At 37.8% G+C, this 144,179-nt stretch overlaps 2 protein-coding genes across 4 annotated transcripts; both read right to left on the reverse strand.

The window, feature by feature from the left end:
• Positions 1 to 1,446: 1,446 nt before the first annotated feature.
• Positions 1,447 to 79,062, reverse strand: lyst (lysosomal trafficking regulator). The gene is given in 56 exon segments (XM_046866349.1): positions 1,447 to 1,843; positions 2,187 to 2,258; positions 3,270 to 3,426; positions 4,287 to 4,384; positions 5,791 to 5,930; positions 6,922 to 7,011; positions 7,400 to 7,536; positions 8,727 to 8,916; positions 9,636 to 9,866; positions 11,979 to 12,196; positions 12,482 to 12,622; positions 12,952 to 13,108; positions 13,219 to 13,285; positions 15,455 to 15,699; positions 16,019 to 16,171; positions 16,261 to 16,316; positions 16,842 to 16,903; positions 17,019 to 17,115; positions 17,648 to 17,793; positions 18,026 to 18,214; positions 18,305 to 18,381; positions 19,289 to 19,465; positions 20,347 to 20,556; positions 20,948 to 21,141; positions 21,764 to 21,955; positions 24,422 to 24,574; positions 24,659 to 24,825; positions 25,275 to 25,395; positions 25,398 to 25,504; positions 25,663 to 25,832; positions 26,290 to 26,470; positions 26,644 to 26,836; positions 26,839 to 27,204; positions 29,598 to 29,726; positions 30,200 to 30,398; positions 30,501 to 30,638; positions 30,718 to 30,867; positions 31,026 to 31,199; positions 32,407 to 32,655; positions 33,811 to 34,001; positions 35,068 to 35,231; positions 35,480 to 35,653; positions 35,756 to 35,894; positions 36,496 to 36,841; positions 38,733 to 38,842; positions 40,812 to 40,878; positions 41,085 to 41,308; positions 47,261 to 47,414; positions 48,413 to 48,559; positions 48,851 to 49,778; positions 50,016 to 52,098; positions 52,612 to 52,699; positions 63,556 to 63,757; positions 73,224 to 73,315; positions 77,990 to 78,223; positions 78,871 to 79,062. Coding segments are annotated over 55 exon segments (11,322 nt in total). The 5' UTR covers positions 78,071 to 78,223; positions 78,871 to 79,062; the 3' UTR covers positions 1,447 to 1,704.
• A 4,855-nt stretch (positions 79,063 to 83,917) lies between these two features.
• herc4 (HECT and RLD domain containing E3 ubiquitin protein ligase 4) lies at positions 83,918 to 130,602 on the reverse strand. 3 transcript variants are annotated; one of them, XM_046869249.1, is made up of 24 exons: positions 130,404 to 130,597; positions 117,285 to 117,548; positions 113,977 to 114,136; positions 112,952 to 113,028; positions 112,435 to 112,656; positions 112,251 to 112,342; positions 111,731 to 111,861; positions 108,897 to 109,057; positions 108,533 to 108,609; positions 107,293 to 107,417; positions 107,005 to 107,064; positions 106,380 to 106,491; positions 106,069 to 106,258; positions 99,549 to 99,721; positions 97,912 to 98,031; positions 95,180 to 95,278; positions 94,918 to 95,091; positions 94,111 to 94,254; positions 93,849 to 94,015; positions 93,672 to 93,738; positions 92,946 to 93,028; positions 90,450 to 90,633; positions 85,803 to 85,905; positions 83,918 to 84,844 (listed from the first exon to the last, which is right to left on the reverse strand). In XM_046869249.1, the coding sequence occupies exons 2-24, from the start codon at positions 117,508 to 117,510 to the stop codon at positions 84,636 to 84,638; spliced, it is 3,156 nt and encodes a 1,051-aa protein (XP_046725205.1). In that variant the 5' UTR covers positions 117,511 to 117,548; positions 130,404 to 130,597; the 3' UTR covers positions 83,918 to 84,635. The 3 variants fall into 3 exon arrangements, 2 of the variants coding, with proteins under 2 accessions (XP_046725205.1, XP_046725215.1); XM_046869259.1 differs by lacking the exon at positions 130,404 to 130,597 and having other exon boundaries at positions 112,952 to 113,023; positions 117,285 to 117,423; XR_006928131.1 differs by lacking the exons at positions 83,918 to 84,844; positions 85,803 to 85,905; positions 90,450 to 90,633; ... (9 more) ...; positions 106,380 to 106,491; positions 107,005 to 107,064 and having other exon boundaries at positions 107,372 to 107,417; positions 108,533 to 108,607; positions 130,404 to 130,602.
• Between the last annotated feature and the right edge of the window lie 13,577 nt (positions 130,603 to 144,179).

Below are 144,179 nucleotides of genomic sequence, written 5' to 3' on the forward strand. Positions count from 1 at the left end.
AAACCACCATGTCTGTTTTTTTAGTTTAAGCAGTTTCCTTCATTTTCAAGTTGTTTAACAGATCTTTATTTGTATAGTAATGAGAAAATAAATCATGAAATTGATCTTTTGATCTTAAACAGTCGTCATTGTATCGCAATTGGTCTTCCATCTCAGTACTTTTCCAGTGCACTTAATGTGCAGTATTTGTGGATTGGATCTTATAAACAAAGAAAATATTAATAAGAATTTTAGATCATTGTTGAAATGTAATATAAATAACATTCGATGTCTGATTCATCTGATTCTGAAGCACTGATATATATATATATATATATATATTAATGAATCGGTAAAGAAACAAGAAACAATGGTGTAAATTTTCTGGGCTGCCACTTATAGCGTATATTTGCATTTACTCTGCAGCTCATCTGGGCTTATCATGGCCCATGTATTTTTGAAACCCAGCAGGCCCACATGTGTCCCATGAAGCCATGCCTCCTGGCCAGGACTCTGAAAGATGAAGTCAGTTTTATAAAAGGTAAGCAAGCTTTACAAATGCATATCTGATTTAAGATCCCAAAGTCTTACACTTTACCAGACAAAAGCCACGACACAGTATTAAAGATTCTTAAATACATGTATTCATATTTATATTTATATATATATATATATATATATAAACAAGCAAACAACTCAGACATTATAACCAACTATAATTGTCCCCTTAATTCTAACAAAGTGTACAGGAATGGCAAAGAAATGCAGCGTAATGGTAGCATAATAAGGGGAACAAAAACTGTAGTGGTTCTTAAGAGGAATGGACATCCAATGTTCCCTTTCTGAGAAAATAAAAAATGTGCTGATATTAATATGAAATGACTCCAAAAACAACCAAAAGTCAAGGGAAATCTTCAAACTTTTTTCACTTTTTATATCACCAGACTGCTTATTTCCTCAACTCAAATATTCACTGCTACACCTAACTAATGTCATGTCATAAGACTCCTTGCTACAGAAAACCACACAAACCTTTCAGGACAGGATGTTTATCTATATTACCATCTTTGGTATTCTTTTCTGTCTCTGAAGGTGTCTCTCTATTTCTCCATCATATGAACCCAATATCTGCATTTCATTCTTCTGCTGCACTACAGTAAAATAATTAATTTTGTATGTTAACTGTAAATTGACCCAGTATTGAGGACACAGACACAGTGCCAAGCTGCTGGTGTGGCTGATGGGAATCATGAGCATTACTAAATTCATTCTAGCATCAAAGGTAAAAGGTTCCTGGATATTGTATATAGAGCCATGATTGTAAGGAGTGTCAAATTACAAAATGAAACACCACCAAATACAGAAAATTTAACATGGACTGGAAAAAAAACATTACAAATAAAATTGCAACAATCAAAAACAAAAAATAAAATATGTATACATGACAAAACAATATCAGAATCATACTGAGGAGCAGGAGGAAAGAACCAGTGGTTCAAGGCCTTCTTTATTTTCCACAAGCACATATTTTCCTTTCTTCAATAAATACATAACACTCTTCTTCCAGTGCATTACTTTTAGCACACGTGCCCTCTTCAGAAGGGGATTCTCATGCCTTGAGGGATAGGTCTTGAAGTCTAGTGCATGCAGGCCTCTTCTTATTCTAAGGCAGTAGGGTTTCCAGAGGTTTTAGAAGGTTGTAGACCCATTAAGGAGTGTAGTTTTTCAGCCTGCAGCATAGGAGCTCAAGAATGAGTAGAACATGGGCAGCTTCATGCGCTGCTGATCCCGTCGACACCAAGCAATCACTGTGCCCTCACTGTTCGTAGTGTACAGGTTGTGTCCATCACACGAGAAAGTAAGACTGAAAACAGTCAACAAAGTTCAATGAATATTGCTGCTAATAACACATATTTCTTTATAGTAACAGTTTACCCTTTTACCCACAATGTACCCTACCATAATAATACCCCATGCTACACATGCTTCAGTGTAAAACCAAATATACCTACAAAAACTTTACGATAGCAGTAATATACTGTAATGCAAAATATCATGCAGGGGACATGTTATTGTACTTGTACGTAAGGTGTGTAATGGTGTGGGAAAATTGCCACTTATTTAAGCTACAGAATTATACCATGGATCAAAATCTGATCGATGAACACCAGCAGTATGTTGCACTATGGTGTATTGGTACAACATACCTTACAATAGGCTTGTTGGACTTGGGAAAGGTTATTTCTCTCACTGGCTTCAGGTCCCATGTGCTCCACAGCCTTAGTGTGCATGCATGAGCAGGAAAAGGGTAGGAGTTCATGAAAACAAAGGAAATTAAAAACAGCAGAGACAAAGGACAAAGATGCTGATAGGAAAAATGATACTAAATACTGATGAGATAGCATTTTAGAAAATGAGCTTAATCGTACATACAATGGAGGAACCAAAGGTTCCTAGAATTTGAATATGGAGCACAATCAACATACATTTAGGTATGCAGATAGATGCGCTTGTATTTGTTTATTTAGACTCTTCAATCCCCTTTAATAAGGAAATGTTAAGTAGAATTTGTGGCAATTCATTTTTTGTGTTGCTGCTGAAGACTCACATCATGGCGTGTATCCACTTTTTTCTTTATATCTTAATAATTCTTTTTTTTCTTTTTTTAAGTGTTAACCACATTGTTTCTAGTTCACTAGAACTAGAAACAATGTGGTTAGCACTTCACTATCACATCCATTGTGATCACTAGATCTATAATCCCTTTGTGCTACTTTTTTATGTTTCCAGGGGGCACTATTGTGTTCTTTTTATGTCAAAACAAGATCTGTTGTACTTTTTGTTGTTTGAGATGCATCAAGATGTGCTGGTCTTAAAAACGTTTGATCTAGCATTGTCACTATTTCAGCAGCAGTTTATTTGAGCAAAAAATACCAAAATGCGCCACAGATTCTTTGCTCTATAACATCTGCCATGGTAATAAAGTTGACAAATTCACATGGACGACTTTAGAAAAATAACACAATTATTACAAATAATTTATGACTTTCACTAGAGAGACAGACTCACCACACCATGCAGGCAAAACCTGCAACCATGTCTAGTGCACATATCACACTCAAATTCTGCCCCCTCGTGCAGAATTGAACAAAAATGGCCAGTAGTGGCAGGTTTGCAGTGCTTGAGCCTCCACTGCCCCTACCCTTAACTGTTCTTTTTCACTAAATAAATAATCAGATCAGTTATACACATTTCACATTAAAACATGTGTTTTAGGTATAATCTCTCACCTCACCACTCCATTATGTAGGCCTCCTGCAATCACATTAACTGAAACCCCCTCCGGCTGATTGGAGAATGCAACAGAGCAGATGATCTCTCGGCAGTGAACATGACCAATCAGATCACCGTTTACTGTCCACAGCCGCAAGTCACTTCCTCCTCCAACTACACATAAAAAAAGCACAACACTTTTAAAGTTAACCTGGACTCAGTATTAAATCGGGGAACTGGAGCTATGAGGTGGCAATGCTACCTGTTGTGCTTCTGTCACTATCACTGCTACCCCACAAATAGCATGCCATTGACATTCGCACATTTGCATTATTTTTTCTTATAAAAAAACAAACAAACAAACAAACAAAAAAAACCCAAATGTCCAAGGACAAAGCACAAAACACACCACAAATTATCAGAACAGCTTCGGTCATTTTTTTATATTTTTGTATTTTGTATTTAATATATTAATATTTTTATTCTACAAATCTCTGTAACTGCAGTGGGGAAAAACACACTTCTTTTAACAGATGTTCCTTTTAAAATCTTTCACAGATTTTGACTTTTCATGATAAAGCTAACCAGAGCTGCAGGAAAAAATATATAACCAACATTGCCAGAAGAGTACTGACCACTAACAAGGTTTTGTACCAGACCTTTTTGAGAGCAGTAATTTACATGTTAATAAAACTAATTATGGTTTCATTTAGTTTAGATTTTCAAGCACCAGATTCCTGATATTGCCCATGTGTGAAAGGAGGACAATAACAATTGATCTTTTTGTGTTGAGTAGATATAAACAGGTGTAGAGATTTTTTTTTTAAGAACAGCTAGGCTGTGGCTTACACCACACATTCTAAAACACACTATTAGAGTCTTAAAGATCTTGAAGTAAATGGTCTCTGAAAGACTTACACTGGCTTAGTGATATAAAGAACAATGAGAGGAACAAAGTGGTGGATTCATTAAAGAAATGTGGTTGTACCTATACAAGGTAAATAACTTTAATTAGGGTGATCACAATAACTCACCTGAGTCACAGACAGTAGCAATGTCTCCTGTGGTCTCGCTTGCTGACACGGCATTCACAGGGCTTTTGTGACCACTGAGACTCTGCACATAGCACAGGCTAACAAGACAAAATGGGCATTACTCAACACTACTGACTGTTGGGTTAAAAACAAACACATGAAAAAAAAGAAATACACCCTTAATTTCTGTGTTTTTAGTTTCATTATTAAGGGACAATTGTGAGGTAATTGCCAACTTTAGAAATCATCTCAGGTGATAACAAAAAAACACAATAGATTTAAATATGTAGTCATATGCAGTAAACCAACATTCAACACCAGGAAGGGGAAAAATAAGAACAGCCTACAATTCAAAATAAGTAATAATAACTTAATAAATGTTTCTGTAGGAATTTGTAAGTCCCTTGGAAAAAATTTGGCCCGTTTTTTCATACAATTTTGCTTCAGTTAATTGATGTTTGCGCTTATTTGATTATGCACAACTCTCTTAAGAGTCTAACACAGAATCTCAATGGGATTGAGGTCTAGGCTGTGACTTGGACACTGTAGTCATAAAGATGCAGACATTTCTGGTCAGCTTAAGATGCTGGACACATTTGTCTCTAGAATATTTTGATATAAAGTGTTATCTCAATGAATGCATGTGTTTTAGATCCCGTGGCTGGAAAACAAGCCCAGATCATCGCCGCTACTTTTTTTTTTTTTTGCCACACATGCTTTTATGAAGATCACTTTTTTTTTTTTTTTTTTTTTTTACAAAGAACACTTTTAACCAGACACACCTCCTAAAAATCCATACATATTCAGCTTTTTTCTGTGTGCTATCATGAACATTTAATGTGCTTACAGCAGTCTGTATACAACATGATGGAACTCGTTTGGTCTTGAAGGCTGTCTGTAAACACTCTAAAATTATGTTGAACTATAAAGAAAGATGAATTTCAAATCTTTTGAGATGGATTTAACCCTTACTTATTGATGTACACTAATAATTGCTTCTCTGAGGTCAATTGTATGAAGTCTCTGAGGTCCTAGACACATGTATGAGTGCTCTGGAACACCGCACTTCATTTATACAGGGTTATTCAAAAAGAATGAACTGATTTCATTCCGCATTATTTTATTAGGGAAAAGTAATACAAAACTCCAGCCAAGCCACAACTATTATACTCACAATTAACTTAAATAACTCCTTTTTCAAATTGTCACTGACTCATTCTATGACGATGCTTGAGAACTGAAGCAATGCGTCATGATATTGGTATATTCTTTTGAAAACCCTTTTTCCCCCCCAACTAATTTCTGAATGTTGGAAAAACACAATATATATTATAATGTTTTAAATAAAAATAGGTATACAGTCTGTATTCATTTAAAGAAAGCAGAATTATTCAAGGAAAAAGGTGCACTAACTTACTAAATTATATATTAGTTATTGGCACGCACACAAACCCCCACACCCACCCACACACACACACACACACACCCACCCACCCACACACACCGATTAAGATCCCAGATGATGCAGGATCCGTCTCGGCTGACACTGATCAGGATGCTGTATGGTTTGCAGACAAAAAGACCTGTGACCTCATCGGTGTGTCCATACAATTGAACCTGGGACTCAACTTCCATTTCAGATGCCTAGAAAAAGAAAAAAAGAAGTAAACCTGAAATCTGCAAAGGAGATCCTCTACAAAGCCCTCTAGAACATGTTTGATTAAAAGCCTTATAAATACAAAATAAAATTAGACTTGACCAACATACCAGACTGGAAGGCCAACACTAACACTGTGTACAATAACGGAAAGACTAAACTATAGTTTGTGAGAAAACTCAAATGTATGTATAAATATACTGGAAATCTTATATCAGTGTGTGATCATGAGCAATATTTACTATGCTTTATTTACTATTTCATCGGACATCATACAATGTCATCATACTATGTCATCGGACAAAACCTGGAGATGTTTGAGTCAGTGAGGAATAGGTCATCATGAAACTGCTCTCCATCAAGGACAATACATCCCAGCCATTTCATAACATTCCATCTCATAAATATCTTTCTGAATCACTGGTTTTATTTAAACGTGCTATTTAACTAACTGGAGTTGAACTAACTAACTTTAACTAAGAGACAACAGTTCTTTCTGACTATTTGTATCAATGTAGAGAGATTTAAATCACTTTTACTTGTATACGTGTTTACTTTTAACAACGGACATTGTCCCAAGGCAGCTTTACATAAATAAATCAGGAAAAAAAATATAAAATGTATAAATTAGTCCCTAATAGTTTATTGCTAATGAGCAAGGGAGAGGTGAAAGTGGAAAGAAAAAAATCCCTGAGATGGCACGAGGAAGAATTGTCAGAAGGAAATTAATCGTCATCTTTGTTTACATTATAAAACTATAATGAATGGACATTCGGTGTCACCCACCGAATGTCCATTTATTATAGTTTTATAATTTTTGAAGATGAGGTTAGAATAATTAAAGTTCATGTGAAAGGTGAGAGGGCAATGAAACCCATTTGACCGGTCGGACTCCACTCTGGGCTACAGGAAATGTGTTTCTAGGCAACAGAAAAATGGCAAATGAGACTACTCCAAACATGGTGCATGGTGACCTACCACAAATCGGTTGCTGTAGGCCGTAATGACTCCACATTTACTGCCTGTAAACAGCTGACAACCATCAGACACCCAGGCACAACTCGTCACCTGAGGGTGAGGGAGTATGTTTTAGGGGAAGTAAAAACTGCATTTAAAAGACACTGCTATAAAGTAAGAAAATTAAAATGTTAACAGTCACAATAATAATATAATCACTATCTGTGTCATCCGATTCAAATAAAAAAAACATACCTGATGGATTAAATATACATCGGTACATTGTACGCGGTAAGTACATAAACAACGTTTTTTGCTTTGAACATAGCCCTAGATGCTGACATGGCATTAAAACTTACACTGCTATTACAACAAATGAAATAATGTAGAGTTTATGCTACTCTGCAGTTATCAGATGAATTATGTACTATCATACAGCTAGATTTAGTTCACAAAAGCTTGTTTCTTTTTTGCACAACAATTTTTAATAATATCAGACCTGATGGAGTGGAGAGCACTGGATGTAATTGATGGGCGGCTCACTTTGCTTGCTCTTGAGCCTCAGTATGTTGTCACTGTAGCCCCAGCTGAGAATGGCAGACCACTGGATATCTGTACTGTGCATACTTCTCACACCTAATAAACAGTGAGACGTCAGCTGAGAGTGTTATTACAGAATCAGTAAGTTGCCTTGCTTGAATTTCCTTTTAGAGTCTTCAGAAGGGTAAATGCAAGCTTAACTTGGTGACTGGTGATTCACTTGTCCAGTCTAAAACATTTCACTTTAATCCCTAATAAACTCATTTGTTTTGGAGCAGTGTGTTCGGCTGCATGATGAATTAATTTAATATTTAATTATATTTGCTGCATTAGTCTGTAAAATGACTAAATGTTTCAGACTTGTTTTTTTCTGTAGAGTTCTGAATTCAATCTATTGCTATAATCATAAGCTATGATTATAGCAATAGTTTGGTTTGGACGTTTTTGTTTGGAAGTATAAGCATATTCCTTCTTTTTCCCAAATTTGGCCTCTTTGTCTATTTGATAGAGGTTAATCTTGGTTCCAGAAACTTTTGTGGCTTTATTTCTCGTACCAACTCTTATTATGACGAGGGGTTTGCATCTCGTGGAATGAGCTGTACATTTCAGTTCTCCTTATAAGAGGAAATCCTCTTCTAACAGTGGATTTTGATTCTTTCACCCCTAATCCGGGGGGTTGTTTGCTATGGTGCCCCCTGCTCAAAGCTCTCAATGTTTCTGTCATCATCAGGTACTGTTGTACTTGGCTGACCTGTTCAACGTCTGACTCTTAGTACACTAGTGGTTTCTTCCTTTTCCTGGGCATTCCACATTCCACAATGATTCTAAAATTGCTCAGATACTTAGATGCTTAGATATTTGTCTTTTCTCCTCAATGCAGCTCTCTGGTTTATCCACTTGTAACACAAAATGCAGTTTTTACAGGTGAAACCCTCAAGAGTACTGTAATAAGAGTAGACCCTCAGAGCTATTAATTAGTTAAACAGTCAATCAAGCAGAGTACACAGAGGAGTCATGAAAAATCTCTCTGTTATACAGTTTTTCTTAAAAATCATTTGAAAAAAGGTTCCATGTTTAATACATCAGAATCTGAAATGATGATCTTTCGTCTATTTTTCACCATTTGAACCTAAAATGTACATCAATATCTGTAGGCTGCTCTACTCTTACTGAGTGTAATTGGTGCTAGATGTACCAAAGACCTGAGGGTGTATCCATTTAGAGTTTTCTATATGCACAGTGTTTTGTGTGTGTCTTTAACGTGTGTAAATGCGCATGTCCCTCACCCTGCTCCTTGCTGTAGATCATCATAAGACAGAACTTGCAGGAGAGACCACAAATGGCTCGAGTGGGTAGTGCCAGCAGAGAGCCAAAACACTCCCCATGTGGCTGGCTGAAACACACCACTGGGTCAGGAGCACTGGGTGAGCCCACATACTCACCCCATTTTAGGCCTTTAATCCATGGAAGAGGACTCTGAAAAACATTAGAAAAGGATGACCTGCCTCAAGCCTACTAACATCATCTTTCTGTTCTCGACACAGTAACCACAGTGACTTCAAACAGTTCAACATGCTTGTATAGAGTTAAGAACTAAAATATTTACCTAAGAAACTAATGAAATATACACATACAACAAGAAACATTCAGCATCATTCCCAAATCTAGCCAAATACATGGGCATGGGTCATGTACTGTAGCTTCTTATTTGCTTTACATGGTCAAATAACTGGGGCAATCTAAACACAAAAAGTCCTATTTAAAACCCAGCAATCAACAGCATGGGCTTTTATTGGTCTAAAGGTGTAGTGCTTTTACTGTATCACTGCTCTTTCAGGGCCTGCAAGTAAAACATGGCTGAAAGAATTCCACAGAGAAAACAAACCATAAGGTCATAATTTGATGCTTGTAGAGACACTGTATATGAACATGGACTATGGTTTACAGACAGATTTCCTCACATCTACCGTTTCACTAAAATATAGCTATTATGTAAAGACAAAAGAAAAATCTAAATCTAAAAGAAAAGTCATCTATAAAACAAATTTGATTGACACTTTTGAAATACATAATGGTTATTAGATCCTACTTTTTTATTCCGTGCCAACCTTTCTAAAATACTGTACATTTACTTTTATTATTTAAACTTTTATGCACATGTGTTGCAAGTATGTGAAATACAGATAAATGCTCACGGGGTGGACAATATCTTTGCTTTGATCACGGCTCTCCCGGAATGCCAGCTGTACCAGCAAGCCCATGGCAGCAGGCAACTCTCCCTCCATTATGAGTTTGGGTCCAGCACGGCTGATATGTTGGGTGTGGAACAGCTGTCTGGGTGTCTGGCCATAGGTCTTGATCATGGTCTCTAAGGCTCGCCGCTGTACAGGATCCTCCACTGCTGAGACGTCCATGCCAAAATATGTCTGCAGTACAAAATAAATAAAATAAAATAAATACAATGTTTAAAAAGACAAACATGATAGCTGCACTGTGGAATGTAAACTTCAGCTTTATCTCTTTCTTAAAAAGATAGGTCTACATTTTTACATGATAATAACAATAATAATATTAATAATAATATGGCTGGAAGCAGCACCTCTTAACAACAGAGAAAACCACACAGCTATTATGATTATCCAATCAGCACTTAATAAAAAGATATATTAAACCTGGAAGCAAAACTGTTGTGGATATTAATCTAATATGTAATTATTATTGATTCATCAATGTATCAGTGGTGGGCCATCAGGGCCAGCAAGGCCTTCTCTGCTGGCCTGAACACTATCAGAAACACTGACCTACATTTACAACCTAAATTCTAATATATTGTTTCATGAAATTGTATTAATTTATTCCCAACAGTTTATGCTCTTCATTTTGTAGCGTTTCTCTTGGCTGCATTGCTTCCAGTACGTGTATGTGGATGTTAGATTTTTTTGGCCAGTCAGATTTCAGCCTATGTGCTGCCATGTCAATCTAATCTGCCCAGGGCCTTCAAAGTCTGTACTGCTGGCCTTTTAACCATAGAGAATATTATCAATGGGTCTGTTTCTTTAACCAATCAGATTTGCCTCACAGGGCTGGCTAACTGGCCCAGAATAGCGTCAGCATTTTTTCGTCCTCTAAATGGTTGGTCAGAGGGAAACTGTTATAGCCAAGTTCGACTGGTAAAACATGTTGGTAGCGCGCTGCACACATTAATACATCTGAGTTAGACTTTTTATATGCCTACGGAGTAGAAGAAATTGATTTGGTCTCAGACATACTTAAAAATACATTTTCATAAAAAGCTAGACATTGTGAGGAGGTCAGCCTACCCCCAAAGCTAGCTAGCGTGTCTCAGCCCGGGAAAGGGCTTGTTTACCACTTCCAGACCAGTGAATACAAGCGGTACCACTGGCTTACAGCCTCTGAGTAGCGGTGCAATGTATGAGTCTGCAATTTACATTTTTAATGTTTTTGTCATGTTATTAGACAAATATTGATTCTGAACTGCTCTAGATGATGTAGGAGCACAGTTGCGGTTGTAGTGTAGAGATAGAGAGCTTGCTTTATTAAAATGGTATTCACCCTCAACATGTGAAAAACCTCTCTCTCTGTAATGCCACGCGTTGTTATATTGCGTTTTTGAATATTATTGATGGTTTATATAATTGCGGCGTGATAGTGGTGGTATTAAGAGGTGGATTAAATCGGGTAAGTCCCCACTGAAGGCCCAGGTACCAAATCCACAGCCCTCCAATGGTATGTTTGTATAAATAAAAAAAGACACTTTAAAACGTTGTGTCAGTGATTCGCCTCTAGGGGCCGCTTTTGTACTGTATAATGACAGCAGACCTTCTCAACTGCTCATGCAGAAGTCGCAACCCGGAAGAACTACTAGTATGGATTTTTAGTTTTATCTGGGCCAAAAGTATTTGGCAAAATCATTAAGATATGCTTTACATGGATTATAGTGGAAGACCTTGGAAGAGCACAGCTGTTTAATATATTTGGTTTCACTGCTTGTTTATGCATTTAAAGTATTAGCCTCTTTGAAAGCACTGGTAGATGGTACTTAAATGCTACACAATATTCAGTATTCAGTAATGCAGAATGCTAATTATGAATAATCCCGGGTTAGAAAGAGCACGGGGTATGAATATGGTGCCACGGCACAGCAGGTCAGGCTGTGTAAGTGTGTATTAGTGGGCAAAATGACTTGCTATGGCAGCAGAATAATGGGACACTTTGTTTATGTTGTATGACAAATTAAATTTAGCAACATGGATGTCCAACATTTATCTGAAAATTATGGCACACACCTTTAACCTGAATAAAGTTTTGAAATAAATCACAATAATCCTGTCAAAATACAACAGAGCTCTTTATGCCCTTGGCCCTTGGGATTATTCGAATGCCTTCCTGAACTTAAAAATGTGGCTAAATGGGCACATCCCATTATCATGCTCCAAAATGTAAGGATGGTCAGGCGTCCACATCTTTTTTGTGAATGTAGATGTACACAAGAACTTTTCAGTCAGGGAAAAACTAACCGCAGGGTGAAACACATTGATGGCATAGATAGCAGCCTTGCCCTTCTGCTTCAGTCCAAATACCAGGTCTATCCACTGGCAGAGCATCTGAGACACCTGCTCAGACTCAAGTGCCTGTCTGTGAATCAGCACGAACAGCCGCGGGTCATTCCTGGCCCATGGAGGGAGATTCACATGATTCACTCTCTCACCATTCTGCCGAACTCCAAAGTCAAAACCTGGCATGGGGAAAAAACCTTTGATTAACATGGTACATACAATAATAATATCATTATATAATTTCACGTGTTTCAGGAGAAAAAATTAAAACCTTTATCTGAGTTCCAGACTTTTTTTGCTACTAAATAAGTTTTTTTCCTCTATAGGAGTTTAAGCAGTAAACCAGGTAAACCGATGATGCAGAGAAGAATTAATGAGCTAGAAAGTTTAAACACCAGGATATACATGGGATACAACAGAAAGCAAACATTGTAAAGAATGTGGAAACGATAAAGAATAATAACCTTCTCTGTTAACCAAGAATTCTGGTAGATAAAAAAACTCTGGGATCAGCTCCTTAACATCTGTCATGGACTCATAAGAGGACAGTCTCCATGTTGTCTTCATGGAGTGAAAGGTCCGATCAGGAATATCAAAACTCTGGTCTGTGAGCATTAGAGAGTAAAAAAAAGAATAATCATTTCAATTACAATAAATAATCCATTAAGGACAAAATAGAATGGAATGAGAATTTGGTTGAAGCAGATTTTTATGGCTATTATGCATGAAACTTTCAAACGACTCTAAAGCATAAATCTCTTTAAAGGTGCTGGTAGGTGCTACTCAGGTGCTACTCAATATTCAGTAATGCAGAGTTCTACTTATGAATAATTCCTGTTAGGAAGAGCATGGGGTTTGAACTTTCTGCACCTGCACAGTAGGTCAGGCTGTGCAAGTGTGTATTATTAGTGTGAGTATTAGTGTGTACAATTACCTTGATATGCCAGGAACATTTTGGTAAAGGGAGGCATCCGGACTAGGAAGTGCAGAACAGTACCACTGTTGGAGTAGTGGGAACCATAGTGATATGGCTGTACAGGGGGCATGGGGTCATCTTCACGTGCACCCTTCCTATATTCCTCCTCCAAATACTACAAAAGCAAGTCATACTGTATAACTATTTACTTAATATGAAGACCATAAGCACTATTTCCCGACATTTGAATTTTTAAATGAAATCCAGAAAGAGCTAAAGCATTACCCTGTAGTTGTCCACATATCTGTCCTCTTTCTCTTTTGACTGCACTGCAATAGGTTTGCTCAGGTTCCTGAAAACATATAAAGTACAAAATATCAAGTATAAAAATGTAATCCTATTAAAAATACATAAAAAAATTCTCCTTTATAAAGAATGAATTAATCACATCTTCACAAACCTGGTGTCAAGCTCTTCTCAGGAAAGTGTAATAATATATTTTAAAAAACCATGCTGACGTATAAACAATATGGACACTACCACATGAACCAGATCTTATTAGGAGGAGACAAATTTACTTTAAGAGCTCTAACTCATGAATGCCTCTGTGCATCCAGATAAAAACGAAAAAAAAACCCTAATAACTTAAAATACAATACATTCAAACAGGCATTTGGCAGGGCTAACATTGAGTTACTACTGAATCAAATCAAATCAAATCTTATTTGTCAAATACACATACATACAGAGTATGACATGCAGTGAAATGCTTTAATTACTATCAATAGTGCTGATGATAAATTAATCTTTTACAGATCAGTAGTTTATTTTACTTTGTTTATTAGAAACAATAATCAAACCAATGGAATAGTTAGCCAAAGCATTAATTGTCTGTGTTTTAAATATTTTATTTAGAACGTAAAAATACTGCAGCAAGTCTTATTGATAATCTCCTATAGTTATCAACATCGATTGGATGACCGTTACTCTGCAGAGCTCGACTGGGCTACTGAACATCTAGAATCAATGCTCTGCTACACATTAGATAATGCAGTTCCCTTGAAAAAAAATTATTAGAGAAAATTAAACAAGACAGACCACTCGTAAATTACAACGTGAATGGCGTCAAACCAAATGGTCAGTATTGTATTTCAAATAGCATGGAAGGAGGGCCTCCTGAGTTATAGAAAAGCTCTTAGTGCTGCTAGATCAGCAAATATCCCTACCCTCATAAAAAAACAAGCATAATCCTAGTTTTTATGCAGTAATGTAGCTAAATTAGCTAGGAATAGGAGCATCACATGAACATGAACACCATCAATACGCAGCGAGGATTGAAAATATTACTACTAAGTTACTAACTAACTACTAACTACTAAGATTACTAATTTAAATCCAAGCAATTTAAATACCCTGTAGACAACAATATAAATACAGTGGTGTGAAAAAGTGTTTCAGATTTTTTTGCATGTTTGTCATACTTTAATGTTTCAGATCAAACTAATTTAAATATTAGTAAAAGATAACACAAGTGAACGCGAGTGAACTGTATATCACATCAGCAATTACAATTAAAGTCATCGTGCGTATTGTGTCTATCCTTTAGCTAAATTTTTTTTTAGTTAATTCCAGTAGGACTTGCACCTTTTCTAAGAATAATAAATTCTTGCATTAGCAATGGTTATGTACCTAAATCATTCAAACTGGCAGGTATCACCTAATTAAAAAAATGGACTTGTCCCATGTCAGCTATCCAACTATAGACCAATATCAAACCTCCCCAGTTCTTCTCACACCTACTTAGGAAGAACATTTATGAAATGTATCAGTCAGGATTTAGGCCTCATCATTGCATAGAGACAAAAGTGGTTAAAGTGGTAAATGACCTGCTATTGAACTCGGATTAATAGTTTTCTCTTCTTAATTATGTTGCTTCATCTTAATTATGAGCTTTTGACACCATTGATGCTAAACTAGAGAATGTTGTTGGAATAAAGGGAACAGCTCTCTCCTGGCTCAGGTCTTATTTGACTGATCGTTAACAGTTTGTTGATGTAAATGGTGAGTTTTCGACACTCCCTAAGGTAAAGTTTGGTGCTTTATATATGCTGCCTCTGGGTGAAATTATTCATAAGCCTGGCATTAGCTACCATTACTATGCTGATAATAGACAGTTGTGTTTCAGCAAAGCCAGATGAGAGACATCAGCTTAACAATGTTGAAGAGAATATGACCACATCACCCCTGTCTTATTCACTCTACATCAGCTGCCAATCAAATCTTGCATTGATTATAAAACAAATATTTGAGCGAACATTTGTTTGATTATGATCCGCCATACTTACTTCAATTAAACATATTCACTTCATATTTATTTATACAACCAAAAATACAGTATGAACTTAAATCTTTTTGTGAATGTAAATAAATAATTTTAATATATTGAATTATAAATTAAACAATTAAATGTCATGTTTCCCTTTTTTTTCAAGGGCAACATGAAATCAATGTAATGTTTTACCTATAAATGGTTGGGTCCTGCAGGTCCAGCATTTCACTGGTGTAGTCACTCAGAATGAAGGGGAAGACAGGGTACTGCATTAAGTCATTAAAAGAGCGGCCTGCATGCTTATTGAGATGGGTGAGATACTCGAAATTTGTGATCTGGTTTGAGCCCCACAGGTGTGTAAGGGCATTTATATTATCGTATTCAAGCAGGTTGGGCAGCTCAGAAGTAAGAATGTTGTTGTAGACGTCATCACGAGCCTAAGACGAGATAATAATAAGACGATAATTTAAGTTACAAAGCACTTAAAGAGTTTTTAAAAGCTTCAAAGTACATAAAATAAATATACATTTAAAGAGAATTAATAATAAAAAGATATAAAAAATGGTGCATTCATCACACATAGGAAACATTCATGATACCATAAGAATAAAGATAAGATATATATTAATTGACTTTTATGTTGTAGGGTGTAAGGATTATGCATTTGAAATTGAAATAAACAAACTATTTCTTATACAAAAGATTAATTTGTATAATGTGAACGAGCTGACTATTTTGGCAACCTAGCTGCTTTACCTTTGTATTGTCAAACGCCAGAAGCAGAGTTCGACCATTAGTAAGAAAAATCTCCACAGCATTGTCTCTGAGCTGCCACCAGCGTTTGTGCACCTCCTTAATCTCCTCATATGTCCAGCAGAAGGATGCAGGCTCTGTCTCTCCCTGAGGAATCTGCTGATAAAAAAAGCTTTTTTTGCTGGAGCCACTCATGAGTAGATACACGTGCACACAAAATATCCAGAAGAATCTGCTGAGCTAACCTGTCTATTGCTGGTGTCAGATGCATTGTCCTCCACAAAATACATCCCTGATTTCCCTACAGACACAAAAGAAAATATTGCAATGGAACATAGTTATGAGCAATTGGTATTTTCTTTGGTAACATGTGAGTGATTTATGATAGAAGAGTATCTGCAAGATTGAAAGGGAAAGTTTATAGGACTGAGGTGGGACCTGCGATGTTGTATGGTTTAGATACAGTGGCATTGACTAAAAGACAGGAGATGGATTAGAAATGAGTTCATTAGAGGGACAGAGCATGTAGGACGTTTTAAAAACAAGGGTAGGGAGGTGAGATTGAGATGGTTTGGACATGTGCAGAGGAGGGACATGGGGTATATTGGGAGGAGAATGCTAAGAATGGAGCAAACAGAGAAAAGGTAAAGCAGAAGGCCAAGAAGGAGGTTCATGGATGTGGGTGAGGGAAGACATGCAGGTAGTTGGGTTGAAAGAGGCAGATGTAGAGGACAGGGGGGTATGGAGACAGATGATCCGCTGTGGCGACCCCTAATGGGAGAATCCGAAAGAAGAAGATTTATCTTTGGTAACGTAATGAGCTTACCCAGCAACAATTCTCCTGCGGTTTCTCTTGAAGGTGCTACATTCATACACTTCCGTGTGAACCTAAAAGGATGGACCAAACAGCATGTTCGAATACTTTCATTCCTAGGCCTTAATGACAGCAAATGCTTAGTTTATAGTAAAACTAAGAGATACTTGACACAATTGTAACTTTTACCTGATGGGCTCACTTGTGGCTTTATCCTTCACAGTGGAAGAATATGATGAGTGGGTCTTCTCTTCAAAGAGGAAAGCAAGCGGGGCCTTGACAGGGTCTGTTCAGGAAACCAGATGCAACATTTATGCAAACCAGAACCAGCTAGAATGTAATGCATTTAAAACAATTCTTATCCTCAACTAAAAACATCTGTAGCATTTTTCTTACCAATTTACTAACTGATCTGCACCCCTACTATAAATCTACCAGCTGCACACTATACCCTTATGAAAAGTTTTAGACATAGATATAACAAGATGTGAGAATAGTCAATTCCCTGCCCTGGAACTTACTGGGATAAGGACAGTTACAGTACGTAATTTACTTAAAGTACCGAATTTAAAGTTAACCTTTAAAATGTACAGTTTTTCCATAAATGGTTAAACAGGTCCCAAATTTTTTATACATTAAGTTTTGCTTATTCAATTATTACATTTTTAAAAGTTTTTTTTTTTAATTGCCAAAAGAATTGACACCAGAAAGGAAAGTCTATGAAAATGTAAATGTTGAGATGTCACAGTCTATGTATATATACAAAGTTCTGTATGAGTTGAACACAGTTGCTCTTTCTGTATGACTGTACTGTGTACCCTCAGGCTTGCAGCGATCCTTGAGAAGGTATTTATTAGGGATGGTGAGATAGCATCTCTGCAAGCGTCTGCGCTCCCTGTTGGGGCCCTCAGTAGGATCAAGTTGCCATGATGTTGGGTAAGATGACCGGTCATACCACACCGCTCTAAAAGACAGACAGACATGGACATAGACACACATTTTACAGCAGGAGTAATCTGACAGAATTCTTGGGTATGTGAACTCCAAAAAATGATGCAAGTCACAGACACAACTAAATCAAATAATAGATTCCACAAACCACTTTATTATAAAATGAAATGAAATTCAATATTTATTTAAGGTTAATTAAATGGAAAAGTCCAAAGTAAAAACAGTAGAGACAAGGACATACTGACCGATCATGAGTAAGTTGCTGCACCAGCTCTTGCCAATGACGGCTGGCACTCAGGTCAATCTTGTAAAGGCTTCGGATGTGTTGAATGACCTTCTTCCTTTCTATGCCTTGTCTAAGAGACATGTTCTGGGTGATGTCTGCTGCAATCTTGGAGATGTCCTTTGACTTTCCATCCAATCTCTGCATGAGACTGCAGAGGAAATCACATGTTAACTTTTACTGTATACTGTAAAGAAGGATACAAAGAGTAAGTTTAAAAGTTTAAAAGAATTTAACTCACATCTTTTGGGCAGTGGCCAGTTTTTTCTCCCATGCACCTTTACTTGTTCTTGCCTCTGACTCATATTTGAGTTGCTCCTTTAATTAAAAAAATGAATAAATAAATAAAAAAATCAGTGTGGAAATGATAAAGAAAGATATTATTATTATAGATATATTAGTTTGCTCTTTCAATTTGGGGAGTGATCCAGCTGCAGTTTAAGGTAAGTCCCCACTTAACAAGTCTAAATACAGGTAAGTGTATATGTACTGAGACATCTTTAAAACTAATTAAGCTACAGGTCTACCTCCCACACCCAGACATTGCTCATACTTTATACAGTATATTGGAAACACACTGTTAACTGAAGTACTGTATGCTAATACAAATGCCCCGTTCCAGCTTGACAATGTCCCTGTGCACAAAGCATGGGCAATAAAAACATGGTATGCCAGTGTATCTATGGAAAGTAGATACATTGTAAGTAACCCCACTGAACACCTTTGGGATGATGCATGTGTTTTTTTATAGTTATTTTTTTTGTCACTATAGTTCTTCTTGTCCTGTTTATAAGGTTAACATGGTATGTATCTTAAAGACTGGGAGATTTTTGATCTTTTTTTATTTTATCTGTGTGCTGGGCTGGGTTCCCCAAGAACTGACTTTTGTGTATGAGAACAGTTAAGGACTGACACTTGGGATAACAAATGGGTACATGGAGTATAAATAAACACAAATATAAAGTTAAAAAAACTTTCTAGTCGAAAGCTTTTCCAGAAAATTAAAGCCAGGTATAGTAGCAATTAATACATAATAATTGATTGGCATGTTCAATAGCACATATGACTGCAATGTTTGGTTGTCCACATACTTTTGGCCATACAGTACATATTCTAGGTGCATTGCTTTATCCTTTGCAGTTTGAGTTATGTTTAACATGCTGAATATAATCAACATAATACAGCATAAACATAATGCCATAATAACAGCTGGTAGAGCGGCCACCTCTCTGATGGCTTTGAGTAGGTCTGGTTTGGGTGGAGCCGTTGGGGGGATGCAGCGATGGCCACACAGCTTCAGTGATGTCATGAAGGTGTTAGCCGCTGCCTGTTCTTCCTTAGTGAGGCTCTCTTTGTGGTCATGAAGCATCTCATACAGGTAGAGAGCCAGCTTCTGTCCATGCTGTTAAACAACACAAATTCAATACATAAGAATATAATAAAGTAATAAAATAACTCAGCAATAAATACGTTGGAATGAACATAACAGTAAGTTATTCAACAACTTGAGTTATTTCTGTTATGGCTGCCCTGAACTTGTGTCTTGTGAACTTGTGTCCTGAACACAGAAAATTGACTTATGATAGCTTTCATGGTTCTTTCAAAAAGAAGACACAATTGACCTCTAGCCTGCTGCTCAACACATGCAGTGTACATGAAACCATTAAAACATGGGGTATTATCCTGAAACTGATAACTGCATACCATCTACAAGCCAAAACTGTCTGAAGACTCTTGACACTCATATGTTTGAATAGGTTGCTGTTGAGTGGACTTCTGTATTACCGACTTATCCGTGAGAAAGGCAAAGATCAGAGTGTACAGAGACACCAATTGTAGTGGAAAAAAGTTTTTCCAGGGTGGAAAAAGCACCGTCCAAAGTATTACAACTTCGGTGAAAATCCGTCACCTTTAAAGATGCCTAGGCAACTATTGTCTAGGGCTGAAGAAGGTTTTGTTGCTAAATGGAGCAAGGTGGAAGGGAAGTGCAACTAGCAACTCTTGTAGATACAGTACCAGCAACAGTGGAATATTTTGCTGGGGACTATTAAATATTTTCACCGACTTAACATGTGCAGAGACTTATGTCCTGGACAATGATCTTTCTCTTTTTTTGTATTTCATGTGTTATAGGTGGATTCTGTTGGGTAATGAATTTCTGAATCTGAATACAGTTGGGTGTTGGTATATAATACTTTGGCATCTGGTGTTTTTTTTTTTTATTATGATAAAAAATAATAAAATAATATACAATGAAATGTAGTGTGTGCTGTGACAAGTCACCTCAAGTCCAGGACTAAGGCTTTCTCTGAGGATGTCAGGATGATTTTGTTCATGAACAAACTCTAGTGCTTTCTTTCTGTCCTCAAGAGGAAGTACAGGACTGAGTGTATGCACCAGCAGCCGGCCGATTTGAATCCTGAACGTATCCCTGCAGGACCAGAGGATGCGACACCATTGCTGTCGTGGTGCTCCGCTGTGTCCTTGACTACCCTGAGAAACAAACAAAACAGATTTCAGAACCAATGTGTTTGCGCCACACATCAGATCTCACCAGACAAAAAGCCTTTAGCATGCGCACTGGGTTACAGATAACACTGAACTATATATCCAAATTGCAGATGATCAGAATGCGCTGTTTTTTTTTTTGGCTGACAGGAGAGAAACCCAATGTGGTCTTCGGCTTCTGAAGCCCATCCAAATCAAGGTTCAATGTACAAGGTATGATGTGAACATTTCCAGAATCTTTTGACCTGTACAGTATCTGCATTATTTTATTGATTAAGCTGACATCATACGACTGGCTGATTAAATAAGTGTTGGGTGAATGTATAGTATAATGTATTAAAGAAATGTATGTATCAGTGATGTATATGTCACTAACCAGTCCAATTTTTATTCCCTCCATCATGAGCTTGAGGAGATCTTTCTGGAAACATCTCATGTCAGCGAGTGGGAATGGACCAGGATGTGTGAAGCTATTCTCCTCCGATATTTGTTCAGGATGTAAGGGCGTGCCCACTGTGTGATCAGGAGACTCTGGAAAGTTTAGTAGGTCAAGGAAATCCTTACTGTTGTCTGTAGAGTAAAGAATGACCACAAAAAAGTATAAATCAGTGAATCATAAATGGCTGAATATATATTCCACATATAAACTTTATCAGCAGTTACGTTGCTATTTGTACAACAATCTAAGTATTAATAGAATAATTCAATTCAATTCATTTTTATTTGTATAGCACTTTTACAATGAACATTGTCTCAAAGCAGCTTTACACAGATAATGTGGTGAATTACTATAGCTCACAATGTATTAAAATGTTACAATATTATTAAACATTCATCTTATTCAGCATTTCCAAATCTACTCAAAACTATTACATTAGGGCTGCAACAACTAATCAAAAATCGATAATAATCGATAATGAAATTCGTTGCCAACGAATGCCACTATGGATTAGTTGGGCTGCTCAAGATACGGCTTAACATGATGGCAAGATAACACGGCCGCTTGCAAAATAGCAGAGAGTACGGGGCCAACCGACAGCAGGAACAGTATATAAAGAGAACTGTTCTGAATGGTATCTCATGTCCACATTATTTCCACAAAAATGAAAAAGAGAGTACAAAACAAATTCTGATATATATCAAATAAAGGGGAAGAATACATAAAGTAAGTCGTTTCTATTTGGCGATTTACCGTAGTATATTATTCTGTTGACAGCCAGCACTACAAGTCTTTGCAGCCTCTGAATAAACTCAGTCTCGCTGGCTCTGATGGGGTTTTCCTGGCTCATCCTTCGTTGCATCATTTGTGTAAGCTCATCATTGGCCACCGAGCGCATCCGCATCAGAAGTGAGTCTGATTGAACTAAGGAGTGTTTCTTGTGGCCTGGGCCAAACACACACAATACATATGTTCAATCTGATCAAATCTGGCAGTCAACAAGAAAAAAACTTTATTCTTTTTTTTTTTTATCAGACAATCAACAAAATATCTGAAAAAAATACAAACATTTGTTTATTTATGCTGCGTTCACGGCAAAGTTGCATCTCGTGATTCACAACCAGTAAAGCTACTTAAAATTTTAACTTTACAAAAGTCTTGGCATCAATTCAACACAGCCGTGCATACTGTGACCAATGTACACCTTCTCTACTTTTAAATTAGTTTATTGCAGCATTGGCTTCTAATTTATTTGCTTTAATTTTAGTTAATGTACAAACACATTACTCTGTTAAATCTATAACCATATTCAATTCAATTCATTTTTATTTGTATAGCGCTTTTAACAATGAATATTGTCTCAAAGCAGCTTTACACAGATAATGTGGTGATTAAAAGTGAATATGTTCCTTATAAGTAAGTTTGTCCCTGTGCATATGCATCTACTGATAGTGTGTTGCTAACACTACTTGCTGGTGTCTGCTAAATGTCTTGTTGTTAAACTACTCGCTGTGGCCTGCTGTTGTTACGATACTGCAACTTCTGTCCAACATGTTGCCTTAATGTTCAAACTGCACTATACTTGAACAGTAGTAGCTATCACTCATCCCTGTAGCTGCTTTCAAAGGGGCAACAATGCTTTTTCCACTTTAAATGTTCAACATGCCAAGAAACGACTTTATTACAATTTGCAAACTACTGTACCACCTACAAGGCACCATGAACGCAGCATTATTACATATTCCAGTCTTTCTCCAAACCAGGGCATGTAGGAGGTTAATTTGTTTCTCTGGATTTCAGTAAAACATGCAGTAGATTAAAAGTAAATTGTTCACACCTAGGCACCAGTAAACTTTTCAGGTACTGGGCAAAGTACAAGCAACCATGCAGTTAAGTAAGTGAGGTCAGGCGTCCCCCCTTTTCCAATGAAAAGCTGCTGTTAGCTTTTTAATGACAAGTCCATGTTTCCACTGGTTTAACCATTAGATAATAAGAAGTTGGACATTTTGGAATTGGAATTCTAGAAGATGGCTTTACCTTACTTGCTAAAATAAAAATCTAAAAGCTTTGGGACACTTAACATAGCCTTCGTATCTACTAAAATTATTTACTTTCTTGTATGACTATTTAAAAGCTTTTGAAAATTGCAGTGGAGATTCCTGCAAGCACTATTTATTTTACTTCAACCTCCAGTAAAATAGTTCTGAGATTTCATGTTCAAATTATTTCAGCAGTAAATATTGTGAAATTGGCTTAATATTCACATTTAAAGCACCAAGCACTATTCCAATCTTGTTTTACTGGCAGACAATTGGATTTAATTTACTTGAGTTGTTTAACAAATAAACAGTCTTGCCCAATCTCTTACCTTTTAGCATCTGGATTCAGACCAGCAGTGCTGTAACTTAACTGATTTTACAGACTAACTCTATATTTACATTTGTGGCATTTAGCAGACGCCCTTATCCAGAGCGACGTACAAAAGTGCTTTGAGTCTCTAGTAATGAATAAATCTACACTGGTACGCAAGAATATTTACTTATATTCACTTTGGAATGGGATTCTTTTGCCTCATGTATCCAAACCCAAGTGGACTTACTGCTATTATATCCCTGATATTCTTAAGTTAGAAACAGACCGTATATAATACGAAAATGTGCGAGAAGGACCATAAACACATCAACATCACTCATCACTCTGGTAGTCAGCAAACAGCACCACATCTGGGTGATTTGTTGTGTCACGTTGCTACTGGAGTGAGTGCATGGTATGAAACGATTCAAACTTTTGCAGTGGAAAAGCATGGAACCAGCACTGGAACAACTACAGTACAGCCATCAGTGAAAAGGGGCCTTCAGTTCACAGCATAAAGAGCTAGTAATGTGAGAAGATGGTGTTGTCTAGAAGAAAATAAATGGGCCAAAAATGCTACCTGTTTCAGAGGGGAAAAAATAGGAGGTGAATTCAGTTGGGGAAGGGAGAGGGCTATCCAGGGACAGGAAGTTGAATGCAGAGGGTATCTGGCCATAGGAGCAGTAGTGCTGCCGGGGGATATGGGGGATTATGGAGTCTTTCAGGCCCAATGAACCTTGGGGGCAGGTAAGGTTAAAAAACATAATTTCATTTTACTTATGTCATCATATTGATATATTTGATACCCACCATTATCCTTAAGGACACCAATCAGTCCACAATTTATCCTATTTAGCTCTAGAGAGCAGAGTTATTTAGATATGTAAGATGGGATTTCAGTTTAAACCTCCCTAATGGATTCAGTCTAATTGCATGCAGAGGGATAACTGTGATCAAGACAAATCAAGCTACGTTTAAACATGAAATGAAATTCTTTTTAGATTTTTAGATTGAAAACCTTTTACAGAGTTTATAGAGGACTAAAATATATGTTATTACCTGCAATGCTTTTGCGCTTCTGATGGACAGAGTGGTGCAGGGAGGCAGAGGCATGGACAGAGGTGCTTAACTTCCGAGGGTCCTGATTTGCCGTTGTCTTAATGAAGTCAATGGCTGAGAGGAGGACACGGAACTGCAAGGCCCTAGCCATTTCTATTTGACAGACGAGTAGTAGTTTAAATGGCAAGTTTGCAAATAGCTATATAAACCCTTAAGCACTTCATGACAAGTATTTACCCTGAGTGCAATACACTTTGCTGCCCTGCATAAAACCCAGCAATGTAATGAGGTCCTCAATGATGCGAAAGTACTGGGAACCAGAGGAGCTGCAGGCGTGGATGGTCACTGCCACCAGGAGCTGCTGTATGTCACATACAAGAAGTCTGTAGTCATTTTGAGGGATCCTGCAATATAAAATCAAACGTGACACTTAAAAGCAGAATTTTCATTACAAAAACAAAACAAAACAAAACAAAACAAAACAAAACAAAACAAAACAAAACAAAACAAAAACCTCGAACCAGACTGCAAAAGCCATGCCGATGTTCTTTTATATCACCAACTAACCAAACCCCCATGAGTCTTAGATTGAAAGGAGTTACATTTAAAGTATAATTAGATATTTATGTTAGATTTTAATCTGGGAATTATTCTTCAATCATAGCTCCATTTAAATAAATGTATATTGGAATGAATTGCACTTATATAAATAAAATGCATGTTTTAACACATTTTTGATTACTTTAGCTACTTATTCATATTCCATAGTAACTGCATTTCTCTGAAATACTCTAATATAATCCCACAATCCAAACTCTACAAAAGAAAAGATAAACAAAAGAATGATCATTACACATTCTCTAGGCCATTGAGAGTGGACAGCGTGTTGATGAGTACATAAAGAAGGCCATGGTCCAGCAGGATATCAGCCAGTTTCGGGCAAGCATTCAGCAGCTGCAGTAGCACACACAGGTACCGTGGACCAGCGAGTTTTCATACAAAGAGTTTTCCAAAAGGCCCAGTATGGGCACCACGGATCGCTTTCTGAATGGAGAAACACTTTCCATGTCCTCTAGGTCAAGGCTAGGTCAAAAGAGAGAAGAAAAAAAAACCCCAAAACAAAGCATTTATAGGAACAGCTTTTCTTTGTTTTGATTAGAGTGATATCAGTAAAAATAAACTTTTTTAATGATCGAGAATATAAAGATATGAATAAAGTGAATTTAATGTAAAGTACTCACTCCTCTTCTAAGCTCACAGTTCGTCCAAACAACATCCCTAGAAAACACTCCAACACGCCCTGAGTCCCCTGGTGCAGATACAGCTGGTTGGCGAGCAGAGAAAAGCCATGGTTCCTTATGAACTTCTCTTTCTGTTCCTTTTGGGCTCGGGTGAAATACGCATCCAGTAGCTGTGTGTGTATTGGAAGAAAACAAAATAATTTTTGTTCGAGAACTAATCTTCTAGACCCTGCTGTAGCCTGTTGGCTCACCTAATCACAATCTATTGTGTTAAACATCCTGGGCCTTTAGTAGTAGGGTGCACGTTAATCTAATTCTATGTGAAAAAAACAAGGTGCAAGGTGTTTAGCATGCCCACACTGAGCACATCCTGGGCTTATCATTATAATTAGTGTGCGCTGATTCAAGCCCATTAAGCAGATACCACAAAAGATGCCCTGAGTTAGAAGAGCATGTTACTAATACTGCATCAGAAGCCAATAACAGAAGTAAACCAAGATAACCGTTGCTGCATTTAGTCAGACCCATGTTTGATGTCAGCAAGACGTTTGTGATAAGAAGTGCAAAACAAATAAATATGTGTAGAGTGATACAATAGAGGGTATAAAAGAATTAAGGCTTCAGTACTTTGATGACCCCTTGCTGAATTAGAGGGGATGGGTGGTTAACCAAGACGACAAGGGCATCAGGCTGGATCAGTTTGTCCATCACTTCCTCCAACATAAGATCTGGCAGCAGAAGCAGGACACCTCTGAGAAGATCATAAAGCCCACAGCAGATAAGAACCACACAATCTTCTGTACCAGACCTGGAAAAATGTATCAACAAAAAAATACACAGAACAGTGTCAGAAAGGAACCATGGAAACAATTAAGGAAAGAAGAAAATAAGTGATTTGGAACAGTTAACAATTAAAAAAATGTCTTAATAAATGATTATGGCTAACAGTAAAAAAAAAAAAAAAATGTTAATAATTTCTACCTGTCGCTGGCCTTGCTGTGTGCTCGGTCATAGCCAGGAGAGTAAGTGTAGCTCTCCACGTCATCATTTGGAGCGGTGCGATCAGCAATGCTGGGCCAGCGGGCAACAGCCATAGAACTGTTCTGTGCTGGAAAGGCCAGGCCCAGGCTGGCTAGGTCACTGTGGCTCCTTTGAAAAGACTGGATGCCTTTAGGCTGTCAGGCCTTCGCAGAGCCTCTTCACCAATTGATTCAGTACTGATGCTGCCCTCTAGCTCAGTTTGAGCTTCTGGTTCTTCACCTGTGCTAATGAAGGATGTGTGTGGTACCTCATCACCTACATCCTGAGGATCACTGATTGTCTTGGCTGATTCAGAGGTGTTTAGAATCTGCTCTTCTCCATCTTTCCGCATCTTTGTGCTGTCAAGGCCTTGCTGTGCAGTCAGGGAGGTAGCTTCATCTAGTTCACATGGCCTGGGGGACGCATTACTATATTGTGCCATACTGGATGTTCGGGCCAAAGAAGAGTAAGGGGAAGGAGTAAAGATGTTTGGGGTGGGAACTGAAATGTCACCTTCAGGAACTAGGGGAAAAAAAAGAAGGTGCCCTGTTGTGTGAGAGTTTATATATGTTTATGACTATGACATATACTGTAGCTTGTAAACCAACTTTATATGGTATAGCTTCACCACCAGTTCTTTTTGAACTACTGATGTGCAAAAATTCAAAAAACATTATTTATGGTAGGAATACTAATATATAACATTAAAACCTCCAGTATAATATTGTGGCCATAACAGTTCTGACCAGTCAAGGCATGGACTCCACAAGACCTTTGTATGACGTAAGCAGCAGATCATAATATTCCTATAAGTTGTAATGTAGGGCCTCCATAATTTCCATAGATGCATGATTAGACTGAGACATATATCAGCATCTTGAACTTTTTATCATGTACCAAAGCATTTCTAATAAGATTCATCAGACCACTGTACCCATGTCCAGGTGTACTAACCAGTGTGTACTAAGAACACCCCACAAACCTGGTGTTTCAATGGTGCTCTGACCCAGATGTCCAGCCATTACTATTTACCCCTTGTCAAAGATCACACCGATCCTTATGCCTTTTCTTCCTGCTTTCAACAAATCAACTTCAAGAACTGGCTGATTACTTGCAGCCTAATATAAATATATATTCCACCCCCTTAACAGGTGCTGTTGTAACAAGGTACATGTTTTTCATATCACTTTTTGGTGGGTTTTTTTATGTTATGGCTGATCAGTGTATGCAGAGACCTCTGAGTAAGACACATGAATGTGATGTCAGCTGTACTTCCTTGTTGCAGAAACTAATGGAAGCCTAGCGTGATTTTAAGTGCAAACAAGAATATGACATTTTGTAAAATGTTTAGTGTCAAACTATTGTTTATAAACAAATCCAGTTATGGCACATGGTAATGAGATTGGCTTGGAACACTAGCTAAGACTGACACAGAATGTTTTTAGACAATTAAGACTGATAATTTGTCAGAGGAACTTTCTTTTTTTGTGTGTCATGTTTTTTTTTTTTTTTTAAGTGTTTCAATCTGAAAACTTTACATCCTGAACATATCCACAAGCAACAAAAGTGTGAAAGTTCAAGAAGCTTGTCATGGTTCCTACACATTTTTCATTTAAAATGTCAGACTTTTCAATAAATATGGTTTTTAAGACCGTATTTAACATCTGAAAAAATTTATTTCAGTTCCAACATGCATTACATTTTCTGATGTATGTCAGAATCAGAATCTCTGATGTATGCTATTACGGTGTATTACCAAATGATTGCCAGAAGGTTGTAGCTACTGTAGCTCATACAAATTAAAACCAAACCACATTCGATGCACAGCATTTCATTAAAACTGCAATTGTTAAACAGTGCAAAGTTAATCATTTATAAATGCAATTTTTTTAACTTTAAACTTTTAATCCTACAGCAACAAAATTGTTGATTTGCAATTCACTAAGAAATAACAAAACTGAACTAAAGTCCATTAACAAAAAACACCTTTTTGGCATGTTCACACTAATACGTTTTTGTTTGAAAACATATCCATTTTCGCCTTCCATCCACAACGTTTTCAGTCAACGAAAATGTGTTTTTTTTAAAAAATGCTCTCCAAAGTGGATGAATCTGAAAATGCCGTTTTCACGTCACAGTGTGGACTGTATGTAAAAAACTAAGGCTTTTAAAAACTATGACATACGTTTAGTCATTGCTGTAATGTTTTAAAGAGCCAGAAAGTAAATAAACGGCAGGCAGAAATGATGCAGTTCGAAGCTTACGTTTTTCCTCATGCGCAGTACAGGGACATGAGCCTTTCCAGATGTTTTAGTGTGGATGAGCAACATTTGGCAATAGATTGAAAACAAATGTGTGGACGCAGAGTGGTTTTAGTCTAAAACACTGTTTTCTAATTGATCCAGATTAATGCCTTTGTTTTATAAAGAAATATTTTTTACAATTTCTTAATTTTATGTCAGTAAACCAAATAGGGCAATTCGCCCCCATACCAATCCAAACCTGAAAATCACTCAAATCAAATTCCATAATTTTTTAACTTTTCCAAAATGCTTAGGAACCTGTGCTTGTATGATTTTAATTTATGACTCTAGCACGAACACCCAGAGTTTCTGTGAGATACTGCAAGCCAGACTACCAGGATCATCTCGCTCCTGACAGGGTCCCAAGCCATAATGCACTTCTAGTTACATCATTTAAAAACTTTAAAATTTTAAGGCTTTTAATCCAATAGAAATCCATAACAACAGGTGGATAATATTTACGCTAAGTTAGTCTGTTTCCTGAAAGATTCTGTCAGATTTTAACCAAACAACAGTTTGCAGCTACTCAGATCTTTTTGTTCTGTTGTATGTGCATCTCTTTGTGTTTATAAACATAAAGAGGGAGCAGAAACAGATTATGGAGTCTATTACCTTCAGTTTGTTTCTCCATGAATGGAGCTGGGGAGAGCGAGAGCACAGAACTGCAAGTGGACTTCCCTTCACTGCTGGACTGTCGCAGACACATGATGGACTGGACCTTCTCCTGGTACAGCTTACCATCTGAGACAGAAAGTTACACATCAGAAATACCATCAAAGATAGCAATTATACAATTACAGGGACTTAACATCACATATTTCTATTTCAAGATTTGGATTTCCATCGTCATGGGTTCTCGTTGGTGGAACAAACTTCGCCGTTCACACTATACAATCAACACAATAAACATAATAATTAATCTGGGTAACGACTTCATACATACTTTTGCATAAATTAAGGGGCCATGATGCTTTTCAGAACCTAATTTTTAGCCTTTAAACTGCAATTTTTAATTTTAGACTCACACACTCTGCTCTAGCACTTTTTAAAACCAGAATTTATCAGCAATAGTACCATGTATCCTTTCAGACTGACGAGGTGCTCTGTTACTCTGCCTCCAAAAGTTTGTCTGTTGTTTTAGTCATAGTTTAAGTTTTCTTTTTTTTTTTTCTTTTTTTAATTAATACAACCACCTTTTTACTGCAGTTCCTCACCAAAATGTAAAAAGAAGTAAAAGCTGGATGGTGTGTGGCACACGTAGGTGTTTGTAGGTGGATGCACAGCCAGCAGGAAGTTGTAGAGCAAACGCAGCAGGTCCAGGTCAGGGGGAGACCCAAGTACTTCCTGAATTATTTTAATAAAGGACAAGCACACCCCCTGTGGTAGAGAGACAAGGTGTTCATCCTGATTCTCCTGTTAAAATCAAATCACAAAATTGAACAAAAGACATCAGAATAGGTAAAAATTTTAGAAAAAGTAAATAGAGTGAGTATTTAGGGGAGGGCGGGGTCTTACCTGGAGTACTTGACAGGTTCGCAGAAAGCGGTGCACAACTTGGGCTTTGAGCAGCTGCTGAATATTGAACACCTGCAGAGGATGGTGCTCTCTGATAAGAATCTCTAGTGCAGCCAAAAGAGTCTCCCACACTCCACGCTGACCAACACAAAACACATACGTAATTTGATGTACAACTGTAACAGTATGAATAAATATGAATATCTGTAAATGTTACCTGAGCTTTGGCCCATATTTTCCAGTCCAGTAATATTTCAGAAAGCAGCCTCAGGTCTTGCACCACAATAGTGGACTCTGTATCAACATTCCATTGACCGTCCTCCTTCAGGATCAGGATAGAGCCACTGCAGCATCCATCCAACAGCGTCTTCACACAAATGAACATTTAGAAAGTAAATATAGAAAACATCACCACATATAACACACACACACACACGCACACACACAATTTAAAGTGGAAAAACCTTGTACACAATGCATCGGCAATAAAATAAAAACCCAAATGAAAGTTTAAGGCATGAACACCTTAAGAATATGATATCCCACAATGCATTTGGTCTTCATGAGGACTTGATGAATCATGGAGTACCCGTGGCAACACTCCATCTCATGCATGCGATGCTGATTGTGTTTAACCAGTGACAACAAAACCTGCAGTGCCAATGCCTGAGTCTTCTCACAGTCACTCAGCTCCACTGCCTGAGTAAAACAAACACAAACAAATTAACAGGCAGGAAAAAAAACAACAATTACTGTTACAGTTCTTATGATCTCAAACGTCCTTGAAAAAACTACTAAACCATCACAATCCACTACTAACTCGAAACATCCTATAACCCATTCATTAAGTTAATATTAACTTTTCTAAATGATTAATTTATATTTCTGGTGTGTTGATTATTGATTTTATTATTTAGCTTTTTATTTGAATAATGTATTTCGATGTTTTTTTATGTATGAAAGGTGCTATATAAATAGGTACATAAATTATTATAATTATTTTACAATAAACCACTTTAAGGTAAAACTATTTCAACAGGGACACTGTAACGAAAAACTATAAGTTTCTGATGGATTTGCAAAAGTTTGGAAAATGCTGCTTTTCTTTGTATTGATGAGTGTTTGTCAATGCAAAGCATAGTTTTGACACAGCGGATTTCCATGAAGTGACACCCAGAAAACTCCTTATATGTTCAACTACACACTGACATTTATTTGGGTGCTCAAAATTAATAATGATGGTAAAAACAAAAAAATGGAAGAGAACCTCCATTTTTAGAATATATATGTTTTAGTGTATAGTTATGTATAGTTTCAACCAGAAAGTCACACTAGCAAAACATCTAAATGATCAAAGTTCTTTTGTCCAGGTTGGATAATGTTTGCCAAATCTGGTGCTGATTTTACATGATTTGTAGACAATCAACCGTATTAATGGTAAAATTTGAATTTAGCACAAATTTAATAAACTGAATAAGTTCTTGACCACAAGGTGGTACATAAAGGCCATTGCTGAGATACACACTCACATCTTATCATTTTGCCACACATTAAAAGAAAAACTCTTTACATCTAAAAGAAACATGTTTAATGTGTGGCAAAATGATAAGATAAGCTAATGTGAGCCAAATTCTGTGAAGATTGGGCAAAATTGGAGAGACAGATATGGCAGTTGACAGTAAGGTTATTTAAAAGCCAAATGACTCTTAATAACAGTGGTGAAAAGAAAAGCATCACACCAAATCAAACCTTAAGTAAGTGCAGAATACAAATCTATATTTACATTTACGGCATTTGGCAGACGCCCTTATCCAGAGTGACTTACAACTGAGCATATTGTTGTATCGGAAGTTAATTGTAAGTAATTGGCATGTAGATTAGCGAATTACTTTTTTAACGTAATTACCCGAGCAAAAAGAAAGATGAATGCACCAATGCCTCCGATCCTATGCAGACAGCTGTGGAGTCCAAGGGGCTGCAAAGCCTGCAAATGGCAAAGTGACGAAGGTTCCATCACAGAGCTCTGCACTTCTTTAGCACTGAAGGGCCTCTGGAATGTTACAGGAGCTTTGGCCTGAACTTTCAGGCGGATCACTGGCTCATAGATGGTGTAGATGGAAGGACTGCTGGGAGAGTAGACAACAGCTAGGCTCTCCTGTGTGATGAATTTATGCATTTACATACAAAAAAAGGGGAAAAAACTCATTAAAGTAAACGGACATTAGTATACATTCATATACATAGCTTCAGGAAATATATTCCTAAGAGACACTATATATTAGTTTACTGGTGAAAGAACACTATTCGACCAAACTTATGTGGCACCTTAAAATCGCATTTGTGCATGCATTTAAAACCTTCTATTTGTGATTTAGCCACTGCTTCGAAGTTTTAATAGCCTCCACACTTCTACAAATGCTTTCCACTAGGTTTTGGAACATCACTGTACAGATTTCATTACTATAGTACAGATACTGATTCTGATCAGCTGTAGGGAGGTCTGGAACACAGTCACCATTTCAGCTCATCTGAACATGTTTAGTGCAGCTGAGGCCAGAACCCTGAATAAGCCACTTAAGGACTTCGATTCCCCACTGTGGTCAATTAAGGTTTTTCAGATCTAGCTTTGTGCACAGGGTAGCAAAGGGTAGGGGAACCCATTTAGGGTTAGACCTCTTTTTTTTCTTTTCAATAGCAAACAAAGAAATTCTAGACAATTCTTAGACTTTTTTAACCACCCACAGCTCATGGCTATTACTGAGGTCAGGGATACTGCCTATATTGCTAGAGATTTGTGGACTCTTTACTAATCACACCCATAGTCAGAATTCCTTAAATAGGTGGCAATATAGGCAGTATCCCTGACCTCAGTAATAGCCATGAGCTGTGGGTGGTTAAAAAGGGGTCATGAGCACAAGCAACAGAAATCTGGTTTCTTCTCTGGGTCATTGGGTTTACAGTCCATGGAGCTTCAAAGTTGAGTCACTGCTACTTCAAATCAAGAGGAGCCATTTGATTTTGTTTGAGCACCATATAAGGGTACCTCTTGGTCCGCTCCCATTAGAGCTCTATCAGGTGATATTCCACCATGAGAGACAATGGAGGCAGGCACAAGACCTGCTGCAGAGATTAGTTCTTACAATTAGCTTGGAAATGCCTGTGCCAGAACCTGAATTCTAAGGCTTGAGATTTCAGTATGGGCTAACCTCCTCAGAGTGATTAATATTTTAATTTCAGTTTAACTAAGCTCATGACAAACTGCATCATATCATATCCCTCAGCAATAAGTGTTATCTTGCTTATAACTTACAATAATAAATGAAATGTCTATTTCAGAATTTCTCATCAGCAGCTCCCGGATCTGCTCACACTCAAGCATTTCTTGAGTAATGTACTTGGAGAATGTCGCACTGGGCTTTCCATACTTGCATGGCATGATGGAGGTAAGATCAGGGCCATTTGTGTACAGATAAAAGGCCTCATCTGTGTTTATTCTGGAGCCTTAAACAGAGAAGCAACGGTTTATAAGCAAAAAAGACAATAAATGATACAACTAACTGATAAACTGCAAGTAACGAAAAGCATAGGCAAAAAATGTGTATATAAATATAATTTCTTTCTTTTAAAATTACCGCAGTGGTACAATTTATTTTAGTTCACAATGGTACTTACTGACTGATATTTTTAGCACACTTTAGTTACCAGTTATCAAAATCAATTGCAATGTATTATAAATACTGCTGTTAATCTAATTAATTGCTTAATATGCAGACAAGTGTATATATATATATATATATATATATATATATATATATATATATATATATATATATATATATATATATATATATATCAGTGGTGGGCCCTCAAGGGCAGCAAGGCCTTCTCTGCATGCCTAAACACTATTAGAAACATTGACCTACATTTACAACATAAAACCTAATAAATGTTTCATGAAATTGTATTTTTTTATTTACAACAGTTTATTCTTTTTTTATTTCTTAGCATTTCTCTTGGCTGCACTGCTTCCAGTATGTGTGTATGGATGTTAAATTTTTTGGTTCAATCTGATTTCAGCCTCTATGTGCTGCCATGTCAATCTAATCTGCCCAGGGCCTTCAATGTCAGTACTGCTGGCCTTTTTACCTTAGTCTCTATAAGAAATAAATCGGTTTCTTCTACCAATCAGATGTCAAATTTGCCTCACAGCACCAGCTAGCTGGCCCAGAATAGCGTCCGCATTTTTTTCATCCTCTGATTGGTTGGTCAGATGGAAACTGTTACAGCCAAGTTTGACTAGCAAAACACATCTGTAATGTGTATATATATATATATATATATATATATATAGGAGGCCATCATAACAGCATAACAATATATTCTGAATGCTAAACAAGAAAAATACAACAACTAATCGAAAGAAACATTTTAAATCAGATACATTAAAATCACTGTATAATCATAGCAAATTTTTTGCTACAATTTATATCAAGAAAACTCTGTCACACTGACACAACTGTAGGAGCTTTTCACCTCTGGAAGCAGATATGTAGGACAGGAGTCATACCATTAAACAGAAGCACACTGCCCATGTCCAAATGGGAAGTTGGTGTTAGTGGAAACTCCCCAGAGGCGTTCAGGTAATGGCCCAGCATGCAAAACGTCTTGCTATTATCAGATGATAGGCTGGACTTCCTGGGGAGCGTGTAGTCTAGTGACACCTCACATTTTCTGGTGAAGTTAGACAGATGTTACAGGAGTGACACTAACAAAACTGCACTCAAATGCATCCTCATTTCTTGCAGAAGTCCATTATGTCTTCCAGTACATTGGTTTTTAAATGCAATCATAGGTAATAATAAGACCCAATTAATAAGTTACAAGTGAATTAATAAATTAATACAACTTTTTGTATTTAACAACTAGAACTGTAATACTAAAATTAAAGACTCGTTTCAGTGGTGATGAGAGTGACTTACTTGATGCCACACACCCAAAGTGTCAAGCAGCCGTGGATGTTCTTTTTGCCCTCAGGCTGCTGTGTATAAGTAAGGGCAAGGTGCTGCCACTGGTCTGTACTCAGCATACCATGCAAAGTCTCAGCTTGGGCCAGAAGACCAGCTTTCATTTCATCATTAGGATCAATGCAGATCCTTTGGTCATAAATAAAGAAGTTTAGATAATATGGCTCATTCATTATACTGTATACAGCATTTATTTAACAAATACTGAAATTCAGATGACACGAGTCCTACCTGAAGGTGCAGGATCCTGTAGAAATATCAGCCCACACTTGCAGCATTAGGGCTTTGGAGCCGATGGAAAAAATATGAAGGAAGTTATTTTCTTCCTGAAGATCCACAGCCTGGACTTCATCATCCCACTTCATCTCAGCTGGAAAATACAATCATACAGTGCGATACCGTCGGATACCCAGTAAATCAACATACATGTATTGCTACATACATTGCTTACATTTTCTTTATGAATTAAAACTTTGGAGACTTAACAGATTCCAAAGTCAGATACTATACTTAAAAATAAAATAAACACTTAATAACAGAATAATACACTTAGCCGTAGAACTGTTAAGAAGTTACGTGTTCATATATGTTGTTACCTTTAAAGATGGAAATGGTTGCAGTTTTGGCAGAGGAAACTACATACTAAAAGTCATTCTTAAAATGTGCACCAAACTTTCATGGGATTTCTATGAAATTGCAGAGAATGCAGTACATCTGATTAAGGCACTAGTTTGGGAATCAGAAGGTCGGGGGTTCAAGCCCCAGCACTGCCGAGCTGCCACTGCTAGGCCCTTACACCCTTGATCTCTGCTTCAGGCGCACTGTACCATAGCTGACCCTGCGCTCTGACCCCAGCTTCCTATCCATAACATAAAATGTTGTCTTTTAAAGTGTTAGAAGTTTTATTTCAGTTCCTATTTCGTAAAGACCTACAACAATAACTAAAACAGTTGTGAAAAGCTCTTCTTTACCTCCATGTCTAGGCGCCTCCTCATTATTGTTCTTTACAGGGCGGATCCAGAGCGAAGCACTAAACCCGCTGGCCATGTGTGGCCAACAGTTCTGCCCCACCAGAGGCAGGTGAAGAGGAGCGATGTGCCAAGGGGAAGCTCTGAAATGAGCAGCATAACTCTCATTATCCCCGCTGCCTGCACCAGGCTTGCCCCTTTGTGTAGTACCCATCGCCTCCTTTACACCACCTGCTCCACCGGTGCCAGGCGCAAAGATGCACTGGGACATGGGAAATGACAAGTAATGTAGTGGCTCCATTTCTTTGTTAGCCTCCACCATCTGGAGAATGCCGTTCAGCAGAATCTCCTACAGAAGGAAAGAAAAAAAAAAACCATAATACTATTACAAGTCAGGAGGATTATCACTTACTATAGGTTTCAGGAAAATAAGTGCCAAAAAGTCCTCATTGTTTTGACAAATATTCTTTGTAGCTCTCATTTCTTCTTCTTCATATATTCAAAATCTAAATACAGAAAACCATATTTTACAGTGGATATCAGGTGATTTTCTACATAACATCTCCTTTATCTGTCAAAAATATTACAGGTGTGCATGATAACGTAGAGTTGTTGAAGTGAGTAAATATAACTTTATAAAATCTTTATCCTAAATCTTTACAAATAAAATCGGACTTTGCTTAATAATAGTAGCCAACAGTTTGGATGTTGGACCACAAAAACTTTAACGCTTATAGATTTAATGGTGTCTAATTGATTAGTCCTGTCTGTAAAATCAATTTTGTCTTGTTAATCTTTATATCAATATAAACAGAAAACAAAAAAAGTGTCCTAAAATTTTAGGCACAGTTTAAAAGGTTGTCAAGTCAATGTAACATTACATTTACAGCATTTGGCAGACACCATTACCCAGAGCGAATTACATTTATCTCATTCATATAACTAAGCAACTATGCCTATGAGTGGCAGGTTGGTGTGGCTGTGTTTCAAACAGATGACCTTCAGATCCAAAGTCCAATGCCTTAACCACTAAGCTACCACCTCCTCCATGCCCTCCATGCCTCCATGCCCTCCCTCCCTCACACACTCACACACTCACACACACACACACACACACACACACACACACACACACACACACACACACACACACTATTATACTATACTAAAGCATATTAAACTACAGTAATACTATACAGGATACAGCTAGACCTTTGCTCTAAAACAGTTTTATTAATTGTGACATGGATTCCACTATTTTCCGACAATTCCAATTTTTTTCTTTTCAGGTTTATTATCCTGGTATGAATTAACCAATCTACCATATCCCGTAAGCATTCTATTTGATTTAGATCCAATGACTGAAGGCTCATGAATTCGTTTAAAAATGATTTCTTGTGTGACATCGTTCATGCTGCTGGAAATCGCTATTAGAAGATTTGTCGTGGCCGCGAATGTGATGCACATGATGATCAGAACAATACTCAAACAGGCTATGGCAAATGATTAAGTGCTATTAACTGGACTCAAGCGTGCTAAGAAAACATTTCTCACACCAACCAGTAAAACACCTCCACCAGCCTGGACTGCTGTCACAAGGCAGGTTGGGTAAAAGCATTTCTGCCAAAATTGTACCTCAGCAGAAATTGAAATAAATCAGCCCAGGCTCTGTCTTTCCAGCAAGTAACTGTGCAATTTTGGTAAACCTACATGCTGTAAACTCTTCCTTCTGTGGTAATCTGAAAGCAAGGTTTATAATGCCAGATGAGAACACCAATCTTAGCTGTTCACCTCGAGATTGATATTAATGCCAGGTGTGACCAGGGCTTTAGTCTCACCTGTTCATAAGATGCTGTTCCAGATTTTTAAATACATTTTGAGAGATTCAAAGCTTCCCTTGATTGCTGACACCTACCAGCAGGAGGGAGATCATGATCTGCCCAACAGTTTTTTCATCACTGTATTCTAACAACGTTGTTTTATACATGTGAAAGAAGGTCTGAAAAACACACCCTGAGCTAGCTCAGGTTTGTAATTCCAATACCATTCATGCATTTTGGATATAAAACATATAACATATTGTATAACATACTGTCCAAATATTTATAGACCTTACTGTATAGTTTTATTCTTTTATGTTCCACATATGTTTTTGTGTATATATATACTTAATGATCTTGTGCAGTGTAAACTGTGCAATAAACTGTGTTTGTTGTGAAGTGATGTGGGAGGAGTCTTACAGTAGGTGGCGCCTTCTCCAGGAAGAGATGGATCAAAAGAGCAACTTCCTCTGCTGTTATTCTGTCTTTCACCATTGAAACCAGCAGCTCCACCAGTAGGGTCTGGCACTCTGTAAGGAAGAATAGACAGCCTGTTATTATACCTGTATGCTTCCACATTCCTACAGCATGGTGATGTGTGATACACAAGTAACCTCACAGCAAAATGCAACGCCTATGTTTTGCATTATTTCATCTATTTTCCAAAAACTATTCATATTGCTTTTACATGTATACTAGCAGTATAATTATATAAAAATCTAAGTACTGTATATTCTTTTTGATATGAATTATTACCAAACTTGCACCTACCAAACTACAGAGTGACTAAACGAGTACATGGATAATGTTCAAGTTTATTAATGTCAAATGAAATATTTTATTGTGTGTCTGAACTATCACTGGGTAGGTTGAGCATATATGAGTTAACAATATTTAATAAATATGTCAAAATCTTTTGGCTGGGAAAATGTGAAAACAAACACACTGTAAATAATCTATAGTAATCATAATTACTTGTTTTATTTTTATTTACTCAGCTAATAATAAGGGGTGATTTGTTGTGGGTGTTTGATCTATGGTGGGGATTTGTTGGGGGTGTTTGATCTATGGTGGGGATTTGTTGTGGGTTTTGATTTATGGTGGGGATTTGTTGGGGTGTTTGATCTATGGTGGGGATTTGTTGTGGTGTTTGATTTATGGTGGGGATTTGTTGGGGTGTTTGATCTATGGTGGGGATTTGTTGTGGTGTTTGATTTATGGTGGGGATTTGTTGTGGGTGTTTGATCTATGGTGGGGATTTGTTGGGGTGTTTGATCTATGGTGTGGATTTGTTGTGGGTGTTTGATTTATGGTGGGGATTTGTTGGGGTGTTTGATCTATGGTGGGGATTTGTTGTGGTGTTTGATTTATGGTGGGGATTTGTTGGGGTGTTTGATTTATGGTGGGGATTTGTTGGGGGTGTTTGATCTATGGTGGGGATTTGTTGTGGGTGTTTGATTTATGGTGGGGATTTGTTGGGGGTGTTTGATCTATGGTGGGGATTTGTTGGGGGTGTTTGAGTTCTCAAAAGTATACATCTGGTTTAGTGAGATATATTAGGATATGACTACTTTATGAGCCGGACTTCTTGCATTCCAGTTGGTGGTGCAATGACAATGAATTAATGCTGTGTGATGATTGTGTACCGAACAGAATGTGATTCTTATTCTTATTTATATATTGACAGCGGATCATCTCAGCAGACACAACTCTGAAAAACTATCAGTGTGGATCTTTGCCCATAGTTCCAGTAATCAACTATTGGTGCCTATTAATCGTCAATGAATCGGTCAACCTCTAACTGGTATCATGAAAACTAATTATTATTATTTATTTTTTTGCAAACAAAATTTTGGTATAAAAATTAGGATTGTAAACTTACCACCAAAATTTGTAAATGTAGTTTTGTGATTAAACTTATTTTGTGGGTTAATATGCATGTGATGTCACATAATTTTATTAAAAGACCCATAAATATGTACTAAGCATTTTAATGTGACATGTTCATTTTGAAGTTTTGTGATTTAGCCATTTCTGTTCATTAATAATAACAATAATAATAAGAATAAGAATAAAATAAGTATGCAGGATTATAAGAGTAATGTTGGCATTTCATAGAAAGCACCAGTTAAACAAACCTAAAAGTCAACTAACTGGTCCAAGCACCAAGGGTACGGCAATACGGAATCATGCTAAATGTTATATATAACTGTGGTGGTATATATATAAAGGTGCTTCGTCCTGATACCAGTAGGTATCTCAGTGTGTAACAGGTATGACAAACTTTATCTCTCAAATAATAATTCCACCACATGATCCAGAGTAAAAGAGTTAAGGAAGACTTTCTGTTTTGAACATTGCCAAATAGAAACATAAATATGAATTTCGAGGAAGAATTTAGCATTTTTCAGGCTGCACTTACACCACTGAAAGATAATAATAAAAAAGCACATTAAAAACACCAATCAGTGAGAGTTTCTGAAGTGTAGGGATACATACCTTTATAGCAGGGGTCTGATTGACACAGTATGTCTGAAAAACCAGTCAGAATGGTTTTAACACCCCCCTGAAAATAATAAAAATAAAGATAAATAAAAGAAATATCAAAATACATTTGCCATGGAAAAGTAATCAGTCCTGACTTTCTAACAAATCAGAAATACAACATTTTAGTTACTGTAAGTGTTTCTAACATAATGACTCAAAACAATGCCAGGCAGTCGTTGTACATTAGTATATAACATCATTTTGAAAAATCTACATGATTGTAACCTGTTGGTAAATCAGTGTAGCATTGGAACGGTGCATCTTCACAGCTCCCAGAAGGCTTTGCAGTATGTGACTTAGCACATCTAGGTCTGGAGAACTGCTGGCCAGCAGTTGCAGCTCCATAAGGCATATCTGTGGGAAAAGCAACAAGGCTTGTCCTGAGCCATGTGCCATAGCAGCAGATCCAAGCCAGCATTCCTCTGGAGCCAGCACTTCCATCTTCACACCTGAGAATAAGAGACAATAAGAATCACTCATGTTTTGGACCATAATACAGACTTTCAAAGCAGCGAAGCATGAATGCAAAATGGACGCTGCGACACTCATAATATTCCACTGTGTGTGCTCTGCTCAGTAACTAAAGGCCCAAACAAACGCTCCGCTCATGTTTCCCTCACCGTACAAATGATTAATAAATGAATTGTATTAAACTGAGCAATATAAAAGATGCTTTACTAAGAGGCTCATTAGGTGCCATTCTAATCCTCCAGGGCTGAGCCCAGATTCTTCTCCACCAAATCCCTTTGGAAAATGTACTTCTAATTATACCATTCCATTTCTTACATGTGAGATCTAATTGCTTAAAATAGGGTTTGATCTGATTTGATTTACCACATAATCTGCACATGAATAATGCAGCATTATTATAAAATTATGAATATTTCGCATAAAAAGAAACTGGGACTATCACTGTACAACTTTAGCTGCTCCAGTGTCATACTTAATCATATGCATGTAGCTTAACACTTATATCATTATTTTTTTTTTAAATGTAAATTTTCTTCACACTAACTGATTGTGTGAGCTTGCAATTAGCAGAGCTGAGGCCCAGGAGACAATAAGACAAGCATTTCTGTGTATTTCCATGTGGACCACGATTAATTGGTCTTGCCTCCTCTCACAGCTCTAAATACCTGGGCCAGGTTATGCCCTGCTCCTATCACATGCTCTGCAATGCAGTAAAAATACACTTAATAAATCATATGTATATGGTTTCAAAATTGACTGTAAAATATGACCACTACGAGACAAAGGGCAATGTGCATGGATGCTCTAGAACTCAGATAATTTCTCCTGCTTTTTGAGTTTCCTCAGCAGGCATATACAGTGGATTGTGACGGTGTGTCTGCAGTTCTTCATTATGATACATATAATGTATTTCATTGACAAGAATGATTGTATAGGACCACAAAAAAGACAAGCGACATCCCCTATACCAAACTAGTGAGCCAAAATCTCTTTTACAGACATATGCTTCTCCTTCTGACTGACAGAAACCTTAACAATATTATCCAATTTTATATCTGCAATATTCTTACACATGTTAAAGTATTATAAGTGCAATTGCATGGAGCATCATCTCAGCACAGAAACCAAAACCACCCCACAAAAATCAATTCTACCATCAAGTGACATTCCAGTAGTGTGTGCACTGGACTGAGGAACATTCTGTTATAATTTAGAGACCCTAGACAAAGTGGGCAAACATAATTATTGTGTGTTACTCATAAATCATCCCTTTATGCAAATCTAAAAAAAATATCTGGCTGTTTCTTTGGTTTTTCATGTAGAAACTTTATCTCTAACAATGATCTCCATGGGCCTCTGTGCTTAGTGCACGTGTTCAGTAATCCCACTTTAGTGTTTGTGTATGTGTGTTTTGTGCTTGTGCATGTACAGTGGTACCTCAACATACGAGTTTAATTCGTTCTGTAATCTTGCTCGTATGTCAATTTGCTCGTATTTCAAAGCAAATTTCCCCATTGAAATTAATTGAAATGCCATTAATCCGTTCCAGCCCCCAAAATGCCACCCCAGTTGTTTTTGTTACGTGTTTTTGAAAAAAATATTGTACAAAAACATAATAAAAGAGAATGTAAAGAAATAAACTGGTTAAGCGTAGTACATATCATTGAAGTACTACGCCCGTACCGCCTCGCCAAGTCAATCACTCACACACCTTGCTCATGTTTTCCTATGATTTCACGCTTTAATTCAATAGACATCATCTTCTTCTGAGCACTGACCTTTCCACTCACTTTCTTTGGACCCATGGTTATAAAAAGAAATGTGATAAAGTACTGTAAATGTACAAAAAAGCACAAAACGCGAGCACAACTTATCAAAGATGCTTCGACAGCGAGGCAAACAAGCACACTGACTGAGGCCAGTGTTGCTGATCCATCTCGAGATTCGTCACAGTCACGTGTTAGTGCGCACGCACATTCAAACCTTTGTTTGTGTGCGTGTGTATCGAGACGAATCAGCAACACTGACTAAAGCGCGGGGCGCACTCGTATCTCAAAAAACTCGTATGTTAGGGCACTCGTATGTCGATGTACCACTGTATGTGTAAATGTGTCAATGGTATGTGACCGGAAAAACAAAGGGTGCATTCGTGCTTGGATTTAGAAATATCGTTCCGATGACCTTTTTGTCTACACTCAAAGCATGAGTGAAAAAAACACTACAAATTTAAAAAGGAATGATTTCATACTATACAGGCATCAATAAAGATCCTCTAAATGAAGGTTGTGAATTTAGAAGCAGCACTAACTCCAGTACATGAACTTTTCTGAAGTTAAATAACAATGAAAACAATACAGCTGCAAATAACTGATGGCCACAAGCAAGTATCAACAATGTGAATGTTAACGTCGGGTCACTAAACATACACTGCATTGCAGAGAGTGCAATTACGCATTCAGAAGGTGTCGGAACCTGTTAATGATTAATGCTGTTCAAAGTCAACAGTCTGATTACTGCAAACATTTTATTTTGTTTAAGCATAATATTCCAAGATACAGTGGAATTATGGGACACTTCTCTCATGCCGACCACAATTACAGTAGTATGAATCTGATAAACCATCTATAAAAAGTATTAAAATGTTCTTTTATAAGCCCCACTTCCTGCTCCAAGTAGTTGTGATATGACAATGAATCACTATTTGCCTGTCTATGTGTTTACACTTAATCATTGAATAGACATGAACTTCGGGCCACCTACAGTAGCACAATATAGAGTGAAAGTAGGCCACAGGCACTAATTACATGACATTACACTACATAGTTCATTGAATGAAAGTTTTACGTCTTCACAATTTTGTATCATAGAAACATAAACGTCAGTCATGCTGAGATTATTCATTTTCATCAAAGGTTTCTAAAAAATGTTAGATTTGTAAGCCATTGTTCCTGTTTCCAGTTGCCATGAAGACAATGAGCACCAGAGATCCATGGATCCAATCAATGCATTCATTGGGTCAATACATCCATCCAAAAATCACCCATCAATCAATTATTTGACCTATCATTAATCAATCATCCATCAATTAATCTGTCCCTCCATCCTAAAAAATCCTGTCTGTCTGTCTGTCTGTAACCATTATAAGTTAACAATGTACAGTGTTAACTGTATTATAGAGGATGTAGGATTTTGTACCATAAAATGACAATAGTTGAGACTGGAAAGGGAATCAGAGTTTCAAAGGCATCTTAATCAAATCCCATCTTAACTGGTCTGATCTCAGGCCCCCATCAGATAGTAGTGATATCTATTCAATAATTAAGTCATCATGAAAAATTGTGAAAATAAGCGCAGACTAATGCTGCACGATTAACTGTTCATGTAGAATCAAGATGTCGGCTTGTGCGATTATACAACGACGAATGTTGCAATTCACTGAATTTTACAAATATTTTTATTTTGAACATAAATAAGCCGCACCTGTCTATAAGCCGCACTATGTCTACACTAATGTACTTTACACAGGCTTTAACGAAAGACAGTGTCTGTTACACGGTGTAACGGGTAAAATATGTTGCGCTTCCTTTAAGAGAAAAGCGGTATTTTGGGAATAGCCTGGCACTGCATTTTTCCGCTATTACTGCGTGTGTTCAAGACCGAGGAATATGTCCTTATTATTTTCTGATGCTCATTTCTAAGTTTCTTTGACTAACCCGTAACGCTGTTGCCAAGAAAAATAAAAAAGCACGAGTTTTGGAAACCTGTCTGTGCTTATATGATTTCTGTTGCAACTGGAGTTAGTGAGCTCTCCCATGACCCAGACTCAACGCGTTACAACGGCTTGTATCTAAACAGTAGCCGAACAAGAAGGTAATTGTTCACTGTCTTCCTCCTTCCTTTCACAACTATTTCTCTCGGGAGTTTATCTTTTGGCATCGTTGTGCATTTTAAAAAATGTTTTTTCTCCCAAAGCCGTGTGTTAGGGTTAGAACACAGGTGAGGTGCGTTTTTCCGTTTCCATTCGGAAATGTCATTGGTCTAATGTTATGTCGCTCAGTTTTTTGTCTTGAAGTTTGTGAAACCGGGAAAAACCCAGGAATACTCCATAAATTAGCCGCTTCGTTGTTTAAGCCGCGGGGTTCAAAACGGGAAAAAAGTAGCGGCTTATAGTCCAAAAAATACGGTAATCAAATTGAGCTGCTAGACTGTATGTTGCAAAAAATGTATGTTTTTATTTATTGTTTTATTTAATTTAGCGGTACCTTGAAGAAATCTTTTTTACATTATTGCGAATGTTATTTCATTTCGTAAAAATATATTTTTCAAAACGTTTTACAAATACACATTTCAGCATTACCACTAATCTTTGTGCAATCTCCTTGATAACCATTCGAGAGGACTCGTACCCCAGCCCTACCCCAGACATAGGTTCTTCAGTATAGGATCTTCAAAAAAATTTTTTTTTAATGATGCAAGACCAATCTGATGTGAATCTTAAAATAATGGCACCCATGGCCATATTGTTTACAAATGAAAGACACTTTTAAGTATTATAACATCAAGATTATAAAAAAAAATCGACCAAACACCAAGGATTAGTTCTGAAAAGTAGGATTTGCATATTATGCAAATAATGCATATTATCCAACTGTCAAACTCCTGAAATTTGCAGATGACACCACGCTCATTGGACTAATCCAAGATGGTGACGAGTCTGCATATAAGCAGGAGGTGAAGCAGCTGGTGCTATGGTGCAGTCAGAACAACCTTGAGCTAAACACACTCAAAACTGTGGAGATGATAGTGGACTTTAGGAAACATCCTTCAACACTACTCCCCCTCACAATATCCAACATTCCTGTGTCACCTGTGGAGAACTTCAAGTTTCTGGGCACTACCATTTCCCAAGACCTGAAATGGGAATCAAACATAAACTCAATTCTGAAAAAGGCCCAGCAGAGGATGTACTTTCTAAGGCAATTAAGGAAGTACAGTCTGCCACAGGAGCTGTTGATACAGTTCTACACTGCAGTCATTGAATCTGTCCTGTGCTCATCAATCACCATCTGGTTTGGAGCAGCAATAAAACAGGACAGAAACAGACTGCAGAAAACTGTTAAAACAGCTGAAAAATCATTGGTGCCCCCTGCCCACTCTCCAGGACTTGTACCATACAAGAACCAGAAACCGGGCAGGAAAAATCATTAATGACCCTTCACACCCTGGACACAACATCTTTCAGCTCCTCCCTTCTGGCAGGCACTACAGAACAATGTTCACTAAGACTGCCAGACACAGGAACAGTTTCTTTCCCCAAGCAATCACCCTCACTAACAACTGACCATAATTAAATTCCATGCTCATATCTATGAGTACTGCACAGAACTGTCACAGAACTGTCACTCATCACATTATCTGTATATGTTGCACACACTATTGCTTCTATATACTGTACAAAGTTTTATAGTAACCTCTCTCATCATACCTGACACACAATACTGTCATTTGCACTACCATGCACTCCCACACTTTATGTACATTACTGGTCTGTATCCCTATTTATTTATTACCCACACTGTCTATACTGTCTCATATTGTCTGTATTGTCTGTATTGTCTTGTATAGTCTGTTTTTGTCTTGTTGTGTCTGTTTTGTCATGTATAGGTTTTTATTTATGTCTGTACTTTTGAGAGTAACAAACAGCTGGAACCAAATTCCTTGTGTGTGTCAACACACTTGGCCAATAAACCTGATTCTGATTCTGATAATCACAGACTTGACAGACTGGAGCCAAATGGACCAAAATACAGATCGTGTATATAATTTTGAGAATTAAAAACATTCTAAAAAAGTTTCCCTTTATACCATATTTTCCAAGAGATGTGATGTATTTATGTGCACAGTAGTGTGTATGCATACATGTGTACTACCTTCCTCCAGCTGTGAAGAATCCTCAGGGTTGCTTTCACTATCAGCCTCGTAGCCTTTCTCCTCTCCCAGCGCTTGAACATCACACACCTGAACTTCATCCACGTCATCAGACAGATCCCCGGCTGAAGTCGTGACCTCACGACTAGCGTGACACTTCAAAAAAAATTAAGGGCAACATAAACGGTCCAATATGCAGACTGACATTTCATACCTAATAAAATATTTAGAACATAACACAAATAAAATACGTTCAGTATTCCAGCCACATAATCTTCCTTAACTCCTAACAGCACAGCTGCACACACATCTATTGTACCATTTCTTTACACTGCAAAATATCCAGTAACAATTTACTGGATAATTTACACTGTGAAAATGACAGCAAGAAACAATATCTTAAATATAATATGTTAATCTCTATAACAAAGATTACAATAAAGCCAACATATGAGGGTTAAGCAGATTTTTTTTTAAACATGCTTGACTTTTTTCAGGCTTGTTCTTTGGCTTCTATTATTTTTTCATATTTTGTGCATTTATTCCTGAAAAGAAACGAAACGGTGCCCAGAGAATAAGAAACTCGAAAGCTTGAGATGAGTAAAAACATCTCGGAACAACAGTCTGAACTCTTTAAAGTATATCTGATTTATAATCATACATGTACGCATGCATAATATTTTAATTAGCATTCAACAACAATTTTTTGTAGTGTACTTCTTATTTGATCTGAAGAAAATTACGATAAGTAAAATAAACACTCTGGTCACAAGACCAAATCAGCTGACTGTAGCCTGTAAAAACAGAGGAGGTCAAAGCCTCAGGAATTCACTCACTAATAAATGAACAAAGGTTTGATTCATGTATGCAGGCCAGTTAGCAATGTCAAAGTTTCAATAAAGTATTAGAACATGTCTGATCAATGTTTACAACATGTAAAAAATTAAAAATAAAATACATTTCACTGTGATTTTAATAAATGAATTCGTAAATGAATTGGTTTAGATCATGTTTTAGTTCATGTGCTATCTTTTGTTCAAAGAAAAAAAGTCAAGCAATACTGAATAGGCACCAGTTGGTACAGACTTTAAACTTTAGTACTGAGTTTATTACATCTGAGGTAAATTTAACAGGCTAGCAAAAAAAGCACTTACCCTTTCAGGTTTCTCCTCAATAGCAGTGGCTGGGGCAGACACTTGAACCAGTGCAACACGCAACAAGCAGTCAAACAGGGGAATAGCTAAGTCAGAGTTCAGCACTCCAGAGAGAGACAGCTGATTCTTCACCTCACACAGAGGCTCCTTGAACAAGGAACATAGATGGACAGAGAGAGAAATAGAGAGAAAATAAGAGAGGAAGAGAAAGGGAGAAAGAGAGCAAGAGAGAGAGAGAGGAGAGGGAAGGAGTGCATAAGGGGGAGAAAAGAAATATGGAGTTTGGTCAAAAGCTCCTATTAGAAAATCCAGTAATAAGATTTGAAGTCTAATACAGCTTAATAAAACTACACCATGGGGTGAATTCAACTATGACTGTGTGTTTGTTTAAAGAAAAAAAACTAATTAATAATTACTAAAAAATTATATTTGATCTACCTGGAATGAAATGTTATATTCAGGTTTCTGCCCTGACTTAGAGCCGTGAAGACAGATGGACAGAAGCGCTTCCAGCAGGCGTATACATTGTAAAGGCCATTCTTCTTCCAGCCTGTCTGCTGGAACATTGGTCTTCACCTCCTTATGACCAGGACTTACTGAATTATTAAGATTTAGCTGTTGTGTTTCGTGTGTCCCAACCGCTGCATCCTCCAGAGCAGTCTGTATTGGTGTTATAGCTGAAGAGACTGAGTGTACTGGGCTTGTTTTGCCATTGCTGTCACTCTTTTTCTGAGATTTGTTTTTCAAGGTAAGATTCTGAAGGATCATCGTCATGAGGCGACAGCACACATTCAGGCCACCAAACCTTAGCAGCTGTCTCTGGAACACTGGGCACTCCAGATATACCCGATGGCATACAGACCACACATCTGCTGCTCGCCTTACCTGCTCCTTAGATGGCAATGCCACTCTATCTGGTAGGAGGAAAGGTAACTGCTCGCCCTGGGGTCCACTGGCAGCATTGTCATATCCTGATTCATTAGCAGAGTCGCTTTCACACTCATGCTCCTTGCTCACACATAAGAAAGCCACACACAAAAAAAGGTTAACAATGTTCAAATATGATCCTTCATGGTTCCATCTGATTCCTGCACTCGTACTGCTTCTGCCCCTCCAATTTAGATATGTCTCTTTGAGATCCTCATGATATTTACTAAAATGTTGTGGACCACCTCCTGCCACTTGAGACTCTTGGTCTTCTGCTTTAACCAGCCTATGTAGGGCAGCTTCTGTCTGAGGATCAGAGCCAATTAAAATCAGTGTCTCAAACACCTTAAGAGCCCAAGGTCTAGTGGAATCCAGGTAGATCATCTCCATCATCTGGTTTAGTCCAGCACTGCTCAGGAACATGTCACGCACCACTGTGCTGCGGGCAGAAGGGATTCAATGAGAATCAAATAAAACAATTGTAATAAATTATGACCATGCAGCACAGTATAAATCAGTTTTATTCAGATATCAGATATAGATATTATTTAGATATTATTTGCATTACAACTCTTAGTTTTGCTAAAATGTCAGCTCATGTTATATTTAATAGTTTCAATCTCGATCAGAAAACACAGAAAGGTGTAACAAAAATAGAAAGGAAAGGAAAGCTTACCTTGACTTAAGTAAGCAGGGCAGCACCTGAAGATAAACAAGCAGCACTTCCACGGGGAGTTGGGTGTGATGGCTACAGACCTGACTACATGTCTTGGACACACCTAGTTTATGAGCATGGCCTGCTAGCTCAACACCTCTCTGGAGCATAGGATTAAAAATGTAAGTGTACAGCTTCCACTGAATCACTGCATTTCCCCTTAAGGTCAGCTGGCATACGTGATTGGCAATCTGCTTACTCAGCTGCCAATCTTCACCAAAGACTACTTCTTGGTAGGCTTTTAAAGCATCCCATTTCCAAAGCAGGTCTTCAAACCCTCTACTTGGTAAAACATCCTGTGATTGGTAGGAAGAAAAGAGAGAAGTGGAGGAGGTTAACTCTTTTCCCAGCTCACGTTCCTTCAAGATCTTTTCAATATCAAGTTTCTGGCTGCTGTCCAAGATACAGATATCACAAGAGGTAAGTCTGGCCTTCAGCGAGGGCTCCTCCCCTCCCAGCTGCTCCAGCACAAGCCTACTAAGTACATTGAGAATATAGAACTGATAGGTGCACAGACTTGGTGCTTGAAATACATGAAGCAAAGGAGCCACCACTGAACGTGGATCAATACAGCAACAAATGCCAACAGCTTGCACGCCAGCCAGTATCTGCAGCACGGCAGGTCCAGAGGGTGAGAGGCGCTGAAGTAGTCGCAAACACTGATGAGCGCAAACAGCCAGAATACAAACATGTTCAGGGTAGCACACTTGCCAGCCATTATCCTCAGTCCGATCCCCAATTTGGTGTTGAGTTTCCTGCTTGAAGGCAGTGGCAGGCAGTCCTGAGGTGTCATGGTGATGGTGCAGCAACTGGGAATATTCACAGCGTCTGTGACGACGTCGTGCACATGATGTCTGATGTATTTGTTCTGATCTGGCTCGCTTTACCACACTGATTATCTTAAGGACACCAGAAATAATACCATTCAATCTTTCCGAGACGTCACCACTCATCTCAGAATCGCATGTATTAGCAAGGGCTTCGAGATGAAGGCAAGTTTCCTCAAAAAGCTCAAGGCCGTGGTGCTGCACAAACTCATGAATTAATTCAAGAGCCTGACTGAAAAAGAAAGGATTTGGGGCAGAGGTTTCTAAGTAGCCGAGCAAAAACTGAAGGACACCTTCAAGGAGCTCTGGCAACAGCAAAGCTTGGTGACGGAGACTCGAAATAAAAACGTTTTCTTGCACCTCTTGTAGAGTCTTTTTGGTTCGAGGAGCAAATGGGTTGGCTTGCCTATCAAGGCAGGTGCGAATCTTCAGGATGGCCCTAAGAGCATCACTCAGGCTTTGCTGCAGATTATTTGGTAGCACCTCACTCTGGCCAATATCTAATGACATTAAATGCAGGATGGTGCGTAGCAGCATTCGCTGAACAAGAGCAACTGGCTCCTCTGCCCAGCCTGCGGCTAGTTCATCTACCCCTTCACGATCACTTTCTGCTCCCGGGCCACAACAGTCACAGAACTCCGTGAGAATTTCAGTGAGTTTGGGAACAACACTAACAGTTAAGCCTGGATTGTGATTGATAGTCATGTCAAATTTGCAGATTTTTTCCAGTAAGGACAATAACACTTGACAGAGGTCAAATGGTGAATTTGCAATATTATTTAAAATAGAAAAGGCTGTAGGGTCAGTTAGGAGTTCAGTGTCGGGTGGCAATGATTCAAAGTGCCTCATTGACGGCCTTGGCCTTTCAAAACTGCTCATGCCATCCACACAAGGATACTGCAATGGCTGCTGCAAAAGAATAACTAACTGGCGATGCTGATGACCAGCCCGACTCGACGAGCCTGGAGACCTACAGTGTTTGGACCATGTGTTGGCTGCTTTTTCATCTGAGTTTGAATCGGAATCAGATGTGGAGATCTGGGATTTGTGCGCATCACTCGATGAATATCTCTGAGCAGTCCTTCGTATATGCCGTGACTTCCAATTGTGAGAGAAGTGCTTTCCAGAATTCTGTGCATTCTGTTTTCCCACGTTCAGAGTGGAAGCCTTTTTCTCTCGGCAAAGACGCACTTCCAGGAGTGAAGGCAGGATGAAATCTACGAAGATTAAAATACAAACAAAACAAAATATTAGTGACATTTTGATCCTCATTCTACTTTTCTTGCAAACAACACTGGATTATAAATGCTATCGGTAATATACAACCAAAAACCTAAAATTAGGTGAATGATTAATGACCAACTGGAATAATCGTATTTAATCTGGTTGTTAGAATGTATTCTACACGCATGTTTCTGGGGGAAAAGGCTACACAAATATGGGAACTAATAAGCAAACAATGTAAGAGGCACATGTTAGAACAGATTAGCATGCAAGTACTAAATACCTTATATAAACAGAAACAGTGCAAGTGAATTCCTTACATCGGATTTGCACAAAAGCTGCTAAACAAGTCATCCCAATGACAGTTCCTTCAAATACATTTCATATATTTGCATAAAGCAAATGATCGTTCATAAATTAAATCCAAGCCATAGACAACAAAATTAATATTATCTTCAATATATTTGAATGACCAAGAGCTAATTAAAAAATGGGTCAACACTAACCAGGGAGCTGTTCTTGAACAGGAATCTTCCACACTAATGGTAGCAGTGATAGCAAGAGTGTGAGCAGCTCTTCCCGACACGTCAGTTCCTAAAACGAAAAACAAGAAAAAATCAAATCAACCAAACCTCCAGGTCAAAAAAATATTTCTTTATATCCACTTTGTATGTCTGGGGCAGGAACACCAGCTTCTAATTTAAACAAATATAAATTAATATTCAATATAAATAAAAAAAAATAAAAAATATATTTCTTATTAAAAAAACAAAAAAAAAACAAAGAAGACTTACAAATACATTCACTTTCTGAGTCTAGAGCAATTGGCACACATCATACGCAGAATAACAACAAAATAACACACAAGTGCACAGTAACTACTTGACTACATTGAGACGTGTGTTTAGACATGATACGGTGAAAGACAGTGCCTAAATACTAGCTCCACCCTGGTCATTCTGTGAAAGCATTCTTCACAAGGAGGAGAGAAAGTGTTCCAGCATGTGTGAATTAAAAGTAAATATGGGTGGGGGGTAAACCATTACAAACTATATTCACTACAATACACAATTTTAACCAAACATAGTGGTGCCTTAATGTGTGGCCTAAATTACACACTAGAGATACAGAAACACAAAAGGAAGGTATCTACAGTATAGCAGCTTTTTCTTTTTCTCAGCTCAAAAGGAAAATCGTTACTTTCTTACTTTCTAAACATGGTGTGACATACGCCACACCAACAGCTTATTTGCAATGAGTATACACATTTCTTATTGTGTTCACAGAGTCTGAAAGTTTAAATACATGTGAGCAACCCAGAGATGTATTAAGTAATATACGCCTTAGTCAGCAATAGAGGAGACTGTGGATTCAGGAGCCACATTGGGCAGCATCGTGGACCGATTGTGAGAGTGACAGAAATAAATAGATAGACAGACAGACAGACAGACAGACAGACAGAGAGTTAGATAGAAAAGTACACGTAAATGGTTATAAGGCTATGGCAGAGAGAATTGTGCAGACATACATAAATATATGTATAGATATAGATATACATACATACACATGGATGTGAGATATTAAGCAGGATGTGCAGTAAGGTATATAGAGATACACATAAAAAAAATACAGATACATATAAATATAGATACACATAAATAGATATATTTATACATACATAAAATACAATTAAAATTGGGAATAAAAAGGAAACAACCCCCATATAAATGATATAAATGTCACATTGTTCATGAACTATGGCCAGAAGATACAATCTAATGTGAGCTGGTCCTCAAAATTCTAGTCTTTTAAGTGGTGTTTTATCCCGGTCAATGAGAGAACCCATAAAACATACCCCTTACTCTACCTGGTGATCTGTTCTGCTGTTCAAACTACTGGTGGCAAAAAAGCAGCTTTCAGTTCTCAGACACAAACCTATAATATTATATTCTTCTTCTTCTGGGATCTAAAGGTGTTTTTTTGTTTGTTTGTTTTTTACATTTTGCTATAGGTTCAGTTTGACCTTAAATTGTATTTAAGTGTTTAAAATGATTTGATACAATACTGAAGTGAGAATAATAATAAAAAGACCCAGAACAATTAGAAAAGTAATATAAATAAGCTAAACTTTTTTCAACATCTTAAATGCATACCAAAAGGTGAAAACCAAGTAAATTATTTGCAAATAAAACAGAACAGGCACAGGTATTTTTTTCAGTGTTGCCAAACCTGGTAGATCAAATTACTGACAGAGCAACAACACCTTGACTCACTTATTACTGTTAACAGAGCAAATCTCATGTGTGAACTGAATTTAAAGCACTGCGCATACAACACCAGAGACACAAACCATAATGGACCTGAACCACAACAACAAATACATCACACTTATATAGATATACACATGTACAGTACAGACCAAAAGTTTGGACACACCTTCTCATTCAAAGAGTTTTCTTTATTTTCATGACTATGAAAATTGTAGATTCACACTGAAGGCATCAAAACTATGAATTTACACATGTGGAATTATATACATAACAAAAAAGTGTGAAACAACTGAAAATATGTCATATTCTAGGTTCTTCAAAGTAACCACCTTTTGCTTTGATTACTGCTTTGCACACTCTTGGCATTCTCTTGATGAGCTTCAAGAGGTAGTCACCTGAAATGGTCTTCCAACAGTCTTGAAGGAGTTCCCAGAGATGCTTAGCACTTGTTAGCCCTTTTGCCTTCACTCTGCGGTCCAGCTCACCCCAAACCATCTCGATTGGGTTCAGGTTCGGTGACTGTGGAGGCCAGGTCATCTGGCGCAGCACCCCATCACTCTCCTTCTTGGTCAAATAGCCCTTACACAGCCTGGAGGTGTGTTTGGGGTCGTGTCCTGTTGAAAAATAAATGATGGTCCAACTAAACGCAAACCGGATGGAATAGCATGCCGCTGCAAGATGCTGTGGTAGCCATGCTGGTTCAGTATGCCTTCAATTTTGAATATATCCCCAACAGTGTCACCAGCAAAGCACCCCCACACCATCACACCTCCTCCTCCATGCTTCACGGTGGGAACCAGGCATGTAGAGTCCATCCGTTCACCTTTTCTGCGTCGCACAAAGACACGGTGGTTGGAACCAAAGATCTCAAATTTGGACTCATCAGACCAAAGCACAGATTTCCACTGGTCTAATGTCCATTCCTTGTGTTCTTTAGCCCAAACAAGTCTCTTCTGCTTGTTGCCTTTCTTTAGCAGTGGTTTCTAGCAGATATTCTACCATGAAGGCCTGATTCACACAGTCTCCTCTTAACAGTTGTTGTAGAGATGTGTCTGCTGCTAGAACTCTGTGTGCCATTGACCTGGTCTCTAATCTGAGCTGCTGTTAACCTGCGATTTCTGAGGCTGGTGACTCGGATGAACTTATCCTCCGCAGCAGAGGTGACTCTTGGTCTTCCTTTCCTGGGGCGGTCCGCATGTGAGCCAGTTTCTTTGTAGCGCTTGATGGTTTTGTGACTGCACTTGGGGACACTTTCAAAGTTTTCCCAATTTTTCGGACTGACTGACCTTCATTTCTTAAAGTAATGATGGCCACTCGTTTTTCTGTACTTAGCTGCTTTTTTCTTGCCATAATACAAATTCTAACAGTCTATTCAGTAGGACTATCAGCTGTGTATCCACCTGACTTCTGCACAACACAACTGATGGTCCCAACCCCATTTATAAGGCAAGAAATCACACTTATTAAACCTGACAGGGCACACCTGTGAAGTGAAAACCATTTCAGGTGACTACCTCTTGAAGCTCATCAAGAGAATGCCAAGAGTGTGCAAAGCAGTAATCAAAGCAAAAGGTGGCTACTTTGAAGAGCCTAGAATATGACATATTTTCAGTTGTTTCACACTTTTTTGTTATGTATATAATTCCACATGTGTTAATGCATAGTTTTGATGCCATCAGTGTGAATCTACAATTTTCATAGTCATGAAAATAAAGAAAACTCTTTGAATGAGAAGGTGTGTCCAAACTTTTGGTCTGTACTGTATATGTATAATCCTGCCAGAAACACACTGACAATGCAGATTATTGGTGCTCCTCTGCCCTCACTTAAGCAACTGTACTTCCAGAATGAGGAAACAGCTACAGACCACTGAGAACCAGAACATTCAGACACAAAAGCAGCTTTTCCCATAGGCAATCTCACTAATTACCCTAACTATATCTCTGTGCATGTTTTCTCAAAGCGAATAGATTTTAATGTGCAATAGGAAATTATTCCTATATATTATTTTGCCTGCATATACCCATAATTTCTGCACTGAACTCCTAGAGACTTCTACTGCAACACAATTTTTTCGTACTATCACATCCTTTCTTTTTCCCAGATCCAACATACTAAAGAACCTCTTGGTTCTTAGACTGGTGTCCCAGTTGACCTAGATTTTCACATTTCACAAAGAAACAATAACAAATATAAATTCAGTATAACATTTGTGCAGTAATTTTTATATCTCAATCACAAACATTCCACATATACACAGCGAGTGCTACATGTGGCACCATCTTTCCAAGTCTTTAGAGATTTCTTTAGGTGTCCAGCTTCTGGCTCAAGTGATTGAGTACCTGTATAGCACTTGCCATCTGGTTCTCAATATGGGTGGTAAGACACCAGATGATTGCTGATGGTACTGAATTTGGTTAGAATTCATAGTGGTCAAACTCTGATACCTTTATCACATTCTAACACCTCCAGAATCTTTCTCTATCATAGTCAAGTCAAGTGGATTTTATTATCATATCAATCATATACAAAATTCAGTATATGATTCTGAACCAAGGTTTATATTGTAAACAAACTTAACAAAAAAAAAACATCAATGAAAAAAAATTTGAATTGAAATTAAAAGAAAAAGAAAAGCACGAGTAAGTTTCAATGGTTGAACAAAGTGGATCCACAAATGTTGCAAAATTATAAATGACCAGTTGATGGCAGAGAACTTCTTGTGTAGCCGTGAATTTAAAGTAGTGGAATACTAATTAATGACCAAATTAATAGGTAGAAACGTTTTCGATTCAGGTTCGAATGTAAGTAAGTACACATATTTAAGCATGTGTTATAGCTTGAACTTTGGCTGGGTCAATTTTTAATCCACGTGTCTTATGTAAGAGACTTCTCTTTGTCACATTTTGAGTTGGTCAGCATTAAAATTCCTTTCTCTCCATAACACTCTGGCTACACTATGTCTAGAGTGTTCCTTTGTCATGTAGCAAGCTCATCATCGGCTATGTGAATGTGAGCTTCCACCTGAAAGACAGCAGGGGATAGACTTATACCTAACATGATCTAAGACCATCTGTTTCTTCTAAACAGAAAAGAGACTATGATGAGGTTGCTGGACTCTTCCTCCAGCTTCACATTCCTAACCCCACTTTCAACATCACACACTGTTGCTACGCTTTAAAACTTTCTTCAAAGATCTTGGATCAATGCGAACTCTAGTGTCCGTGTTTGGTATTCTGTACCCATACTATTCTACTGATCCGGATTTCTCTCCTTCTTCCTTTAAAAAGATTTCAGGGTGGCCACCAAAACACTTTGTGGGTGTCGCACAGGTTTTACTGAGTCGTCAGTGTCAATTCTTTATTCTCCTTCCTAGCGGACATCATTACTGAATAAATCAGGATATTATGCCTTTATTTGTTGTGTTCACTGGCTGGGTGTTTTATAGAGGTGACTGTGTGATCTGTTGGCAAAATGTTCTTCTAATTCAGTTTGATTCAGTTCATGGCTTCACTTGCTCTCTTACCCAGTATTGAGGCTACATTACAGTGGTTTTCCAACATTTTGAAATCTTGCCTGTACAGATTCTTGATATCCATGATTTCTTATGTTTTATCTACTGGTGTTATTGATTTGGTTGTACATTACTAGCAGAGTCATTGTATTCGTCATTTATTCATTATAGTCCTCCAATTTAATGTCAGGATTTAACAGGTAAGTTACATAAAATTACAGCATGCCCCACAATCAGTATGAAATGTAACCAAATTTGTTCCTAAGAACATTTCTGCAAACAACCATGTTTTCTTATCATTCTACATCATCTACAGTGCATTCAGAAAGTATTCACAGCGCTTCACTTTTTCCACATGTAGTTATGTTACAGCCTTAATTGAAAATGGACTAAATTAATTATTTTCCTCAAAATTCAACAAACAATACCCGATAATGATAACGTGAAAGAGGTTTGTATGAAATCTGCAAATTTCGAAAAAAGAAAAGAAAAACGAAAACAAAATAAAAAAAATCACGTGCATGTACATAAGTATTCATAGCCTTTGCCATGACACTCAAAATTAAGTTTAGGTGCATTAAACAAACTATTGACCCTTTGACAACCTACATCTCACATTTTGTTCAACCTGAACCTGAACCTGAACTGCCTGAAATTTGTTCACTAAAGAATGAGAAACAAACCCATGAACCAGCCAGTTCTCAGTCATATGATGCGTCACAATAGAACACATTAAAAGAAAAGGCCTACAAGACTTAGTCAAGGTAAGGAAAATTGTAAAATACTTAAAAGAAAAGCATGTTAAAGATAACAGGCTAAATAAACAAAAAATTAAGAAACTATGCACACTACTAATGCAATACAGCACCTATATTTTCTTCATCTTCTTTTTTTCTTCTTACTGCTCGCCGTTTTCGCCCATCGACCTATTTTTGTCATTGCGCGGCTTTTTTAATCTACCACTGGTGTATCTTTCCTGGCTCTCGCACATCACAGGCGTGGGCTAGTTTACGAAGCTAACAATGAGCGCGGTAGAAGGCAACAAGAAGTTTAGGGTTAACGTGAATGAGACAGAGGGAGTCAGCAACGTAAACATGACTGAAAACAGAGACATTCCTGATCACCTGATCGTCATCATCTTTTCTCTGCTTGTGTTCTAGATGGTGGATGTTCATCATGGATGCATTCATTAGGTAACAAAATTAGAATTTTTTGTATTAATATATTAATATGATGTGTTCCAGTTACCAGCGTGACACTAAAACAGGTAGCAATAATGGCTACTTTTTACTGGCCAAGTACATGTCAGAGCCCAAACTTCTTTACTTTAACTTGAAGTGTATTCAGTACTTCAACTTTCACCCAAATCTTTTAAAACATGAGTATCTGAACTTCTGCTTAAGTGAAGGATGTGTGTACTTTTGCCACCTTTACCTTTGTGTTTCATGACACATTTACACGTGAAAAGCCAACCTTTCCTAAAATGTCGTGGTATCCTAACAAGAAAAGACATTTTAAGCCAAATGCACATAAATAATCTTGGAGGGTATATAAATACAGGACCTAAGATTAAACACCACTACGTGAAGACATTTAGCAGAATATAAGATGGATTTCAGGCCCACCTCTGGTCCCACCTCTCTGTCTCTCGCTCTGTCTCTCTCTCAAAAATCTACTGTTGCCAGAGCGACAGGAAGTGCTTCACTCTATTACTGTAGTAGGTAGCTGTTCAGGTAATCTATTTACAGTGCCACTCCCCTGTTTGTTTTACCACCCAATTGATGTTTCCAGTTTGCAATGTGACCTTAAAGCAACTGTGAGTAATTTGGAGCTTAACATGGCTCCACTTGTTGCCACAAGGACTGATGTTCCTGAGCCTGCAGCTGATCTGAATAGAGATGAATAATTCATTTTTGTAAAGGGCCTCTTCTAAACTTTCATGAAGCACTTTCATCTGAATTTTTGATCAATATTATGAATATCCACACAATGATGCCAAAGTTTTTTTTTATTATTTGATATAAACATTCAGTAAATGTTCACTTTGCAAACGTGTTTGTGACATAAAAGTACCTTTCAGGCAGCTTAGTCACTGTGCACTATTCTATATGTCTGATGGGGAAATGGTAGCTGGAAGATTCAATGGCCATTATTTGTAGCATGCTTCACACCACCTACATGCATTGCTAGGAATGCTGGTCCAAGAGAAATGTGCCAGGAGGTTCATATGAGCAAAATGAGCTCCAATAGCAACTTCTACTATGCATAGACTTGCTCCAGCTGTTCCAGTGTGAGACAATCCAGAAAAAATATATATTTAAAAAATGAATACCAATATACAACTAACTGTACAATCTTGGTTAAATCAAACAATAAAGAGCTAGCAACATTGTTTCTCACTTGGCTAGCTAGCAAATTTGTTCAATAGTTGCTAATAACCACTATAAAATAGTTCGCTAGCTTACACTGAAGATATTTGGGGTTGAGATCAAAAGACAAAAATTCGATCTTTTATTTCCAGATATTTTCACAGCAAAATGCTACCATCTTAATCATCTTACCATGGCACCTTTGATGGCGGACCACCGAATTTATAATCAAATGTATAGGAACAGAGAGAGAGTAAATCAAATTAAACTCAATACTTTGTTGCATTTCTTTTGCTTGCTTTAACTTAAATAAGAAGACAATTATCATGAAAAGTTCTACTTCTCTAGTTTTCTTCAACAATGTTTAGGAAGCTCAGGGCCATGAGAAAAGCTCCAGGGGAACATTCAATACTGTAATTTCCTCTGCTTCATGAGAGAAGGTTAAACCCAGCAGTACCAGACTATGTGTTTACAAAAGCTGTTGTGGGATTAATTTTAAACGCCGCATATTTAAAATCATCAGAACATTTCATAATCCAAAGTTGTGAGTGTCGAAACCATCTGCAGAACATTAAACAAGTGTCTGTTCCTTAAAGCCTGCACTGACCAGCTGGCACTGGTGTTATTGGGGATATTCTCCTTTCTTGGGAAAAGTCAATAATTCCCACAGGCTTCAAACAGTCCATTGTTTTTTTTCCTGTTACAAAGAAACTCCAGCAGCAGTAGACTTGACCTCAGCTGTAATGTTGAAACGCCCCTTTCAGCTCTACCACTATTGTCAAGTTCGCTGACGACCCTGTTGTAGTGGGCTTGATCTCGGATTATGATGAGAAGATATACCTGACCTACCTACAGTGATAAAAAGCCTGTAGAACTGGTGCTAGGAGAACATTGTAGACAAAGAAGCTAATAATGGACTTCAATACAATGCAGGAGAAGAACTACCACCAACTTAAAATCAATGGGGCCCCAGTAGAGAGAGTGGACAGTTTCCGATAACTAGGTGTTTGCATTATGCAAAATGTGTCATGGTCCAATCACATTAACAGATTCGTGAAAAAGGCCAGCTGGAGTCTTTGCAATCTTACTTACTTAAAAGTGTTTAAACTGCTTTCTAAGGTGCTAGGGAACATCAAAACCTAAGCATCAAACACACTGGTTTGGGAACAGAACAAAGCAGTATAAATGGCCAAGCCAAGCCCAAGCCAGTATGATAGTGGAGGCACTAAGCCATCCCAGCAATGATTTCATTTCTCTGTTCAGGGGAGTGTTTTCTTTCTCTGAAGGCCAACATAGAGAGAATGAGGAAGAGGTTCTTCCTTAAGGCCATTTGGACACGCTGAACCAGTAATACATTTTGCTCATACTGCACAAACAACTGCACACATCTGCACACAAATCCAAGTACACTGCTCACATTTCATATACTATTGTTATGTGTTATATTTTATGTATATTTCTCCTTCCATACAACAAATTCATGCATGTAAAGTATAAATAAAAACATAATGCAACGATTTGCAAATCTCATAAACCCATATTTTATTCACAGCATAGAAACCGTCAAATGTATAAGCAGAGGAAATATAATTTAAAGGAAAAAAATAGGGTCATTTTTATTTTGATGGCTGCGAGAAATCTAAAAAAAATTATGATGGGGCAAAAAAAAAAAGGACAATTTTTAATTCGAGAGCTGGAGGTACATTTTTCAACTAATTAGGTTAACAGCTCAGTAACATGACTGTGTGAAAAAAGAGGACAGAGTTTCACCAATCTGTGAAAAAGTTCAATATGACTATGAACCATTTTGAAAACAAAAATTTGCAAATACACATCACTAAATGATTCAGAGAATATGGAGAAATCTCTATTTGTAATCAATATTGGGTGCTTGTGATCTTCAGGTCTACAGACAGCACTGCTTAAAAAACAGGCATGATTCTGTAATCTATGAACACAGACACTGCCATCCATCTGTTGTCAAGTTTGCTGAAGTTTGCACGTCTGCTACACTAAAACAGGACTACAGTTTGTGCTTGATCACCATCACTGCACAGCACGTTGTTTGCTACATTGTTTATCTGTAATAAATAGACATTCGGTGCCACTCAGATTAGGATGGGTTCCCTCTTGAGTCTGGTTCCTCTCAAGGTTTCTTCCTTATGCCATCTCAGGAAGATTTTCCTTGCCATCATTATCATTCTTTCTGACCACATGATTTGAATAAAGCTGCTATGATGCAATGGTCCATTGTTAAAAGCGCTATAAAAATTTAAATGAATTGAATTGAATTAAAGCTCTTTTAAGCAAAGAAAAGGCCATATGTGAACATCTTCTCTGGGCCAAACATCATTTAAAATGAATTGAGGCAATGTGCAAATGTAGTCAGATAAATAAAAAGTTGAAATTTTTTTCTGAAAGCCAGGGATCCCTCCTCCTCTGGTTATCAGCAGATAGTTCAAAGCCTGTATCTTTGAGGTATAGAGGTGCATTAGTTGGAATTATTACTTTAGAATGGGCATCATGCACATCTGGAAAGGAACCATCAATGCTAATAGGTATATTAAATTTTTAGAGCAACATACAGCTAGCTTCCACACATAAAACTTCTTAATCAGGGAAGAGCTTATTTGCTTATTTCAACAAGACAATGCTAAACCGCATCCTGCATCTATTACAGCAGAATGGCCTGCCGCAGTCTAGACCTTCCACCATTAAAAAAGAAACATTTGGTGCATCATGAAACAAAAAATATGGGGGAAAAAAGACCCAGGATTGTTAAGCAGCTAGAATCTTGTATTACAACATTCCTCACCCAAAACTCCAGCAAATGGTCTCCTCAGTTCCCAGATGTATGTATGCAGACTGGTGTTAAAAAAAAATGCACAGTGGGAAACATGTCCCAACTTTTTATGACACATGTTGCGGCCAACATATGTCAAATTACCCTATATTTTCCTTAAAATTATACATTAAACATTTCCTGTATTTTCTTTGTTCTTTTTGTGATTAAAATATGGGTTTAAGAGATTTGCGAATCATTGCATTTAGTTTTTATTTTACACTGCTCTTTCTTTTTTTGGAACTGGGGTTGTCTATACTGCCCCTCAACAGGTGCCATTATAAAAAGATAATCAATGTTATTCATGCAAACTCTCATATCTTTTGTGTGTGTGTGTGTGTGTGTGTGTGTGTGTGTGTGTGTGTGTGTGTGTGTGTGCGTGGGTAAGGAAAAAATGGAAGTGGGGCTCATGGGGAAAACGGTTTGAATATGTCTGAAATTCAGCTTTAACTGACCTGATCAAGAACAGCATCCAGGGTGCTTAACAACAGGAAGCCACGGCCTTGGACCAGGTACTCTCCCAGAGCCACTACGTGACTCTCCTCCTCTTCCTCCTCTCTGAGTGCCTCTGTTCGCTGAGCCACAACACTGCACAGCTGGTGAACATCAGTCAGAAATTCCCGGGCCAGGGTGTTACTGGCACCACTCATGTCTGAGCTAGAGCGAGAAAAGCAGATGGAGAAATCACAAGAACGCACTTGATTTAAAGATATTTACTTTAACCGATAACCAAGTAATAATAGAGCATGGGAAATGCTGCATGACCTTATTCTAAACTAAAAAGCTTAAATTCTGTTGGGCATCAGATCCACTGCCACAGATCAGCTGTCATTAAGAAGTAATCAATAAATTATGCTTGAATAGGTAAACTGCACTGTGGTATAAATTGAGTTCTATTTCAGATCTTCAAACCCATGTAGTAACTATGCAAAGATGTAAAACTGAATCATCATCATAGCAGGAATTTCTTTTTCATTTTCTCTCCTTTCTAAACGAGCGTTTTTTTAACTATCTTTGTTGCAGTGTATAATAGTAGTCAGAGGTAGAGGTGGACCTGTACTCCAAAACTGGCAATAAGCAGTAACAAGTCTGCATCGTCACAAATCATGTGACAGATCTCAGATTTGTAGTCATTTCTTTTAACCAACATTCAGAAACCAGGTGGGAAAACTAAGTATATGCTATAATTTGGCAACATGTACAGCCACCTTTATTAATAAATTATTAAACCTTTATTTTGGAGTTTATCCGTCATCATTTTAGAGAAACTCTTTTCTTTATTCTTCTTTATTGTTTCAGTTCAATGATATCTGAGGGCATTCGTTTGCACGCAAAGATCCTGCTCACAGCATCTCAATATGGAGGAAATCGAGCTTTAGCCTTGGTTTTTATTGTTTTATTTTTCAAATGTCAGTTTTATGGTGCGCCATGGGATTAATTCCTGTTGCATCCCATGCCAGCTTGAGGTGCATTTCGGGGGGCCTCACATTTATCTTTTGAACATACTGGCATGAAACGAGTCCTAATAATAATCACCATTTTTAACAGTTTGTGTGTTTGGAGTGATGTGATTTGTTAGATTTATGTCAAACATAGTGTTCTGCATGGCTACTAAACATCTACACCTTGGTCTCTTCAAAGGATATTTTTGTGGAACTTTTGTTGTCTGTTCACATACAATTTTGCTAAACTAGTATATAGTATATAAAGTGTAATTAATTAATTAATTATTTTATTTTATTTATTTTTTTTAGAGAGGAGGGGCTTTGTCTTCTTCCCTTCCATAAAAGTCATAATTGTTCAGGCTTTTTTTAACTGTGCTACCATGAACATAAACAATTCATGTGCTTACAGACACCTGTTATTTATATATATATATATATATATATATATATATATATATATATATATATATATATATATATATTATATGAGCATTAATTTATCCAGTTTTGACCAAACTCCTGGAAAGACTGGACCTGTCTTAAAGGCTCTCAATTTTTTAACAATCTATCTCACAGCAGATTTATGTGGATTAGATTGTTTGGAGATTTCCTCATTAACTCTTTTCAGAAAAAAATGCCAGAGATGACTGCATAGGTCACTGGTATGGAGCTAGATTAAGTCAGAATGCTAACCAATTTGATGCCAAAAATGCTTAGAATGTTGACTGCAGCTGCTGCAGTAGTTCCCTTACAGAGCAGAGCACAGTGCAGTTTACATGAGAAATTGGTCATGTAAATGCTAGTATGTGGACTGGAAATCACATCATGGAACCAGAGACGAGAGTGCCCGAGATCTGAACTCGGTTGCACTAGAACTATGCATGAGTCCCATGAATGTAAATGCTACTTGTACTTAGATAGTATGTGCCTTTTAACTGATAAAGGCATCAATATAACATATGATGTTATATTATCATGTCCTTACGAAAGGAATGTCTGGGAGAAAATTAGCAAAAAAAAATCAGAAAATCTAGCACAGCGATACAAGGACACATCCAGCTGGACAGCGGTAGAGCAGTTGATAAGACTTCTGATCAAAAAAGAGTTTAAATCCCAGCACCCACTGCTTAACCCTTGCTCAGTTGCATAAAATGAAATAAACCTTAATCCTCGGCAGTTATCAAGATTCATCATGATTTCATGGTTATCAAGAGTTTATAGAAAATCACTACCTAATGTGTAGCCTAATGCTATCTACTGATATTCACATCATCTGCACATGATACATCATTTACAAGTATGTAACAAATAAAGTGCTGAGTTTCTTCTATACACTAAGAACAACCATGTGAATACAAGAGAGGCATCAAGTGAAGATATGCGACCAAAAAAGAGAGATACTGTATTTGGGCAAGTTTTAAAACACTGTGTGGCACCAACAACTAATATTCTTCAGCGTAGTCTGGAATCGTCTGTGTGATGGCTGAACAAGTGAGACACAATCTGTTATGCAACCTGTTTAAAGAGAACACACGAGTTAGCCTGCTCCAGTCATCTGACACTGACACAGAGAAGCTTACTGTATCACTTTAGCCTGTTATTCCATCCTCCTGATCAGGCTTGATACACTATTTCCAACCTCTTCGCAGGAACAAGCACATAGGTCCAACAGTTCGGTATGTGCCATGTCCATTTCATGGTCCCATTTGAATTAGTTTTGAAAAATGTTAACATCTTTCAATTATTGAAAAAAAGGAAGATTCATTTTAATTTAATCATCTTCACAATTGAGAAGTTTTGGATATAAAAGGAAAGGAAACTGGCAACAACATAAAAAATTCAGCAGTATTAGCTCAGTTAGGATTATGTGTTGGTGTGTTGGCAACTAGAATTTAAATCCTAGGCCTGCCAGAAAGCCACTGCTGGATCCTTAAGGATTTCCCTGATTTTCAAAATTAGCACACAAACAAAATAAATATGAAAAAACAAAAATAAATACCATATACAATCTGGTCATTATTATTATTACGTTTATATACATGTATATTTGTATATACATGTATATAAACTAAATAATAATAATAATTATATATATATATATATATATATATATATATATATATATATATATATATATATATATATATATATATATATATATATAAATATAAAAAGCATACAACAACTACACTAAAAGCCAACCTTTAAATGTGTCATTCAAATACCGTAAACAAGGCATTTTCTCCTGACTCACCTCCCTTCTACAAGCATGTTTGAAGTGAAGCTCTGAAGTGCATACTCATTGTTCACTGATTAGACCCCCACCCACACCCTTCGTGACCACAGGACATAGTTTCTACTACTGCGACATGCGCTGTTGCTTCTAATACTTCCATGCTTTAGTGCTGAATAAATTCTCTGCCCTGCACTTCAAATTGCACGAAAATGGATATGCAAATGGATGCTTTCCAGATGTGGGTGGTCAGTGCATCACATGAATGCTTGTGATGTCACATGGTCCACATTCTTCCTCTAAGGCCCACCTCACTGCTAACTCAGAGCAGGGCTCTTTCTATCACAGCAATTAAGTTCATAAAAATGTGCATACAAATGGTACAAACTGCCTGTGCAGTGTGTGTGTGTATATATATATATATATATATATATATATATATATATATATATATATATATATATATATATATATATATATATATAGTGGAACCCGGTTATGTCGATGGCCTAGGTGACGCCAAAAAGCGTTGAGATAACCGATGATCGAGATAAACGAAAATCAATATGGCGGCAATATATTAACGTGCTTGAAATTTCTTTATGTACATGATGTGCGTTAATAAATGAGAATGTGCATGCACGTGTTTTTTGAGTTTTTTAACACCAGCTCCTATTTAAACTTCCACACTCTCACCGTCCGTTATTGTTGGTATATGTTGGTTCACGGTGGTAGTTGTTATCGCTCATGCGTATCCCGGTACGTGCCTTCCCACTCAGACTACGCACTCTCTCAACGGCTACACTTTTCTTCCCAAAGCGCATCCCGGATTCCCCCGATCCTGCCGTTGTTAATTCTATGATTTTGCTGCTCATCCCACGTTCTCCCATGTGCTGTTAGCGCCGCGCTTCTACCAAGCCCACCCGTGGATTATATATACAGACTGCCTCTTTTCAGTTTGGGACTTAGTGGACCGCACTCTCAGAGCGCACCACCGGAATATTCACTTTCAAGGCGAGTTTGTGTTTGGCTTTGCCGTGTTGCAATAAACTGTTTTGCTTTCACTTCGGCATTCACCTCCCGTTCATCGCATAACATTTAACAACAAAAGGCATATGTGCACCACCTAACAGCAGAGATTTACCAGTATACAATACAAACCACCGTCGATTCTCGATACAAACCTTTATTATATTCTCCAACATTATAAACACAAAGATCGCTCACAAAATCACTAAAAACGTGTGGGGTGTAGTTCGTTTTTACAAAAAGCTAACCAGTGTCAAAATTAAATTCTCGAGTCATTTCACTCTGACACACAGCTCTGAAAATTGTCCTACACCTGTAGCATCTGTCAGGCTTGATTTTTCTGCCACTTTCCGCGAGTTCTTCTGCGGCTGCACAGTGCCGATCGAGATAACCGACGTTAAGTGGCAAATTTATCCCCCCTTGTGCTCGAGATATTAGGGTTCGGCGACATGAAAGAATCGACATAACCGATTAAAAAATGCTAAGACAAAGCGAGAATTTGGCGGTTCCACTTCAAAAATGTCGACTTAATAGGGATGGCAAGTTAACAGAGGTCGAGATAAGTGGGTTCCACTGTATGTATGTATGTATGTATATATATATATATATATACACACACACACACACACACACACACACACACACACACACACACACACACACACACACAGTGAGGAAAATAAGTATTTGAACACTCTGCTATTTTGCAAGTTCTCCCAGTTAGAAATCATGGAGGGGTCTGAAATTGTCATCGTAGGTGCATGTCCACTGTGAGAGACATAATCTAAAAAAAAATATCCAGAAATCACAATGTATGATTTTTTAACATTTGTATGATACAGCTGCAAATAAGTATTTGAACACCTGAGAAAGTCAATGGTAATATTTGGTACAGTAGCCTTTGTTTGCAATTACAGAGGTCAAACGTTTCCTGTAGTTTTTCACCAGGTTTGCACACACTGCAGGAGGGATTTTGGCCCACTCCTCCACACAGATCTTCTCTAGATCAGTCAGGTTTCTTGCCTGTCACTGAGAAACACGGAGTTTGAGCTCCCTCCAAAGATTCTCTATTGGGTTTAGGTCTGGAGACTGGCTAGGCCACGCCAGAACCTTGATATGCTTCTTACAGAGCCACTCGTTGGTTATCCTGGCTGTGTGCTTCGGGTCATTGTCATGTTGGAAGACCCAGCCTCGACCCATCTTCAATGCTCTAACTGAGGGAAGGAGGTTGTTCCCCAAAATCTCGCAATACATGGCCCCGGTCATCCTCTCCTTAATACAGTGCAGTCGCCCTGTCCCATGTGCAGAAAAACACCCCAAAGCATGACGCTACCACCCCCATGCTTCACAGTAGGGATGGTGTTCTTGGGATAGTACTCATCATTCTTCTTCCTCCAAACACGTTTAGTGGAATTATGACCCAAAAGTTCTATTTTGGTCTCATCTGACCACATGACTTTCTCCCATGACTCCTCTGGTCATTGGCAAACTTAAGACGTACCTGGACATGTGCTGGTTTAAGCAGGGGAACCTTCCGTGCCATGCATGATTTCAAACCATGACGTCTTAGTGTATTACCAACAGTAACCTTGGAAACGGTGGTCCCAGCTCTTTTTAGGTCATTGACCAGCTCCTCCCGTGTAGTTCTGGGCTGATTTTTCACCTTCCTTAGGATCATTGAGACCCTATTCATTGAGATCTTGCATGGAGCCCCAGTCCGAGGGAGACTGACAGTCATGTTTAGCTTCTTCCATTTTCTAATGATTGCTCCAACAGTGGACCTTTTTTCACCAAGCTGCTTGGCAATTTCCCCGTAGCCCTTTCCAGCCTTGTGGAGGTGTACAATTTTGTCTCCAGTGTCTTTGGACAGCTCTTTGGTCTTGGCCATCTTAGTAGTTGGATTCTTACTGATTGTACGAGGTGGACGGGTGTCTTTATGCAGCTAACGACCTCAAACAGGTGCATCTAATTTAGGATAATAAATGTAGTGGAGGTGGACATTTTAAAGGCAGACTAACAGGTCTTTGAGGGTCAGAATTCTAGCTGATAGACAGGTGTTCAAATACTTATTTGCAGCTGTATCATACAAATAAATAGTTTAAAAATCATACATTGTGATTTCTGGATTTATTTTTTTTTTAGATTATGTCTCTCACAGTGGACATGCACCTACGATGACAATTTCAGACCCCTCCATGATTTCTAAGTGGGAGAACTTGCAAAATAGCAGGGTGTTCAAATACTTATTTTCCTCACTGTATATGTATATATATATATATATATATATATATATATATATATATATATATATACACACACACACACACACACACACATATACAGTGGTACTCCGCTTATCGACCTTAATCCGTTCCTTAAAACCGGTCAAAATGCGAAAAGGTTGAAGAGCGGATGTACACGCAATATACAATATACACGCACTAAATTGTTATATTGACCGCTAAATAACACTATATTGTTCACAAACCGAAGTTTAATTTACGATAGATGAGGCGAGACTGGGAAGACTGGCTCCACGGGGGTCAAGGTAAAAAAGTTTGATAAGCGGCATTTGGCCGTTCAGCGGGCGCAAATATCGGTTGAAAAACTGTTCGCTAAGCGAAAAGGTCGATGTCTGAGCCGGTCGATAAGCGGGGTACCACTGTATAGAACACTATACTAAACTATACTATACAGTCTCATCAAATGAAAGTGATTTACTGGGTATCTGAAGGCTTGCACAAGGCAATAAAATGCTCAATAAAATGAAATGTCTTGAAATATGAGGAAGAAAAACAAAACAATACAATGTATTCTTAAGAACTGTTTTTCATAATAATTAGGAGAGGGTCAGATCAAGTGCAAAAAAAATTTTGTGTATAATGTATGAATGTGTGTGTGTGTGTGTGTGTGTGTGTGTGTGTGTGTGTATGAGCATGCACTCTCCCATGTGTCTGTGTTCGCATTTGCACTAAGCTTATAAGCATTCATTACTAAGTGAGATGATTCCTGCAGTGTACAAAAGCAAACAACTGGGTGAGAAATACAGTCCTCTCTAAAAGTATTGGAACAGATGGAACTGTCACAGTTTGGCCCCAACAATGTAAATTCATAGACCTAACCTCCTTTTTGTCAGTGGTCCAGGCTGTCAGAGGTAGATGTTTTCTTTGCACACTTTGTGTGTGTTATACATCCTACAATGGCTACATCCAGCATGATTATGTGCCATATCACAAAGCAGCTCTGTGCATCATGATCTGGTGGCAGAAGGTTGGGAAAATGTTCTTTCTCAGTCTCTAATTGCACATGCTTAAGCTCGGGGTCAGACTTGCAAAGCAAAGTTCAGACTTGCCCTCATACTGTTCCAGAAAGGAATAAAATATCATGGTAATGCAGAAATGACTGCAGGTATGATTAAATGAGGTAAACATTGTGAAAGATGAGGGTGTGCATGACATTCTGACTGCCTCTATCAAATGTACATATAAATTGTTATTCAGAGGCAATATTGTGTCAAGAAGAGACGACTTGTGAAGGCATGTGAAGAAATACCAATAACCACTGAACCCCTATAGGCAATCCATATTGGTGATAAACTAACAATTAAGCTAAAGTAACTGCAGAAATACCAAAAACAATTCCAAACATGGCATGGCAGAGGACAGTGACAGCACTTGATCATAGATTTAGTACCAACAAGTGTCTGCACAGCAAAATCTTAACTGCTCAAGAAGAACGTAGCTCTCATGGACTGCTTCAGGGCACAACTCTGATGAAGTGCTAGATTCTACAGAAAAATGTGTGCATAGCATAGAAAACTGTTTGCAGTAGTGGAACATTAAAAGGGACAGTATTCTGGTCTGCCTCGTATGCAAGTGCTTGGCAACCCATTCCACATCGGTTCTGTGTGCGGGATTTTTTTCACAGTCTGGGCACATTGTGCAGAAGGAGAGAGCTTCCCTGTCATCTGACCATGTAAAAAAGCGTGTGGTTTAAGCAGCTGGTTTAGTGCAAAGAAACAGAAACCAAGCCTAGCGTCAACATCCAAAAGTAGGCCTAAAATTTGTTTTGCACTCCCCTGGCATCCTGCTCTCTTTATTTATTTATTGTTTATTAATGTTTTTTTATTCCTGTATTTGTACCACATTGCATAAGGGATGCTTTGTAGGATTTTATTTTTTATACCATGTCAAGCTGGACACAATTATTTTGTCTCGTTTGCTTGAGAAGTGTGAGGGATCCAGGAAATGATCATAAGTCTATGTGGAATTAATAATAAAAAAATCAAAAATCTGTTAAATACAGGTCCTATGCGGATTCCAGGAATTTTATTGTTTTGTTTTAATTGGGTTTAAGTTGTGCAAATAAATTAATTTTAAAGCTTTTTATCATCAATATTGTACATTTGAGAGTAAGTAAATACATATATTTGCATAAGGAAGGAATATGTTGCATACTCCAATATTTATAACACTTTTAACAGGTAAATATGTGAGATTAATGATAATTAACTATAGGGAACATGCAGTTATTGTCAGGTCTTTAAACAAGTACTGGACAGTATACCACCATAAACTTTTAATTAGTTTGGTTACATAACACCTAGCCAAGTAAAAAACACTATATTACTAATTACATCTAAAAAGTGTGACCATAAGATTAACTTGTACCATAATTATAGTAAAAGTATAAAAGTATAGAGAAAGAAATGAGGGGTGCATGATCCAAAGTAGAAGAATTCATCTGTAAAAATGGAACCAAAGATGAATTCTGATGAGACCTTGACATACAGCCAAAGTAACATTCTTAAGTCTGAAGTAATATTATATATTGTATAATGAAGACAAATCTGAAGTAAAAAAAAAAGACCCATAAACAAGCCGCATAAAAGCAGTAGGCCTGGCAAAAACACGTCTAATAACAAAACTCAGCATATCCTGATATGCATGGGTTCTAGTCTTTACGAGTCTTTGACCACTAAGGATTTGCATCTATGTATTTAGAATATTTCTCATATGCATGACAAAAATGTTATGATTTCTAGTCAGCCATATGCTTTTATACTCATCACAATTTTAAAACAGTGGTTTTTGATTACTTGAAACTTCCTTTCGGCTGAAAACTAGCTGGCCATTCTCCATATTATTATGTATTCTATGAAAGAAGAACATGAAGTTCAGGGTGGTCTCTAGGTGAAGTCAGTGCACCCGATTCACTTACGGACTGAAGATGTGAGAGATTTAGTGTATTGATTTTACAAACTGTCCATAGGAACTTATCAATGAAGGATTATATGACTACTTATTTATTACTACATCAGTAGAGCATTTTTCACTGTATATGTTTATAAATGTTTATGAATACCAAGACACCCATTGAAATTTGTTCAATCTTGAACAAGTAAAAAAGAACATACCAGAATTTCAGTGCATCCTTAATGCCAGGCTCCCTGAGGTTCTGCACAGAGTGGAACAAAATCAGGAATTTCTCCAAAGACTGCAGACTGACCTAAGTGACAGAGAGACAGAGGGAATGAGCAAATAATCTGGAAAGCATTTGTTTTAGTGTAGACTTATACAAAAGTCCTAATTTTGATATTTTTGGGTTAGACAGTACAAATAGACAACACAAGACAGTGTGGGACAGATACACAAAACACATAATAGCGCCGCCAAAACCTACTAAACCTACTGTATGATGTGTTACACAGTGCAATGTGCGAATGAGAAATGTAAATAACATTGTATTTGTTAACAAACACAAAATATAAACACAAAAAGTTAATAACAGCAGCCATCAATTGTATGTGCAAAACAGCATCTAAACAGTTATATATAGTTATAATAAATTAATAAAATGGGTGGTGCTGAAAACATGAATGTGTATGAATGAAATAAGTATTAAGTGTGTGTTTGAGCAGCTCAGTAACACACAGGTGAGTGTGTGTGATTGTGTGGGTGTGTGTGTCTGTGTGTGTTTCAGTTCCAGTTCAGATCTGTGTTTCAGAACCTTTAGAGCCTCTTTCCTGGTGGTAGGGGGGTGAAGAGTGTGTGTAAGGTGTGTGTGTGGTAGTCCATGATGCAATTAGTCTCCAATGGTCTTCTCGGACGTTCTCACTATCCTCTCACTATCCTCTGTAGGGTCTTGCGATCTGTGAGATGGTGCAGGTAGTGATGCAGCTGTTTAGGATGCTCTCAATGGTCCTTCTTACTTTACCTTTTCTTAGTGGTATCCATTCAGCTGTTGCTCTGATTTTTCCAAACAGTCTTGTCTTCAAAAGGTGAAATTGAGTTAAAGCCAGGTAATGAACATGGACAGTTTTAAAACACACACCTTTTCCCATGTTATGTCCTTTGCTGTGTTGCCAGTGTGTTTGGGGTCATTAACTTGCTACAATGTTCGAAGTGCCTCTAAATTAGATTAGATTAGAATGCGTTTCATTTTTTAATTGGCAGACAGAAGGTGTCTGTAGACTTCTGAATTAATTCTGCTGCTACCATTGTGTTTTAAATCATCAATAAAGGTTAGTCATCCAATTTCAGAAGCAGAAAGCACAAGCCATGACACTACTTCCACCGTGTCCTACTGATGCTTTTATGTTTTGGATCATGAGAAGATCCTTTCTTTCTCAACTCTTTGGTAAAATCTGCTGATTGCAGGATTGCATCTTATGTTATGGCCTCTATATTTCTGTTCTTAAAGACCTCTTTAAACAGTGGATTGTGATAATGTCACCCCTGCCCTTTGTACAGTGATAGTCACTGTATTTCACATTGTTGTGTTGGCTATGCCCAATGCTTGTGCTCTGGTTTATTTTCACCTCAGCTATTAGCCTTAAAAAAGGCTTGCTTTTCTCCCACCAACACTGGTCTGGGCTTTATGTAGATTTATCCTTTCTAACAACAAAAATAGTCTTTAAATGCAAAACCCAGAGTAGACAACCAAACAAGTGTAGACAATCAATCTATCTATCTGGCACACCTGGACAACAACAAATACAAGAAAGTCACATTTTTGCCACTTGAAACAAGGGTGGGCTCAAACAAAAGGTGCCATGGTCAAAGTTGTTTAACAAATCAAGTTTGGAAATTCTGTTGTATCATATTCAATGTTTGATCTCAAACCCAAATTCAATTCAATTCATTTTTATTTGTATAGCCCTTTTAACAATGAACATTGTCACAAAGCAGCTTTACACAGATGATGTCTTCAGTGCCTTGCAAAATGTATCCCCTTTCTAGTACTTTGGAAGACACTACGCAAACGGAAAAAAAAACCTTTTGATTAGATAAAAAGGAAATTCCTGCTTTGAATCTTGCATACTGGATCACTGAAAAGAAACTGCTGTGTGAATGATTGGCCAATCAAATGATGACATTTACAAGAACCTGCCAATCACGATCATTTTATTAGTTTTGTTAACATGCAAAAACTTTGCAAGACAAAATAAATTCATTGCAAATGCAGATTCCTAATCAACTGTTCACATATTGGAAAGCCAATTCTTTGCAGATAGTTTTTATCTACACACACTACATTGCATCTGTCACTAAGTTTTGGCTCATGCTGTGACTGCTGGACTCCAGCCAGTGTAATAGCTTTTTAATCAGGATTCTTGAGATCTTATGAGAATTGAATGTTTTCTGTCATAGCCGCTGAAAAACAACCCATCGGTCCCATTTTCCTCATCATTTTCCTTAAATGCTGTGCAGCATTTCATTAGGGCCAGCACTAAGTGATTGACAAGTGGCCGATCTTGCATGTCAATGTGCTGTATGCTTCATATGCTTTCTCTTCAGCTTGGTGCATGCTTTTCTATGACATTCTCCCTCCTGTTTTCAAAATGGCATTGGAGATGACACACCGAAATATTCCATTATAGCCCCAAGACATTTTGTTGTTTCCTTGTGTAAAGAGTTTGGTGTCTGCAATCACAGTTGAGATATATGTATGAGAAACAGTATTTATGACACAGCTGTGTTAGTGAATATGCTTGAAAAACGTATACGTATAAGTACCATGATCAAACTTCACCATGGCTGCATACAAAGGTAACTCTCAGACTCACTGAAATGTCTTCCAAACGTAATCTATAATGTCTCCATCAAAATAACGTACTTATTCACCACTAAGAAAGGTTTGGTGTCCCTCGAACACTCCAGCCTTTTCTTTCCTCTGATAAGCAGTTTGGGTAAACCATGAGAAATGACACATATGGTAACGGAATTAGTTTAGTCTCATTTGATCAATTTATCTGCTCTTTTTGTTTTTGCCCGGGACTCTTATAGGTATTTGATTCCAATTTTCCTCATACCTTGTTCCTAATACCACCAAGCTCAAAATGTAGCATCTCTATTTTATTGCAAACACCACCCTCTGAATCCTTGTGTGTCACACAGTCCCAGCAAATAGTGTCCTACAGTGCAAAACTGTCCTTAAACTACACTGGTCTATAAGTAAACTGGCTTAGCAGGAATGTGAATATGCCTAGTATCAGCATAGCCCTGCTAACCTTCTCCAGGTTCTGTTATTGTGGTTCCCCATCTTCTCGCAATTCGTTTTTGCAGACTCACATTACACATACCCTCCATATACCTGCTCCACTATATAATTGCCCTCTTTGGTGTCCTACCTATTGACAATACATTGTCCCTCCCATTTCTTAGACTTAGCTGCATTTCTAACACTGTTGGCTTGGTGACTCATTTAACTTCATTGGAAAATTCCACACCCACCTTTAAATAAAGGATGACCTTCTTTTTATAATATTAGAAAGATAAAGTTCTCCTATCATGGTGCAAACAGAAGTTTTGTTAAAGGTGTTAGAAGTAGTCCTTTACAGATCATAGCATAGCAGCATAGAATAGCATGCAGGACCTGCCCAACCCTCCTAAAACTTAGACGTCCTCCATCAGTAGCCCACATGGGTTTTTTTTTTAACTTCCCTCTCTTAATTTATCTTTGTACATTTAGATATGGCAGATTTGTTAGATTATTCAAATTGTACTGTTTCTGTTACTACAACATGTAATGTAAAACTTGAGTCCTAATAAACAGACTGGACACGTTTGGATTTGTTTGTAAATATTCAGATATGTGCAATAAAGCATAGTGCTGTAATACTTTAATTACTATTTATATAAACCATAATCAGAAATAACAATAAATTATCATCTACGGTAAATATGAATATAGGAAAAGTCATGAGAACAATGTTTTTGTGGCAGTAGATTTCCTTTGATCTTCACCAAACAGTCATCTGACCTTCAACTGACTTCAATTATGGAAATTTAACAAAATAATTAAAGCAAGTCAGTTAATATTATTATTATTATCAATAATAATATCATCAGGAAGCATGTTTGATTCTTTTGAACCTTGTATTTCACTTAAATTTACAGTCTACATTTACAGTCTCGAAGATCCACACATGATTTGCAGAAAAAAAACTGTCCACCTGCTTCTAAGGTACAAGATCCAAAATGCAACAAATCTAATATGTTTTCTACACACAGTCAGAGGATCTCCAACATGCAACTCTGAAACCGAGTCCAAATCTCCTCCATACATGCTCAGCACAGATTTTTCGTGTGAATTTTGCATGTCACATGAATTTTACCGTCCACATTCATACAATCTAGAAGAACATCAAAATATTTTTTAAAGATAGCATGCACCATGTGTCAGCAATGTGCAATCAAAATAAGCTGTGAAAACAATCTGAGCTAAACATGTCTTTAAATGATGACAGCTGATTTATTACCTGCATGCAGAACAATAGAAAATTTGAGATGTGCAGTAGATCCGGGATTATAATGCAGGTGCAACATTTCGCTTGCTTTATCAAATTGAATGTTTTCAGGTGAATAATTTAAATAGCAAAGCAGTGATGCCACCTGAATACCATGCTGAATACCATGCTGAATACCATGCTGAATACCACGCTGGACTGAAACTTGCCAGGATCACATCCATCTGGATTCTGGATGATTTCTACTCATGAAATGTGAACAGGTGATGCACAGTACAAGATGATGCACGAAAAGCAGGACACAAGTATTTGGTGATCATTAGACCTCTGATGATGAATATGATGGTATATGGACAACAGTGTAGTGAAAAACAGTGTAGTGAAAAACAGTGTAGTGCACCTGTGCTGCAAAGGTGTATGTTAATGCTTACATGCAGATCTGCTCCCTGTGCACGACAGTCCATATACTTCTCCCAGGCCAGAGTGAGACTTGATGCTTGTTGGTTGGCCATTTTCAGCCCCAACTTGACAATAGGGATAACTGGTTTTTAATAAACTAGATAATAAGGTTCAGATCCATTTAAAATCTTGACTTGTTTTGGAACCTTTGAATCCACAGTATTTCCTGGTCTCCGTCAAAACTCCATGGGGATTTCTTTTTATTCCTAAAACAAATGAACAGGACCAGAGAAGAGGAGAATGAAGCTCATAGGCGTTGACATGACATTATTGGAGAGTCTACAGCTAGCTAGCATGTGCTAATAAAACAGAAAGTGACTTGTCCCCACCACTAACTGTCGCCTCTCTATCAGACAACTTTGAGGAGACCGATTTCCGCTCAGAACAAAGCGTTTGCGTGATATTTTGTTACCCACACTGTCATATTCTCATCGTTCATTTGAACTCCTAGCTGTTACTAGCCGACCGGAACGTAAACTAAAACTAATGGTTGATTAGTGCAGCAAGTGGCTAGCTCCTGCGGTGCTATGCTAAGCTAAGCCCGACTTCCTGTCAACTTAGAATACAGCGAGCGCGGAATAACTGCCGGCTGTAACGCGGTCTCCGGGAGCCTGCGCACCGCGGTGTCTGGATCCATAACCGGGTCCATATTCACTGCACAACAGTTTCACCTCTAAATCTTTACTGCCCTATTCCCTCTGCCTCATTTCACCCAAATGCCTTTCTATTTTCGTAAAAGCCGTATATTTACCAGTACGAGCGTTTTCTAAGACTCATTTCCTTCCCCTTTCTTGCCCCCCCGTCTCCGTGTCCATCCAGTCTCAGCACTGCTACATGATGCAGATACACTCACCTCACCCAGCACACAGCTAACCATCTCGGGGACATCCGCTCCACTACACCAAAGCGCCAAGTCCAGCATGTTCCAGGAAATAACGCCAATAAAACTGTCTCATACACCTGGTCTCTGCTGCAGGAAAAGCGGACAGTCCCCGGTCCATCACAATATTTACCTCCGAGCACCATAAAAGACACTGTACCTTCTCCTCTGTCATTGTGATGACGTCAAAACCAGGGTCTCCCTGAGTAGGAGGAGCTTCGGCTGGATGGACAGATGGAGAGATAACATTAGATTAGATTAGATTAGATTAGATTAGATTAGATAGATAGATAGATAGATAGATAGATAGATAGATAGATAGATAGATAGATAGATAGATAGATAGATAGTACAAGTTATTCTCCAAACCATATAGATACAGTACACAAGCTCTGTAATTAAAAGTAAGAAAGTATTCTTGAACTATATGTTTTGTAGTAACCATTAAGGATTACCATACAGTGTTACAGTCGGTTTTGTTGTTATTTAGAGTGTTACCTTTAAAGCTCATAAGACAATTCAAAATCAAAACACTGCATTCTAGATTTGACCACCATCTTATAAATAAAGAATTTTATCAAAAAAATTCAGTTTACTATTTGTCTAATATTAAGTTAATCTTATCTAAGATGAATTCAGGTACACTAAACTGTGTGACAGTGTAACTTTGCAGAAATTATATTTTTTTAACATATAAATAATAAGTCCATTTGGGTCTGAGTAGAAAAATGAATATAGCTCGGTTTAATCCTCCATTACTTAAGTTGTCGAAAATAATTGAAACATATGACAAAGAAGTGTTTCTAGTTCCCCATGTGTGCCTGTCAGGATCGATTGTTTAAATAATTATTAGCTCAGTATATCTATGGTTGTTAGAGCCCTAAATTTAAAAGCCATATTGACTTTCACAATGAAATACAGAGTTGAGGTTAACCATGTTTTAACAAAGTGATGAAACAGCAAAGGTGTAAAGAAAGAAAGAATCTGCTCATGATCCAAATCATATACAGTATCTCACAAAAGTGAGTACATCTCTCACATTTAAGCAACCATTTAAGTATTTCCTCTCAAGGAACAATACTAAAAAAATGAAACTTTGAAATATTTTAGAGTAGTCAATGTGCAGTTTGTATAGCAGTACACATTTACTGTCCTCTGAAAATAACTCAACATACAGCAATTATTGTCAAAATATCTGGCAACAAAAGTAAGTACACCCTAAGTGATAACAGCTGTATTTCTTTTAACCATGCAAAGCCACATGTTCTATTCATCATTTTCATGTTTTTGTCTGCTTGACAAAACAATACCATTTGTGTTAAAATCTGGTGCTTTTTGGGATAAGGTTGATCAGTCACACCATGAAGTTATGGGAAGTAGTAGGCTGAGAGAAGAGGTGACTATCTGTGAGCAACATTATGGTGTTATGCCAAGAAAGAGCACTACAGACGCAATATTTTCTTTAAGAATGTTGATGGAGAAGTATAGAGAAGGTCAGAAGAATTGTGTGTTTGTGGATTTAGAGAAATCATACGACAGGGTGGACAGAGGGATTTGGTATTTTATTAGGAAGTGATGTGTGGCAAAGAAGTATATCAGGGTGGTGAAGGACATGTATGAGGACAGTGTGAAAGTAGTGAAGTGTGCAGTAGGAACGACAGACTAGTTTAAGGTGGAGGTTGGACTGCATCAGGGATCAGCTCTGAGCCCTTTCCTGTTTGCAGTGGTGACAGACAGGCTGACAGACAAGATAGATGAGGTCTCCGTGGACTATGATGTTTGCAGGTAATATTGTGACTAGTGGGGAGAGTAGGGAGCAGGTGGAGAAGAGCCTGGAGGTACGTGCTGGAGAGAAGGGGAATGAAAGTCAGTAAGACAGTGTACATGTGTGTGAATGAGGGAGAGGGCGGTGGATTGGTGAAGTTCCAGGGAGAAGAGGTGGAGAAGGTGAACATGTAAAGTACCAGGGATCAACAGTGCAAAGTGATGGAGAGTGTGTTAGAGAAGTGAAGAAAAGAGTGCAGGCAGGGTGGAGTGGGTGGAGAAGAGTGGCAGGAGTGATTTGTGATAGTAGGGTATCTGCATGAGTAAAAGGGAACGTTTATAGGACTGTGGTGAGACCTGCGATGTTGTATGGCTTAGAGACAGTGGTATTGAGTAAAAGACAGGAGGTGGAGCTGGAGGTAGCAGAGCTGAAGATGTTGAGATTTTTATTGGGAGTGATGACGATGGACAGGATTAGAAATTAATTTATTAGAGGAATAGCGCATGTAGGACATTTTGGAGACAAGGTGAGGGAGGCAAAATTGAGATGGTTTGGACATGTGCAGAGAAGGGACATGGAGTATATCGGTGGAAGAATGCTGAGGATGGAGCCACCATGAAGGAGGTTTATAGATGTGGTGAGGGAAGACATGCAGGTGGTGAATATGAAAGAGGCAGATGTATAGGACAGGGTGGAATGGAGTTGGTGGATCCACTGTGGTGACCCCTAATGGGAGCAGCTGATAGAAGAAGTAAAGTTCAGAAAATCAGAATCAACCATGTACTTAAAACAATTGTTTTTTTTCTAAATATATAATTGTTACTGCTGTAGGAAATGAATTGTAGAATGTGGGTTATGTAAGCCCATGCTAACTGAAGTGCAATTGGTATGGTACAAATTTATTTTTAACATGTTACAGGATTAAATCAATGGTTTATGCTCTCTAATGACCAATCTTTAGATTTCAGTCATTCTTGACAAGAGAGTAAGCCATGGTTCTTCAGATTATCCAAAATATGTTTTAGAAGTTTTTAGAAAGGTATTGTGGCTTATTGTACTACAGTAAGACAAAACTGTCACAAGAGACCAAATGGCCAAACAAGGGTCTTCCCCAAACTGTTTTAGATTAGATTAGATTAGATTAGATTCAACTTTACTGTCATTGTGCAAAGTACATGTCCAGAGCCAATGAAACTGTTGCCATAAAGGCTGAGCAATAAGATAGACTTGAGCAGTAAGATAGACTTGAGAACTAAGGAGTCTAAATATGTTCGAAAAAGGCAATGCCCAGAAGTAAAATCCAGAACAATGTACTTTTGACAATGTTAATGTGAAAGAACTTAAACTGCCTGAGTAGAGTAATAAATTTAAGTCCACTGAACCTTTTTGGGTTAAATTGGAACACTGTCCTAATGCCTGACCTTACTATTGCTGTTAGCCACATACCATAATCTACTGGAAGGAGTAAAGGTAGTTGAAACAAAGCAGATGTGGACCTGAAGTCTGAAGTGGTGTTTTCCGCATCCACAAATAGGTGAGTGGTCAAGCTTTCACATACATTTGACCTTTTTATCACTTGACTTTTTCCCCTACATTTGTCAGCCATAGCTCAAGACTCCATTCCATAACTTACCTCTCTTGTTTCCTTTCCAACATCATCTTGTCAATTTCCATTTCCTAAAAGCCCCCATATGGTAAAAAAAAAAAAAAAACCTCCATGACAAGTAAAAATACTTAGGATTATTTTAGTAAAAAAATATATAAATTACACAAAAACTGGGGACCCCCATAAGACTTGACTTATTTTAATTATTATTATTATTCGAGCACTGCCTAAAAGGTAAATCCTTCTAAAATATTTTGACAACCCCATGCAATACCCTTGTACTATTTAACTCCTTTTCACCCTTTCAGAAGAGGCTTGGATCAAGTGTGAGCAAATCTGCACCCAGTTAAAGGTTTATATGTAGATAAATTTAGTTTAATGACATAGGTCATGCGTTTATCTCAAACAGCAGGCAGCACTGTATATTGTATACTTTTTTTATTTAACATTTTTAATTATATATGCACAATGGAAGGCTAAGATTAGTTTCTCATGTTGAATAAGAGCACAGCAGGATTTTTGCTGTTGTCCAGAGATTGCAGGTTTGAATTATGAGGCGTGCAGCAAACATAGCTTTCATCGATCATCTCTTTTTGTGTTATTCTACCTGTGTGAAGCTGCATGAGCAGCAGGTTATAAAGTGGATGGCTGGCCTACAGTATAGAAGATTTATGTGCTAACTGTCATATGAGAGAAGAAAGCTGGTTGGTAGGGAGTGGCAGCTGGCCAATTTTGGAAGAAAAAAAAAAAGAAAAGAAAAAACAAGCACAATATAACATATTTGGAAGTTTTATTAAACCAGATGTGGTGTGCACTGCTTCTGCACCTTGCAATGCTTTTGCATTTTAAGATTATATAATGTAATAATCCACGTTAACCTTATGTCGACATATTCTCCATGCATTGCCCTGGGCTCTTGGGATTATGTATAACAAACCATGTAATGATTAACAACTAGTATATGTAAAAAACAAACAAAAACAAAACAACACTGTGGAAGCTCCTTTGTCTCTCAGTCACTTGCGCTCAGTAACTGCTTTATCCTAGTGAGAGTTGTGGTGGATCCAGAGCCTCTCCCAGGAACTCTGTATATCAAATGATATTTCAGGAGGTGCTTGGAAACCTGGGAAATTGAAAGAAACCCACATGGATACAAGTAGACATGGACACACGGGCTGGACCAAGTCCGTCACCTAGGACCCTGGAGCTGTGAGGATGAGAAACTGCCCATTGCACCACCTTTAATCTGTGCTCATGTGTTGATAAATGCTTTTCTAGCATTTATATTACACTATGATGAGATGAACATTGATTGAATGTAGCTTTTAAGCATAAAACAGACACCATGGTGGAAAAGTACATGTAAAGAGGGAAACAGCACCTCCTCATTTTGCCATTACATATTCTCCGCAATGTGTTGATTCTGTAGTCAGTCGGTACACTTTAACATTCAGCGAACTCCACTAGCATGGGGGACAGGAATAGGGTAGTTCTGAGCAAAATCATTTCAGGTAACAATGCTAAATGTAATAATGTGGAGTAATTTTACCCTGTGCAGTTTTAAAAACAGAATTTCAGCTAAATTAAAAACTGGTTTATGCATTAGGAGGAAATTTTGTTTAATCTAAGTTACAGCAAACCTTACAGCATGAACTTTGATAAACTATATTTAATGTATTGTGATTCACTCAACTTTTGACAATCCAATACATTTGGGACAAAAATAAAATCAAAGGAATGATGATTTCAATAAACCAGTTTATCTCTAGATCTCACACACACACACACACACACACACACACACACACACACACACACACACCTTTCTAGCAAATCATTTGATCAATTTTTATCATTATTCTCATTTAAGATACATTAAACAACTCTGTGTATCATAAAGACAGTAATATAAAATAATTAATAAAGAATCCAAATCAGTAGAATTTATTTGCAAATACACCAAGAACCAAAGACTCCATCTCTAGAGGTTAAATAAGGCTGGCAAGTTAGCTTTATGCATCAAATCACTAAACTGTTTTATTGTGTATAAAGTAAATCAGTATTGAACAATGAGCAGGCAAGAGATTTCGACCTTAGTGAAATTCAGCAGCACTATTAAACACACATAACAAAAAACACCCCAAAAGCTTATATTTGGCAGACGTTTCCAAAGAACAGAAAAATAATCAAATGTGCACACGGTGTCAACAAAGCTTTAATTGCTGAATATAGTCATTTAATCGACAGTGCAATCTAATGAGATCATTTATTTATATTAAACTCCCATGAGTATTGAACTCTCAAGTCTTTTTTAATTGGCGGGTTCAAACATCTGTGGTCTGGAAACTAATGTGTTCCTGTAAACGTTCATACCAGATTGAAGCCCTGATTGTGTTCAATTGCCTGTAGAAGCTTCTCTTTGAGGTTTTCTTTTCTTGTATACTTGGGCAAATCTAAAAGATTGAAGCAAGTGTGGGCAACAGGAAGATAGTTCTCTCCACCTCCTGTTGGCTGAATAACCAAGATGAGACTCTTCATTCCCAGAATGGGGATTCGATCACTACCTGTGAGAAACACTGCAGATACCAACCAGATTATTAGAAAAGGGAAAACAGTAATAAACAAATACAATAACAAACCAAATAGGTAAAGTAAGGCTAATGTTTAAGACAGTTTTATAAGCTGGAATATAGAGCACTTAATCTCTGCAGCATGGCATTGGCCGAAAGGGTCTACGTTTTTTTTTCCATAATAATAATAATAATAATAATAATAATAATAACTATAATTAGTGGTGCTTGCAAAGCAAAACATGACTATTATCTCATATATTATTATTTAAATTTTGAAGATAATAATAATAATAATAATAATAATAATAATAATAATGAGGTTTGCTATTTTAGGTAATTATTTATAATTAACAGTATGTGAGATTTTAATAGTCTTCTTCTTCTTCTTCTTCTTCTTCTTCTTTTGGCTGCTCCCATTATGGGTCGCTACAGCAGATCACCGCCTCCATACCCCCCTGTCCTCTACATCTGCCTCTTTCACACCAACTACCTGCATGTCTTCCCTCACCACATCCATAAACCTCCTCCTTGGTCTTCCTCTTTTCCTCCTTCCTGGTGGCTCCATCTTCAGCATTCTTCTACCGATATACCCCATGTCCCTCCTCTAACACACTCTCCATTACTTTGCACTATTAATTGAATTTTATTTATGATGTCTATAAGTATTCAGACGCTTTAGTCAGTACTTAGTTGAAGCATTTTTGGCAGTGTTAATAAGTATTAACAAAAAAAAAGTTTTGAATGTGAGAAATAAAATTATTTTAAACAACTAGAGCATCAGGCTGCAAATTACCAAAATTTTTAAATTAAAGGGGGTCTGAATACTTTCTAAATGCACTTGAAATATACCTTCCCCATGCCTAGCCCCCAGTACCCTGACTAATGGCAATTTCTGAAAATGAATTAATAAATAAAAACTTTTTTTCTAAGTTCAACAGTTAGAAAGCTTGTTTTTACTTACAGAGGAACTGCTTCTTCTTTTCCAGAGGCAACTCATGGAAAACCTCCCAGAAGAATTTGATCGTTGGGTGCTCAGGCCAGTACTCTCCCTTGTACTTTGTGTTCTAAAAGAGATGTAAAAATAATAATAAACAAACAAATATATATATATAAACTTAATAAAAAAATATATACTGCATTTATTTCCCCCCAATTGGTACCATTGTCACTGTAGAGTTTTTCTTTTTTTCTTTTTTTTTACAATTTGTGTCGTTAGGTATTCACAAATACTACATGTAAGGATATGTTTATTTAAAAGCGAATATGTTGGTCAAGTAATTTGACATAAATCTTTTCCCTTAAGTTTTCTGCAGGAGCCGGGAAGAAAGAGGTTTTTGAGTTAAAAAATGCTTAAATATCAGTTAAATAGTTAAATATCAGACCAACAAGACATATAAAGAACTGCTAATTGTTAGATGTAGGGACTGATCAGCATTTGCCATAAATTGTTCCTTTTTACAAATAAATTCATCACTGAAACATTCAGATTAATAAAACTGTGTAGACACTTATACATGATAGGCATTGGGAGTAACCTGTGCTATGCAACGTGTGCTATGTGCTGAACCCAATATAAACGTATAGATAGATCTGCTTGTAAACCATTAACTGGTAAACCAAGTTAATGGTTGAAACACAACCCCCCCCCCCCCCCGTCCTCTACATCTTCCTCTTTCAACCCAACTACCTGCATGTCTTCCCTCACCACATCCATAAACCTACTCCTTGGCCTTCCTCTTTTCCTCCTTCCGGGTTGCTCCATCCTCAGCATTTTCCTACCAGTATAACTCATGTCCCTCCTCTGCACATGTCCAAACCATCACAATCTCGCCTTCCTCACCTTGTCTCCAAAACGTCCTACATGCGCTGTCCCTCTAATGAACTCATTTCTAATTCTGTCCATCTTCATCACTCCCAACGAAAACCTCAACATCTTCAGCTCTGCAACCTCCAGCTCCACCTCCTGTCTTTTACTCAATGCCACTGTCTCTAATCCATACAACATCGCAGGTCTCACGACAGTCCTATAAACTTTCCCTTTCATTCTTGCAGATACTCTTCTATCACAAATCACTCCTGCCACTGTTCTCCACCCACTCCACCCTGCCTGCACTTTTTTCTTCACTTCTCTAACACACTATCCATTACTTTGCACCACTGAAACCATGTAACTTAATTCCTCCACCTTCTCCACCTGTTCTCCCTGCAACCGCACCACTCCACTGCCCTCCCTCTCATTTACGCACCTGTACTCTGTCCTACTCCTACTGACTTTCATTCCCCTTCTCTCCAGCACGTACCTCCACCTCTCCAGGCTCTTCTCAACCTGCTCCCTACTCTCACCACAAATAACATCCGCATAGCAACATCAAATATCATCCGCAAACATCATAGTCCATGGAGACTCCTGTCTAACCTCTTTCTCGGCATAAAATTATACTGTTGCTCACAGATGGTCACCTTTTCTCTCAGTCTGGCTTTCACTACACTTTACCATAACTTCATAGTTACTGCAGGTCTGCACATCTCCCTTATTCTTAAAGATCGGTACCAGCACACTCCTCCATTCCTCAGGCATCCTCTCACCTTTCAAAATCTTGTTGAACAACCTGGGTAAGAACTCCACTTGGCTTTTCCCTTGGCTTTCGCCACATCCCTCTTTACCTGCTGCCACATCTCCTTGTACTCCTGCCTACTTTTCTCATCACTCTGTCAATCCAATTCTGTTTTTGCAAACCTCTTTCTCCTTATGCTGTCCTGCACTTCCTCATTCCACCACCACCTCTCTTTGTCTTCCTTTCTATTTCCAGATGTCACACCAAGTACCTTTGTAGCTGTCTCCCTTATCACTTCTGCAGTAGATGCCCAACCATCCAGCACCTCTTTACCACCTGTCTGACCTCTTCCCTGAATCTCACACTACAGTCTTTCTCCTTCAGTTTCCACCATCGTATTCTTTTTTGAGTCTTCACTCTCCTCCTCTTCTTCTTCACCTCCAAAACCATCCTACAGACCACCATCCGATGCTGTCTAGCTACACTGTCACTTGCCAACACCTTACAGTCTCCAATCTCCTTCAGGTTGCATCTCCCACATAGAACATAGTCCATCTGCCCTTCCACATTCCTCTCCTTAAAGCCTTACCTACCCATCACCTACTCATCTCCTGTGTTCCCTTCACCCACCCATTGAAATCTGCCCCAATCACCAATCTCTCACTCCTAGGTACACCTTCTACCACTTCATATAACTCACTCCAGAATTTTTCCTTCTCCTCCATCTCACAACCCACTTGTGGAGCATAAGCACTGATGACATTTATCATCACCCCTTTAACTTCCAGCTTCACGTTCATAATCCTATCAGAAACTCTCTTCACCTCCACTACACTCTTACTGTACTCTTCCTTCAGAATCACCCCTACACCATTTCTCTTTCCATCCACACCATGATAGAACAGTTTAAACCCACCTCCAATGTTCCTGGCCTTACTCCCTTTCCCCTTGGTCTCCTGAACACACAACATATCTACCTTTCTCCTCTCCATCATATCAGCTACCTCTCTCCCTTTACCAGTCATAGTACCAACCCTAACCTCCATTTTCCTACACTTCTCTTTTCCCGGCTGTCTCTGTAGACATCTTCCTCCTCTCCTTTTCCTCCTTTAGCCAACAGTAGCCTAATTTCCACCGGTACCCTGTTGGTTAACAATACCTGTGGCGGTCGTTGGTAACCTGGGCCTCGACCGATCCGGTATGAAATTCTCTTTCATAATCCGCATATTTGATTTGGCACGTTTTATGCTGGATGACCTTCCTAACACAACCCACAACTCTTAGGACTGTCACTAAGAGTGAACTGGCTTGTGAAACCCTAATGGCTGGGTTCAAGCAATTCAAAAGTAACACTCCAAATAAATAAAAACAGTTACATTTAAAATGAACTAAAAAGACTTTAACAAACAGCACGTGTTGTCAGTGATTCACCTCTAGATGCAGTTCTCATACTGTATAACATCAACAGACCGTCCCAACAGCTCCAGCAACCCAGAAAAAACTATCTGTATGGTTTTCTGCCATTAGCCAATAGTTCCAGCATTCAACTACCGATGCTGATTAATTGGCAAAACCAATGAATCGGTCGGCCTCTAATAACAATAAACCAAAGCCTAGTTGACAATGTATGTCATTCTTTTAAAGAGGGGGTTTGCTTCATTAAGGAAACTGAGAAAATGGACCTTCAAACCACTTGACCGGAGTGTTGACCTGAGAGCAAATCTTTACACATTGGGGCAATCAACAATCTGCTACAGGAGAATGTACATGTTTCGGTGCCCATGTCAAACTCCAAATCGCTTACCTGTGGCCTTTTAAATTTGCATGGCGATTCAGGGACACTGACTACAATGTAAAACAAACAAATAGAGGTTGGGCATAGCAGATTTTCTGCCTCAGTCCCCTTAATCAATAGAAAAGCTGGGGCTGTGTTGTCCCAGGTGGTGGAGGGGAGGAGGGCCACATGCTGTCCATCAGTCAGAGGCTCTTAGTGCGAGAGAGAAAACACAGTGCAATCGAGAAGGAATATCTGGCCAACAAGTGAATGTTCCTCACTCTCAGAGACTATCTACTGGGATGGGTTCTCACCCCTTTGTTTAGACCATGTTCAACTTCAGTGAATGCAAAGAGCTGTGGCAGATTTCCCTGCTTGATTTAGTAGGGCAGTTGTATATATAAAGGCAGAATTATGGTCACGCACCTGTTTGTTAAAAGGAGGGCAGAAGCAACAGAAATGATTGCAAGGGCAACTGTGCAAGAATACTCTCATTTTCTGTGTTTTCAATAAGGAGCAGCAGCAAGAAAAAAGGCCTTTATAATTCTTCTTTCAGTGATGGACTGAAATAGTGTCCTTCAGCAGAATTGGTGATGTCAGTGATTGTTGTTTCTGCTTTGTTTACTTCACAGCTCTCACAATGTTTATGTCATCAATTACTATTTTCCTTGGTTGACCTATTTTATATCTGGTGGTAAGTAAATTTTTTGTCTATTTCTTAACACTTGGCTATGACAATGCTTGTGCAATTGTTCTGATAAATTTTTTAAGCTTTTTTAATCTTCCAGCGCTCTGGTTTTCACGTTGGTTTATCGTTAACAACAAATGCAGTCTTCATAGCCCACAACCATGGCTCAAACCAACAGTAGACATTTAGAGATATTTACTGTTTAAACAATCACTCTCCCAAAGCACTTCTGGGCAACAAGAAACACGTGACAATCACATATTTCAATATTTGTGGTCACTTGAAAAAAATCGTGGGTATAACAAAGGTCCAACGATCTACATTGTGTGTTCTCTCTCTCTCTCTCTCTCTCTCTCTCATATATATATATATATATATATATATATATATATATATATATATATATATATATATATATAAAAATAGCAGGAAATTTATTCTGAAATTCTGATAAATATTATCAAATGTCTTCAGTGTATGGTAAAAAGTAACTATTGGCCCTGATATCCCAAAAGTTTTAGAGGGGACTGATTATAACATTCAGCTAATTTCAGGCAAAAAAATCAAACACCCCAGTTTAAATATCCATACCTTCTCTAGTTCATTCCAGTCGTAATTTGTGTTTCCAATAATCATGGCCTGCAGTTCATTTGGCTGAAATAGCTCCAAAACTTTCCCTCCACATATTTTGTGGAATCCAGCATAGAAGGCATTGAAAAGAGGAGCCACAGAAAAGTTGAAAATGTAGTCAACGTAGGCATTTACAAACTCTTGTCTGTAAAAGAAAATGGTAGAAGACATATTTAAACCGTGTATATATAAAATCAAGTTGCCTGCCATCATACACAGTTTTGCTGTGTGCCGCAAAGTTATATGTTTCACATTATGGACACAAAAATAGTGTTTTGCAACCAGTTCTTGGGGAACAGATCTTGGGGAACAGATCATTCACATTTTAGCTCTTTCCAAGTTCCAAGCAAAACTGTACAAGATTTTACAATTTACTGTATACAGTCCTTTATGTATAGTTTGTAGTTGGCTTGCAAACACTGGTTTTAATCAGTTGGAGGGGTTCAGGCAGTAATAGCTAAATGAATCGTTGAATGTGTATGCTAAATCAACAACATACAGTTAATGTTGGATTAAATGTAGCCCCTTTCTATCACAAATAATTACTTTATTATTATTATTTAGTGTGGGATAATGTCAAAACCAGTTTAATTCCATATAAAATAAAACAGCATTAAATGAAAAAGAAAAAAAAAAACACCAAAACCTTTTGATGATGCCAATTAAAAATGTATACTTAGTTCTTAAATATAGAATTATAAATAGATATTATAAGACCAACAAACACTAACATTAGGGCAATTTTCCGTGTATTTGATGAAGACCACCTTTTATAAATGATATGGGCAAATTTATTGGGGCACCTGACAATTCCAATCCCTTCTTCCCAAAAAGTTACAAGTAAGTTGGAGGCACACACAAAAAAACATATTGCAGCCTAACAATGATGGAATTCATGAATAAATGATTTAAAATGGAAAACTGAATAAATTACTATTGAGTTCTGACCTTAACCGTATTAAACAGATTTGGAGTGGACTCAAACACTGACTGCAACCTCAGGCCTCCTCACACTACATCAGTACCTGACTTTACTAACACTCTTGTAGCTGAATGAGCACAAATCTCCACAAGCACACTCCAAAATCTAGTGGAACATCTTCCAAGAAGAGTGGAGATTATTATAACAGCAACTGGGGACTCAATGTGGAATAGGATGTTCAAAAAGCACATACAAATCTTACAGTCAGGTGTCTACAGATTTATGTCCATACAGTGCATGTACTAATTATTCTGGAGCATTGGGATCTTCTTCTGCTTTCGGCTGCTCCTGTTAGGGGTCCTTGTCACTCTCAATGAAAATCTCAACATCTTCAGCTCTGCTACCTCCAGCTCCACCTCCAGTCTTTTACTCAATGCCACTGTCTCTAATCCATACAACGTCGCAGGTCTCACTACAGTCCTATAAACTTTCCCTTTCATTCTTGCAGATACCCTACTATCACAAATCACTCCTGCCACTCCGCTCCACCCACTCCACCCTGCCTGCACTTTTTTCTTCACTTCTCTAACACACTCTCCATTACTTTGCACTGTTGACCCCAGGTACTTAAACTCATCCACATCCACCACCTCTTCTTCCTGCAACCATACCACTGCACTGCCCTCCCTCTCATTCACACTCATGTACTCTGTCATATTCCTATTATTCCTACTGCCAATCCTTGATGCAGTCCCACCTCCACCTTAAACCAGTCTGTCGTTCCTATTGCACATATCCATTTTTCCTCTGCCACACCTGACTTCCTCATAAAATACCAAACCCCTCTCTCCACCCTGTCATACACTTTCTCTAAATCCACAAACACACAATGCAACTCCTTCTGACCTTCTCTATACTTCTCCATCAACATTCTCAACGCAAATAATGCGTATGTGGTGCTTTTCCTCGGCATGAAACCATACTGATGCTTACAGATAGTCACCTCTTCTCTCAGCCTGGCTTCCACTACACTTTACCATAACTAATGGTGTAGCTGATCAACTTAATTCCCCTGTAGTTACTGAAGGTCTGCACATCACCTCTATTCTTAAAAATCGCTACCAGCACACTCCTCCTCCATTCCTCAGGCATCCTCTCACCTTGGTTATAAACTCCACTGGTTATAAACTCCACTGCCATCTCTCCTTAATATCTCCATGCTTCTACCGGTGTGTCATCTGGTCCAACCGACTTTCCACTCTTCATCCTATTAATCGCTACTTTCACTTCCTCTTTACTACTCCTATCCACCTATCATCATGCTTCACCTCTCACATGTCCACATCATCCAACCTTCTTTCTCTTTTATTTTCCTCATTCATCAGCTATTCTGGAGCATTGAGATGTAGAGTCAAATAGGTGTACAAGAATGTGAATCAGTTCTGTAGAGTGAAGCATTTCAGTAGATGCTCTCTGATCGATATTTCTGCATGATTTAAATTAATATTGCCCATTTAAAAAAATAAAGGAAATACCTGTTGTGGTTGTTTACATTGATGTTAGTGCCATTAGGCACCAGCTCCAATACCTCAGTTTCACCAAAGTTTTCCACAGTAATCTGAGAACAGAAAACAACCAAAACATTATTTTATGAATAAGAAAGGTTTTACAGGGGTATTAAAAAATATATTATTAATATTTTACTACTTGCACTGTAAATTACCTAATCTATAAATTTAAAATTAATCTGAGTTGTATGTCTAGATGAGCAGAAAACAGCATCTTAATGGCCATGAGAGGATCATATTCACTAAAGCCTGCTCCATCAATATTGAGAGGTGAGAATGCAATATACACTAGAGAAGGATGTAGGTATGTATAAGAACCTTTCTTATAAGGATGTATAAGAACCTTTGTGATAATTCAAGCAACCAACACATATTTCTAGTATTGAAACATACTTCATTTACACCTATGATCAATAACCACTAAATTGTTATTTTTGTTTTGCATAAAATACTTCTTATGGTAATAACAACACAAAAATAATTTCTGTAGTTTTATGGACAGTAAGTAGAGAAAAGGAAAAGACAGACGCAAAGACAGAGGTCTTAGACACTGTATCAAACTCCATAGACTGTGGTCAATTGCATTGCAAGATAAAAACAGAATGTGTAATATGTGATTTATTACAATCATATTTAATAATAATAGAGAAATTAGAGAAACACCATTTTATTATGAAATACAACTGTTCTTACTGTGAAGTTCAAGCAGAATGTTTCCTCAACGTCATCTTCCGTGTAGTCCAATAATTCTTGCAGACTCCTATGGTATATGGTCAAACATACAAAGGTAAAGAAAGTGTTACAGTACCTAGGAAAAGGTCCTGTACAAAAGAAGCATTATCATAGTGAAATCAACTCTGAATAACTTACCTGCCAACAACAGGCATGAGCTCCTTCAAGTCCTCCAGAGTTGGAGGTTTCTTCAAGAGTTTCTTGTACAGGGCTACAGGGAAATTCAGTTCCACTATAGTCAGATTGTAAATGGCCAAACCACAAATGACCCCAATGAGGTGGAATAAGTCGATATCTTCTAGCGTCTACAAAACAAGAATAAATAAATCAAAATGCAAAACAGGAAAACTTAATTATTAAATCTAGAATATATATTCAGATTACACTGATCAATTATTACCTTGTCTGAAAACCAGATGAGTCTGGAATCCATGTAATACCTGAACATGCCATATTTGGGGTCCAGCAGTTCTTTCATGATGAGGAGGAAGAATTCTTTCCTCACCCCCCCAGCATCCACAGCCTCTTCTCCAACAAAGATCACCTAAATACAGCAACAATGCGTTTTTATCATTTTAATTCACAAGTTAATGGACTAGAAGTTAATCTAAAACTATTTTTTTAAACCGTGTTTGAGAATGTTTAATATGATTCAGGCATAACAAAGCCTAATCTATTAGATAATCATTTTAATCAAGCTCAATATATACACTGTATGGACAAAGGTTTGTGCAACCCTGAGCATAAGGTTTGGATATATGTGATCATTCAGACAAAATGGTGTTAGTAAAGTCAGGTACTGATGCAGGTGAGGTGAGGAGGCCTGGGGTGCACTCAGTGTTCATCCCAAATTTCATCCCTAAGGTGCCCAGTATGATTGAGGTCAGAGCTCTATAACAGACAGCTCAAGCTCTTCCACTGCAACCCATTTAAGCCATATCTACATAGAGCTTGCTTTGTGGGCATTGTTATGCTTGAACAGGTTTGGGTCTCCTAGTTCAGAAAAGAAAATGTAATGCTTCCTCATCCAAATACATCCTATACAATTGTGTGTATCCAACTTATAGGTTTGGGGGGAAAAACACACATGGAATGGAAATGTCAGGTGTCCAGATACTTTTGTCCATATAGTGTATCTTAGTTTAAAATGTTAAATATCTTGTTTGTGAAAGAAAAATAAAGAGATACAAGATAATGTCATAAAAACCTTTAAAGGTTTCTTGTAATCAACATTTTTGGACTTCCGCAAAACCTCCATAGTGTCCTCAACAACATTTTCTCTGCGCACTATGAGAATGAGGCATGGGTTTACTGACTCCACCATGCCACCAGGCAGGAATAAAGAGCTGAGGTTCTGTCTTTCTGCTTGGTCCACAGCCATCTGTTCGAAAACAGCAGACTTGTGAAGGAGTTGAGGAAAGTTAAGGAATAGTATGTCTCCTGAGAAGAAGTATTTCAATTGGACTCACCTGCATCTGTATAACAGCATCAGTTTGAAGCAGGGTGGTCTTTGCCTGAGCATCAAATACAAAAGGGTATTTGCACAGGGTGACCTGAGAGTCCATATCCTAGTAGAAAGATCAGAATATTGTTTTCCTTTAAGGATTAATATTTATGTAAGTTTATTACATTACATCTCATATCATAATAAAACCTGGCAATTTATTATATTCAACATGATGTTTCATGGATCAAGGATATCAAGGATAATGAGATATCTGCTACAGTCATCTGGAGACTGTCAAACATTCTTTTTTGTATGCAAAACCCAGCAACCTTAATTGTTGTGTGAGAAATGGTCTGTTGGACTGTTACACTAATTGCACTTTCTCTACTGACATACAAACATCTTTTTTTAATGTTACATTACATTTTCTGTCAGAAAATTAATGTGTGATCATATAAAACGTTTTATGCTGACTAAATACTGCAGATGTAAAAAATCTGCAAAGCTATCACAAATGTAATTTTTGCTTTTGTTATTATGGATATAACATGTAGCTTTTAGCATAAGGACACAACATAGCAAAAGTTTATTGGCCAAGTGTGTTTGACACACACAAGAAATTTGGTTCCAGCTTTTAGTAACTCTCAAAGGTTCAGACATAAATAACACTATACATTTAGCTTGGACTATACAAGACAAAACAGATGATACGAGACAATACAGACAATGTGGGACAATATAGACAGTTCGAGCATTAATTAGGGACACAGGTTATATATCAGATCAGTTATGTACATAAAGTGTGAGTGCATGGTAGTGCAAATAACCCTTCTTACCCTATGTCAGCAGTTTTGGCTGGCGAAGGTGTTGGTGTGAGGTAGAGCTGGGCGATAAATCGATTTTATCGATTAACTCGAATGTGTAGTTTACATCGATCTGTTTTAATAAAAATCGGGTTTCTCTTTAATGTCCGCTGACGCTCCCCTCTGGGCTCCCATAGTTTTGAAGGAACTCAGCCCTCCCCCCGCGCGTTTGCCATAGAGATACAAAACAACATGGCAGCGAGCAAGCAAAGGTAGCAGTACCACCAATTTACTGCAGCACCTCCAACAGAGGCATGCTGTCGAGTGGGAGAGATGTAGTGCCCTACGAAATGAACAAGACAGCGGCAGCACAAGACTGCGCTTAAGCAGCCGCATCCTGAAAATACACGGTTAAGCAGCCGCACTTTGTTTAGTGTTGCGCGTCTAATCGTACACTTGCGTACACAATACCTGTAAAGATGCTTCAGTACGGCGTTTCCCTTAAGAAACAGAAAAATCAGAGCGTTTGAATCACCATATTCAAACACTTATAAAACATTTTTTTGAGGTTTGCTCAATCTTTCAGATAATTCTTATTTAGAATCTCCCTGTCTATTATATTCTTATTTATATAAAAAGTCATTTTACTGTGGAGTTTTTAAGAAAAGTAAAGGCAAAATCACTCCAAGCATCACTGCATTTTTAATCATGTTCCACATTCCAACACTCATAAAACATTTTTCTTTATAGGTTTGCTCAATCTTTCAAATACTTCTTATTTACAGTGTCCCTGTCTATTACTCTCTTAATTTTCAAGTCATTTTACTGTGGAGTTTTGGAGAAAAGTAAAGGCAAAATCACTCAAAACCTCAGGTGCATTTTCAATCATGTTCCACATTTAAACACTCATAAAACATTTTTCTTTGTAGGTTTGCTCATTTTATGTTATGTTACGTTCTATTTTCACAATTTACAATGGCAGGGCCGCCATCTTGTATTTTTGGCTTGTTGTTTCTGATTACACTTTAACCCAAAAATATCGATTTAAATCGCAAATCGGATTTTTTTGTGAAAAAAATCGGGGATTTTTTTTTTAGGCCATATCGCCCAGCCCTAGTGTGGCTCTGGCAATAGTGCTGACTAGCACAGGGTTATATTAATGTGCTCTTACAAATGTTATTTAAGTTTCACAAATTTAATTTTTACCACATATTTTTAGATCTTAACAAATTATATTTTGTAATATGGAATTTGAATATTCAGTGAATTTTAACCTTGGTTTCTGTGAGGTGGGAGGTCAAATGTACATGTGAAAACCATTGTAAGGAACAAACTTCTACGCAATAAACCTGCACATTCCTTTATACAGCCTTGTAACCGCTTTACCTGTGTGAAGCTGCTTTCAGACAATGTCCATTGTAAAAAGAGCTATACAAATACAAATGAATTTATCTGAATGTACCATACAGTTGCATGCGAAAAACATACCGAGCAGGACTGCTATTTCTTGGAAATTTCTGGCCAAATTTTTTTGAACCTAGCAGAAATATTGTCAATCCATCAGTATGTGTGTATAACCAGAGCAGCTATGTTGACCCTAATAAATGACCCACTATACTATGCACATACTACCATGTCAGTGTCACTGCTGTGTCACAAAACCCAAAATATTACCTGTTTATTGGTGTTCCTATGATGAATATTTTAGATTGAAAAATGGTGTACAAGATATTTGAGAACTTGCATTGCAACAAAGAAACAGTTAGGGGCTGTTCATTTGCACTTGGTTACAAATATAGTAGAGGGATAAGAAAAGATGACAATGATTGTAAGCACAATGTAGGTGTTTCTGATCATTTGGCTCAGAGTTTCCAGCAGAAACCAAAAATTCAGTATCTTGTTTTGAATTCATAGTAATCAGGTGGTGAATAGGTAAGAGAAAATGACTTACAATGGAAAACATCTGGTGCTGGATCCATGTAACATAATCACTCCTAATGTCAACCAGGTCTTCCAGTTCATGTATGTAAAACTTATCATACTGAATTATTTGGCCAGCTCGCTCATTTACCTGCAATAATAATATAACATGATTACAATGAAAATTATCTTTAGATGTAACATTCAGAAAAAAGTGAATACAGTTTCAGTTACATAGAAGCAAAAAGTTCAATCACTGCCTTCAGCATGAGGACCATTCAAACAGCATGTCTTCTATATTATTATAATTAGTGGTTGGCTATTGATATTTACTAATTTACAAAACTGTTATATAATTTATATATATATATATATATATATATATATATATATATATATATATATATATATATATATATATATATATATATAAATTATACACACACACACACACACACACACACACACACACACACACATATATATATATATATATATACACACACACACACCGTATTTTTCGGACTATAAGACGCTACTTTTTTCCTACGTTTTGAACCCTGCTAAACAACGAAGCAGCTAATTTTTTAATTTTTCCTGGGTTTTTCCCGGTTTCACAAACTTCAAGCCAAAAAACTGAGCGACATAACATTAGACCAATGACATTTCCAAACGGAAACGAAAAAAATGCACCTCACCTGTGTTCTGAGCTGCACGGCTTCGGGAGAAAAAAACGTTTTTTTTTTTTTTTTTTTAAACGCACGACGATGCCAAAAGATAAAAAAAGATAAACTCCCAAAAGAAATAGTTGTGAAAGGAAGGAGGAAGACAGTGAACAATGACTTTCTTGGTAGGCTACTGTTTACATACATACATAGGTACCTTGACCTACGAGTGCATTAATGTACGAGGTACGAGCTCGAGACGCCGCTGCTAGATGGCGAAGCGAAGCCAAAAAGCGAAGATTGTGACGAAAATTAAGATAAGCAAAGAAGAAAAGGTAAAAAATGAAAAGTTTAGGGATACGTAGTGTACAGTAGTGATAGTAAAAACAAGTTTTCCCTCCGCCTCCGCTTATTGCCTCTACCACCCCCCCGCCCCCTCCACCGGCGTTTTCGTTAGCTCTCATCTACAAGGTAAATACACTACGTAAAACCTTATTATATCTTTACATACTCTTTCTATTGTTTTTATACAAGATTTTTTATTTGGAAATGTATTTTCCTAATTTAATAACATGAAACATAAAAACGGGGTGTCATTTTGAGGGTTGGAACGGATTAATGCCATTTTAAGTATTTTCAATATGGAAAACATTTGATGTGCAAGCAAATTGAGATACGAGAAAAATACACAAACCTTTCATACCTGTATGTTGTAGATATGCCATGTTATAATCTACCTTTGTTGCTATAAATTGAGCACAGAAAAGGCTTGGCTCTCTTAAATGCTCCATGCAGATATTTATTTCATAAAACTATTAACCATGGTTAGTATTTTTGTTTGCTAACTATGTAGCAAAAGATTAAGATTGCACTGTATGCAGCAGCTAATGCAGAGCAGTTTTGCATAATAAATGTACACAAGTTGCGTACATCATAAAGGTTGTTTTTCAGAACAGGTTCATAATTTGTGTTGAATTCAAGGTATATCACTCAAAATACATACAGAATGCAGAATCTCCAGAAATTTCAAACAGGTACTGAGGAAGCAGGTGAATGTCCTGTGCTCGGATGGCAAAATTCCCATCTTCTGCATCCGAAGTAGATACAAAACCACCTCTTTGTACAATTCCACAAGTCCTTGAAACAGTGCTGGATCAAAGCCAGACCACCAATTTCCTTGGAGAAAAGGTGAAAACATAAAGAGAATAAAATAAGTATGAAAAGTAAAAAAAAAAGTGCTAATAAAAGAAGAAACAGAAAATGATAGTAAGAAATATATATATATATATATATATATATATATATATATATATATATATATATAATTTTTTTTTTATTACAATAATTAGGTTAGTGGCTATTTCGCTTGTCCCTAGTACACGTATTCTTAGGTAACTCGCACTGGATCATTTTCTTTGGTTAAACAATGAAGTTTTACACTTTTTTTTGTGTTATTTTTCACACTGCAATTTTATACTGACTACAATAAGTACAAAAAGAACAGTAGCGGATGATTTAAGTATTCCTGATTCCTTAGGAAAAATAAAACACTTGGAAACAGCTGACAAGATTAAATACAACCTCAACAAAGGACATTTTAAAGTCAATAATCACCAGATTTGTTATCTCTAATATTGCCTTAAAGAATTAAAGAAATCATCAGGTCATTATATGGGGACCAACATGTATTGCTTGTTTTTCTCTTTGACTCCACACAGAATCATTACCACCACCATTCACTACCGAAATTATCACCAGCTTCATCACAACCAATGTGAAAACACACTATAATAATTAAGTTCAGGAATAAAATACATTGCCTGGCCAAAGAAAAGTCACCACCTGGATTTAACTAATCAAATAGGTAGGAGCTCCAGCAGATAATTACTCCTGTGATTAATGTTTCAGCTAGCATCAAGTTATTTTACCCTTAATAATGCTATGAGTAGCTTCATATTTCTTTAACAACCATGTGGAACGTCATATACTTCTGTTTTAGAAGGGTTTCAAATATCAACCGCATCAAACAAACATCACAACTGTGCTAAAACTATTACAATTTTGTTAAAAACTGTTCATTGAATTATTAAAACCTGGAAATATAGTGGTGAACTTTAAGGTTCTTCAAGGAAGAAATGTGGCTAGGAAAAAAAATCAATGATTAAAGTTTTTAGTAAAAATCAAAAATCACAGAACTCACGGCTGTGTTTAATAGTATATCTAAGAGCATTTCCACATGCACAATGTGAAGAAAACTCAAGGTTCTGGAACCAAACATCTGTGTAGCCTTAGAAACCCACTTATCAGTGAGGCTAATATAAAAAAAAAAAAAAAAAAACATTTTCTAGGGAGCACTTTGGAGCTGGTCTGATTAGTCCAGATTTACCTGGTTCAGAGTGATGAGTGCATCAAGGAAAGAAGAGAGGCAGATGAAGTGTTCTTGTCATGCCTAATTCCTACTATGCAAGCCTGTCGCAGCCTTTTTATGTTTTGGGACTGCTGCAGTTGGTAAGGTTCAGCAAATATATGTGCCCAAAAGATGACTATACACTGTGTGCACAATTATTAGGCAAGTGATTATTTTGACCATATCATCATTTTATCCATAATTTCCAAGTCCAAGCTGTATAAACTTAAATGCTTATTGGATATACAGTGCCCTCCACAATTATTGGCACCCCTGTTTAAGATGTGGTCGTGGACTTCAAAAAATTCTCCTTTTTTTTTTTTAAAACAACATAGAACCCAAATGCAAAAAAAGAGAAAAATTCAACCTTTTATTTAAGTACATAACTTTGGTGGTAAAAAAAATCACACATTTAGAAGAAAAAAAAAACTTGAAATCATGTGTGCCACAATTATTGGCACCCCTGATGTTAATACTTTGTACAACCTCCTTTTGCCAACAAGACAGCACTTAATCTGCTCCTATAACATTTCACAAGATTGGAGAACACAGAGAGAGGGATTTTTGACCATTCTTCTTTGCACAATCTTTCTAGATCATCCAGTGTCCTGGGTCCTCTCTTATGCACTCTTCTCTTTAGCTCGCCCCACAGGTTTTCGATTGGGTTGAGGTCTGGGGACTGAGATGGCCATGGGAGGACCTTGAGTTTGTGACTGCTGAACCACTTTTGTGTAGATTTTGCCACATGTTTTGGATCATTATCCTGCTGAAAGACCCAATGACGACCCATCTTCAGCTTTCTGGCAGAGGCCATCAGGTTTTTATTTAAAATATCCTGGTACTTCAAAGCGTTCATAATGCCATGCACCCTAACAAGGTTCCCAGGGCCTTTGGAAGAGAAACAGGCCCACAGCATCACAGATCCTCCACCATACTTCACGGTGGGCATGAGGTGCTTTTCGGCATACTCATCTTTTGTTTTACGCCAGACCCACTTAGAGTGTTTGTTGCCAAAAAGCTCAATCTTAGTCTCATCTGACCAAAGCACACGATCCCAGTTGAAGTCCCAGTACCGCTTAGCAAACTCCAGGCGTTTACGTTTGTGAGTGTTAGTGAGAAAAGGCTTTTTCCTTGCATGCCTCCCAAACAGCTTGTTGGCATGTAGAGAGCGTCTGATGGTTGTTTTGGAGACTCTGTGACCCCAAGATGCCACTCTTTGATGCAATTCTGTGACGGTGAGCTTGGGAAATTTTTTACTTCTCTTACCATCCTCCTCACTGTGCGTTGTGGCAAGATAAACTTGGGACCTCTTCCAGCCTTGTTTGTCACTGTTCCAGTTGTTTTAAACTTCTTAATGATTCCTCTGACTGTAGATACCGGCAAGTTAAGGCGGTGGCTATTTTCTTGTAGCCATTGCCTGACTTATGAAGGTCGACACACATCTGCCTTACTTGAATGGTGTGTTCTCTTGTCTTTGCCATGTTGACAAATGGGTAAGAGAATTAGGCCTCTGTGTCACGTCATATTTATACCCCAGGAAACAGGAAATCATGAATTACTAATTAAAAGTCCCTAGATACCCTGACCAACCTTAGCAACTACAGAAAAATATATATAAAAAAAAAAACAATTAAATTTTTCAGAGGAATTGTTAGGGGTGCCAATAATTGTGGGACACATGATTTCAAGTTTTTTTTTTTTCTAAATGTATGATTTTTTTTTACCACCAAAGTTATGTACTTAAATGAAAGGTTGGATTTTCTCTTTTTGCATTTGGGTTCTATGTTGTTTTTAAAAAAAAGGAGAATTTTTAGAAGTCCACGACCACATCTTAAACAGGGGTGCCAATAATTGTGGAGGGCACTGTATATATATCAGGTGTATATATATCAGGTGATGTGTATTTGTGTAACGAGGGAGGGTGTGGCCTAAGGCAATCAACACCCTATATCAAGGTGTGCATAATTATTAGGCAGATTCTTCTCCTCAGGAAAAATGGGCCAAAAAAGATATTTAACTGACTCTGAAAGTCAACAATTGTAAAAAATCTTTCACAGGGATGCAGCACTCTTGAAATATTCAATTCAATTCAATTCAATTCATTTTTATTTGTATAGCGCTTTTAACAAGAACATTGTCTCAAAGCAGCTTTACACAGATAATGTGGCGATTAAATGTAAATATGTTCTTTGTAAGTTCGTTTGTCCCTGATGAGCAACTGTGGCAAGGAAATTTCATGGAACCACCCAAGGTGTTGATGAGAAACCGTCCCGAGCTGCACAGAGTGGCCTCCAGTCGAAGAAAACACTATCAGAGGCAGGCCTGGACGAAATATCTAAGGTATTGGGGCGTGATCATAGAACCATCAAACATTTTCTAGCAAATAGTAAACAGGGTCGCAAGAAATGCCTCGAGAAGCAAATTAACTGCTAAAGATTAAAAAAAGAATAAAACATAAAGTTACCAGGAACACATTATCCTCTAGTGCTGCCATATTCCACAACTGCAACCTACCTGGAGTGTCAAGAAGTACGAGGTGTTCAGTTCTCAGAGACATGGCGGGGTAAGAAAGGCTGAAACCTGACCACCTCTGAACAAGACAAATAAGTTGAAACGTCAAGATTGGTCCAAGAAATATCTGAAGACAGATTTTTCAAAGGTTTTGTGGACTGAAGAGATGAGAGTGACTCTTGACGGACCAGATGGATGGGCCCGTGGTTGGATCAGTAACACAGAGCTCCACTTCGACTCAGATGCCCGCAAGGTGGAGGTGGGGTACTGGTATGGGCAGGTATTATTAAAGATGAGCTAGTTGGACCTTTTTGGGTTGAAAATGGACTCAAAATCAACTCTCAGACCTACTGCCAATTTTTAGAAGACACTTTCTTCAAGCAGTGGTACAGGAAAAAGTCTGCATCTTTCAAGAAGACTGATTTTTATGCAAGACAACACTCCATCACATGCATCAAAGTACTCCACTGCGTGGCTGGCCAGTAAAGGCCTTTAAGCTGAAAAACTAATGACATGGCCCCCTTCTTCACCTGACTTAAACCCTATTGAGAACTTTTGGGCCCTTTTTCCCCCCATCCGAGGGCTGTCCCCCCCAAAAAAAAATATTTAAAAAAAATCGCACTCTCCATTATATGTATTCTCTATTATATGAAAAATATATGTATACCTATATGTATATGTATACCTAAAATAATTGTGTAAGTAGGAAAAAAAACACAAAAATGCATTTAGAAACAGTTGAGTTCCCCCTCCCCTTCCTCACAGTGGTTTGACCCACTGCCTGCTTTCCCAGTTCATCTCACCTACTCTACACACACGAGTCAGGTGTGTGTCTGCAGCTCAATTAATGTTCAACTCCATTAACTAGGGGATTTTATTCACTTTCAATAAAACGATTCTCTTTAATGTAGTTGATGCAGACACATTCATAAATTAGTTATGGAGAAATGCTGATTACCGAATGTAATTTTCCATGAATCTGCTCTATTAGCGATTAAAATATGACTTATCTAGTGAACGTTAGCTTGTTTACAATAGCTTGTAGCATAGTGCACTGTGTTTTATTTGGGACGACTTGGTATAATGTTAACTTAACATTTACGGCCACAATGAGCATATTGTTTATCTGTGCATTTACTAAATTAACACTGTGCTACATCCGAACTGACCCCACTGTATTTTTTTGTATAATCAATTTCTATTCTGTTCTTAAGTGTCTTAATTAATTTGTAAATAAAATGTTAAACATTTTTTTTTATTCCTTTTTATTGTTGTGATTATTTTTTTATGATAGTTTTACTTTATTTATGTAAAGCACTTTGAATTATCATTGTAATTGACGCAGTCTCCGTGCTACAATAATAATGATAGAAACAACGTTTTTCACTGTGGGGACACTGTGTCTTTATACTGTAAGTACAATTTGACTGTATTATTTGTGTCCCCCTTCAAAAATTGCTCATGAGAAATTTTATATGTAATGTCCCCCCCTACTGTTAAATGAAATTTACGCCCATGGGCAGTGTAGATGGACTGTATAAAAAGATCCACAAGCTGTTAAGAAAAACTGCCATTGAGACCAGGGCACTGCTTAAGGGTGCCAGAAGCAGTGTACAAGGAAATCCAAAATGTGCCACGCAAGATGTTGGCAACCTCTGATGAAGTATTAATTTGCTAAATAAATTTGAAAAATAATTCCATGGTGAAGTTAATGAGCTGGTGAGGGACTGATCTGTGGATAATAAGAGGATCTAGCTTGCAATTTAAATCTGCACCATTTCATTGTTCCATGCTGAAATCAGCAAAAGAATCCTGGTACACCTGCTGTCAGGCAAATGATCTCAATGCTACCTTACAACATTATCATCAGATAGCTGACCATCCTCTTTGCAAAGTACTAGAAACCCCCATGTTTCCTGTGAAGAAGATACTACCCCCTTTCTATTTGTTTCTAGCCACTGTTACACTGTCCCTTTGCTTGCCCTTGGTCACTTAATCTTATTTCTCGTAGCTTCTTTCTTGCTCTTTTTGGCCTTGCTCAATTAGAGGGCTCCTAGGTGTATCTACTCTCTACTCAAATGGATGGTTTCTCTTCATGGTCCGACTTCCATTATTCACTGACTGCCTGCTTTCACCAATCTGAGTAATTTTCATCCTAGTTTTGTGTCCCACTTTCTGACTTGCAAATGTATGCAAGTTTGTCCATTCCCTCTACACTGCACTTTCCTTAGCGGACTTTTATGTGAGAATGGACATTGTCAGGAATTGTTCAGAAAACAACATTTAAATTTATTCCATTAAATCGATTCCAAATGAATAAGCCAGTGGTTAGCTAAGACTGAACTTTTTTTTTTAGGAATAATTAAATTTTAACGCTAGTACTGCAATAGATAATCGTTGCAGTAGACTTCTATATATTAAAACAACAAATTTAACATGTCATTAGGTCATATGCCTGTTTTTTATTTATTTTTTTATTTTGAGTAGTATTTTACTAATAATTAAGTGAAACTACTATACGATTAATATAACACTAAACAATGTCCTGTACGTTTTTTATAATTTGCTAACACAGAGGCTTTTCTTTACATTGCATGATTCTTACCAAGCACTTTGAGGGGAGTATTGTTGAGGCAGACGATTGCCTTGGCAAAGGGAATGGTGAGTGTGACGTAATTGTTGGGGTTTTTAAACAGAGGACATTCTGGAAGTATAAGGTAGAGCCTCAGTGCCTCAATGTCTGGAGGAGAGCTGCAAAGGTTGGGAATCAAATGCCTCTCCAAACTGGCAGTAATCTGGATTTTTGGAAAATAAACAGCTATTAAGTCCATGTGCATGGAAAACTGACACAATAAATTCTTTTGAACAACATGCGTATTTAGACCAATAATGAGGACTGTTTTGTCAAACACTCACGTGCTGTAAAATATGTGGAAAATCAGGCTGGATGAGTCTGTGGAAGAGTAGACGAGCCATGTTCATGTCCACCCCAGGACATTTACTGCTGGTGCGATAATGATCTGGATAGCTGGAAAATGATTAATATCAAAACATTTATTAAATACAAAACACTAAATTCAGCAGTTAATGGTAACATAATACATAATAGAATTTTATGGCATTTTTTTTGGAAATGTTATATAGCCCATACTCACGATCGTAAATAAACATTAATATAATATAGTGTTAGTTCAATAGTCCAGAATAGAATATTATTATGCACCCTGCAGTCTTTTCCAAATTAATATTTTAATGGAACACATTTTTTTATTTTGTATAGTGATTTCTTTCTGTGCAAAAACACAGCAGACAAATTTTGAGTATTTTGATCTGCCCTCGAGTTTGTATTGCCTTGAGATTAAAACAAAAATAATAGTCAACAGCATCTCTTTATATGTACAATCATTTGTTTACTTGCAAAATAGTAAGTCATTTGGATTAGTACTGATTATTAAGTAATCAATTCCAAAGTTCGAAAAGATCTAAATTATGGATAGATCTTCTAAATAATAGCACAATTCTGCAGATTAAGAAGCACTACCTTGCAGAAAGAAAACTCCCATTTAGACAACTTGCTGAGGAGAATACATCATCAATCTCACTATAAAAAACAAGAGAAATTTGAAATAAAAAAATATGAAAAATAGGCAAAACACACATCAGTTTAACTCAACTCAACGTTGTTGCCATTCTTCTATATACACAGTATACAAAAAAACATAATGTAAAAATATAAGATTAATTGGCATGAATACAGAAGTAACTAGATGACACTAATATAAAATACATTTGTAATGATTTAAACGCTAAAATATTGGATATACTGTACACTGTAATTTCTGGTGAGAGTCTTCCCTGACCGTGGCTCAGCCATTTCTGTATAAGGTCACCATTTAAGGTTAAGACATGCTGGTTACAATGTTGTATTTGCAGATCATCTGGGGGAGAGCCATTCTTGAGAAAACAAACAAAAACATAAACTCAAGCTAAATTAAACACCTTCCAATTTTCTGATAATTTTATTAGTTGCATTCAGATACATGTGTGCTGATTAGGGGTGAAACGGTACACAAAATGAATGGTTCGGTTCAATTTCAGTACAGTTAGGGGAAGAAATGCAAAACATAAAATTGCTTTTTATTTTTTTTATGCCGCTTTTTATTATTATTAACATTTCAACATGAACAGTTTACCTTTTTTAAAACAAATGTCTGCATTTAAGACGCACACAAGATGTTTATTTATTTATTCACCAATTTATTTATTCAGAAATTAATTAATTCCATCCAGCCTTCATTCATTTATTCAGTCCCTTGATATGTGGAATTGTCAGTATTTTCTCCTTTAAAGAGAAATTCTTTAAGCTAGACAACAAAAGCAAAAGAATCCATATCGCTATTCAGTAATCCCCCGCTTTACCGCAGTTTGAATCTCGTGCCCTGGTTTATTGCGGAATTGCATTTGCCAAATAGCTAATTAGTTTATCTTATTTTCCGTTCTCTCACGGATAGAACGACAGACCTAAAAACTTATAGGAAATTGTTTTTATGTTGAATTATTACATTTTTTAAATAAAAATATAATTATTAATTATAAAATTAAGTAAAATCTTAAAGCAGTACAGTGCTGTGTACATAAAAAAGCATTTTTGGGGTTGCATCCGTTTAGCGAGGTTTTTCGTTTACCGTGGGCGGTTTTGGAACGTAACCACTGTGATAAACGGGGATTACTGTACTGTCATTAAAACATGACGATGACAGGAAGTGGCAGCAATTTCGAACACATTCGCAGAACAAAATACAATTTTTTGTTGCAATTTTAATACTTTTGAGAGGCAACTCAGATTTAAAACATGTCCCGCACGTAAAACATGTGCACTGCACAGCAAGTCCTGTACTGAAATTGTTTGATATGAATACGCCTACCGTTACACCCCTAGTGTGGTTATTATTATTAATATTTTGATGTGATTTGATTGTTTATAGAAATTGGGAAGAACCACACAACTGTTATTATTTTGTATATATGCATGTTACTCATCAGATGCAAAAAAAAAAATATTCTTCTACCTGAGGACAGTAGCAGTAAGCAAAGCTCTGGTCTCCACCAGCATAAATCCTCTTGACACAGTAGAACTGCTCAGCCTCTTAAACAGGCAATACAGACAACAATTTATGGATCAAGTTAATGTTAATACTAACTGTAAATAATTAATTTAAACCAAATATAATACACCTAAAAGCTGTGTTGATTGCTGGGATAAATCTTGAGCAGGGTGTAGTAGACTAGAAACTTAATTTACCTTAACTTAAAATGTAATTTCAGTATCTGAACGTTGCTGATGTTTGAGAGGTAGACAGGCTTTTTAACAGGCTTGTTAGTGCAGTACAGATTATTAATGAGCTCTGAATCAACAAGTATATGTGTACTGACCAGAATCCATTGGTATGGAGTCGGTGTGAGCTCTCCATTGGCCTTTTACAGGAGCAGGACTTATCCTGTTGCAGGTGTTACGTGTGCCAAGTTGTCCGTTTCCTCCAAGACCGAAAGAATCAATCTTGCCAGAGGATGGAATGAATGCTAAGGTATGCTGCCTTGTATATTAATAAAAATAAAGAATTACTATATAATTGCCAAATCCAGATGCTATAACATCATTATTATGTTGGTTAATCTTAATTTTCTGATTAGGTTGTCCTGGTAAGCAGACATGCTGATATTTATTATGGGTACTAGTAACCACATAGAATGTCAATTGCCTAGCAAATGGAATGCAACCTCTTAGCAACACCACAGCAACTAATTGGAATATTAAAATAACCACCTAGCCATCTTCTACCTGGAATATTATAGTTTCCAGCAACAACCCACAAACCAGCTATATTACCACAGCAACCACATATAAACTTGCAAAGAAATACTTGCAAAACTCTGGCTACCAGCCAGAATAAAACACTGTAGCAACCTGATGGGGTGCTATAGGGACAACACAGTATCTATCTAGCAAAAACTAAAGATAGCACAGCAGCAATTCTCTAGCAACCAACTAGCAACCAACTTAAATACCTAGAAATGCAGAACCGCACTGAAAGCTGAAATACAAGAGCATCCACATATAACAACCTAGCAAACACTTTATGGCAAACACTATATTAAGCACTATATGGACAAAAGTTTGTGGACAACTAACCATATGATTCATGTGTGCTTTTTTTTTTACATATTCCACATTTACTCCCCATTTGCTGGCATAATAACCTCCACTTTTCTGGGGAAAAAAAAAAAAGTGTGTCACTTGATGTCAGGTTTTGCTTGTGGAGATTTGTGATTATTCAGCCACAAGGGTGTTAGTAAAGTCAGGTACTGATGTACATGAGGTGAGGAGGCCTGGGGTCCTGTCAGCGTTCACATTCACCCCAAAGGTGTTCAACTGGGTTGTGTTCAGAGCTCTATAGCAGGCCATTTAAGAACTTGTACTGAGAGATCAGCACTTTCTGAAATACTCAAAAGCAGCCAGCCTGGTACCAACCTGCCAGTACCCTAGCAGAGCAATGGATAATCATCCACCAAACAAGATTTTATCAATCACATAGCCACACCATACATACAATAGCAACCACCTGAGATGAGACATGCCCTATAAAATTAAACATTTTAGCCTTTTAACTGCATACAGTAAATGAACATTGAACACATTGTTAACACATTGGTCATTAGAAATTAAACACTTTCAATCATGCAATCAACTCTTCTGCATGTTTGATTTGCTCTGTGACACCAACACAAAGTTCATCCATGTGCTACATTTATAATTAACACTGTGATTCTTCTATCAGCAGCACATGTACAGTCAAATATATATGGACAGATTTATGTTAATTTTCGCTTTTGCCCACTAGACTATTACAGAGCGTTATACATGTGCCTGCTAGTGTTTCTTTTTATTTATTTATGATGTGACCACTGTACACAAGTATATAGAGCTATATTATCTGCCTGGATTCAATCAAATGCTTAAAACCCTCTGGGTGATGCTTCACAACGCAGATGGACAATGACAATCTTACAAAAGTAAGTACACCCATTACATTTCAGCAACCATTTTATTATATCTGTTTAAGGGACAAAACTATAGAAATGAAAGTTGGATATATTTTAGAGAAGTCAATGTGCAGCTTGTATATAAGTACAGATTTACTGTTCTCTAAAAATAACATGCAGCATTATTGTCTAAATAACTGACAACAAAAGTGAGTACAGCCTAAGTGAACACGTCAAAACTGTGTCCAAAGTGTCAATATTCTGTGTAAGCACCATTGTGATCCAGGACTGCTTTATTCCTCCTGGGCATGGAATTGACCAGAGCTGCACAGGTTCTTGCTGAGATCCTCTTCCACTCCTCCATATTGATATCACAGAGCTGCTAGATGTTAGACACATGGCGCATCTCCACCTTCTGCTAGAGGATGCCCCACAGGTTCTAAATAGGGTTCAGGTCTGAAAACCTACTTGGCCACTCCATCACCATCACCTTCAGCTTCCTCAGCAAAGCAGTTGTCATCTTGGTGGTGTGTTTGGGGTTGTAATTATGTTGGAAAACTATTCTTTGGCCCAGTTACTGAAAGGAGGGCATCATGTTCTGGTTCACAAGTACATGTTTCCCTCAATGAACTGCAGCTCCCCAGCGCCCAGACCACGATGCTACCACCACCAACATGCTTGTCTGTAGGCAAAGCACAATTTTCTTGATATTCCTCAGCAGGGTGTCACCACACATGCTGGAGACCATCTGAGCCAAACAAGTTTATCCTAGTCTCATCAGACGACAGGACATGGTTCCAGTAATTCATGCTCTTGGACAGGTTGTCTTCAGACTGTTTGTGGTTTTCTTGTGAGGCCATGCAAACTGACTTGTTGCAGTGTGGGGCGTATGGTCTGAGCACTGACAAATGGACCTTCTGCTTCTGCAACGTGTAAAGCAATGATGGCAGCACTCATGTGCCTGTTTTTTAAGCCAGCTATACAAGCTGTACATTGACTACTCTAAAATATATCAAAGTTTAATTTCTATAGTATTGTCCCTTGAGAAGATGTACTAAAATGGTTGCTGAGATGTGAGGGGTGTACTCACTGAGATACTGTGTGTTTATGTATCTATACAATAAACAAATATTAACATCCTTAATAACAATAGCTTTGCTAATAACCCAGTTGCTACCTTTGTTTGCTTTGTAGAAACAGGTTGTAAAAGGGTAAGTTATACTTACCTACCACAAGCGATTTGTGTAACAACATTTCCCATGAGTTCAAAAACCTTTCGTGGGTTAACTTCGTGGTTTATGGTATTGTGGCCCAGCTGACCATATCCACCTGCTCCAAATGTGAACACACCTCCCTCCTAAAGAAGTCAAGATAATCAGGATTTCAAAATATCCAAAAGGTGTTGTGCCACAAGTTATACGTTCAGGATTTTAGAATAATTTAGCAATTTAGCTGCTGATTAAAGGATAGCTGTGTGGAAATCAGGAGAAATGTAAACATTTGTCTAGCTTTAATAAAGGAAGTATCCAACAAATTAGAAAGTTGAATTTAGGAAGCTCAAACAGTGAAGAAAATGTGTCTTAGAAAAAGCGAGACAAACAGAGATCTCTAGCAAGCTTCTATTAACATCTAATTTATAGCATTTACTGAACGGCTTATTCAGACCGACTTACAATTTCTCACTTGTGCAACTGAGCAGATAACGGCAGTTGTTGTTAGAGAGTTAGAGTAAATTTCAAACTGTACCTTTGTTAATGCAGCAGTGTGATCTTCTCCACAACATATATAAACGACCCTTTGTGATCTGAGTGTCTTCAGCAAGGAAGGAAAACATCGATCTTCAAAAAAATAAAAGCGAGATATGTTCAGTGGTGAATTAAGCACTAAGCTAATTTTATTATGAAGCTATTATATAAAGTTCATAACACACCCTGATTATCATTTAGGCCCAGCTGGCCAAACTTGTTTCGTCCCCAACCAAATACAGCTCCAGACATTGTCAGTGCAAAGCTGTGAGCACCTCCTGCTGAGATCTGGGCAAATGGGATGCCCTGTAAAGACTGGATGACCTGTGGGGTCAAAGCACAAGGTCCCTCTTTCCCCAGTCCTAATTGTCCATACCTATTTTGCCCCCAGGAAAATATCTGACCCCCTGGACGGTGTGTGAAAAAAGGGATAATGAGACAATTTAACTGGTAATAACAAATTAGTATTAGTAATAATTTATAATTGACCATGCAAGAGAAAATTAGTATATTTAGAATATCTAAATTAAAAGGGTATGTAACAGATAAACACAGATTAGGCCATACATGGCTCTTTTTTAAACCATGGATAGCTAAATGTTAAACAGTTTGTATATTGTCAGTATAGAGCTTTCACATTGAGTCTTAATTGGGCATCTATTGTGTTTCATTAAAGAAAACATGTTTGAGCAACATACTTACTCCTAGACAGTGCAAGGGAATGCCTATAACCACAGCAGACCTGAACAACATGGACTTCTGACAAACTCTTGACTGTTCTGTGGAGAAGGTTACTTCTTTTAGGGGTTGTAGTTTGTTCTCTGTAACGCTCCATTTGGACAGTGACACAATTTGTATAATTTTGTCTCTGTTCACCACAGATTATAAACAAATGAATTATTCTTTGTTGATTTGAAGGCGTGCTTTGGCTCAGTGTCATACGCAAAATATGAATTCCTCTTCATCTCACGTGTTTTAGGAAAATGTTCAACGTTTTTTTTTTTTTTTTTGCCAAAACTGATTTGCTATTAATCATTTTTCCCACCATACTGATTAGAGTTCCAGCTGAGAAAAGCAGCCTCCAGGAGCTGCCACCATGTCAGGCTGTACATTCGGTTACGTTCACTATGTTTTTTTGTGGCAAAATAAAAACTTGTAATTCCATGTGAATTTAGGAATTTGGCAGGCTTGTTGGTTTGTTTTCAAACTTTAGCTGGGCTCTTTTCTTTGTTACAAAAGCTAATTCACTCTTAGGAGGCCTAATAACTGCTTTCCCAGTTGGATGTTACCAAGAAAATGTCAGGAAAATATCTGCTGTTTCTACTTGCTACAGTCCTAATTTTCAAATTTGCATACTTACGTAATCTTGGTATTGTGTTTTCCCTTGAACCATGTCTGGTTGTTTGCCACATGGTTTTATTTTTAATTTTTTTATACAATGCAATTTGACATTAAAGGTGAACAAATGTTCTTGCATGTTTCTACTAAGGCGTGTTTAACATCGGTGTGTTGACTTCAGTTTTGACATATTATCTTCTACTGTAGTAAGCTAGAGTGTTTTTAATGTAGCTACAAACAGGTATTAAAATGTTAGTTTGTCTGTATATTGGCTATTTTAAATCAGCCTGTAGCTTGAAAACTTACAGCTGCAAAGTTGTTTTCCCAACACAAGCAACATCCTACATAAAGGCAATGCATATCCATAGAAGGTAAAAGTTGTACTTCACCTGGGCACACGCATACATTCTTCCTTGTTGGCAAGGCCGAGCTGTCCATCAGAAGCCTGTCCCCATGCAAACACTTGTCCTTTGTCGTTTACAACAAGAGTGTGAGACTCACCGCAAGATACCGCTACAATATTCTGAGCATCAAGTGCCATTACTTGCTCTATATAATAAACACACACAAAACAGATTTTCTTTCAGTATTCAATAGAATACTCATGCATATAAAGTGCTTATAGTTCTGTAACTGTTTTGGACGTAAATACTACCGTGGCCAAGAAGTGCAAAACACATTAACATATCAGAACAAATTAACAAATTAAAAAACACTAACAAATTTGAAAGCAAAATAACAATTGCAAAAACAAATTAACAAATCCAAAAACAAAATAACAAATCCGAAACTCATTCAGACAAACTGGAAAAGGTAGGTATAGTTCGTGAATGGAACACTTACAGATCACTGAACGAGACACCTGTCATTCAAGATATACAGAAAGTATGAACTATATCTAAATCTAATAATATTTAATTACTTTGTTCCTTGTACATGTTTAAAGTTCTCCGTTTACTGCACAGAAATCAGCAGTTATATACAAATTGATAAAAATGCAAGCCAGAACATATAAGGTCAAGTAAAGACTACCTGAGATCTGAAGAAAAAAAAACCTGGAGAAAAAGGAAACTCAAAATGGAATCATTCTTCTTCAGGGTGCCATTTAACAAATGTATCAAATTAACAGAATCTCATATAGAAAAAAGGCAAATGGTATTATATGGTGTTACATATGTTAATAAGCATACACAATATCAACAAGCCAGATCACTTTGCAGCTTTACACGTTGGGCTTTTTATCAGCTACACCTTTCTTATAGGTGCATGTTGTGATGTGGCTTAGTGTAGGACTGTACTGAGACAGATCCACTGAGGGACATGACCTGATACTAACTGAACATGTTACCTGTTTCCTTACATATATTTTACTGTATATATTTCACACTTATTAAACCTGACAGGGCACACCTGTGAAGTGAAAACCATTTCAGGTGACTACCTCTTGAAGCTCATCAAGAGAATGCCAAGAGTGTGCAAAGCAGTAATCAAAGCAAAAGGTGGCTACTTTGAAGAACCTACAGTATGACATATTTTCAGTTGTTTCACACTTTTTTGTTATGTATATAATTCCACATGTGTTAATTCATAGTTTTGATGCCTTCAGTGTGAATCTACAATTTAGTCATCATAGTCATGAAAATAAAGAAAACTCTTTGAATAAGAAGGTGTGTCCAAACTTTTGGTCTGTACTGTGTATATTATATATATATATATATATATATATATATATATATATATATATATATATATATATATATATATACACACACACACACACACATTTGAAATATTCAACCCCTAAAGAGTTTTAAGGATTTATAAATAAAAATCTTTTCAAAGTGCAGGATTCTGCTTTGGATGGCTTCTTAATGAGTTTAGTGATACATAAAATCAACACAGAAAATGTATGATGTAGTATTTGTGTGTGACAGTATATTTTGTTAAGATCGCCATGTCACAATTATTCAACCCCTATATAAAATTGTTGTTTTTAAAGCTTTCTGACAGTTTTTATGGCCTGAAGTGGAGCTAAAACATCATTAAGCCTTTGGGAACTCTATAACGATCCTTCATTTGCTTCAGCTGTGATGCATATATAAACCCCGACCATGAAGGTGTTCAAGGTGAGTTGCAATCATGGGAAAGACAAAGGAGCTGCCACAAAAGCTGACAAAGGAGATTGTTTCATCACATCTGAAGGGCCTTGGGTATAAGATGATTTCCAAAAGATTTTACATTCCAAGGGACACCATTGAGAGCATTATAAGGAAGTTTAAAACTTATGGAACAGCTGCAAACCTGCCTGGCCGTGGAAGAAAGCTCACAATTTCATCAAGGGCCCTTAAGCAACTTAGTCAGGACAGCTAAGAAAAACCCCTGTGTGGGATGACATGGATGACATGATAAAGGCTGGTACAAGTGCTTCAGTGGCAACTATAAGACGTGCACTGAATAATCAAGGACTTCATGGCCAGACCCCAAGACGCACTCCACTCTTGACCTCAAGAAACATCAGGAGTCGACTAGAATATGCCAGGAGGAATTTGGATAAAACTACAGAGTTCTGGGAGACAGTTCTATGGACTGATGAAACCAAACTGGAACCTTTTGGACATATGGACCAGCGGTATGTTTGGCGTGCAAAAGTTCAGGCTTTTGCCAGAAGAATACCATCCCCACGGTCAAGCACGGAGGTGGGTCAATAATGATGTGGGGCTGTTTTTCTGCGGCAGGAACTAGCAATCTTGATTTTGTACCTGGCATGCCTTCTGTTGACAAATTAAACCTTGGTGATCATTGGATATTCCAGCAAGACAATGATCCCAAGCACACCTCCAAATCAACCAAAGCTTGGTTGGGGAAAAGATGCTGGAGTGTCCTGGAGTGGCCTTCTCAGTCACAAGATTTAAATCCAATTGAAAATCTTTGGTGGGATTTAAAGAAGGCAGTTGCAGCATGGAACATCACTGAGTTAGAGGCTTTTGCTCGCGAAGAATGGGCAAAGATTCCAATCGAGAGGTGTAAGAAGCTTTTCAGCACTTATCGAAAACGCTTGTTAGAAGTTATAAAAACTAAAGGGCTCTTCACAAGGTACTGAAGCTGGGGGTTGAATAATACTGCACATGCTCATGTGTTACAAGAATTAAAATTTTCAATTGAACTTCAAAGTTAAGTCAACGCCTGTTGTGAAAATCAATCAAATATGTATCAATAAATAGTTTGTTATTACACAAGTTTCTTTTTTCTTCATTTATTTTCATTATCTTTCATCAACATCATCGTCTATTTAGGTGAGGGGGTTGAATATCTTTGATTATGTATATATATATATATATATATATATATATATATATATATATATATATATATATATATACACACACACACACACACACACACACACACACACACACACACACACACACACATATATACTATATACACACTGGCGTGTTCTGGTAGCATGGTATAGACAGGACAAAAACTCCTTCAACTGTTGAGCAGTGAAGATGACATTATTTCAGAATTGTTCAATTGTTTATAAATTGTTCTCTAATTTTGATCTCCAGTGTGTGTGTGTGTGTGTGTGTGTATATATATATATATATAAAATAAAACACACACACACACACACACACACACACACACACACACACACACACACACGCGCACGTGTATAATGCTGTGACTGTACCTGGTTTTTTGCGTGCCTTGTCATGCCCCAGCTGACCCAGGTCATTGCAGCCGCATGTATACACGGTTCCATCTCCAAGAAGAAAAACAGTATGTCTTCTCCCACAGCCAACCCCTCGCACCACCTTGCCGTTTAAGAATTCACACTTGCGGGGCTCTACTATTATCTCTTCGTCAATTCCACCCAATCCAAGCTGCCCATAGGAGGCATTTCCCCAACACAGCATAGCTATGGTGATAACTTCGGCTTCACCAAGTTCAAAGCCTGCACAGTCAGAAGAACAGGTAAATAAGAAACAGCAGCAGAGGATCATCAAGCTTCAAATGTACATTCTTGTCAACTGTCTCTACATTAATGTGTGAATAAGAAACCAAGTGCAACAAACAAAACATCAATGTAGGGAAACATTTCAAATCTGTGATTAAGAAAGCATTGTACAAGTCCAATGGCATATCATCTCAAGTGATTTATTGTTATTTTAATCACCTTCTCCCCTACATGCAACGTGCAAACAATGTAACGCAGTACAACAGTTGTAAAATAACTTTCTTTTGGCTTCTCCCATAAGGGGTTACCACCACAGCAGATCATCCGTATCCGTGATCCGCATGTTTGATGTGGCACATGTTTTACACTGGATGCCCTTCCTAACGCAACCCTCCCGTTTATTAGTGCTTGGGACCAGCCCTGGGCCGTGGCAGTGAAAGCGCCAAATCCTAACCACTAAACCACCAGTTCAAATCCCAGCATGACCAAGCTGCCACTGCTGGGCAGCTGAACAAGACCCTTAACTATTCAGCTGTATAAAAATGAGATCATAAAAATGATTTTCAAAAATGTCACTCAGAATAAAGTGTCTGCAAAATGCTGTAAATGTAAGTGACTAGTTAAAAAAAAGTATTGCATATAAAGTAAGCAGGGAATAGAAATGACCAGCATGAGAATGATTGTGAGCATCCTACTGTACTATGCCAAATGATGCCTAGATAAAGAAATATGATCTAGTGCAAAATATACATGTATTAAGATAAAAATATTCAATAAGTGGTGGCAGTTGCATAAAGGTATGATCTGGAGTGGTAGGGAAGCTGTCATTTAACCTGCTGTAGAGTCATTTTACTACAGGAAGAAGGGAAGAACAATGCCTGGCATGAGCTGGATGAGAGAAGCCAGTGATTATAGACTGAGCTTTTAATTGGCATCTGGTTAAGTAAATCTCTCGTACTTGTGGGAGATCAAATGCTGATGATTTTTAGTGCAGTCCTCGGTGTACTCTGACTGAATTATTAGGATGGACACTGGAAAGCTATTGCAGAGAGTAAATAAAACAATTTAATAAAATAAACACACTATGGTAAACAACCCCAATTCCAAAAATTTGGGACACTGTGTAAACTGTAAATAAAAACAGAATGCAATGACTGCAAATCTCATATACACTTATAAATCTCCGTATCTAATTCACAATAGACCAGAGAAAACAAATCTAAATGTTTAAACTGTTGTAATGTACCATTTTACGAAAAAAAAGTACTTTTTCTTTATTAAAGAGGATTACTAAATAAGAGAGAGAAAATAAGACAGGTCTCTTAAAATGAACAAGTAATTAGTTTTTCTTTTTGGCATTTTTATTGCTGAAATTGCATACAAGATATATATATATATATATATATATATATATATATATATATATATATATATATATATATTAGGGCTGCAACAACAAATCTATAAAATCGCTAATAAACGATAATGAAATTCGCTGTCAACGAATGCTGTTATGGATGAGCTGGGCTGTTCGAGTTGCAGGTTAGCATGATGGCAAGACAATGCAGCTGCTTGCGAAAATGGCGGCGACTACAGGGTAGAGACCTATGCAGGATGGATTTTTCAGTCCCACTCCCACAAAAATAGATGTTATTTTCTCCCGCTCCCGTATGTAATATTCAAGTTTTGTCTTGCTCCTGCCAGCAAAAGCCCGCAGGTAAAATGTACAAGTAGTACAACTGCTTCTTCTTGCTACTTTGCTTTTCTTGTTTTACTTGCTTCCCTTTTGAATCCTTTTTATTTTATTTTAGCTGCAATTGTTGCTTTTGTGCAGTAGATACATAATTTATTTGTTTTTAGTAAGTAATTGTATTTTTTTTTATATTTTTAAGACCATTTTGCGGGAGTCCTGTGGATAATTATTTTCTCCCGCAAAACCGCACACGAGTATTTTAACACCCGCATTCATCAATCAAATCTTGTACCCGCCACACTCATTTGAAGGTCTCTAATTTTAATGTCCATTCTCCGACTTCACTGTCACGCTTAGTAACACATACAACTGTGCCCTAACCAGTGCAACAGTGAAAAGGGACCCCTCTCAAACCGCGCCGTGTTCCGAACTTTGTTTAAGCCACATACACCAGTATTGCGGTATACTAAATATTCATATCATAACAAAAATAGACACCGGTATACCGACCAGCACTATTTATAGATTTTATTTTTTACTTAAACCAATCAGACATTTTATTTAAAATTGTTTTTAAAATGTAAACTGTTGATATTTACAAATGTTAATAATATTAAACTGCATTAATAAAAAAATGACAAGCAATTTTATGTTTTACATTTCTATCCCCCTAACTGTACTGAAATTTAATCAAATCATATAGGGTATTGTTTGTAGAATTTTGAGTAAAATACTGAATTGAATCCATTTTGGAGTAAGGCTGTACGGATGCACTGTATATACATTTTTAAGCACGGTTGTCAACTTGAAATCTGCAATTATCATTAAAAACAATACAAATGTTGATTTGCACAAATTGCTTCACCTTACATACTTAAATGCTTAGATTTAAAATGTCTAAATTAAAGATGTAAAAAGCTGGCTTTTGCCTTTTTTTAAAGTACACTTGCAAAAGTATTGACCCCCCCATTGGCATTTTTCCTATTTTGTTGCCTTACAACTTGGAATTAAAATTTATTTTTATTTGGATTTCATGTAATGGACATACACAAAATAGTCCAAATTGGTGAAGTGAAATGAAAAAAATAACTTGTTTCAAAAAATTCTAAAAAATAAATAACGGAAAAGTGGTGCGTGCATATGTATTCACCCCCTTTGCTATTAAGCCTCTAAATAAGATCTGGTGCAACCAATTACCTTCAGAAGTCACGTAATTACTTAAATAAAGTCCACCTGTGTGCAATCTAAGTGTCACATGATCTCAGTATATATATATATATATATATATATATATATATATATATATATATATATATATATATATATATATATTATAATCAGATCATATAATACAGAATCATATAATCAGATCACATGTTCTGAAAGGTCAGGGACAAAGTTGTGGAGAAGTACAGATCAGGGTTGGGTTATAAAAAAATATAACTTTGAAAACTTTGAACATCCCACGGAGCACCATTAAAGCCATTATTAAAAAATGGAAAGAATATGGCACCACAACAAACCTGGCAAAAGAGGGCCGCCCACCAAAACTCACGGACCAGGCAAGGAGGGCATTAATCAGAGAGGCAACAAAGAGACCAAAGATAACCCTGAAGGAGCTGCAAAGCTCCACAGTGGAGATTGGAGTATCTGTCCATAGGACCACTTTAAGCCGTACACTCCACAGAGCTGGACTTTACGGAAGAGTGGCCAGAAAAAAGCCATTGCTTGAAGAAAAAAAATAAGCAAACACATTTGGTCTTCGCCAAAAGGCATGTGGGAGATTTCCCAAACATATGGAAGAAGGTACTCTGGTCAGATGAGATTAAAATTGAGCTTTCTGCCCATCAAGGAAAACGCTATGTCTGGCGCAAACCCAACACCTCTCATCACCCCGAGAACACCATCATGGATGTTTTTCATCAGCAGGGACTGGGAAACTGGTCAGAATTGAAGGAATGATGGATGGCGCTAAATACAGGGAAATTCTTGAGGGAAACCTGTTTCAGTCTTCCAGAGATTTGAGACTGGGACGGAGGTTCACCTTCCAGCAGGACAATGACCTCGAGTGGTTTAAGGGGAAACATTTAAATGTCTTGGAATGGCCTAGTCAAAGCCCAGACCTCAATCCAATTGAGAATCTGTGGTATGACTTAAAGATTGCTGTACACCAGCAGAACCCATCCAACTTGAAGGAGCTGGAGCAGTTTTGCCTTGAAGAATGGGCAAAAATCCCAGTGGCTAGATGTGCCAAGCTTATAGATACATACCCCAAGAGACTTGCAGCTGTAATTGCTGCAAAAGGTGGCTCTACAAAGTATTGACTTTGGGGGGGGTGAATAGTTATGCACGCTCAAGTTTTTTTCTCTTATTTCTTGTTTGTTTCACAATAAAAAATATTTTGCATCTTCAAAGTGGTAGGCATGTTGTGTAAATCAAATGATACAAACCCCCAAAAAATCAATTTTAATTCCAGGTTGTAAGACAACAAAATAGGAAAAACGCCAAGAGGGGTCAATACTATTGCAAGGCACTGTAAATACCATGAATTGGGGTTTTAACATTTTTTTTTTATCGGATTAACAGAAGGAGGAGAAGGAGAGGACAAAGACGTCTACAGAGACAGCAGGAAAAGGAGAAATGGAGTTAGTGCTTTAAATGCTGGCACGATGCTGGCAGGTTGCTGATATGATGGAGAGGAGAAAAGTAGATATGTTGTGTGTTCAGGAGACCAAGTGGAAAGGGAGTAAGGCCAGGTGTGGATGGAAAGAGAAATGGTGTAGGGGTGATTCTGAAGGAGGAGTACAGTAAGAGTGTAGTGGAGGTGAAGAGAGTTTCTGATAGGATGATGAACTTGAGGCTGGAAGATGAAGTTGTGATGATAAATGCCATCAGTGCTTATGCTCCACAAGTGGGCTGTGAGATGGAGGAGTATGGAGGCATGTAGGTGAGGAAGGAGAAAGAATTTGTACCAATTGACCAGGCAGAGGGACCGATCTGGGAAGAATGTACTGCAAGTTAGAGCAATAAAGGATGGAGATGAAAATGTGTTGACTAGTGAGGAGAGTGTGTTGAGAAGATAGAGGGAGTATTTTAAGCAGCTGATGAATAAGTAAAATGAGAGAGAGAGAAGGTTGGATGGCGTGGAGATGGTGAAGCAGAAAGTGGATAGGATTAGTAAGGAGGAGTTAGTAAGTATAGAATTAGTAAGAGCAGCATTTAAGAGGATGAAGAGTGGAAAGTCGGTTGGACCAAACAACATACCCGTGGAAGCATGGAGATGTTTAGGAAAGATAGCAGTGGAGTTAACCAGGTTGTTCAACAAGATTTTGGAAGGTGAGAGGATGCCTGAGGAATGGAGAAGGAGTGTGCTGGTACTGATCTTCAAGAAGGAGGGAAATGTGCAAGCCTGCAGTAACTACAGGGGAATAAAGTTGATCAGTCACACCATGAAGATATGGGAAAGAGTAGTGGAAGCCAGGCTGAGAGAAGTGGTGACCATCTGTGAGCGAAAGTATGGTTTTATGCCAAGGAAGAGCATCACAGACACATTATTTGCTTTGAGAATGTTGATGGAGAAGTATAGAGAAAGTCAGAAGGAGTTGCATTGTGTGTTTGTAAATATAGACAAAGCATACGACAGGGTGCCGATAGAGGAGTTGTGGTATTTTATGAGGAAGTCAGGTGTGTCAGAAGTTTGTGAGGGTGGTGCAGGACATGTATGAGGACAGTGTGACAGCCCTGAAGTGTGCAGTAAGAATGACAAACTGGTTCAAGTCGGAGGTTGGATTGTTTTAAGGATCGGCTCTGAGCCCTTTCCTGTTTCCAGTGGTGATGGACAGGTTGACGGACGAGGTCAGACAGGAGCCTGGGGTCAACAGTGCAAAGTAATGGAGAGTGTGTTAAAGAAGTGAAGAAAAGAGTGCAGGCAGGGTGGAGTTGGTGGAGAAGAGTGGCAGGAGTGATTTGTGATAGTAGGGTATCTGCAAGCGTGAAAGTGAAAGTTTATAGGACTGTGGTGAGATCTGAGATGTTGTATGGTTTAGAGACAGTGGCATTGAGTAAAAGGCAGGAGGCGGAGCTGGAGGTAGCAAAGCTGAAGATGTTGTTTTTGTTGGGAGTAAAGAGGAGGGACAGGATTAGGAATTAGTTTATTAGAGGAACAGCCCATGTAGGACTTTTTGGAGACAAGGTGAGGAAGGCGAGATTGAGATGGTTTGGACATGTGCAGAGGAGGGACATGGGGTATATCAGTAGGAGAATGCTTAGGATGGAGCCACCAGGAAAGAGGAAATGAGGAAGGCCAAGGAGGAGGTAGAGCTGGGCGATAAATTGATTTTATCGATTAACTCGAATGTGTAGTTTACATCAATATGTTTTAATAAAAATCGGTTTTCTCTTTAATGTCCGCCGACGCTCCCCTCTGGGCTCCCATAGTTTCGAAAGAACTCCCCCCCGCGCGTTTGCTATAGAGATACACAAACAACATGGCAGCGAGCAAGCAAAGGTAGCAGTGGCTTTAATTTACTGCAGCATCTCCAACAGAGGCATGCTGTCGAGTGGGAGAGATGTAGTGCCCTACGAAATGATGCCTTCAGTGTGAATCTACAATTTTCATAGTCATGAAAATAAAGAAAACTCTTTGAATGAGAAGGTGTGTCCAAACTTTTGGTCTGTACTGTATATATATATATATATATATATATATATATATATATATATATGTGTATATGTATATGTATATATAATGTATTATATATATATATATATATATATATATATATATATATATATATATATATATATATATATACAGTGGAACCTCGGGTTACAATTTAATTCGTTCCGGTACTTTATTCGTAACCTGAAAAGTTCGTATCCCGATACAAATTTCCCCATAATAATGAACAGAAACTTCGGTAATTCGTTCTGGACAACCAAAAATATTACTTAAATAAAAATAAAGCCAATATTCACTAATATTATTTACTTTTAACATGTTATATTAAAATCATACCACATAAAAACATACAAAAGAGGAAAAGATCTTTACCGGGTACTTTCCCTTTGAGAAGACTCGCTGCAGGAGACGACGTTTGTAGAAGGGGGAGGAGGGAGAGTTATTGTTTGGAAGGAGAATCTTATTATATTATATTATTTATATATTATTATATATTATATTATAGAATATTAAAGACAGTGTTATTAACACGAAGGCTGAGACAATTGTTGCATTAGAGGGAAAATGAGAGCTGTTTCTTTAAGGCTACTATCAGTTGGTATTGAAGTCCAGAGTGAAATTCATTATGGGTATTGTACTTCGGAAAAGACTGTAACCCTGCTAATCTATCTTCATAAAAACAAGTAAAGTGGTTATGCATCGGCTAATGTTGTCCATCTCATCATTTCACGAGCATCAACTAACGAGGTTGTTACGCTGCCGCCGGGAAAAGTTCAAGCGGATAAGTAACACGATGCTCTCGCTAGGGACACAGGACGCTAACTGATGTGACGAGCTGCGTGGATAGAGCAAAAACAACCAACTTGCCTGCGATTTTTTGGTGAGCGACGTTCGTATCCCGATATATTGTTCGTAACCAGGGGCAATATAATATATATATATATATATATATGCTTAAAATCAACCTGCATATGACAAAGAAGATGTAAAAAAAAAAAGTTGTAACTTTATTAAATGGGTTAAAGTGCAATCAGAAACAACAAGCCATTGTAAATTGTGAAAATAGAACGTAACATAACATAAAATGAGCAAACCTACAAAGAAAAATGAGGTTTGGAGTGATTTTGCCTTTACCTTTCTGAAAAACTCCACAGTAAAATGAGTTGAAATTTGAAATAAGAATATAATAGACAGGGAGATTCTAAATAAGAATTATTTGACAGATTGAGCAAACCTCAAAAAAATGTTTTATGAGCGTTTGATTGTGGTGATTCAAATGCTCTGATTGTTCTGTTTCTTAACGGAAACGCCGTACTGAAGCGTCTTTACAGGTATTTTGACCGCTCCCACCACCCATACTGGAAGTGTACGATTAGACGCGCAACACTAAACAAAGTGCGGCTGCTTAACCGTGTATTTTCAGGATGCGGCTGCTTAAGCGCAGTCTTGTGCTGCCGCTGTCTTGTTCACTTCGTAGGGCACTACATCTCTCCCACTCGACAGCATGCCTCTGTTTGAGATGCTGCAGTAAATTGATGCCACTGCTACCTTTGCTTGCTCGCTGCCATGTTGTTTGTGTATCTCTATAGCAAACGCGCGGGGGAGTTCGTTCGAAACTATGGGAGCCCAGAGGGGAGCGTCGGCGGACATTAAAGAGAAAACCGATTTTTATTAAAACATATCGATGTAAACTACACATTCGAGTTAATCGATAAAATCGATTTATCGCCCAGCCCTAGTACAGACCAAAAGTTTGGACACACCTTCTCATTTAAAGAGTTTTCTTTATTTTCATGACTATGAAAATTGTAGATTCACACTGAAGGCATCAAAACTATGAATTAACACGTGGAATTATATACATAACAAAAAAGTGTGAAACAACTGAAAAATTTCATATTCTAGGTTCTTCAAAGTAGCCACCTTTTGCTTTGATTACTGCTTTGCACACTCTTGGCATTCTCTTGATGAGCTTCAAGAGGTAGTCACCTGAAATGGTCTTCCAACAGTCTTGAAGGAGTTCCCAGAGATGCTTAGCACTTGTTGGCTCACCCCTAAACCATCTCGATTGGGTTCAGGTCTGGTGACTGTGGAGGCCAGGTCATCTGGCGCAGCACCCCATCACTCTCCTTCTTGGTCAAATAGCCCTTACACAGCCTGGAGGTGTCCTGTACACAGCCTCATTGTCCTGTTGAAAACTAAATGATGGTCCAACTAAACGCAAACCGGATGGAATAGCATGCCGCTGCAAGATGCTGTGGTAGCCATGCTGGTTTAGTATGCCTTCAATTTTGAATAAATCCCCAACAGTGTCACCAGCATGTGGAATTATATACATAACAAAAAAGTGTGAAACAACTGAAAATATGTCATATTCTAGGTTCTTCAAAGTAGCCACCTTTTGCTTTAATTACTGCTTTGCACACTCTTGGCATTCTCTTGATGAGCTTCAAGAGGTAGTCACCTGAAATGGTTTTCACTTCACAGGTGTGCCCTGTCAGGTTTAATAAGTGTGATTTCTTGCCTTATAAATGGGGTTGGGACCATCAGTTGTGTTGTGCAGAAGTCAGGTGGATACACAGCTGATAGTCCTACTGAATAGACTGTTAGAATTTGTATTATGGCAAGAAAAAAGCAGCTAAGTACAGAAAACGAGTGGCCATCATTACTTTAAGAAATAAAGGTCAGTCAGTCCGAAAAATTGGGAAAACTTTGAAAGTGTCCCCAAGTGCAGTCACAAAACCATCAAGCGCTACAAAGAAACTGGCTCACATGCGGACCGCCCCAGGAAAGGAAGACCAAGAGTCACCTCTGCTGCGGAGGATAAGTTCATCCGAGTAACCAGCCTCAGAAATCGCAGGTTAACAGCAGCTCAGATTAGAGACCAGGTCAATGGCACACAGAGTTCTAGCAGCAGACACATCTCTACAACAACTGTTAAGAGGAGACTGTGTGAATCAGGCCTTCATGGTAGAATATCTGCTAGAAACCACTGCTAAAGAAAGGCAACAAGCAGAAGAGACTTGTTTGGGCTAAAGAACACAAGGAATGGACATTAGACCAGTGGAAATCTGTGCTTTGGTCTGATGAGTCCAAATTTGAGATCTTTGGTTCCAACCACCGTGTCTTTGTGCGACGCAGAAAAGGTGAATGGATGGACTCTACATGCCTGGTTCCCACCGTGAAGCATGGAGGAGGAGGTGTGATGGTGTGGGGGTGCTTTGCTAGTGACACTGTTGGGGATTTATTCAAAATTGAAGGCATACTGAACCAGCATGGCTACCACAGCATCTTGCAGCGGCATGCTATTCCATCCGGTTTGCGTTTAGTTGGACCATCATTTATTTTTCAACAGGACAATGACCCCAAACACACCTCCAGGCTGTGTAAGGGCTATTTGACCAAGAAGGAGAGTGATAGGGTGCTCCGCCAGATGACCTGGCCTCCACAGTCACCGGACCTGAACCCAATCAAGATGGTTTGGGGTGAGCTGGACCGCAGAGTGAAGGCAAAAGGACCAACAAGTGCTAAGCATCTCTGGGAACTCCTTCAAGACTGTTGAAAGACCATTTCAGGTGACTACCTCTTGAAGCTCATCAAGAGAATGCCAAGAGTGTGCAAAGCAGTAATCAAAGCAAAAGGTGGCTACTTTGAAGAACCTAGAATATGACATATTTTCAGTTGTTTCACACTTTTTTGTTATGTATATAATTCCATATATAATTCCACATGTGTTAATTCATAGTTTTGATGCCTTCAGTGTGAATCTACAATTTTCATAGTCATGAAAATAAAGAATGAATAAGAAGGTGCGTCCAAACTTTTGTACTGTATGTATGTGTATATATATATATATATATATATATATATATATATATATATATATATATACACACACACATACATACATATACACACACACACATACACACACAAACACACATACATATACACACACACCGCAATTTCCGGACTATAAGCCGATACTTTTTCCCACGCTTTGAAAATCGCGGCTTAAACAATGAAGCGGCTCTTTATGGATTATTCCCGGGGTTTTTTCATTTCACAAGCTTCATGCTGCCAAAAAACTGAGCACCGTAACATTAAACCAATGAAATTGCAGAACAGATTATGGTAAACCAATCAAACTCTTTACATTAAATCAGATGCGCTCCCACTGAATCGGCCTGCACATCATCATAAACATGGATGAGGTTCCTCTGACGTTTGACCTGCCTCTCACTCGACCTGTCAACAGGAAAGGTGAATCATTTGTCACGCTAAAAACAACCGGGCATGAAAAAATGCACTTCACCTGTGTTCTGAGCTGCACGGCATCGGGAGAAAAGCTTCCACCGATGGTGATTTTTAAACGCACGATGGTGCCAAGAGAAAATCCCCTGAGAGAAATTGTTGCGAAAGTCAACAAGAAAGGATGGATTGTCAGCGGGGAATTTGCCTCCAGATGAAAATGACGAGAGCGACAATGAAAACGATCCTGAGAAAATATTGGATGTAATTCTGAGGCTGTTCAACTCGGACACTAAAGGAGATGACTTCATTAGTTTCAGTGTGCAGGAGGAAGAAGACAGTGACTAATGACTTTCTTGGTAGGCTACTGTTTACAAGCCGTGTTGCAGGCACTGTCTTTCGTTAAAGCCTGTGTAAAGTTCATTTGTTTCAATGTATGCACCTGCCGCTTATAGACATGTGCGATGTGTTTATGTTAAAACATAAATACATTTAATTCAGTGGGTACGCTTAATAGTCTAGAAATTACAGTATACACAAAAATCTCAGCAACTATTTTAGTAGATCTTGTCAATGGACAAACTATAGAAATGGAATTGAGATATTTTAGAGTTGTCAATGTTCAGCTTGTATAGCAGTATAGATTTACTGTCCTCTGAAAATAACTAAACATACAGCCATCATTGTTAAAATATCTGGCAACAACATGACGTGCAGATAACAGCTACTGTACATCATGTAACCACGCAAAGCCACGTGTCCTATTCATCATGTTTAGGGCCACAACTAAGGATTATTTTGATGACACCCCCCTGCACCAATGCATATTTTTTTCTTTTGTTTAAATCAAGTCTGTGAGCTTGCTGTGTTTCTCCATTTCATTCTTATATGTATATAAGATTAGAGCATTGTAGATTATAGCATTTGTCTAGTACAACAGTAACTTATCTTTTTTTTTTTTAAACGTGATTTACTGCTTTACTACGTTCAAATGCTTGTTTTTAATGTTTATATATTAAATTTTTGTATATATCATTTTATTATTATACATTATATGAATTATATATTCTAGATGCTTATATCTTCACAGATGAACAAAATATCTGTGTATTTCTTAAACAAAAATTTGTCAAAACAATATTGTATTATATTTTATGTAGATTTTTTTAAATCATGGTTGTCAAATTGCAATCTGCAAAATACAATACAAATGTTGAAAACAAATCGCTTCACCTTTCATACTTAAATGCTGCTGTTGTTTTTTTTTTGTTTGTTTTTTACAGAAAAAAAACAACCCAGCATGAGTGACTTTGTTTAAAAGAGAAATCACCCATGCACTCCTTAACAAGCACTATAAACTTTATAATGTCTAAATTAAAGATAGTTAAACTCAATATGTGGCTTTTGCATTTTTTGTAAAGTTGTTTTTTATACATAAATACCATGAATTAGGGTTATAATAAGAAAACTATCTTATTATAACTACTAGTTGGCTAATTTTATTTTCAATCAGCTTTCTAGAAATTTTTAGTGTGGAAGAGAAGCACACAGTACATACACCGCTAAACAGCGTTTTCATGCAAGATTGCTTAAAGAAAAGAAAAAAAACAAAAAGAAAGAAAAGAACACACTGTAGACTGTGTATATTTGGGCCACATTTCTGTCATCTCTTTAATGTTAATGTAAGTGAACTGGTTAAGTGAAATACAGAACTCCCACTGCAGCAGCATGTTAAGAGGGGAGCTATACTATTTACATTATATGTACACACACACATACACACGCACACACACACACATACATACATACATATAAAATGTGTGTAAGTAGTCCTGCTCATTCAGGATTTGACAGTAGATCTGATGGTATTTGAGATCATCAGACACAATTAATCGGATTAATCAGGCACATTTTTAACCAAGAACAGCAAACAGCACGAATAAAGCCCGTATTAATGCGCGACTACTGTCTCTCTGTCTCTCACTTTCATTGCAACACCGGCTAAGTGTGCAAGACACAAGCTAATCAAGCACCGAAGATAACTTCATAAAAACGTCACTTCTCGTCCACGGTTCTCTGTGGACATTCTGTCCAAAGCACGCTACTATAAAATCGTGAACTGACAGTAACGCTTCGGTCTCCCAGCCTTGGCCGGCCAGCCTGCCTACTTACAACCGTTAACTGGATCAGCGAATTCCTGCTAGCATTACAGTTAGACCTTGCTTACCTGTTGTTAGTGAGTTGTAGCTCAGATAAATTTTTCCACCTCTAGACCTTAAACTCTACAGATTATAAAGATGATTATGTGCAGAAGAAATGCTTTGTCCTGTCAACACCCCCCCAAACACCGGAGTCGGAGATGTGGGCGGGAACAAATCCGAAATAGAAAACACGCGAAGGTATTTCTGTAACGCTAGCAACACACCCCGGATATGACGACATGGTTGGTTCGCCTTCGCTTCGCAATAACGGAAGTAGTGAGTTGGTCACTTAATTTTCATTTATTTATTATTATTTTTTTATGGGATTGCTAATGCCTGACGAAAAATATTAAGTAAATATATATATATATATATATATATATATATATATATTGCAGAAACAAACAAAAACAAATACTGAAACAGAAGCATCACCATAGTGAACAATGGTCTTCTACTTGACCATGTACACCAGAGACTTAGAATGCAGGTTGGACCTCTGCCACCTTCTGACAGTTCCTGATGACTTTGTGGTGGTGGTCAGGTGCATCAGGATGTACAGGAGTCACAAAGTTTTTTTTTTTTTTTTTTTTTTATTTTATATCAAGAAGCTTTTATTGTCATTTCAACCTTACGGGTGCATCTCAATAAATTAGATTATCATTAAAAAGTTGATTTAGTTTAGTAATTCAATACAAAAAGTGATATGAAATGTATTATATAGATTCATCACATGCAGACTAATATATTTCTAATACATATCTCAAAAAATTGCCCACTGAGCAACAGTCCAGGCCTTTTGCCCTTTGCCCAGGTAAGACACCGCTGACATTGTCTCTGGTTCAGGAGTGGCTTGACACAAGGAATGCATCAGTTGTAGCCCATGGATACAGACACCACAAGTGTCCAATATTAAACCTTTTCAAAATTTTCACATTTTCTGTAAGCCATAATCATCAATATTTAAAGAAATAAACACTGGAAATATATCAGTCTGTGTTATGACTCTATATAAAATACACGTTTCACTTTTTGTATTAAATAACTAAAATAAATCAACTTTTTAATTACATTCTAATTTATTGAGATGCACCTGTATATAGCTGAAGCAGTACACAGTGAACTAAGACAATGTTTCTCTAGAACCCTGGTGCTATAGAAGACAACAGTGCTACATCACAGAGCACAGAGATACATAGAGAACAGAGAGCTAAGGACTACATTTAAGTTGTCCTAGCCACACAAAGTGCATTATGCACAACCTAGTACAAACAGTACGAGACAAAAGACAGTGAAAACAGACAACACAAGACAGTGTAGGACAGATGCACAAAAAAAAAATAGCGTCATCCGTCTCCATACTACTCTGTCCTCTACATTTGCCTCTTTCAAACCAACTACCTGCATGTCTTCATTCACCACATCTATAAACCTCCTTCTTGGCCTTCCTCTTTTCCTCCTTCCTGGAAGCTCCATACTCAGCATTCTTCTACATATACCACACGTCCCTCTTCTGCACATGTCCCAACCATCTCAATTTGGGCCTCTCTCACTTTGTCCCCCAAAAGTCCTACATGCACTGTTCATCTAATAAACTCATTTCTAATCCTGTCCATGTTTGTCACTCCCAATGAAAATCTCAATATCTTCAACTCTGCTTCCTCCAGCTTCACCTCCTGTCTTTTAGTCAATGCAACTGTCTTTAAATCTTCCAGCATTGCAGGTCTCACCACAGTCCTATAAACTTTCTCTTTCATTCTTGCAGATATCCTTCTATCACAAATCACTCCTGACACTCTTCTCCAGCCACTCCACCCTGCCTGCACTGTTTTCTTCACTTCTCTAACACACTCTATATCACTTTGCACTGTTGATCCCAGGTACCCAAACTCCTTCACCTTCACCATCTCTTCTCCCTGCAACTGCACCACTCAGTGGAGTGGTGCAGTTGCAGGGAGAAGAGAATGACAGTGGCAGTGGCCCTCCCTTCATTCGCACACATGTACTCTGTCTTATTCCTACTTTCATTCCCCATCTCTACAGTGCATACCTTCACCTCTCCAGGCTCTTCTCAACCTGCTCCCTACTCTCACCACAAATCACAATATCATCCAAAAACATCATAGTCCTGGAGACTCCTGTCTGTCCTCGTCTGTCAACCTGTCCATCACCACTGCAAACAGGAAAGGGCTCAAAGCCGATCCATGCTTGATGCAGTCCCACCTCCACCTTGAACCATTCTGTCGTTCCCACACTGTGTGCACAATTATTAGGCAAGTGATTATTTGGAGCATATCATCATTTTATCCATAATTTCCAAGTCCAAGCTGTATAAACTTGAATGCTTATTGGATTTATTGCATATCAGGTGATGTGCATTTGTGTAACGAGGAGGGTGTGGCCTAAGGAGATCAATACCCTATATCAAGGTGTGCATAATTATTAGGCAGATTCTTCTCCTCAGGAAAAATGGGACAAAAAAGGGATTTAACTGAAACTGAAAAGTCAAAAAATGTAAAAAGTCTTTCACAGGGATGCAGCACTCTTGAATTATGTAAGATATTGAGGTGTGATCACAGAACCATCAAATGTTTTGTAAGCAAATAAATCAACAGGGTCACAAGAAACATCTCGAGAAGAAAAGACGCACATTAACCGCCAAAGATTTGAAAAGAATCAAACATGAAGCTACCAGGAACACATTATCCTCTAGTGCTGCCATATTCCACAACTGCAAACTACTTGGAGTGTCAAGAAGTACGAGGTGTTCAGTTCTCAGAGACATGGCGGGGTAAGAAATGCTGAAACCTGACCACCTCTGAGCAAGACAAATAAGTTGAAACGTCAAGATGGATGCGCCCGTGGTTGGATCTGTTACACAGAGCTCCACTTCGACTCAGATGCCCGCAAGGTGGAGGTGGGGTACTGGTATGGGCAGGTATTATTAAAGATGAGCTAGTTGGACCTTTTCGGGTTGAAAATGGACTCAAAATCAATTTTCAGACCTACTGCCAATTTTTAGAAGACACTTTCTTCAAGCAGTGGTACAGGAAAAAGTCTGCATCTTCAAGAAGACTGATTTTTATGCAAGACAACACTCCATCACATGCATCAAAGTACTCCACTGCGTGGCTGGCCAGTAAAGGCCATAAAGCTGAAAAACTAATGACATGGCCCCCTTCTTCACCTGACTTAAACCCTATTGAGAACTTTTGGGCCCTTCTTAAGCAGGAAATGTACAGTGAAGGTAAACAGTACACCTCTCTGAACAGTGTCTGGGAGGCCGTGGTTGCGGCTGCACAAAAAGTTGATTCTGACCAGATCAAGAAATTGACTGACTCCGTGAATGGAAGGCTTGTGACTGTTATCGAAAAGAAGGGTGGCTATATTGGTCACTGAGATTTTCTTTTTGAAATTTCAGAAATGTTTATTTGTAAATTTTGAGTTTGTTTATTATTCTCACTTTAACAGGTGAAAATAAACAAGTGAGATGGGAAAATCTTTGTTTTTCATTTAGTTGCATAATAATTCTCACACTAATAGTTGCCTAATAATGGTGTACATGTAGATATTCTCTTAAGAAAGCCAAAACTTCACTTTTACTACTTAAATGTTCCGGTTTGAGGGTTTGCTAACATTTTGAATTGACCAAGAGCAGTGTAGTTGTAAAATAACAAAATGAATCCTCAAAAATACAACTTGCCTAATAATTGTGCACACAGTGTACTACACACTTTACTGCTGTCAGACTGTTCTCATTTTTTTCCTGCACCACCCTCACATACTTCTCTGCCACACATGACTTCCTCATACAATTCCACAACTCCTCTCTCGGTACCTTGTCATACGCTTCCTTTAGATTCACAAACACACAATGCAACTCCTTCTGACCTTCTTTATACTCCTCCATCAACATCCTCAAAGCAAATATTACTTTTCTCCAATTCTGTTTCGCCAACCTCTTTCTCCTTATGCTTTCTTGCACTTCCTCATTCCACCAGCAGGTCTATGTCTTCCTTTCTCTTTCCAGATGTCACACCAACTACCTTTCTAGCTGTCTCCCTCATCACTTCTGCAGTAGTTGCCCAATCATTCAGCACCTCTTCACCACCACCGAGCCCCTATTTGAACTCTTCCCTCAATCGCACACTACAGTCTTCCAACTTTAGTTTCCACCATCTTATTCTTCTTTCAGTCCTTACTCTCCTCCTCTTCTACTCCATCTCACAACCCACTTGTGGAGCATAGGAAACCCTCTTCACCTCCACTACACTCTTACTGTGCTCCAGAGGTGGGAAGTAACGGAGTACAAATACTTTGTTATTGTACTTAAGTAGATTTTTCTGGTATCAGTACTTTACTCCACTATTTATTTTCCAGACAACTTTTTACTTTTACTCATTACATTTTTACACAAATATCTGTACTTTTTACTTCTTAAATTTTTAAAACCGGCTCGTTACTTTAGTTTTAATCCATTGATTTGGCGAAATATCCAATTTTTCTTTTCCATGCGTGCGTTGATTTCAGCCGAACAACCGATTTCCTGTTACTGCGCGTCTTTTTCAATCCGCTGGTGTATAAAGTCCTGACTCTCACTCTTTACGAAGATAAGAATCAGCAGGCAGAAGGCAGTGAGAAGTTTGGGGTTAACGTGGATGAGACAGAGGGAGTCAGTGATGTAAACATGACTGAGAACAGACACATTCATGATGATCATCATCATCTTTTCTCTGCTTGTGTTCTATATGTGGATCTTCAGCCTGGATACATTCATTAGGTAACAACATTTTTTATTAGTTTTGTGTGTGTGTATATATATATATATATATATATATATATATATATATATATATATACACATATTTGGCTGTCAAAATTCTAATTATTTTAAACGGCACGCATTTCTGTTTTTACCATTTTTATTTAAAAAAATGTAATTACATAAATAAATAACTAAATATAAAAGAGGCGAAATTAAAACCTCCAGCAAAACATACATTTATCCACGACGTCCCTTCTTTACTTAGATATAAAATAAATAAATAAACTCCACCGAAAAATAATTTTAATCAGTAAACTTTTGTTTTTTTTTATGTGCCAAGTCTCAAATCAAACACCAAATCCGCCATGTTTTACACAATTAACCCTCTAGGTGGCGTTTTGTTGGTTTTTCCCTCATAATAGCGAAACGAACTTAAATTACTGTCTTTATTGATCGTACAGACAAAAACAATACATCATTCAAATCTGTAAAATGTCTATGATTATATATACAGTACAGACCAAAAGTTTGGACACACCTTCTCATTCAAAAAGTTTTCTTTATTTTCATGACTATGAAAATTGTAGATTCACACTGAAGGCATCAAAACTATGAATTAACACGTGGAATTATATACATAACAAAAAAGTGTGAAAAAACTGAAAATATGTCATATTGTATTGAAAGGGTGCCCCGGTATGTAGACAGCTTTCAATGAGAGTAGCTTCCCCTGGGACCACAGGAGGATCCGCTGTGCGAGACCACTGATGTGTTGTCCGTATGGACCAGCACATTATGATCTCTCAGGTCAGGGAGAAAGTGTTTCAAAACCAAAAACACGGCCAGCATCTCCAGGCAGTTTATGTGCCACGTGAGATGTAGCTTTTTCCACTGACCATGGGCGGAGCGGCCACTCATGAACGCTCCTCACCCCGTGAGGGATGCATTCGTCCTTAGCATTATGCGATGACATGGAGCTTCCAGTACAGGGCCCTGAGACAGGAACACAGGTTCTTACACATATCTAAGGCTTGAAGGGCTCACCGTGAGACCTTGATAGTTTGGAGAGGATTGCCCTTTCGGTAGAACCCTCTGTCTCTAAGCCACCACTGGAGGGGTGCAGGAGGCCAAGTGGAATCACACTGGATGCTGCTGCCATGAGAACCAGCAGCCTCTGAAACTGCTTCACAGTAAGCGACTGACCTTCTGTCACTCTCTTGACTGTTACGAGGATAGCTTTAATCCAAGCGGAAGACAGCTGTGCCTGCGTAACAGTCCAGTCCCAAACCACGCCTAAGAAGGTGGTTCTCTGCACTGGAGAAAGCACACTCTTTCTGGTGTTTACCCCAGCTCCTTCATGCAGGCGAGAACGACATCTTGATGCTGGACTGCAATCCCAAATTGAATCGAGTAGCCCTTCTCTACCATGCACAGGGACCCACTGAGACATGTCTGGCAGGCTTCCCCAAGCTGGCACAGATTTCCGCAAGCTAGCACAGATTGCCTTTCTGTGGCTACTAAGGATGACATGGACCGACCCATGACCTTAGCCATTTCTTTGGTGGCCCTAAGGGCTAGGTCGGCAGCGCGGCATACACTAAAAGTGGTTAATGACAGTGACATTTCAGAAGACATGAGGAAAACTGACAAATTCTGAAAGATGAGGCCTTTTATGGATAGCATTCACAAAGGCTGCTTGCTTCAGGCTCGACCAAAATGTGTCAATTGACAAGCAGATGATCCCATTTACAGGAGCCTGTCCATTTCGACAGTATGTGCCACTAAAGCCCAAGCCACTTGGCATGAAAAATTCAGCAAGGGGAATTTTGTGGGATTTTAAAGTGTGCAAACATACTAAAGTGTGCAAACATACTGACTTCATAGGTTAAGAATGCAGAGGGATTGGGTTTGGGAGCCTTGGTTATTGCACATCTGACTAAAACCGTGCATCCTGGTTATAAAGTATACTATGATCGGTTCTTCACATCCACAAAAGTTGTGGATCAAATGCTGGAGAAGCAGGTGTACCTCACTGGTACAATAATGAAGAGTTAGATCACCAGAGTGAAATAAAGTTTTTACTTTTAATACACTGGAAACTTTATTGTGTTACACAGTAAAATAAACCAAGTGTTCACATATGAGGACATAATTGAAAAAAGGAAAAAGAAAAAGAAAAACACAGCAGTTTAAGCCTATGGAGAACCTTACAGTATATGTCTACAGAAAGCTCAATGGGTCCCTGTGGCTTAGCCCTTTCAGGGCCAATAGTAGTTTGGACAATGAGAATTTTCAGTGAGCAATCCTTTTATGCGCTGCTCAAGTGCTGTTGGCATATGTGGAATTAATCAGAATCAAAATCAGATTAAGGTTTATTGGCCAAGTGTGTTGGCAAACACACAAAGAATTTGGTTCCAGCTTTTGGTGAGTCTCTAACGTACAGACATTAATAACACTATACATTTAGCTTGGACTATATAGGACAAAATAGACAATACAAGACAAAACAAGTAATGTACATAAAGTGTGAGAGTGAAATCCGATGGTGATGGATGTACACAGATTCAGATTCAATGACTGCAGTGTAAAACTGCATTAACAGTTCCTGTGGAAGACTATACTTTTTTAATTGGTGTAGAAAGTACCCCCTCTGCTGGCCCTTTTTGAGAATAGGGTTTATGTTAAACTAGCATTTCAAGTCTTGGGAAATAGCAGGTCTTATCACTGCTATGCAGATGACACTCAACTCATCTTTTCTTTCCCTCCATCAGACACCACAGCTTCTGCTCGGATCTCAGCATGCTTGTCAGATATATCTTTATGGATGAGTGCTCACCAACTAAAACTCAACCCCAGCAAAACAGAACTGTTGATCATTCCAGGTGATTCATCTCCAGGTCAAGATCTCCAAATAACTCTACATGACTCTCTGCTCTCCCCTTCAGCCACTGCTTGTAACCTTGGGGTAACTATGGACAATGAACTGTCTTTTTTTCCACATGTCGCTAATGTTGCTCGTTCTTGTCGATTTCTTCTCTATAACATCCGAAGGATTCGACAATTTCTGTCCATACAGGCTGCCCAGATGCTTGTTCAGTCTCTTGTCATTTCAAGACTTGACTACTGCAACTCTCTGCTGGCAGGTCTTCCCCTGAACGCTATTCGTCCACTGCAAATGATCCAAAACGCAGCTGCACGACTTGTGTTCAATCAGCCCAAGTTTTCCCACACCACCCCACTGCTGCGCTCCCTTCACTGGCTTCCAGTAGCTGCACGTATCAGATTCAAAACACTGATGCTTGCCTACAAGGCCAAAAATGGACCAGCACCATCATACCTCAGTGACCTCATCACATCTCGCACTGCACCACGCTGTCTGAGATCCTCCAGCACTGCTCGACTGGTACCTCCTTCTCTCAGAATGAGAGGTAAGTACACTTCAAGGCTCTTCTCTGTTCTGGCACCGAGGTGGTGGAATGAACTTCCCCTGGATGTCCGTACAGCAGAGTCCCTGACTATCTTCAAACGACGACTGAAAACCTACCTCTTCCTGAAATACCTAAATTAGCACTTGCCAAGTTTGTAGAATTTGAGTTATATTTATATTAAGTTTGTAATCTTGCGTACCAGTGTAGTTTTATTCATTACTAGAGACTCAAAGCACTTTTGTACGTCGCTCTGGATAAGGGCGTCTGCTAAATGCCACAAATGTAAATGTAAATGTAAATGTAGTAGTTCCCAGAAACTTGAAAGTCTCCACAGATAACACAGAGCTGTTGGATATTGTGAGGGGTGTTTCCTAAAGTCCACTATCATCTCCACAGTTTTTCTACCATTCTGTTTCAAATACTGTCCATTTGGTTTGATGCCTTTACATTCTAATTTTCGAGTGGTCTGTTTTAAGGTGCGCATATGATCATTATACCACGGTGCAAATTTTTTTTTATTTTAAGGGGAGTTACATCATCTAGAGCAGGGGTCACCAACCTTTTTAAAACTGAGAGCTACTTCTTGGGTACAGATTAATGTGAAGGGCTACCAGTTTGATACACACTTCTAAAATAAAACATTTGCTCAATTTACCTTTAATTATATGTTATTATTAACAACTAATTATATTAATCTATGTGAGGACACTGATCATGTTAATGATTTCTCACAATAATTATCAACAATGATTTAACAAGGTAGGAAACAGATAAATATCAATATGCAAAACTTTATTTCTATAAATAAAGTTTAGCCACTAACAATTTTTAACAAATCATGCATCATGTTTGTACAGATTATCAATTAAGTAAGATACAAAAATTAACTTGGAGACCAGCTAGCGCTAATCTAATAAGAAACATTTTTTTAAAAAAAGTTTTTTTATATTGTCATTTCCGAATTCACACCAATGCAATTGTGATTTAAAAAAGAATAGCAACAAAAATAATTAGATGCAGCTCACTGGTAAGTTCTATAGTGCGCTATTTTTAGAAAAGGCCCGTGGGTGACTCATGTGGTCCTTGCGGTCGAGCTGGCGCCCGCGGGCACCATGTTGATCTAGAGTGTAATAGAACATTGATTTTAGGCATTTATTGGTCCAGTTGATTAGATGAAGATCTGATTAATGTTGATAACTCCGGAAGATTATTGATGAAACTTGCTGCTGTAGTTAACGGGAATGTATGCTTAACACGGTAATGTGGCGAGGTACTTGATATGATTGAGGCAGATTTTAAAAGAGATAAGGCAGGGGTGTCAAATTCACAGTGGGCCAAAATTAAAAACTGGGATTGCCATTGTGCATGTTTTCCGTCTCTCCAGATGTGTAATGTTGAACCTTTTCATATGGAAACAAACTTAGGTTTTGCATACATATTGAATCTGGAACAACCAAAGTTTAATATTATAAACACATGGGAAATTAAATTTGAAATAAAACACATATCAGTGGTATTCGTTTCGGTATTATGTCTGTCTCTCTCTATCTATGGACCTAAGTCCCTTTTAATGTAAATCTTTTTTCACAGGGCAACAACACAACCAAAAATAATAATAATTATTATTATTTTGCTTCAATTAAAAAAAAAAAAACAATCTTTCAACTATTACCAGTCCATGCCTTGTAGTAGAAAAAGTGCATAAAGACATCATTCATTCAAGCTCGGTTTTTACACTCTGATTTACTCTGATGCACATTGGTTCAAGCCAATGTGCATCAATGTCTGGGTTGAGGCTCTGAGCTGAGGAAATCCTCAGGAGTGAGTGGTGTTTTGTTCATCTTCATTAAAGAGAACAGTTACACACAGATATGTGCTGGTGAACACAGAGAGGATTTGCGCAGCTTGGGCACGGAGTTGGAGCAGTGTGTCAGGGAGGAAACATGGAAACTGTGCAGCACACACAGAGTCGTACTTTGACTTGAGCGTGTCTCTATACTGGAGTTCAAACAGCTCCATTTGGAGGTTGGTTGGTGCGCTTCCCACGTCAAGATTTGGCCCACGGGCCTGAGTTTAACACCCCTGAGATAAGGTAATGATCTAAATAGCTTTAGACTGTGGAATTATGACTATATTTTTTTATATTGAATCCAAATGTTAATATTAAATCAAGAGTTTGTCCACCACTATGAGCAGGTCCTATAACATTCTGATTAATTTCTACTGAAAATAGAATGGACGCAACTGCTGCTCTTAAGGAGTCTTCCTGATTATCAAAATGAATATTAAAGTCAACAACAATGAATGCTTTGTCTAAAGAAGAAGCTGAGTTTGTGATGAAATCTGCAAATCCTATGAGAAAATCAGAGTAGGACCATGGGGGGGGGTCTATAAATATTAATTAATGGAATTGACTGACTTGCTTTTGGGTGCTAAATATTTTATGTTGGTGTAAAGAACTTCCTATGTGTTACATCTGTTTTTCGTTTTTTTGTGTGACGCTTAGATTATTATTATAAATAGCTGCAACACCATCTCCTCTGCCATTTAGATGGGGCCTGTGTATGTAACTATACCCAGGAGGACTACCTTCATTTAATGCTAGATATTCATTCGGTTTAATTCACGTTTCTGTCAAAAACATTACATTACATTCCTGGTCGGTAAAAATTTTGTTTATAGTCAGCGCTTTTGATCTGAGAGATCGAATATTAAAAGATCTGTGGTGTTGAGGTGTTAGCTATGCATTCAGTCTTATTTAATTGAATGGTATTCAGGCTACTTAAACAGACTTTCTAAGAATTTCTACATTTTGGTTTTGCTCGAGAGACAGACAATCTCAATTTTATGCCCCCTGAATGACATCTCCGTACAGCTAGCAGATGGTCTGTTTAGCCTATTTGTCTGCTCCCTGGCCTTGGCTCTGGATGGTCACTAGCACACAGTGCTACTACAAGAAATAAGAGCAGCACCTTCTCGAGTGGGATGGATACCGTCCCGCCCTAACAGGCTAGCCTTGAACTCCAAATTGCTCCAATTATCTATGAAGCCCACACTGTTTTTGGAGCACCATTAGGACATCCATCAGTTCTGTGACCATAACCTGCTGTAAGCTACATCGCCACACCACACTGGGATGGGACCAGAGAATATTACTGCATCAGAAATTGCCTTCGCTAATTTACACACTTCTATAATGTTACTCTTAGTAACGACTGTCAAAGGCATATATCATTAGCTCCTGCATGAAAAACTATCTTAGAGAAGCTATGCTTTCCTGCTATGTTCGGCATCCTGGCTCCCAGTATACACCTCACCTGTGCTGCTGGTGCCCCTAAAGGTCTAGCTAATTTCACATGCCTCAGAATAAAATCATCATGAAGGGCAGAATTCCATGTATGGGCATTTCTCCCTCAAGATCATGTACACAGCAACCAGAGCAAGAACAAGAGCCATGTTCATCACCATGCTTTATTCAGTTATGGAAGTACTTGGCAGCGCTGCACAGGACTTGCTGGAGAAGAATGTCATCAAAGAAGTGTGTTTTGGCTGTAAGAGAAGGAGAACCTTGTTCAGTACTTACCAGGTAGACACATCTTGCTATAGTAGTTGTTGCTGCTGTTGTTCTTGATGTTCAATTTCAGACTCAGGTTCAGATTCTGGATCAGATATGTATGGCTGGATCTAATTGTTAGCCAGTTAATTTAAGACTATAAAGGTTTTGTTCCTTTTTTATTTATAGCGATGTTAGAGCTTGAAGATGATCACTACACAAAATCATTTATGACTCTTTAGTTTCACCCACACCACACCTCCAGGAGCTTCGCTCTTTTTGGAGAGAAGCGTAAGGCTGTATATTTCTGTTATATATCTGATAAAAGACTCTTAAGAGATATTAAGGATGCAGTACTACAGGAACTCAAGATTAACCTAGAATTGGCTGAAAGTGTGTGTGTGTGTGTGTGTTTGTTATGCTCCTTTAAAGAATAGAAATCTTTTTCAAGTCAATTGTGTAGTTCGAAAATTTAAACACGATGAAACCACACAAGAAAAAAAACATTCCATTGTCTCTTCTCTTTCTTCCATAGAACACTACTGTGTTCTATGGAAGAAAGAGAAGAGACAATGGAATGTTTTTTTTCTTGTGTGGTTTCATCGTGTTTAAATTTTCGCTGTCAAAATTTCTTTTGACAGCATACTGCTGTCAAAAGAAAATTGCAAGATTTTTACCTTATGGGGTATAATAGCTTGGCACTGGATCAGTACCCTGAAAAATACACCCACAGTGCCCATAAATATAGGTGCACTTTGGTTCCCATGTAGTTTGTTCAGTGCTATGGTACCATAATGTTCCTTTATCACTGCTGACCCAGTGACAAGCCCTTTGTAGCTCATGGTGGCACATTTGTACTCCATACAGCATTGCATTCAAAAAACATTCAGACCCCCTTCACTTTTTTAATTTTGTTATGTTGCAGTCTGATACTACAATCTTTAAAAAAAAAAAGTCCTCGTTAATCTACACTTAGTACCCCATAATGACAAAGTAAAAACTAAAATCTAGAAAATCAAATGTACATAATTATTCACATCCTTTGCAACAATACATTCGAAAATGACTTCAGCTGCTTTCCATTTCCTTTGATAATTGCTGAGAGGTTTCTACAGTTTCACTGGAGTCTACCCGTGGAAATGTTTATTGATTGGACATGATTTGAAACTTCACACCTCTTTATAGAAAACCTCACAGCAGACAATGCATTTTACAGCAAAAACCAAGCCATGAGGTCAAAGGAACTCCCTGCAGAGCTCAGAGACAGGATTGTTGTAAGGCACAGATCTGGGGAAGGCTATATAAAAATTCTGCTGCACTGAAGATTCCCATGAGCACAGTGGCCTCCATAATTCTAAAATAGAAGTAGTTTGGTCACCAGGCTAAACTGAGCAATCGGCCTTAGAGCCTTAGTAAGAAAGTTGACCAAGAACATGATGGTCACTCTGGCAGAGCTCCAGAGACCCTGTGTGGAGATGGGACAAACCAGACCAGACTAGACCAGACCAGACACAATCCCAACAGTTAAGCATGGCGGTGCATTATTCATACACTCTGGCACTGTGTGTGTTCTTTAGAGCACTTTGTTTATCTGGTATAGTTATCTTAGACAAATTGTTTTATTTGCATCTCAGATAGTGAAGGTGTTCAGAGACAAAGTGTGTAAAGAAGGAGGAAATCCTAAACAAATAAGTTCTTTCCACAACAAATTACAAACACAAAATTGTTTTTTGGTAAACTTGTTTTATAAGTACTATTTTAACACACTGTTATAAAATCAAATATAGACTGGTAGCAAAGGTTTACATGGTCTCTTTGACCCAACATTTCTTATCATGTTACCTTTAATAAATTACTGCCACAATTTATAAATCTACTATTTATCTAATACATCACCAATTCCAATTTTTATTATTTTATTATTTTATAATTTTGATAATTAACATTTTTACAGGTATAGGTCCTTTTCCAAGACAAATCTCAACAAACAAACAATGAGACCTCATCATGGATATTCAGTTGCATTTTATCTTCCTGCGTGGCACTAGGGAGAGCT

The sequence above is a fragment of the Silurus meridionalis genome, chromosome 2 (assembly GCF_014805685.1).
Source record: "Silurus meridionalis isolate SWU-2019-XX chromosome 2, ASM1480568v1, whole genome shotgun sequence".
Lineage (NCBI taxonomy): Eukaryota > Metazoa > Chordata > Actinopteri > Siluriformes > Siluridae > Silurus > Silurus meridionalis.

What these genes read in the sequence shown, in the direction of transcription:
- herc4 (XM_046869249.1), bottom strand. Translation starts at nt 117,510, where the DNA reads ATGCTGTGTTGGGGAAATGCCTCCTATGGGCAGCTTGGATTGGGTGGA. An exon ending in CTCCATACCAATGGATTCTG is followed by an intron (nt 108,610 to 108,896) that starts GTCAGTACACAT and finishes TGCCTGTTTAAG; the next exon opens with AGGCTGAGCAGTTCTACTGT. An exon ending in CTCTCACCAGAAATTACAGT is followed by an intron (nt 107,065 to 107,292) that starts GTACAGTATATC and finishes TGTTTTTTATAG; the next exon opens with TGAGATTGATGATGTATTCT.